The sequence below is a fragment of the Pinus tabuliformis genome, chromosome 2_1 (genome assembly GCF_031772625.1).
Source record: "Pinus tabuliformis cultivar Carrire ecotype Pingquan chromosome 2_1, CPIR1, whole genome shotgun sequence".
In the NCBI taxonomy this organism is placed as follows: Eukaryota; Viridiplantae; Streptophyta; class Pinopsida; order Pinales; family Pinaceae; genus Pinus; species Pinus tabuliformis.
Window position 1 is genome coordinate 577,087,699 of NC_142299.1, and position 144,179 is coordinate 577,231,877.

Consider the following 144,179-nt stretch of genomic DNA (forward strand, 5'->3'; position numbering starts at 1 on the left):
AACAATGTTGATTATGTCTTATATATGGTTGAATTCAGCTCAGGAAGGCATTTATGGAGAAATCATGGTATATTAGTGGTGGAAAATGGATAAAATAATTTTATAAACCATAGTGCAATGTTATACTAGTAACACTTGGAGATGTGTTAAGCTATTTGATGTTCCCTATCTCTAGTATTGGGTATTGTACTTTTTTAGCTACCACTAGCGATAATTATCCATGAAGATGTGGTCACATTCATGTAATCAATTTAGGATCCTAGCATTTAGGAAATGAATGGATGGGAAGGAATTGTGAGAGGAAACAAAAATCTCTCTATTTAAGTGAATATCTTGAAATTTATCTTAATTAATGAACTAATTGACTAAAAAAAACAATTCTAAATGTCAAACAAAAAAGCAGCTTGAACCATATTAGTGAAGTGGACCTATATAGATGATGTGGACAAAAAGGATGATGTCGTAATCTAAGGATAAATTATCACTTACTAATACTACATCAACAAAGACAACTCCTAAAACAATTCCTCCCAATTTATCTTCTCTCTCTCTATTACATCAAATGGATATTTATATTATATGTTGCAGTTTTAGGGTAGTTATAATCTTCTAACTAGGTCAATTGACCTAAAATGTGTGGTTGATGGCCTCTCATTATGAATTGGTCAGTTCAATTAACTTGCATGGTCAAATTAAATTCAACTTGATAGTTAACAAGATTTAACTATAAGGCTGAGTTTTGCAACATATTCCCCTGACTTAAGTCCATGATTATTCTAAACAAGTAGGAGATGTGGATTACAATAAGAAAATTTGAGAGAGAGATGATGGTAATTTTTTTTTTTTGATAAGTCTTGTGCTTATGTATACTATGATTCTTGATTCCTCGGCTATTCTTTTGATGTCAATGTTGGTGTTGCTAAAGTTGGCGTCAATACCAATAATGATTGCAAAGATACAACTTGTCCTTGTTCAAAGGTAGTCTCAAGTCACATCCTTGGCAATTTCTTTGACACATTTATATTTATTTTACTAAAATTTCTAGTGCACCCCTTGTACCTCTATTTTTATAAACTCTGAATGTTAACTTGTTTCCGAAAAAATCGATTCAAACATTGTAGGAGAAAAAAATTGAAATATCGGTTGGATAGGAGAGATTGGAGTATATGTTAGCTAAAGAGATGGTTCCTATGTGAAACTAGTGGTTTTCTTGTGTATATATGGTGCAAGCCTCTACAATTGTTGGTCAAAATTTTGATCATTCATCAATAATGTATTGAGCTTGAATCCTTTTAGAAGTCATCCTAGCTAGGTATAGTAATTTTTGTGCTAATGTAACTTGTACTTGTTGCAAGTTAGGAATACACTAATTTTATAATTTATATTCTTGTTCCAAGTACTTATTTAAGTGTTTAAGAGAATTATTTTCTTCAATCTATGACATCTTCCCATCTTTGAAATATTGTCTCTTCTCCTAGATCAAGGCTGAATTACCTTACCTATTTTCGTTAGTCTAATTGACAAGGATTATCTTTCTCTTAACTCCAACATCATTTTTCCTCTGTCGGTTAGGTTTTTTTATTAAGTTATATAGTAACCTGATTTAGCTACATGTCATGGAAAAGTAACTTGTCCATTTATTCAAAATGTTCAACTTGATTGTCACCTAATTAGTTGATGTCTCCAAGTTCTTCCATATTTGTTAGAATTTATCAAATTCTCCTTTTAATATTGCATATGTTTGGTTGAGTTGTTCCTATCAACTCTACTCTTTCACTTTTTCTCGATCTTCCTTTAATTTTACATTCATTTCTAGCAGTTGATGTACTAGACATAGGAAGGGGTATATTCGATTGGTTTGTAGGATGGGTGAATGAACTTGGAGCTTCTCTTATTCCATGTTGATGAAATCTTCCCATATCTACTTTTCTTTATTTCTTATGACTTCTTCTGTTCCTACCCTTCTTAATGATCTTCTCCATCTTAGGATTTATTATTTATTTATATAATTATATAGGTCAAAATTTTTATTGTTAGAAACCTCTCATGGAATTTCATTTATTTGCATAGGTTTTGTTCTTTTCATTAGGATAGTTGTTGAAGACACTAGCTCTACTTATTATGTATGTATCATTTATTGCATAGCCTCCATTAGCTCTGTTTTTTCCTCCTCAATCTACCCTTCATCTATGTGGTCTTTGTCTATTGAGGCTCACTCTGGATGAGTCAACTATTTTGGTACAATTGATTCCCTATGTTTACTTAATTCTTAGTATTAGTATTAATGGCTTAGGTCTTAGTATTAGAAAGTTGGTTGATCTAGAGATAGTTGGATTGAATCCCACTCTCATTCATTTTTTCCTCCTTCACTCCATATTTATTTCTCAGAGTCAAACTCCTTTATCAGTTTACTCAAATTTGACTGAGAAGCCTCCCCTGCTTTTTTGTTCCCTTACCCTTCTTTGGAAAGAGCTATGATTGTTAATTTTGAGTTGTTTTTTTTTCATATTTGGGAGGATATATTAGATGATACCTCCTCTTTGACTACCACTGGCGATACTAGTGGTAATTCCTCGGTCAAGTGGATATTAATTGAATGCTTTATTCTTAGCCACTTGGGCACTAGTTTTTGAGTTGGTTTTTGTAGGGGTTTCGATACAAAAATGTTTGTATATTATTTTCCTTTGCCTCTCATAGTTCTTTCAAGATAAAATTTTGTTTTATTTCCTTGTGATATTTTTCCTTTTTTGTTTTCATAGTCTCTGCATAGGTAGGTCCAACACTTGACCCCAATATTCCCTTTAGTTTCATTATTTTTTGTCTAGTGGAATTCTCCTTTTCTTTAACCATTTTAGCCAATTTTTTAGCTAACTCTTGTACTTTTGCTAAATCTGGGTGTGGAGTTCCCTAAGGAGATGTTACATTTTGTCACCAAATTGACTAGGTTCCTCCATCATTGTTGGGTTTTTCCTCTTTTTATATATTGGTTCCTTGGATAGTGACTTGGCGATTTTGTTGAGGACATCAATAAAGGGTTGAGTATACATTTAAGCTTCATTTTCTTCTCCCAACTATATACTTATAAACGCCAGGATTAATTCTATGGACTCATCAAATGGTTGACCCAGAATCAAAGTTTTCTACTTGGTTTCCTCTTTAATTATTCAAATATCTAGTTGTTGGTTGGATAATAGGCCATGTCCTTTCGAGCTAACATCATTATTCTTCATACCATAACTTTCTTCTGTTGAGACAAAGCTATATGTGGACCAAGTTGGGGAGTTCCCAATGGACCCTTTATGGAGTGCTCCATATATATTAGTTGTGTTTCAAGATCACAACACAATGTTGGAAAATTACTTTTTGGGTAACTGAACATGTCAGAGTTGGGTTTCCAAGTATAAAGAGTTGATAACTCTACATGGTCGTGACTTTTTCTTTTATAGATATTGCTTCTTCAACTAAGTTTACTTTACTCTTTACAAGGCAAATTAGTAGGGAAGGGAATCTACTTTCCTTCCCTAATTTTTGGCATTATTGGTGGTTTTCTTTTATGATGTTTGCCAAATGTTCTTCCCATTCAAATAAATTCCCTTCTTTTACAAACTATTTGATTTCCTCCAACATGTTAAGTTTGAAATTGATTCTTCACTAGTAGTCGTGAAGCACAAAGAGAATATGATGCAAGCCCATTCAGTGGCTTTTCAGTCACCTAAATAATTATTGATACTTTTGAGTTCTTAGTTGATGTCAACGCTATAAATTTTTTCATCCAATACCCCAAGTCATTAACTTTGGGAATTTTATATGTTAGAATTAAATAAAATAGCATTGGAACACATAAAATATTGCAGAAACACAAACAAAGAAAAAATAAAACAAGAGACACACATATATGTGTGGTTCACCCAATTTGAGCTATGCCCATGGAGAAACAATTATTCCTTCCTTTTATATTATCCAACAAACTAAAGGGATACATCCTATAGCAAATCTGTGGTCACTTCCTCTTCACTCTCACAACATCTCCTTTCTTTTTCTCACACACAATTCCCTCATATAAATTGAGGGTTACCTTGTAAGGAAAAAAAAATTAAATTAACATAACTTCTACTGTCATATCTTCCACCTAATGAGTTTCCTAGGTTAAGTATGAAATTACTAGCATCAACAAATGACTGAAATATGACCTCTAAATCAAAAAGATAATTAAGCTCCACACCCAATGCTATATCCTCTCTTACGAAGCTCTATGATTCTATGACATAAACCTAGAGTGATCAACAATGGATTTCCAAACCACAAATAACCTCCTTGATAACCTCTCACTAGAAATTAGTAACTTCTTCCATCCAACTACCAAAGTCATATATTAGTGGTGCACTTAGAAAATATTTATATGTGCTTGTTCAATTACTATGGCATTTGATGGTTTTATTCTCTACCCACTAGTTGAATTCCTACCAATTCTTATCACATTCAATTTCTTCCATATTTTTCTACCTAATGTTAGAGATTTGGAGTTCTAGCTTCTTCACCCTTGTATTTTCAAATCTCTGCTTAGGTTGGGGTTCTACTAGGATTTGCCTCATCTACACTTGTCCTCTAATTCTTGTTATCTTATCTATTTGTTATCATAGGAGTCAAATTTCAGGGTTCATTGTGGTAGTTGGTTGATTGATATTGGCTTCATAAAATAAATCACTCAATTTCTCTAGCATACAAAATAATCAAAACAATCATATTCCTCCTCCATATTTATGTATTTAATTGGTGAGGAAGCAATAAATTGTTTTGTCAATGTGTCATTATGTTAGTCTTTCGAATTTATGACTATGTGAAATGTTGCCTCATATGGAGTTGATGCACAAGTTCCAATGTACTAAAATTTAGTTAAGCGATATCAAAGCTTAGTTGAGTTGATTATTGGGTCGATAAGGTAATTTAAGAGCAGGGAAAATTTTAAGGGAGGAAATTTATTTTAAAGTTTAGAAACCTTGACAAATCTTACTAGTCCACAATATGCTAACTTTAAAATGTTTGGTGATATCTTTGTAAAAATACTCAAATTTCTAATGATTTTATATGTAGTTCTATAAAATTTTGGTGATTTTTAAGGTGAAATGGTTTCATACTATAAATTTGGGCGAATCATTTTTAGAAAAAAGGGAAACTAGCGAATCTTTTTTTTTAGAAAATCATGAAAAACTAGCCCAGCTACGAATATTAGCCCCTAAAATTTTCCCTATTTAAGAGGTTGGTTTGTTTTATTTCAACAAACTGGTTTGTTAGAAATTTTCAATCAATTTTCCTCAGTTGATCAAACTTTTTTCTAATTTCTTGTTGAGTCTCCATTGCCAAATAGTCGATACTTTTTAGTCTATTCATTTGACTTGTTCAGTTTTGTCTGTCCATTCAATTCTTCAATTGTATATTCATCATTTTATTTATGTTGACTCACTGTTCTCACATTATTTTGAACATGGATGATACTCTTTTGCATTGGTTGGTTATGAATGACTTAATTCTTTTTCTTGTATTACTTACTTTTCCTTCTTATTCATGTGTTGGTACAAATTGTATTTTCTTGACCACACTTGTCTTTTCAAAGGTGTATTATCTGTTGATTTCATTTTACTTCCTCATTTTATATTTTTTGTCTTCTAGGGACTTGAATTATTCTCCATATCTTTTTTGAATAACTACTAGTTTTAATGTATAATTTTTGCTCTTGCTTAACTATAAGGCACTTTTGGGAAGTTTTTGTTTGTAACTTCTTATAACTAAATTTATTGTTAACTAATTTTACATAATAATAAACAAACTAATTTTGGAAAGGTAAAAATGACTCTCAACTCCCACCTGTAACACCCTAAATCCACACCTGGATTGTAAATAACATGTACATACAAGACTTGTGTTGGTGAGAAAGTATACCTTAACTACATTGGAGAGTTGAGGATTAATTTTGGGGGTTGACGTGCCCATGTGCATGTATATGTTTTTGTGTGGTGTTCCTATGTGTATGTGTTTTTATGTGTTTTGAGGCTACAGAGCCTAATTTTGCAAATATGAAATTTCATACATTTTAATTTTAAAAAATATACATTATTGTTGCATACCAAGTCATCCAAAAAGGGTATGGGGTGCTAAAACTCCACATGTATCAATGGGGCTTTCTATGACTTAATGTTTAAAATAAGTACACATTTTTTTAACCAAAGTCCATCAAGTGAACTTATGGGGTACTAAGTGTCAAAGGAATATCATGCACATAACTGTAAGGATGTTGGTATGATGGAGGGAGAATATTTCCTAGTATGGTGCAATAGGAATTCATGGAGCCACAATGCTCTAGACATGCCTAGTTGAACAAGTTTGTCACCATTGAGGTAGTGACATAGGTCGAAGGGTTGCAAGTGTAGAGAAGTGTGTGAACTATTTGGGTGTGGGGATGATGGAGGATGCGAACCTGCATGTTGGATGTTACTATGTTTTGGTATGAGGGTCTAAAGGGTACCTAGAGGCCCCTAAGTGTAGTAAGAACTCCTAGAGCCATGGTTCTATAGAATTACATGGCCAATTAAGTTGGTCACCATGGATGTATTGGCATAAATTGAGGGATTTTTAGTGTAAATAAGGGTGTACACCACTTAGGTGTGGGAATGATGGGGGATGTGAGCCTATATTTGGAGGCCTTTAAGGTCTGGTACCTTGGCCCTGTTTATTTATGGTACCAATCATGTACCTAATTTTGGGTACTTGTTTCCTTATGGAGATGAAGCCCCATCTCAGGGGTGACCTACTGCTGTGAGAAAATGAGTAGCATGGTATATGAATGGGAGGAATGTTTAAGGACCAAAACTAGTCGGTGACAATAAAAGATAAATATTTACTTTCTATGATTATTTATTTTTTACTGGAATAATCCATGGTATTTTGTGAAATGCATGTGGATTTGAATTTAAGGTTTTTATTTGTGCAACCTGACGCAAGAGCATTAAACCCAGGAGGAAATCATTGTAATTAAATAGACATAGGGGGTCATGTACTTTTAGGAAGTTGGATTCCTAAATAATAAATTAATGTAATTTAGGCCTTTAAGTGATTTAATTAGATGTGTGAGAGGAAATTGTAAGTTCTCTCGAATAAATGAGGACATGAGTGGGAGTAATGACAAAAGATTTCAAAATCAAATGTAACTCTTTAAACATTCCATGATTCGAGGGACAAGAGAGAGTTTTTAGGCATTAAATGGAGAATAGAGGTGGACATAGAGGATAGAGTACATCTAGGAATTGGTTCAGTAGATATAGGAGTCGAACCAGGATAGTTCAACAGAACTCCTAGAATATATGTAAGCCTACGGGCAGAGTCAAAAGGAGGAGGCCACTAACATTGAAAAATAGGCATGTGTGAGATAGAGAAGTCTTAGATGTAATCTTTTCTTTTGCATATATATATATATATATATATATATATATATATATATATATATATATATATATATATATATATATATATATATATATATATATATATGTCTATATATATATATATATATATATATATCTATATGTATATATATATATATATATATATATATATATCGATAGATATATAGATATATGGTTTCATTCTTGACTATGTCAGAGTGTGTGAATTGCATGTTTTATGATTGATTTTGGTATGAACTCATAGGTTCTGTAATAGAGAATTGCAGGCAGAGTTCTAAAGAATGCGCGGAGGAGAGAATGATTCAAAGGAATCATAAGGGATCTTAGAATCTGTTATATACCTAGGGGGGATAATATGGGGTACCAAGGGAGGTACCCAAGGTAATAATGTAATAATGGGATGGGCCATAGTAATAAATAAGGTGGTTAACCCATGTCATGTAAGGGACCACAAGTAGTTAATAATAATGTAAGGGGCCCATGGTATTAGTTTGATGGTATGAGGGAACCATGGTAATGATCCATGGTATTGTATGTATGAGGCCTATATAGAGGCTAGAGACTCCACATGGGAGATATAGAGAAGGATTATTGTATGAACAGGCATATGGCTTGTGGAGTGTTCTCCTTCCTTAAGGAGTGAATGTATGGTGTTGCCCTACCTTAAGGGTTTGATATCAATAAAGAGAATCATTTCTATCTATTTCGATCTTGTTATTATTGGGTATATTTGTTATTTCTCATATATTCTGGGTTAGATCTATAACAAGTGGTATCAGAGCACTTTCTTGGGCACAAAAGTGGATTTTTTTTTTTTTTTAATTTTTGCAGGATTTCAGGGGCCGCAAGTTTGTAGATCCGATCTATAAATTTTGGTGCAATATCTACAAAATCTAATTGCATATCTATATTCTTTGTAAAAAAATAGCCGATTTCAAAAAAAAATCGGTTGAATCGGAGTCCGGATGAAGGAGATATCACTGATCTAAAAATCAGTGGGGTTGCAGACAATTTTTCAGGGCAGCGGGTTTGTGGCGCAGATCTGGACGTCCTGGTGTAAGATCTGCAAAATATAATTGTAGATCTGGAATCTTTGTGAAAAAACACCTAATTTCAAATAAAAATCAGTCGAATCGGAGTCCGGATGAGGGAGATATCGCTGATTTAAAATCAGCTCTTTTTTTAGAAATTTTGGGGTGACGGCGGGAGAGTAGCAGTGCAGATCTGAAATTCTAGTGCTTGTATCAAGACTTCTACCACAAGGGCAGATGAAGAATGATTGTTCCATTTCTAAAAATAGGTTATAATAGGGATTCTGAGCAATATTGACGGAATTGTGACCAATTCAATTTTTCGCCAATTTTTTTTTATGGCGGGCCTAGATCGGAGTTTGAGGGACTTGTATAAATTTGATGGCTCTCATCCAGCTAGATGGATAGCGCAAATGGAGCAGTGTTTCAATCGGAATCGCATCTATGATAATGAGACTCAGCTTATGGTGGGAAGCATGTACTTGGACTATGAAAGACGACAATGGTGGCAAGAGCATCAATGTTCCAATAGAAAGTTTTGGACTTGGGACATGTTTACAAAAGCTATTATGGACCTCTTTGGCTGCAAAACTATTCTTGTTGATAAGCTCACACAGACGGACACTTTGCCTAGCAAAGAGCTTATTTTTACAGAAAAGAAGGAAACCATGGAACCTAAAGGGTTATTTTCTACTGATGCTTTCTTATTGCAGGTTCATGGATTGATTCAGAAGGAGAAAATTGTTGTGACTATAAATCCTAGTTGCAAGCAAAATCTTATAAGTGTTAATTTGGAAAAAAGATTGCAAGTTCCAGCAAAACACATTGAAACTGCACAAGTTGATAATGAGGATGTTCAAGTGTACAAGGATTTGAATATTTCTATGGATAAATATGTGTTGCATGGTGATTTTTATGCTTCAGAGATGGATAATATGGATGTTATTTTGGGATATCCTTGGATGGAATCCGTGGGTACTATCAATATTAATGTGCAGAAGAAATTCCTGAAGCTCTGGTATAAAAAGAAGAAATTACATTACAGGATATTTCCATCAATAAGCAGGTAGAGCACATGGAAGCTGAAGCGGAAGATATTCCAGGGACTGACATATCAGATGATGAGCCTTTGATGATCAACAATCAAACACAAACAGAGGCTGAAGAAGAAAAGGTTACAGGTGATGATACATCAGAAGAGGGCTCAGTGGTTGAAGTCATATTGAAAAAGAAGACACCACAACAGGCACCACAGCAGGGTGAAGTAAAGAAAAAGCCATCGTGGGTTAAAACTTCAACATATCATCACCCACATCACCCCGCAAGACAACCATCAATATGGCAACCAATTAGCCACATGGACAACAACCCCCGCATGACAGATCGAGAGGAACGAAGATCCACCTACTACACATCCACACAGAAGAGCTACCACAGTCGACTTCCATCTCAAGCGAGCGAGGCACCAGCGAGATCGAGGGTTCACCTTTCTCTTGGATGGCTAGATGCACGTGCATGGTACCAGTGGACCACTCTTTTGAGTAGATCTTATTATTTATGTTCTTCCCATGTTTCAGGGACGAAACATGCTTAGGGGGGTGGAATGTTATATACCTAGGGGGGATAATATGGGGTACCAAGGGAGGTACCCAAGGTAATAATGTAATAATGGGATGGGCCATAGTAATAAATAAAGTGGTTAACCCATGTCATGTAAGGGACCACAAGTAGTTAATAATAATGTAAGGGGCCCATGGTATTAGTTTGATGGTATGAGGGAACCATGGTAATGATCCATGGTATTGTATGTATGAGGCCTATATAGAGGCTAGAGACTCCACATGGGAGATATAGAGAAGGATTATTGTATGAACAGGCATATGGCTTGTGGAGTGTTCTCCTTCCTTAAGGAGTGAATGTATGGTGTTGCCCTACCTTAAGGGTTTGATATCAATAAAGATAATCATTTCTATCTATTTCGATCTTGTTATTATTGGGTATATTTGTTATTTCTCATATATTCTGGGTTAGATCTACAACAAAATCCATTGGAAGAAGTAGAGTGAAGTTAAGCTCAAAGAAATTGAGCAGTGGAGGTGGAAAGTGAAACCTTGAAGAAAACCCAAGCTAAGGAGAACGCTGAGGAAACAACGTAATTTCCAAGTAAAAGGGGTGAGTGGAGAAGTGAAGAGGAATGCACAGGAACCGTTAGATCTCTTAAGATCAACGGTCCTGATTGTATCACATCGACAGAAACCATTGGGACGAGGACTGGAATGGGCCTTTGAATAAAGCGATTGTGATATTGTGATTGAGTGACAGCCATTGGATCTAACATCAGATCGACGGTCCAGATCTATTCGCTCATCGCATATCAGAGAAATCAAGGTCTAAGCGACTATGGAATAGTTAAGGGGCGATACACCGATAGTGATTAAGCGCTAATCAGCGATCGGAGATATCGTCTAATCGGAGATCGGGCCTTAATATAGTGCCACACTGTGGAGCGACTAAAGGAAGCAGACTTGATGATAAATATAGTCACGGGTTTAATGAATTTGAAGTCCGTTATTTGCATTCGGGCGGAGTTTTCCTTTGTAAACGAAAAGGGTATGAATTAAGCGCCGATAGTGTATTTCCTAATCCTAAAGGGAAATCACATATTGGAAAGCAAAGGATATATATGTATGCATGACCAAGGAAAGAATGCGAAGGCCAATTGCAATGAGGTTTAACCTCGAGAACCATGACAAGGATGTATGGTAGGCGAAAAGGTAAGTTTGAAGTTAATTCATTTTTTAATGGGTTTTAGGAGGAAAAACATTGATGATAGGTTTTATGTGTAAATATATACATTAACTAATGTTTAAAGGGGGATGGTTGTATATATATGAATTATGGGTTATATAAAGGTTCTGAAGGGTTTCTTAAGTCCCGATAAGAAGGATTTATAAGAAAGACTTTAATCAAAGTCTTATACAAAGACTCGAGGGTTGATATAGTCCCGATAAGAGGTTTAGGCGAGGTGATTGAGTTCCGATACAAAGGAACCGATGATAAAAGGGGCCTTAATCATTTATGGTTTGAAGATTTGACTCCCTTGGGAGGGTCAAACACCTGGGATAGATACATTTATGTAGGTTCTTGCATACTGTGGGTATGTGTGGGGAGGTGCCCCGGCACCATTAGTGGTATTAGAGAAGAATTGAAGTTAGAGCAGAATTGAAATAAAAGCCGAATTGAAATCAGAGTGAGGAAAGATTTTTACGAAAGGGAGTTTGCACACAGAAGAAGGTCATGTGCGTAACTTAATGGATGAATGATAGAGACTACAATAGAAGACTGTAAGGAGAAATTTTGTAGCGGTTCTAGTAGAGGCTTGGAGTAAATAGGAACAAAGGATTCCTTGAAGGAAAGAGAAAGAAAGATTTCTTAATGCAAGTGTCGAACTGTAAAAAGGGTCTTTTTCACCTCTATTTACCTCACATTAACTTATCAATCCAGGAATTATTTGTTATCTCAAAGAGTGCACTCAGTTTGAGGCAATCATTTGTCAGAGTAATGCTAGTAGTATAGCGCTCAAGAAAATACAAGAGTAAACAGATACTTAAAATAAGATCTACTTACATCAAGGCACTTTAAGACTTAAATCATGCATTCAAAAGACTAGGTAAATTATCAATCAAGGGTACAGTAAAAATAACTCATCCCTCTGTAAACTAATGTAACTGAAGACAATCATGGAACAGATCATAAACCTGGGAACTAGACAATGAATGTCAATTCTCACTACAGTTTCGAATCTTTCAACACAATAGTAATGCAAACAACTGGAAATGGAACAACAACTATAATTGAAATAGTAACTAGGAAATGGAACATCAACTAGTCTTGATAAACAGCGAAACCTTACTCTAAGGAAATAAAGGTAGAAATCGTATCTTACAGAAATCAGAGAGCAATCCTTACTCTAAGAACAAAAGGGACAACAAATGGAAATGGAACGGAAACCAATTAGCGATGAAATATAGAACAACGCTTGGAGCCAATTGTGAATGTACAGTAAACCAAAATAAATAACACACACAACACACCTTGATATTGAAAGAAGCAGTAATCTGACTTTGATACCAAAAATATTAATCTCAGTTATAACGGATAACGATCGCGACTCGTAATGGAACATCAATGCTAATTGAACAACAATCGTAATGAAGTATAAACCATAGATGACTACAGTAATACCAACTTAACAATGTTATAGCCCGGTTACTCTGTAATTGAACAGCAATAGCATTCTGTAAAGAACAGTAATGTTACATCGATGATTTAAAGGAACAATAATGCATTATAAAGTCAAAATGAACAATACGACATTCTTGTTACATAGAACGATATTGTAAATATAACAGAGCTATGATATAAAATAACAAAACACACTAGATTACTGATCAAAGTTGATAATGAAAACCACGCACAAATTAAAGATAATGGTACAAGAGCAAGTGTTCCACCAGGGCCGGGCCCTTAGCCTCCAGGGATACACCGCTTGAGATTATTCCAGGATCAAAGGTGGAACAACAACCAGATTTATATTAAAGCATCCAAACAAAGTTACAGTGGATCACTTCTCAACGAAAGTCAAGGATCGAAGTTTTTAAATACAACAAGAAATTACATAAGAGTAACAACAACCATCCCTTGGGCTAGCAGTGCTGCTCCTTTTTATAACAGACGAGCGGAGATATCAGTGATGCAAAAATAGTTAAGATTGTGATCCCTCAAGATCAAAGAATCCTGAGGGATTCGCCAAACTGTTAATTCCAGTTATCCCTTTGTTCTCTTGCACTGATTCGATATCTCCATTTCCTTTCCTTGGCTAATATGCTTCAGTTTGGATCGCCTTGTCTGCATATGGTTTCCTGCCACAAGGGCAGCAGTTAATTATGCCCTGTCTTTTTCCTTGGGACAGAAATCTTTCATTTATCCCTTTTTTTGCATAAGAAAATGGCGATTATTAGTTATTTTGCATTACATACAAATCTCATAGATTTTGCCATAATTTCTTATTATTTACCTAGTTCATGATGCAAAGGGATTATGAGTTTTTAAAGAAAATGTGACAAAATAATCAATAAAGCATACCTTCTTCAGCACTCCACACACCCCCTTGCTTACTCTTTTTCATGCCCTCATGAAAACATTGTAGTTGACATGTAAGGCAATGAGAGAGTAAGCTAGGGACGAGATCTCATGTGGTGGTCTACAGCCATGATGCCTAACTGGGTGTTCAAAAAGATGGCCTGTCTAGCCCTCAGGCATCTCATATAGGGCTTGGTACCCAGGTGCAGGGTGCCAAATAATTGGACTCCTGAACCTATATCCTAACCAAGGTGGCCTTGCCCTCAAGATAAGTTCACCATAGAGGCTCATGCGATCAACAACTAACTTAAAGTTTTCATAATTAAATGGTTCCCTAAGTTGGATGTTCGGATTAGAGGTCTGATATCAAAATTTAGCAGTTGCAATGGAAAGGTCCTTGATGGTAAAGAAGTATTCTATCCCTTGTCGATTGATTACTGTATGAATGGGTCCTAATGCTTCAATCACGCCTGGAGTCCTCACGAGACTCCTGTGTTTATTCCATAACTATAATGGATCTCTAGGCTCAGCTCTTACCCATAAGTCTAATCCGTTTTCTTGTCTTTGGAAGGCATTATAGGCTTTAAGCCATTTGATTTTATTAACTCCAAATGAAACAAATGCCTACAGTTGGATATCCCCAACGAAAGGGCTAGGGTTCTGCTCTGTCTCTTGATCTAACAAGAGGTTATGCAAATAGAATTCACATAGTAGTCTTTGAACCTTTACGCCATAGTGCTTACAACAATTTATAAAATCATCAATGGTATTAATTTGTATAGGGGCTCCTCCTTTGACAGCCTTAATTTTCAATTGCAAATATCGTTCCATTAAAAACAAGGCATAATTCTTAGCAGGGACTCTACATGCTAGGACATCAGTGCATAAAGAATATAAGGTATCCATCTACTTGATAACTACATCTAACCTATGAGTTACCTTGGCGACTCTCTCTTCTTCCTTTCGCCATCCTTCAAAAGCCTGGCTTTCGGATAGATTGACATTCCTTAGCTGTTGTTGTAATTCTTCATACTTTTCTCGAGAAACTATTTGTTCTATGATTTTTTCTACTGCTTGTTGGGCTTTCATCAAACCCTCTCATAGGGTTACTGTTGTCAAATCACTATCCCATGTAGTAGTGGCAAGTGGAATATTTACTTGAATCTTCTTATTGCGTCACCTCGTGTTTATAGTCTGCATTCCTTCAGAGGATTGTGCCTTTGTCTGAACTTCTTTATCACAGGCCGACGTATCATCTATTTGCACTTCAACATGGGAAGTAGTTGAATGTTGTTCCTTTTGCTTTTGAACGGCAGTCTGCACTTCAACAGAGTTTTGAACGACAGACTGTTCTTCAACAGTGTTTTGAACAACAGACTGTTCTTCAATAGGGTTTTGAACAGCAGGCCGGACATGGGTCCTCCGAACCTTTTTCTTAGGGGGTCTCACTTGAGTGGTTGCATGTCTTACCCTTGAAGTCCTTTTTGCTCTCTTTCTCATTTTCAAAACCCTGATTTGTTGTCGAATTCATGCTATCACATTCAACAATCTTTGCTGTTCTTTTCGTAGTCTTCTAATTTCTTCTGTTTTTTTAGAAAGAACAGTTGTCTGTTTAGTCGAGCCTGGGTTGTCACCTTGGCCAATTCCCTGGTTTTCTTCTTGGGGTGCTCCTTCGTTGTTTTTTTTAGGTTGCTCAAGAGTAAAAACCCTAGTTGGCTCTATTATTTCCTGGGTGACTTCTTTTTCCACCCCTTCTTCGTCTTGGAATTCTTCCGATGTAGTTTGGCTGGGAATAGATTTTTCCTCCTCTGTATCACTTTTCTCTCTTGTCATACCTTCATCATGAACAAGATGATTATCTTCTTCTACTTCCCTGTCACGTAATTCTTTGGGTGCATTCTTGTCCTGAGCAGAATGTTCTTTCGGTTCTTCTTCAATATGGAGGCCTAGCGGGTTGAGAGGTTGGACATATCCGCCCATTTTGGCTAGAATTTTGGCCAATTCATTCTCTTGCAATGGATTTTGCAATGGGCTATCTTTGCGTTGCTCTGTTTATACCTCCTCCTGCCTAGGCTTCTCGGCCTCTTCCTCCATTTCTCCTTCCTCATTTCCTTCCAATCCTTTCTCATTCTCTTCTCCTTCCAATTGTGGGGGTTGCTCATCCCCTGAATCGTCTATCTCCACTGGTTGGCTAGTATCCCCTTGGGAATTTTCCAGCCTCCCCCTAATCCGTGCCAATCTAACTGATTTCCTCCGTTTCAATGGTCTATCTGGTGTACTGGTTGCATGCTTACGTTTTGGGGCCGGCATAGTCAGTCCCCCTTCTATCATGGCAATTAGCTCTTCCCAGCTGCTCTGTTGCTGAGAAATATTGTGACTAACTATTAGCTGTATCAGCCCATGGTGACTTACTACCGATTCTACATGTTGTGATTTCCTCATACTTCGGGCAACATCATGAAGCAATGAATTTAAAAATGCAGGTAATTTCACAGAGCATTTCTCTTTTAATAAAGCTAAGAGTTTAAGGTGTCATGGTCTTACCACATCTTTCCTACCTTCACAGGTGATGTAGCTCTGGATGATCTTCGCCAATTCTGCCCATGGCTCACCCAATGCTACTGGTAAGACTCCCTTTCCTCTGACTTTCAGGTTCCAGCCTTCATCTTGGAAGATCTTCATGATCTTTTGCAGTCTCTCCTTCTTTAGAGTCCACACAAGTCCAGTGGCTGGCAATCCCGAGACCTCTGCAATTATGTCATTGGTGACTGCTCTGTGTCTCCCCCTTACTATGGAGTGATATTATTGCAAGTTCTACAAGAATTCTATTACTACAGTCTCGTTGAATTCCTATAAATGATTAAGATAAACCAGCCACCCTGCCCTTGCCAGGATTTCCCGTGCAACATTAGAAACTGTCAATACCTGTGGTTCTCTCCGAATTGATCTTCTTCTCATGCTTTAGCTCACTGTCAAAACGTAGAGACAACAATGGAACAACGGGCTGTTCAAATTGTTAGAAATACAAAAGAAATAACGAAACAACAGGGTTCATTCAAATCCTAGGTTACTTACTAATTGCTATAGAGCATAATACAGAAATGGCTTAGGAATAGCAAGCCATGCAGATTGAAAACAATATACCGTTGAGCCTTGTTATTTCCAAGTAAGTAGTTTTCTGAATAATAGTCTGACATGTATACCAGTAAATTATGAGGTCACCTGCCTCCCCCGTACAATGTGATAGGCCGCCCTCGACCGTCAAATGAGGGAGTGGCGTGTCGACCTACCATAATACATAGTCATAAAGGAATAGTGTATGCCAAAATGCCATGTTTTACAAAAGGAGTAGATTGCTGAAATCGAGGTGTATAGTAGGATCACTTAACAAATAAGAGAATGCTATGATATGATGCGAGGCTGGGAGGATAGGATAGCTGACATGCACAAAAAGTTTGATGCGGTCATTATCAACTTTTTCCATCATGATTGGCTGTAATAGATTTTCATGTGTTTAATGGTTCGAGGAAATAATATACATAATCTTATGTGACATATTACAAAGGTATAAGAAAAAAAGGGTGTTAATGATTACTATTGGTGTATAAAGAATGTGACTTCAATACCATTAACAGAGCTCTGCTACCGACAGGTGTCCATAACCTTGACAGAGTTGTTTATTTAACCCATGGAACCATGATCCTTTGTGTATGCTTAGGAAGTGCTGTACAATGTGAAAATGGAGGCCATTATGCTGGCTTGGTAACCAGTTAAACCATAATGCCATTCACCAAGAAGGAGTGAAAGGTGGGCAGGCAGCTCGTGATGAGACCTCCTGTTCCAAGGACTCTTTATTTTTTTTGATGTGCCTCTTGGATCATATCCCTGGTGTGGTGGCCATAGTGGGAATGCCACTTCACTTTCTTCCTTATGATCATGGTAGGCTGGCTCTTGATGAGACCCCCTATCCGGCATTTGACAACCCATAAGTTATATAAACATTTTTCCCCTTTTTTTTTCTTTTTATAAAGTACTTTCCTATGTATACAAAAAGGGTGGTTCAACACTCCTTCAAAGTAGGAATGGTGGAAGAAGTCTTAACATCTCAATAGAAAAATATACCCTTTGTTCTTATTCCTTAATAATGATGAAAGAAGATTATGGGAATTAAAAAAAAAAAGAACCACCATGATAAAGATAAGCAATCATATCAGTATTAGTAGGATAATGACAACAAAAGTGATTGATAATTGTGTCCTTTCCTCTTTCCTCTTATCAATTCAAAGCAATTTCCTGTAAAAATAGTGATTTCATATGATTTACTGATTTCAGTATGCTCTAGTTTTGTATCCATTGCATAAGTGTATAGTTGTGTGTCCAAAAAGACTCGAAATTATCATATATTGGGAATAACGGCAGCTGTCCTTTAATTGGAACAGCAAGGAGAACAAGCATCAATAAAAGGAATACGAGAATGCTATTATTTCAAAAAGGAAGAGCAAAATGTACAAGTGTTGTTCCTTTGGAAAAGGAATAGCAGAAAATGCCATTGCCATTCCTTTGGAGAAGGAACAACAAACCCCAAAAGTGTTGTACCTTTGGAAAAGGAACAACAAAAAAATGCAAGTGTTGTTCCTTTGGAAAAGGAACAGCAAAAACACAAGTGCTATTCTTTTGGAAAATGAACAGCAAAAACCAAAAGTGTTGTTCCTTTGGAAAAGGAACAACAAAAAACGCAAGTGTCGTTCCTTTGGAAAATGAACAACAAAAACCAAAAAGTGTTGTTCCTTTGGAAAAAGAACAGCAAAAACACCAGTGTCGTTCCTTTGGAAAAGGAACAACAAAGTGAAAAAGGAACAGCTAATAAAAAAAGTGTTGTTCTTTCGGAACAGGAATAGCAAAACGAAAGTGTTGTTCCTTTGAAAAAGAAACAGCAGAAAAACAAAAGTGCATACAAATGTTGTTCCTTTGGAAATGGAACAGTAAGAACAATAGTGTTGTCCCTTTTGAAAAAGGAACAACAAAAAAATGCAAGTTGAAAGAAAGGAATCAACAAGATAGTGAAGGTGTTGTTCCTTCTAAAAGGAACAACAAAAATAATAGAATTGTTGATTCTTCGAAAAGGAACAACAAAGTGCAAAAAAATATGTATAGAGAATAATTTATGCTAACAAAGCAAAAGAATTATGTACAAAATGTAAAAATAGTTAAATCACTTTAATGAACCAGAGGTGAGGAATATTTCTCTTCCTCCACCAAAATTTTCATGTCGGAGTCTTCGTGGAGTTGCTGGTAGAAGGATTCCTGAGTAAGTGGTTTGCGATATAGTCAAACTCAGTGGCCGTTTTCCTTGAAGGTATGTCCAGATCCATCAATGGTGATTAGGGTAAGGGTACCATTATCATGCACCTTTTGAATCTCATATGGCCCGAGCCAACGAGTCTGAATCTTCCCAGGAAAATCCTGAAACCTAGAATTGTATAAGAGCGCCTAATCTCCTTCGTGGAAGACTTTCTTTTTAATGAGAGCATCATGTCGTTTAGCTCACTACTGTTGGATTAATACAGTGTGTTGAAGGTCAGAGAGCCTAATCTCATCTAGCTCATTTATCTGCTGTAATCTATTAATCTGTGCCCTGTTGAGATCTAGACCAACTTCTTGTGTTGTTCGCAATGTTTGGATTTCGAATTCTATGGGAAAAATGGGTTCCTTTCCGAATACCAATTGGTATGGTGAATAGCCAATAGTACTTCTCCATGTTTTTCTGTAAGCCCACAAGGCTTCTGGTAATCTTGCAACCCAATCGTGTCTATGTGACGCAATGGTTTTTGTCAAGATTGCTTCTATTATTTTATTGCTGCTTTCTACTTGACCGTTTGCCTGTGGGTGGTATGGAGTAGTAATTTTATGCTGGATATGATAGTTTTTTAGTGTTGCGGCAATCTTATTACCAGCAAAATGTGGTCCACCATCTGTAATTATGTCTCTTGGAAGCCCATATCGCACAAATATATGGAACAGGAACTGTATGACAGAATCCTCTGTAGCTCTTCGCAATGCCTCTGCTTCAACCCATTTGGTGACATATTCTGTTGCCACAAGAATATATGTTTTTTGGTTCGAGGATGGGTTAATTGGACCAACGAAATCAAGGGCCCATCCTCGAATGGTTCAATAACTAGCTGTGGATTCAGGGACATTTCGTCGGACTGACCAAGGCGTCCTGCTCTTTGGCAACTATCACAAGCTTGAACGAACTTTTTTGCATCTTTGAAGATTGTGGGCCAATAATACCCTGTTTGAAGCACCTTATATCCAGTTCTCCGATCGGCAAAATGTCCACCACATGGTCCATCATGACAATCTTTCAAAATGTCAAAAATTTCATCCTCGCGGACGCATCTCCTGATGTGCATATCCACCCTTGTATGGAACAGGTAGCCCCCAATCCAAGAAAATCGAGCACTTCGCTGGACAATCTTTTTTCGTTCATTGGCGGTCAGATGTTTTGGTATTTACCTACTGCTAAGTAATTCTAAACATCAGCATACTAGGGTGTTTTAACAGTGACAACAAACAAATTCTCATCTGGAAATTGATCTTCAACTGCTGCTACGTCCACTAGTTTTGGCATTTGCAAGAGAAAGTTAGCTACAAGATTTTCTTTTCCATGTCTGTCCTTGATTGTAATATCAAATTCCTGCAATAAAATCAGCCATCTGGTTATTCTACCATTTGTGATCGGTTTATTTGCTAAATACTTTATGGCAGAGTGATCTGTATACAAGATAACATGATATCCAGTAATGTAATGCCTAAACTTATTGACAGCATGTATTACAGCTAGAAATTCCTTTTCAATAACGGTATAATTCAATTCAGCAGGGGATAAATTCTTGCTAATATAATAAATTGCATATGGTTTTTTATCTTCTTCCTGCTCAAGGACTACTCCAATAGCTGTATCTGAGGCATCTGATGAAATTTGGAATGGCAGGTCCCAATTTGGTCCTCGAAGGACTGGGGATGTGGACACAAGCTTCTTTAGATCCTGAAAAGCACGGTCACATTTTTCTGTCCAAAGAAAGTCAACATTACCTGTCAGTGCATATAGAGGTGCAGCAATATGCGAAAAATGTTCTATAAATCTTCTATAGTAACCAGAAAATCCGAGAAAACTGTGTACCTTTGTTTGAGTGGTGGGAGTGGGAATTAGTAAAATTATTTGAATTTTGGCTGGGTCTACCTGTATGCCAGCTGTTGAGATATAATGGCCTAGAATAAGTCCTTCAGTCATCATCATATAACATTTTCCATGGCCCAAATAGAGCCTAGTGGCAATGCAGCGCTGGAGAACTTTTTCCAGTGTGTCCAATGCTGGATCGTCTTTGTATGGTGTAAAATCATCCATGTATACTTCGAGTCCTTCATTTATTAAGCCTGAAAAGATGCTGAGGATAGCCCTTCGAAATGTGGGAGGAGCATTGCATAAGCCAAAAGGTAGAACTCTGTAGGCAAATGTTTCCCAAGGACAAGTAAAAGTGCTTATGTCTTGGTCTTCACGGGCAATCTGAATCTGATTGTATCCACTAAAGCCATCTAAGAAAGAAAAGAATTTCTTTCCTGCTAGAGTTTCTAATACTTGATCAATGAATGGAAGGGGAAAGTGGTCCTTTTGTGTTGCTTTATTTAGTTCTCTATAATCTACACAAATTTTCCACTTCCCATTCTTCTTTGGTACCACGACAAGTGGAGAGACCCATTTACTATCGAAGATAGGGTAGATGAAGTTCACATCTAAAAGTTTTTGAAGTTCAGCTTTTACAATGTCTTTTAGGTGATGATTAAGTCTCCTTTGTGGTTGGTGAATAGGTATCACATCTTTTTCTACGTAAATGTGGTGTGTACATAACTGGGGATCAATTCCTTTCATATCAAGATAGTCCCATGCAAATTCTTCTTTGTATTTCCTCAGCAGTTAGATGAGCTTCTCTTCTTGTTCGGGAGTTAGGTTGGCATTAATGTTTAAAGTCTTTCCTGGGTCAATTTCTACAATTTTACTATTTGAGACAGAGCTAGTAGGTATTGTTTGATCATGCGTATCTTTAAGAGGATCTTATTCTAATTCATTATCAAATGCTGCTTCTATCACGTGACACTGTATGCGGTATCTAGTTTCATTTTGGCTAATAAAATTATTAATGGCATCATCTTCTGTTTGGTTTTTGAAATCGAGGGACTTTTCAATGGTTAATGGAGATCTAATATTTTCGGTAAGGTATGATACAGGATGTTTGTTAGTTTTTATTATTGTGACACTTGGCTGCGTTGGGGGATATAAAGCTAGATTATTAATATTTTCCCCCCTAGCTATGGTCATACTGCCTTGTCGACAGCCAATATAAGCATCGGTAGTCACAAGCCAAGGTCTGCCTAAAATCAATGGATGTCCATCAAGTCAGTTTTTGGGGTTTATTATCAGAAAATCGGCTGGATACTCCCAGGAGTCAACGGATACCATGACATCATGTAGTGTGCCTTCTAGCCGAACCACAGATCAGTCAACCAGTTCTAATAAAGTGGAGGTCGGTTCTACTGATGTAATGCCCAGTTTTTGGCAAGTGGTGGTTGTTAAGATATTAATTGTAGCTCCTAGATCAACTAAGGCATTTGAGAAGGTTTGTCAATTGATTTGTACGGTTAATATTGGATTTCCTGGGTCTTCATATTTAACAGGTGTTTCCTTCCCTAATAATAAATCGGATAGAGTGCCAACTACTTGGACTTTTGGGTTGCTTGTTATTTTCCTCCTTGGTTTCTTTATACATAGCTCTTTGATAGTCTTTGCATATATCAGAATGTATTGAATAGCTTGGAGGAGTGGGATTTTTATGTACAAGTTTTGTAGTTCTCCCAAAATGTCAAAATCAGAGTATTGTATAGGTCGAGGTATAATTAGGCGTTCTGGGAATGGAGGAGAGGATGTGGCTACTGGATTATGAATTTGTTGTCTGGTCACTTCCTCTTCTTGTGGCGATTGTTCCATAGGTAACTGATTTTCAACTTGAGTTGTTTTATCTCCCTCTATTTCAATGATACGCCTAGATCTTAAATGAAGATCATTACACTCCCTTAGACCGGTTCCTATCTCTGGTGTCTCAATTATTTGAATGGATTGGACCGGTATATTATTTAGATTGGGGTTGGGTTGGGCTGGGAGTTGCGGTCTTAAGTTAGGCTGGGGGCTTTGTTGTAATGCTGGTAGTGTAGGTTGAGGGAGTGGGATGGTTCCTACTGGCTGATTCATCGATCTTTGCCAGTTTATCTGCTAGACTTGACTCTATGATGTAGGAGGGGTCCATTGTGCTGGATATACATTGTTTTGCCAATATGGTGGGGTATAGGGAAAATTTGGCCAGTTGGGTTGGTTTGCTTGATTCGGCCATGGAGATGATGAGGGAATGATTGTTGCGGCCAATTCGGGAAGGGAGGTTGATTTTTCCACATTGTATTATATTGTTGAGCATGATATTATGGAGGCTGAAAAGAAGAAGTTGGGTCTGAAAACATACCTGATTGTCGCGGCTGCCATTGACGGCGCTGATTAAGTAGATACACCGATTCTGGCTCTTCTTCTGCTTCCTTGTATACTGATTTCAATCCAGGAAGTGAGGGGCAGCTCTCTGTGGAGTGGTCTTTTGTACAAATGGTGCAAACTTGGACTGCATCTAATGGACACTCCTTATGGTTGTGTTTCTTTCTGCATCTAGGATAGAAGATTACCAAATTCTGTTATGCTTCTGCTTGCTTTTGTTTGGCCTGCATAATATCAAGTTGTGTTGTCAGTGTCCCCAATATGTCAGTTTTAAAATATTCTAATAAATTTCGAATTTTGGCACGAGTTACTCCTTCTGCTGAAGTTCTATTATCTCTTGAAAACCGATCATGTTCTGCTGGTTTTAGTCTTGTGCTGCCTCTCGAGCTCCTAATACATAAATTAATAATGTCAGCAAAATTTTCCTGATAAATATTTCCTTTTCCCATAATATTTAGTGTTTCAATCCATTATTCCTTCATTTCCCTAATTAATGTTGTTTTTAATACATTATTAGGTAAGGGTAATGATGCATAAGGAGATCTTTGAAGATTGTACTGGAAGCGCTCTACATAGACCTGCAATAGTCCTGATATTTTTTTAGAAAAGATTCTTTCATTTGGTCCCAATTATTTATAACACCACCACCTAATCCCATAAACCATCTTAGAGTAGCCCCTTTTAATGTGGAGGGAAATAATTTCAGTTTTTAGGGGTCCGTGGTATAGTCATATCCTCTACACAGCATGTCAAATTCGAATAAAAATGCATCTGGATCTTCTGATGTAAGGCCATGGAATGTAGGAATATGTTGGAGAGGAATTGCTTTCATAGGTTCATTAGCTGCAGTATCCACAATGGGGTATTGCAGTGTAGAGGTTTTCGTGCTTGGCTGGTTCTGGGCCATTTGGTCAAATATATGCCAATAACCTTCTAGGATATCTAGGAGGGTATTCCTAGGTTTTTGAGGGGGAATGGCTCTAACGGGAATGGCCTTGACAACACTTCCTTTATCTGGGATGATGAGAGTGTCTAATGTCTGGGAGGGTTCAGGTTCTTGAATTTCTTCAACTTCGTTATAAATGATTTTTGCAGCACTTCCCTTTTTTGGGCTACTTAATGGCTGTATTACCCCAAGAGGAGATTTCGGTTCTTCAGTTTCTCCTGTTTCTCCCCTTCCTTCATAAATATTGCTAAGGTTCCCTTCTTGCAATGATTTTTGGCTAGAATTTTCAATTTCTTGAAAATATTTCTCTTCGGTTTTACTATGCACCTCAGCAAAGGCTACAGATGGTGATCCTGTGGTGTGAAGGGAACTAGTAGGTTGTCTAGAAGCAACTTTTCTAGGTCCTAGTGAAGGCTAAGATTCTACTTTTTTAAGGATTTTGTCTATAAAGGTCGATCGGCCAAGGGTCACTGGCCCCTTAGCTTTATCGGGCTTGGGTAGAGGTTTAGGATTCTTTTCAGGCTTTTTCTGCTTAGTCATGCACTCAAATCAACTGCTATGTTCTACCCAAGAAAAATAGCAACAAATCTGTAGGAAAGCGGGCAGGGGAGTAGGGAAATTACATACTCCACACACAAGTTCTTACCTTTTGTTTTTAAAACCCAGTTCTTTCCTAACAAGTTCTCACACTACTATGGAAAAGAAACAAATGGCTACACTCTTCCTCGGCAACGGCGCCAAAACGTCGAACCATAAAAAGGGTCTTTTTCACCTCTATTTACCTCACATTAACTTATCAATCCAGGAACAATTTGTTATCTCAAAGAGTGTACTCAGTTTGAGGTGGTCATTTGTTAGATTAATGCTAGTAGTATAGTGCTCAAGAAAATACAAGAGTAATGGATGCTTAAAATAATATCTACTTACATCAAAGCACTTTAAGACTTAAATCATGCATTCAGAAGACTAAGTAAATTATCAGTCAAGGGTACAGTAACAATAACTCATCCCTTTGTAAATTGATGTAATTGAAGACAATCAAGGAACATATCATCAACTTGGGAACTAGACAATGAATGTCAATGCTCACTACAGTTTCAGTTCATTCAATGCAATAGCAATGCAAACAACTGGAAATGGAACAACAACTATAATTGAAATAGCAACTAGGAAATGGAACAACATTTAGTCTTGATAAATAGCGAAACGTTACTCTAAGGAAATAAAGGCAGTAATTGTATATACTTACAGAAATCAAAGAGCAATCCTTACTCTAAGAACAAATCTGACAACAAATGGAAATAGAATGGCAACCAATTAGCAATGAAATATAGAACAGCACTTGGAGCCAATTGTGAATGTACAGTAAACCGAAATAAATAACACACACAACACACCTTGATATTGAAAGAAACAGTAATCTGACTCTGATACCACAAATATTAATCTCAGTTATAACGGATAACGATCGCGACTCGTAATGGAACAACAATGTCAATTGAACAACAATCGTAATCAAGTATAAACCATAGATGAATATAGTAATACCAACTTAAGAATGTTACAGCCCGGTTACTCTGTAATTGAATAGAAATAGCATTCTGTAAAGAACAGTAATGTTACATCGATGATTTAAAGGAACAACAATGTGTTATAAAGTTAGAATGAACAATACGACATTCCTGTTACATAGAACGATATTGTAAATATAACAGAGCTGTGATATAAAATAACAAAACACACCAGATTACCAATCAAAGCTGATAATGAAAACCACGCACGAATTAAATATAATGGTACAAGAGTAATTGTTCCACCAGGGCCGAGCCCTTAGCCTCCAGGGATACACCACTTGAGATTATTCCAGGATCAAAGGTGGAACAACAACCAGATTTATATTAAAGCATCCAAACAAAGTTACAGTGGATCACTTCTCAACAAGAGTTGATGATCAAAGTTTTTAAATACAACAAGAAATTACATAAGAGTAACAACAACCATCCCCTGGGCTAGCAGTGCTACCCCTTTTTATAACAGACGAGCGGAGATATCAATGATGCAAAAATAGTTAAGATTGTGATCCCTCAGGATCAAAGGATCCTAAGGGATTCACCAAACTGTTAATTCCAGTTATCCCTTTGTTCTCTTGCACCGATTCGATATCTCCTTTTCCTTTCTTTGGCTGATATGCTTCAGTTTGGATCGCCTTGTCCGCATATGGTTTCCTGCCGTAGGGGCAACAGTTAATTCTACCCTATATTTTTCCTTGGGATGACAATCTTTCGTTTTTCCCTTTTTCTGCATAAGAAAATGGAGATTATTAGTTATTTTGTCTTACATACAAATCTCATAGATTTTGCCATAATTTCTTATTATTTACCTAGTTCATGATGCAAAGGGATTATGAGTTTTTAAAGAAAAGATGACAAAATAATCAATAAAACATACCTTCTTCAGTACTCCACAGCAAGTTCTGAAGGGAAGAGGACTTGGAGACAAAATAGAGAACAATCCATGGTGGAATCGTGAAACAAGATCATGCTGATATCTTGAAGGTGAGGTAATATGTTATGTTTTGTTTTAAATTGAGAATGTGTGTTTTTATATACTAATGCATAGGTGACAAAAAGAGAAGCTGTGAGAGGAGAACCAAATGTGTTCTTGAAGATAGAGTAAGGAGAACACTCTGAAGGAGAAGTGGCAGTGAACCTGAAGAACCCAACAAGAGATTGGATAGAGAGGACAACTGAAGTGTTCTCAAGAGAGAATGAGAAATTGTAGAAGCCTAGAAGGAGCAAAGGTGTTGCTCAAGAGGAGGTTCCAGATAGAGGACCTTGCTTACAAAAAGAATGTGTGAGGAGAGCTTAGTGAGGTAAGATTGCAGTGAGGAGGACTAGCTCTAGCAGAGGCTTGTTGCAGATGAGTGAGGAGCTCATGAAGTAAGAGAAGAAGATGACTACTGATAGTCATAGCAGAGGTTTAGAGAGAAGCCATAGCATAAGAAAGATGAATAAAGAGGATGCCAAGGAAAACGACAAGAGGATGATTCAAGAAGAAATTGACAAGGATATTGCAGAATTAAAAGAATAACTCGATGCATTGAGGAGAAAACTTGAGGAAAGCCAAAGACTAGGTTGGGTCCTGAGGAAGAAGCTAGTGGAATGGCATGAGATGCAGAGAAGGCTACAACAAAAACAAGTGAAGTGGCTGATGGAAAAAATCAAGGAAGTTGAGTTAGAAATGGAAGAATCCATTTGTGAACTAGAATAAGGAGAAATTCTGGGAGAAAGTGAAGATGAAGACTTGAAGACTGAAACTTCAAGTGAGGCCAAAGGGTCACATGGGTTTAAAATTGAGAATTTATGTGTGTTTGTAGGTGAAACATGTAAAGAAGGACAATTTGTCGATATTGTCATAAAAGAGGAAGAAGACCAACAGAATCAAAATTTTGTTTTGGAAGAGGATGAGACAGATAGGTCTCATATCTTGTTGGAGAAAGATATCAAGCAACAAAGTGAAGGGCTTGAGAAGATTGAAGAAGAGACTATCAAAGAATTTCTAAATCATATGAAGGATTTGGAACAACAAGGAGATATCTTGGTTGAAGCATCAAGTGAGACCACAGGGTCTTATGTTTTTAAAACTGATAGTTTGTGTAAGATGGAAGGTATTGTAGGAGAAAAGCAACCGTTTAAAGATATCTTCAGAGGAGATGAAGATCTAGAAATAAAAGGTGACAAAGAAAAATTCTCAGAAGAAGAAGAATTTGACTGCATACAAAAGGAAAAGTCTATGGATGAGTCTATAGAAATTGTCATGGGGATGAGGAATCAAGGTCTTATTCTGATGAGGAATGAAGAAATACTATCTCAGAAAGGTAATCAAATGAGTTTTATTGATGTTGTTGATAAAAATCAAATGATGATAATGCAGATGATGAGACAAGGATAGCTCTTGGGGAAGATAAATAGCAAGAGACTAAAGGCAAACTTGAAGAAGAAACTATGTTAACTGAAAACATAGTAAAGGATCATCAATTCACTATGGTGATAGGCACAGTGGAAGTAGCTTTGGAAGCTGTAGAGACAGTCAAGGAAAAAGAAGGACATCCATTGAAAGATGTTAAGGAGGAAGAAGTCTATGCAAAAGACTTAGCAAAGGGAGAAAGAACACTAATAAAGGAGTGTTTTGCAGAGGATAAGCTATCTTTTGAAGCTGTCAGAAGTATGGAGAAGTATATTTTAGAAGATAAAAACTCTGAAGTAAAGGAGGATGGAGAATGTCTCTTAAATGAGAGAAGCAGTGAATTATTGTAGCAGAACGAACTTAAGATTGGAAGTGATGATGAAACACTGGCAAAGTGTCATAGAGAAATTTTATTGTTGGAATATTTGTTGGAGAATTCAGAGTATGATAGTATGATTGCAGAAAAAGGAGTTCACTACAGTGAACAAGAGAAGGAAGACATCATTAGGACAGATGGTGTGGAAGGGAGACTAATGGATAGTCTCATTAGTTCTTTTGAGAACTCAGAACATCATACTGATGTGCTAACAAAGGAGAAAGAAACTGTGCAGCAAACTGGATTGTTGTGAAAGGAAGATAAGGCACAACATCCTTATGTTTTTTATTTTAACAACTGTTTTGTGAATGTAGGTTTTCTTGCAATTGCTGGAGGAGACCAAATAAAGGTGAAAGAAGAGAATTCTATGGAATAACTCAATCCATGGAATAGAGAAGTTAATTTGCTGGAGAAAGTGCTGAACAGTCATGATTCAATCATGAAAGAGGGTAAGGATTATAGGGAGGCAACAAGCAAGGCAAGAGTCAGCATAGAAGTCATAGCAAGCAAAGCAAAAGTTGGAGCAAGCAAGGTAGAAATCAACAAAGCAAGCAAAGCAAGAGTTAGCATAGGAGTCAACATAGAAGATAGCAACAACAACCTGAAACAAAAAGAAGGAGGCAGAAATATGAAGCAGAACATGAACCAGTTCAAAGATATGCTGGAAAAAGAGATTGAAGAAATGTGGCAACTGATGATGAAGTAGCTCAAGTGGAGGAAAATGGTAGCAGCAGGAAGCATGATCAATTAGAGTTTGAACCTGATTGACAAGAAGAAGAAAATGGATCAAAAGACAGTAGAAGTGTAGTAGCAACAAGGGAACAAAGCATGTGGACAGTTACAAAACAAAGTGTGGGATCCAGGAAGACCAAGTCTAGAAGACACATGATTAGGAGATCATATTTTCTACTTTGGGAGTCTGATGCAGGAGCATTAAACCTAGGAGGAAATCATTGTAGTTAAGTAGACATAGGGGGTCATGTATTTTTAGGAATTTGGATTCCTAAATGATAAATTAATGTAATTTAGGACTTTAAGTGATTTAATTAGATGTGTGAGAGGAAATTTTAGGTGCTCTAGAATAAATGAGGACATGAGTGGGAGTAATGAAAAAATAGTTCAAAATCAAATGTAACTCTTTAAACATTCCATGATTCGAGGGACAAGAGAGAGTTTTTAGGCATTAAATGGAGAATAGAAGTGGACATAGAGGATAAAGTACGTCTAGGAGTCAGTTAAACAGATATAGGAGTCGAACCAAGATAGTTCAACAGAACTCCTATATGTAAGCCTATGGGAAGAGTCAAAAGGAGGAGGCCACTGACATTGAAAAATAGGCCTGTGCGAGACAGAGAAATCTTGGATGTAATCTTTGCTTTTACATACATACATATATATATATATATATATATATATACAGGGTTTTATTCCTAACTGTGTCAGAGTGTGTGAATTGTGTGTTTTATGATTGATTTTGGTATGAACTCGTAGGTTCTATAACAAAGAATTGTAGGCCGAGTTCTGAAGAATGCGTGGAGGAGACAATGATTTAGAGGAATCATAAGGGATATTAGAATCCATTGGAAGAAGTAGAGTGAAGTTAAGCTCAAAGAAGTTGAGCAGTGGAGGCGGAAAGAGAAACCTTGAAGAAAACCCAAGTTAAGGAGAACACTGAGGAAACAACGTAATTTCCAAGTAAAAGGAGCGAGTGGAGAAGTGAAGGTGAATGCACAGGAATTGTTAGATCTCTTAAGATCAACGGTCCTGATCATATCGCATTGGTGGAAACCATTGGGACGAGTACTAAAATGGGCCTTTGAATAGAGTGATTGCGATATTGCGATTGAGCAACAGCTGTGGGATTTGATGTCAGATCGACGATCCAGATCTGATCACTCATCACGTATCAGTGATATGATCAGAGATCAGGCATTAATATAGTGCCGCACTGTGGAGCGACTAAAGGAAGCGGACCCGACGATAAATATAGTCGCGGGTTTAATGAATTTGAAGTCCGCTATTTGCGTTCAGGTGGAGTTTTCCTTTATAAATGAAAAGGGTATGAATTAAGCACCGATAGTGTATTTCCTAATCCTAAAGGGAAATCACATATCGGAAAGTGGAGGATATATATGTATGCATTACCAAGGAGAGAATGCGAAGGCCGATTGCGATGAGGTTTAACCTCGGGAACTGTGACAAGGCTGTACGGTAGGCGAAAAGGTATGTTTGAAGTTAATTCCTTTGTTAATGGGTTTTATAAGGAAAGGCATCGATGAAAGGTTTTATGTGTAAATATATACATTAACCAATGTTTAAAGGGGGATGGTTGTATATATATGAATTATGGGTTATATAAAGGTTCTGAAGGGTTTATTAAGCCTCAATAAGAAGGATTTAGAAGAAATACTTTAATCAAAGTCTTATACAAAGACTCGAGGGTTGATATAGTCCTAATAGGAGGTTTAGGCGGGGTGATTGAGTTCTGATACAAAGGAACCGATGATAAAAAGGGCCTTAATCATTTATGGTTTGAAGATTTGACTCCCTTCGGAGGGTCAAACACCTGGGACAAATACATTTATGTAGATTCTTGCATACTGTGGTTATGTGTGGGGGGGTTCCCCGGCACCACAACCGTATGTATATGTATAAGTTATTACATTTAGAACACATCCATACATGCATTACAACCATACTAAAAGTAATGTAAAAATGGAATTTCCCCAAAAGATAGGTTACAATGGTAACATGAACAATGATATTCCTCATATGATAGTTGGATGTGTTACTGGGGGCAAAGAAAAGGAGAATTCATTCAAAATCTAAGTTACAGAGGTTCACAAGGGCATGGGTATGCCTCAACAGGTGGCTAGAATTCACTAGGTGGTGGCTGGGAGTGTTATAGAATGATATCATAGCCCAATTTTAAAACACTCAAACATATGGGTCGAAATCCATTACAGGTAAAATCACATCTTGTTGAGAAACCATTTGAAAAAATTCATAGCGAATGGATATGAATAGAATCCCAAGTTTTTGATGAAAAGCCACTAGAATTTTGGATAAACAATTTAATTTTATGTTTTTACAGGCTTGGAATCTATAAAATGATGAGTAAATTTTACTTGGATAAGTGATAAATTCATACAAACATAAAATTTTAGAAAATAAGTATTATCGATGGAAAAATAAAAGTAAATTTTAGAATTAAAATTAAAAAAAGAAAATTGTGATCATGTTAGCAGTGAGGTCATAATTCCAAGTGGTAGTGCTAGGTTGTAGCTAAGTTGGCAGGTGGAGGAGGGCAAGTGGAAAATTGTAGATAGAAAATGACACCATTAGGTGAATCAATGTGCTTTAATGATGTTATTTTCATCATAGAATGTACGCCACAACTATTGCTCTCATGCAATGCTAATCATTGGATCCATTAGATGATTTATGCCCCATTAACAAAGAAGCAAGTCTCACCTGATCGAAATATATGATGTCTGACGTGAAAAGTATGAGTTTTCCGATCCATTAGGTGGATTGTGCAATGTAAAATTCCATGCTACTTTCAACCTGAGGTCAATTTTTGGGCCATTGAAACATAGTAATCTTAGTTGTTACATTCATTAGCTGGGTATCTTCATTTTAATCTCCACACAAGTTGGAACCTGATGGGAAATTTAGACAATTGACGAGAGGTCATCATAGTTATCATATGCATAATAGGTGAAACTTGTCGTAAACCTCCATGTATATTCAACTCGATACAAATCTAGGCTATTGGATTGAAGTATTCTTAGCCATCAAATCCATTGGGTGCAAAACCTCATTATTATTACATCATTGATGTCAAAGGGGATGCCTAATGAAGTAACACTATCATCCATGAAGCAGTATGACAACCTGATCTCTTTCATGCTCTCATCAAGTGAAGTCAAAGATGTTTGAGGTTTATTGACTTTTTGATGAAGTTATGATGTCCTAATGAGCCTATGGATAGTCATCATTGATAAGTTTCCAATGGTATATGACCCTATAAAAGTATTCTCTTATATGATAACTTATTGCCATTTGAAATGCAGTAGTAGCAGCAGACTCAAACTATGGGGAGGAAGCCAAAAATCACCAAATTTGTTAAACAGTGAGCATCTTCAGGGAGGATCTACGGGTTAGTGATCTAATCTATGATGAAAAATGGTGAAATTTTCATGAACTTTAACATTGTTAAAGTTTGAGCATGTCTTCTTAGATCAAACAAATCTAATAGCTAGATGAGAAATTGAATAGTGGGTATCTTACCAACTTGTCCAAAGGTTATCCAGGGGCACTATCCTGTCCCATAGTGACACATGGAGCATCTCATGGGCCACCAGGTGGCATGATGGCATCATGTTGATGTCATCATGCAAAGGACCATTGACCCTCAAGAGTAGGTCATGGGGCATGGTCATATGGACCCATAAAGGCTAGGTCCGAAAATCTAGGGTTAAAGTTAGGAGCAAGGTCACATATTTGATAGTCACATGGTTTTCTTTGTGAAAATATAATGGTTAAAGCTCTAGCATTGGCGGAATGTTCATTGACCCATGGTTAACCTCCATGTGTTTCGATCTGCCAAATGGATATAAATATACGCATTGTGGAGAAGAAATAATGAACTTGTGCAAACAAATGTAAGAAATACATGTTTTATGTTTTATTTCTAAGTCCCATAGTGACAGATGGAGCATCTAATGGGCCATGAGGTGGCATGATGACATCATGTTGATCTCAGCATGTCAAGGACCATTGACCCTTAGGAGAAATTCATGGGGCATTGTTGCCACTAAATTGTCATTATTATTACCATTTATTGACATCTATTTCATCCATTTCCACTATTCTTTTATCACGTTGTTTATCATAATTTATAATTTAATTAAATTTTATAATTATTCATGCTCTTGTGGATTAGTGATGTTTATTCTCCTTTATTTTCAATAAATTGAAGATCATTATGCAATATGTTTCCGATGATGGTTTATTAATGAATTTGTTATAACATAACTCATGATTTTAGCCTCCAATATATCTTCCAAATTACAAATTTGATCTTCATCTCATAATCAAATATTCCACCTCAAAAATTATTTGGGATAAAATGTGATAGTTTTGTGTTGGACTTTTTGGAAAATGAAGATGAATCTTAAAAATGCAAGACACAGGTTTTGTGCAGAACAAACCAAATTAGTTTTCCATGGAGAAGTTTTCCAAAATTCGCTCTATATTGAGGGAAATACAAGGTTATTTGAAGGATATTTTTTCAGATTTGTTGTTGTGCCCCTTTTTTAAATTCTCCCAATTGCAATACCAGATTTGACTAGTTCCAGCTAAATCATGATGGAGAGATCTTTCAGATCTGATATTGTTTATTGAGAATTTGTAATCAACCCAAATTGTAAGGGGAGATCAATTTGTAATCAATTTAGTTGTAATATCATTTTGATCTCTATGTATTTAAATGAAAACAAAGATCAAAGAAAGGGGATGGACAATTATTGAATTAGAGGAAAAACTTAGAGTTGTATTGTATCTATTTATAGTTTTAATGAAAGGAGATAACAGTGGAATTTCATATTGTCTACTTGTAATATGATTTGAATTATTTTTCACAACATAACTTACTCTTGAGAAGTTGGGCCCACTACCTTGGACAAGGTGCTGCCTTGAACATGTAAAGTAGTTTAGTTGCGTACTTTTTCTTTTTAATTAATTGTTGTTTCTTTGAATTTCAACTACTATTCCTTAAATTAAATTTATTTTTTTTAAGTAATTTTTTCGTTGTTGCATTTTCTAGATTTGTTAATGTTTATTTCAATTTCTAGATTTCATTTAATTTGCTGCTCTAAATTAACATTTGAATTATGTTGGGTGTAATAGGCTAAATTTGGAATTTAGGAAGGTGTGGTTTAATTTAGTATGGATTCAAACTATGTGATTAGAATAATTCTTTCCTGTCATTTACCTTCTGCTTTTTAAATTTAGTATTGTTTTTCAAGTCATACAATTTATTTCTTGTCAAATGAGCTTGATAGTGTAGAACCCAATCATGAAGAACTAATGTTAGTTTTTGATGGTTTCTTGCATACATTTTTCCACTTTCCTTGAAATAAAAAGACGCTCCTCGAGTTGATAATTAATGTCCAGGTGCTTAGTTGTTTTTTAATTAAGGAATCAATTTCCCCAACATTTTGGCATCGTTGTTGGGGAGGTTGTAAAATAACACTACCACCCTAATATTTGGTTGTAGATGCACACTTGACTCTGAGAGGGTTGGATATTAAAGACGAAAGGTAAGAACCTGTGCATGCACCATAGATAACTTGTAGTAAGATCTTCCCTCTATAGGTAGTTTAAGGTCATATAGCATGCATGGACAAAAGTAGGAAGTTTAGAGGTAGACCTTTGATTTTAACATTTCACTTAAGCGATGATGTAAGCACCACCATTGATAGGAACACTTGAAAGAGGATCATCGAAGTAGCACATGAAGAAAATCTTATATTTTGGTAAGAAATGACACACATTGCTACTTTTGAATTCCCTATCAGATATCTAGGAGGAGTGACACAAATGCACATCATTCCCCATATGCTCTACCAAATTTTCATGGTTTGGAAAACAAAGTCCCAAATACATTCTTATTTGTGTTTTAAGTAATTTGTAGAGGATATGATTATTGTACTAATGCTCAAAGGTTGAAAGTGTTTCCTCTTATTCTAAAATGAGTAGCCCTTTGATGGTTTATGAGCCTTGGTGGGAATTCCATTCAAACATGGGAGGACATAAAGAATGTATTCTTGAAGAAGTGCCAAGACTACTTCAAGGCCAATGAATATATTTTCAGTATGATACAAGTGAAAGATGAAATCTTGGAGGACTATTTTGAGTGATTTCAGTGCAACCCTCAAAAATCAAAACATAAGCATTTGACAAAAGAGATCTTGAAAACACTCCAACTCAAAGGAATCAAATATGAATTTTTAGAACTCTTAAAATTGATGGGAAAAGGTGATGTTTTTTAGTTATCATATAATGATGCTTTTGAATTATGCATAAGGTATTGCGGAAGAATCTTCAAGGGTGGTAAGATTTCTAGAGAACTTTCTTCTCAAATTTTTAAATTTGATGCAAGAATAGGAGTTATAGGAGATGAAATTAATGATTTATTTGAACATTTTAAAATTAATATTATTAGCTCTCTAATTTCACAATTATATTTTTCAAGTTAGAAAAATTTAAATAAGTTTTCTACCCTCAATGCCAAAAGAACCACCCCAAGCATAACTACTCTTTCTTACCTAGGATGAAAGCAGCATATCAAAGAGACCAAGAAGCTACACACTCACAACCATGGCAACCATGGCATACATGTATGGCTAAAAAAACTTTCTCTCCATTCTCTTACTTGCATTATCCATTATGGAATACTCCTGTATTAGGGCAGCCATACTAATCTCAGTATAACCCACACCAATAGTGTCCACAATTTTGGCATGGAATGTCTTATGATTACATGACTATTTTCCCTCATCTTCTAGCACAAAAACATATCCATATTCTTTATCATATTTTCAACAACATATTTCTTGTCTATCAAAATCATCCACACAATCCAATCAACTACATCATCAAAATCCTCCATGCCCTACACAATTTCCTACTCAACTCATTCCACACCCTCAACATAATAAACCAGTACAACATGCTTACAATGATGAACTTCAAAACTTACTCAGCCTTCCCACCCATTTTATCTCACTTGAACCATTGCATGAAACATATATTGAGACTGGGAAGGTTTCAAATCCAAAAATTGCAGAAGTTATGGACGAAAATGAGGTTTATTCTAGTTTGCATCAACAAGTTGTCGAGATCAATAAGACGTTGGATACTCAATTTTTTGAAGAACTTCATGATATCAAAAATATGGGAAATCAAGAAAGTAAAGCCTATATTGAAGATTGGTTTCACTCCATCCTTTTCTTGCATCATCACTCCATACTTCAACAATTCTTGGCACCATCATTTCAAGGGAAGTTGGTCTCTCATACCCTAGTATTTATTAACATGTATTTTTCAAATTAGGGTATGGACATACTTGAGGACTTATTTAAAAAATGGATCCACTGGAAGTACTCTTATATGTAAGCATGTTTTATTTTTCAAAGTAGATTAGGTTAGTGTAGAAAATAAAATAAATAAGGAGATAAATAGAAAAATTTCTTTATATGTAAAAATAGTTGTTTATGTTGTAACACGCTATGAAAATTAACATCGATGATAAATATTTGAGTTTATTTATGTATATAGATGTATTATATTGAAAACTATATTTATACAAATAATAATATCCATTTTTATCACCATTTTGGAAAATTGCTTGATTATCATATCTTATGGCATGCGGGCTTCATCAAATTTTAGAAAAAATAGTCGGGACAATAATGTTTTGAGGAATCAAATGGACATATTTTCAAAACTTGTTTCTATTATAAGTATCCATTGGTGTATACTTTATAGCCCAATTTTAATCACTCAATTTGATTTGGAACGAAAATGTTATGAACAAAAAATTGACAACATTTCTAGTAGACAACTTAAGGACATAGTTTGGACAGTCCGCTTTTGGAGGACTAAATGACTAGATTTTGCAAACTTGCTTCTATGGTATATTAACCTATGAATGTAATTTACAATACAATTCAAATAACTCTATTTCGATATTGTATGATAAAATTATGAAAAAAATACTAGTTTCCTATCGTAGATCAATATTGTTAAAATTTGTTTTTTTCCGGCAATTCACTAGCATATTTGACCCATCAATTATTCTTTAATTAAAAAATTATTTCTATTGGGGATATATACATGAGTATAATTTAATATCCAATTTTAATTAGTTAAATATGTCATCAAACGAAAAAGTTATGATTAAAATATAAATTGTTGCTCTAAGCTGGGATATCAAAAATGACTCTGTTATGAAGGTTTTTCTAGGTAAATTTGACATATCATATCATGGAATTTTAAAAATTGTTTCTATTTGAGACTGTTAGTGTCGGCATCTTCATCCCTCCATCAGTGATCAAATTCTCTTGTTGCATTACATGTTAGGTGTCTTACTTGATCAGCTGCATTCCATTAGGGTCATGGATCATCTGATGGTAGTGGCATATTATACATTTTCCCTCATGGTCTTTACCTACTAGCCAATTTTCATACATCTAGATCATCTACCATCATTTTTTGTCTTTAAATCTGCAAAAGTCATTTTTAGGGTTTTAGGTCTCATTAGGTCTAGGGTTTCGTCAATAAGGTCTTCTCAATGCTCAATAATGGTCAGTAGGTGCATGAGGTGGTCAAATAAAGTCTCAGCAACAATAATTTCAATAATCACGTGTTTAATGATTGATTTTTCCTCAAAACCTTGTTTTGAGGAAAAACTAAGTTTTTTATGTTTCATGTACAAATTTGATGTAATTTCATTTTTTTCCATATGTAATAATTTCAGAGGCAGCCCTGGTCACCTTGCCAAGCCTCTGCAACTCCAGTTCCTGCAAAAGAAACAAAATGCCAAAGTATTTAGTCCATCAAAGGCAAAAAACCAAGCAAAATGCCAAAACAGAGTTTTAAAAGAAAGTGAAAGTCAAACATTAGCAAAGTGAGTTTTCTTGAGTGAAAAATCAAAGCCATTTCTATATAAAGTGTTTTCATGACAAAGAAGGCTCATTTGTGTTCACAAGTGAAGGAGAGCAAGAGCATTTCCATCTCCAAAGCCGAGAGAACGATTCTCTATTCAGAACAGGGGAAATTGCTAGCGTGGCGCACCTGGGCATGGGCGCGGCGCACCCATTTAGCATGGCGCACCAGGAAATAGTTTACAATGTATTTTTATAAGGGGCGTGGCACACCGAGGTAGCGCAACACACCTGTGAGGTGGCGTGCATAGGTCTACAAGGCCCGAAATTGTTCACATCTTCCTCCAAAGGCTCTCAAATTGTAAACTTCTCATCTTATAAGTAAGTTGACACTCCCTCATGGCCAATGAATGAGTTTTCTTAGTGTTCATGGTGATTCAATAGGGAAATATTGAAACCCTAAATCCTTGCATTGCTTTCTGAAAAAACACTGCCTAGGGTTTACAAATTGTTGTTTTTGCTGCTAAATCTCACCCATATCATTTTCACTCCCTCACTTCATTTTCTCCCTCCCTTTTCATTCATATTTACGCATTCCATATTCCCCATATCCCTAAACTACTAACCCTAATCCCTAATATCATTACCCCAAACCCTAAGTGATATCCCTAAACCCTAAATATCATTCCCAAACCTTTCCATTTTCCCTTACCCTACAAACTACATCCCCAACCCCTCATACATAGTCCCTCCATAGTCCTTACCATCAAATTCATATATTTTGACAGCAAACACCTATTGAAACTATAAAATCTCTTCATACTCATCTAATAAAACTCAAGCATTGGCTAAACATGGAGTTAGATTCTTCCTATGACAAAAATGAGGAAACAGTAAGTGACTCTTCTAGAGAAATTCATGCACCAAAGAGACCCCACAAGAGTGGAAAACATAACCGAGAGGAGCCTACTTCACTTGCCAAGCTGTTGACTTGTCCTCTTGCAATCACATGCTTCCAACATCAATCTTGTTATCAATTTTGTGAGATGGTGGAAAGAGTCAAGTACCACCATGAGTTTGCCAGACTGTTTGTGCTCCATCTTCACAATGGCCAAGTCAATTTGGCAGGTGTGACATTCACCTTGACACCTGAGAATATAGCTCAAGCAAACGACATTCCAAATGTAGGTGAGCAGTGGAATAAGGGAAAACTGGTAGACAAAGATCATTATGAGCCTTATATCAAGGTTGGTTTTCAGAGACATGTCAGTAGGGTCTTCCCATTCAGGTACCTACAGGACACATATGCTCCCTTGATGAAACTCATAATTAAATATTTCAGTTGTGAGGGCAGATTTTCTCATCTGTACACCTATCACATCATATTTTTGATGCACTTTACTAGGGTGAGGATGATGAACCTCCCCTATTTCATTTGCCAGAATATTGAGAAGATGACCAAACTAGTGCAAAGGAAGCCTCCTCATCAGCAATATAACAACATCTATCACTTTGCACTAATAAAAACTTGTGGTTTTGCATAAGCTTAGTATACTAAATGTTTCATGGGAGGATTTCATCTCACATGAGGTATTTACTAGTCCTCAAGTGCCCCCAGGAGTTTTTCAAGTGCCCCCACGAGTTTTTCTTGAGATTGACAAGGAGAGAGCCCTCTTGTTATAGACATTTTTGGGCACTGCAACCCCAAGCATAAATGTCCATAAACCAAGGGCTCCTACATCCCTAAAAGAACAAGGTCAACTGATTACAACATCTCCCAGAAGTTCTCCATGAAAAACTACTCAGAACTGGTCAAAACTGGACCATTTCACCTGCTCCATAGTCAAGGTGCATTGCATCCCACCTAAATACACACAGTAGGTGCGATGCATGTCAAAAAACCCTTCTATGGGGTGCGATAGGCGAGAGTGGACAAATGTCAGGGTCAATCCGCAAGGTGGAGAAGCATAGAATCTTCCAGAAACTTCTCCTGTGACACTTGCCTCTCTGCGTTCAACCAGGGATGAGTAAGAGATCATCAATATCCAAGTGGAATCAAGAACTATCAGAGAGAGGACACTAATCAAATCTTAAAAACTGACTCACCTCCCTTGCAAACATCTATATATGGATCCCTCATCCCAGAGATCCAGGAGGATGGAATTTTGTATCTTGTATGGAAGTGTTGTTGGTTTCTTGGTGCAATATCATAGTGTTGGGTGATCTAAGTTTTTCATGAGGTGAAGAAGGGCTTTCTTGCTGAGAGGATGATGTTGGGTTAGAACAATTGGTTGTAATCCTCTTTTCTCTTTCTTGATTATTAATAAAGCTATTCAAGTTTTCCTCCAAATTCTTGTATGATTGATGATTTATGCATTTGTGTGGTCAATATACATCTGGTCCTATATTGCTTATGATAATAGATCTATGTTCTTGGATAGTGTTATGCTGCTTTGATTCTATAGGTACTCTTTGAAGTTAGGTAGACAAGGAAGCGAGTAGCAAAGACCTATCAGAAGAGAGAGGAAACGAGCAAGGAACCAAGCGCAAGACAGAGGTTGGTCTCCTTATTCTTCTCTCGTCTATTTCTCATTAAGGAAAATGAAAGTATTTTTTAGTGTGTTTGTTTCTAAGGTAGCTACCAACCTTAGTGGGACTAGCAGCTCTGTATAGACACTAGTTTTCCTGATAAAAAAATGGCGACTCCGCTGGGGAGCGAATAGATTGTTTGTTCATATACATTTTCTTACATTATAAACTTACAGATGGAGCCTGATGTCAAGCCAGCTAGCCTTCGAACTGTAGTTGCTATGCAAGTGCAAAGTAGATCAACGCTGCTTCAGTCTATCTCCGGGTTTTGTTTATGAATTAAACGATTGATTTACAAGCTCTCTAATTTCCCTTGTGGTGGCTCTAGTAACCTCTTTAGATCTACCCCTGTGATTGATTTACTAATTACCACTTGCTCGGCCTAAATCCCTGAACTGAACTGCAAAATGTGACCCAGAATCCAATCAAAGTCTCGTCCCTGGTCCAGCGCACTGTCTGTTCTGTGAACTTCAAATGCATTTCACTTCTCGAGTGTAGTAGGTGCGTTGCATTTCAGTTTCACTGTGTTACAGGTGCGCTGATCAGACAAGGCCTTGTTCCTAAATTTTGGTTTCTGTGTTCATGCTTTTCAGCTCTATTCAACAGTTTTCCTGCCTGTAATCAGTACACCTCTGTTTGAAACCCCTTTCCTTGCTGTTATTCCGCCTCCATTGTGCAAAGAACTGTAAATGTTTTTATGTATTTTTGAGTCATTTTCAGTTCTCCTTTACAAAGAAGTAGCGTAATTGTACTGTCGTTTCTTGATTTGAAAGTGTCGCAAGTGTCGTTTTCAGTCATAGAAGAGAATATGATTGTTCTTGATAGTCGATTACACTGTTACTCTTGTATTTGATTTGAGTTAGTAGTTTTTCAAGTGTCGAAAGCAAGTTTTCAATTCAAAATAACAAAGTGTCGTCATTGTCCTCATTTTGTTTTGAAAAGAAACTTGTTAGTAATTGTCGCTTTGGAAAATAATTCAGATTTGCGCTTAGCTTTCTTTTTATCATTCACACATTAAGAAGGCTGAAAACAAATACATGCACGTGCATTTGTATTTAGACTATTTGTTGGTTTGATTTAGGACAGTGCATATAGTGTGTGACCTCTACTCTTTGTTGAAAGAATGCCATCTCTCTTTCCTTAGTAGCTAGGATTTTCATTGCAAAAAGAAGATTAAATGACTGTTTATCATCTTAGATTGCATTCTAGGAATTGTACATCTACATCACGCGGTGAACCTGAAAGGCAAATTTCTTAAGCAAGATCAACTATAAAATAAATTTAATGAATCTAAAAATGCTTTGGAACCTAATGCACAACATTTAGAAGTCTAGGCTAGAGACGTATTCCGGCGTCGTAAAGCCTCGTAACTGTTGTTTTCATTGTTGGTTGGGTGATTCCTCCACTTTGAGACGATAAGTGCCAGTACGGACTTGTGCTCCCATGTACCGTCGAGTATATTTTGGGAGACCACAATAGGCTTAATCCTTTATCCATAGGAATCCGTGTTTGCCGCCCTATCGATCGCAATGCACTGAACACAACATTCGGGAAGATTGATTGCCGTACCGTAAAAAGTATTCTGCAGTTTTGAGATTGGTTTGGTAATCCCTCTGTCTAGATTTCCAGAGCAGTCCCTTTCGTTCCTTTTCAGACTCCTTAATGAAAAAGGTCCATCTGAGCACTTGTCACTTTAGGCTCATTAAAAATCGAAGGCGACTAGAGTCATCTTTTGTTTTTTCTCGACTCTTAAAAATTGAAAAAACAAGTTGTGTCAAAGCGTCTAAAATTTATTTTAAACGGAATAATCATCACCTTTCCTACGTTGATCTTAAGTTGAGAAAAATGGAGTCCACCAACCAAGGAGTTCCCCTTGGAGGAAATCCTAGTCCCTTCTCCTCTTGGGGAGATGTTGGTGCACCCCATATGGCCACATTGTCTCTTCCAGGATTGACAATCAGCTTGCCCGTATGGCTCTTCTCAACTTCTATCGTTCAGAACACCGTGATTCCTGAACAATCAAGTCAGCAACTAAACGATATTAGAGTTACCCCCCAACCCTCTACTTCGTCCAATTCTTCCTCTCCTCCTTCCTCTTCGCTTGATGAAGCTGGTAAAGCCCAAAATCAAGTAACTGAGAAGAAGAAGGAGAAGAAGAAGAAAGAGAAGAAGAAGAAGGAGCCAAAGGCGAAAAGGGGCAACCAAGCATCGTCTAGCAAAAATCCACACACTGCACTGACCATGCCTAAATTGCCATGTGTCATTTGCAAAGGAGACCACTATCATCGATATTGTCCTTGCATCCCTCGGATCTTAAGAGACTGGTCTCCTTGTTTGCACAATCCGGTGTCATCAAACTCTGATGATCATGTTGAGAATACACCGTCAACTAGTGGAATTGAAACCCCTGGACAAAAAGGAAAATATAAATTTCCTTGTAAATTGTGTGAAGGCGATCATGCCGTCTATCGTTGTCCCTTCTTAGACGAAGCTGAAAGAGTTTTGGATGACCATCCGGTTTCACCGTTACGGCTTCCTCCTGGATACAAGAAACTCTTTCCGAGTCCGTCACTAGTTGAAAATCCGGCTGACATGCCCTTGTGGTCGGCCGAAGTGTCTATCATTGAAGATAAACCATCTGAATCCATACCAGACGAAATTCAAAAGGTCGAGGCGATAGTTGACCCGATCTTTCCTTCAGAAAGCCCATCTTCAGATGATATAGTCACCGAAGAGAACAAGAACAACACCCGTTCAAATTCTCTTCGTAAGCACATACTCCGATGAACATGGGGGCAGTCTACCCGTTCCTTTACCGCAAGAGGGAATTTCGTCAGAGTCATATCCGGCCGTCTATTCGGTCCCACCTCCAAGCAACTTGGTTGTTTCTTTTGACTGGAATCTACTAGGCAGACCCCATTTACCGGCTAGTGTACCATTCCGAATCATTGCTCAAATATATAGAATGGTTATGGCCGGTACCATCATAAATGAAGGGGCTTCTGTGAGTATCCTTTCCTCAACTGCTTGGAAAGTGCTTGGTTCGCCATCACTTTTGCCTGAGATGAGAAATCTAACAGGCTTTGACAAAGGAACCAGTCGACCATTAGGGATCCTTCCCGATGTGCCGATAACATTGAGAAGGAAAACCGTTCACATGAATGTAATGGTAGTCCAACGACCCATGGATTATAATCTACTCCTTGGACGAGACTATATTTATTTCATGGGAGCCATTGTCTCCTCACTCTTTAGAGTAATGTGTTTTCCGCACGAAGGAAGAGTGGTCAAGCTCGTAGACCAGCTTTCATTTCCCGGTTCACACATAGCAAATAGTCATATACCAACCCTGAATGGTCTTTTCACACAAGGAATGTCTCATCAATCCCCAGTCCATCCTCTTGATGAGCACGAGTGATTCGGAGGATATGACTGAAACCCAGGGGGCATGCACACTGGCCTATTTCGGCAGGAAAACCTTGGGTATAGGGTAGGTTTCAGCGGAGAGTATATGACTGGCCTGACACACCCGTCCATTTTGGAAAATGGGATTAAACCAGAATAAGATACCTCTGTTAAGGTAGGCCTTTCTCGATAAAACAAATGTTTTGTCTGCAAATTGAGGGGTAACCTGAAAAGGTAAGCCTTTCTCGATAAAACAAATGTTTTGTCTGCAAATTGAGGAGTAACCTGGAAACTCTACTTCGCTATACCTGGGGGCATGAAAACCTTTTGGCGTGCAAGCGAAGAGCGACCATTTATTTTTTTAAATTTATAGGTCCTCTAACACTTTAAACTCATAGGATTGGTCGTTTCCTAACTTGCATAAAGAAAGGATGTGGGGCAAAGCTTTGAAATAATGTCGTTTTTATATATGAGACATCCTTATTATGCGACTAGATTAATCGAGTTGTTTTAACACAAAATTAAAGCTCGTTAAAAAATAAACATAAGCAATGAGCAAGTGTTTCCCCAAGCGTTTAAGCTCATTAAAAAATGAACCAATTTCCGGTAAATAACCATCGTGAACGTATTACTTCAGCCTTTGAAGCCTTGGGCATGTTCTCATCATCACCTCCATTTTGTACTGGCCGATCATTCACCTCCACTTGATCGCTTACTCCTTTTGAGGAACAACTGCGAAGAGTGATCTTGTTAGCCATCCTTGTGACACTGCCGTGACTAGAAAATTCCAAACCTTACCTGGAATCAGCTGCTACCCGAATCAATCACTCGTTCCTCAAAAATGAGTCTCCTTTAAGCTCTTTTCAACTGACTCGTAAAATATGAAAAGATTGCTGAGCCATTGGCCTCTGCAGCTCGTTAAAGTGACTGGAAGCGCTATCCCTCCTTTAGATTTTAATCTTTTTGGACCCGAGGGATTATTACACAAAAAGATTGAGTGCTTGTTTTGTTCGGCTCGTTAAAATTACTGAAAATTCATCCCTTTTGTATTATTTTATACTTTTTTGGACTTAAGGGATTAGATGACAAAAAAGGATTTTTGGAGTTTCCTTTACGTCCCTTTTCAGACTCTCTAAAATTAAAAAGGAACGAGTTATCTTTGTCGTTAAACTCGTTAAAACCTAATAGCGACAAACTTGTCCATAACAAACAAGAACGAGTTTCACTATCGCTAGGCTCGTTAAAACATAGCGATGGATTTGCCCGAAGGGCAAATTATAAAACAAGCATATTTTATCCTCCTCAAGCTTGACAAAAATAAAGAGGTACTGGTTAGAAACGACTGGGGAAAAATTGGGAAGAAAACTTGAAGAAACATTGTTGGTAGCAAGTCGCTCTTGAACATGACACTTTCACTCTGCATCCGAGTCAGGTTAGGTTGTTCCATTCACTGGTCACATCACCATGGTTCCATCACACCATCCACATTTGGGGTTAATGCTACCAATCCATCATGTCAGTGTCACTGATATGTTCAAGAGAAGTCACTCAGAGAATTCACTTGTGTCTCACCCGCTATAATACATTTACGCTCCATTCTTTGATGACCACCACCCTGAACCTTATATCACCAGATCATTTTCACCTCCATTAAAATAATTTGCTCAGTTCCGTGTCATTGATGTGGGATTCACTAAGGCCCTCCTATGACGGATCGCTTCTTGTCGACATCAGCTCATTATCCAAGAAGTCGATCTAGGAACAACCCTTTCAGTACTTTGAGGCTTGCATGCCTCAATGGAAAGTTTCTCACTTCCGACGATTGGTTTACATCAATGGCCTTCGATCGAAAGATTTTGCGTGGTGTTCAACGCCAAGTCCCTTATTCACACCATGTGAATTGTACTGTAGTACCTTGAGGGTCGTCATCATTATCGGTGATTCCTCTCGCGCCTGTTAATGACTTACATCATTGGCTAGTAATGAGGCGATGTATTTCCATGTTCGACTCCAGAACATCTCTCACATGGATCGAATTGTACTTTGAGTGAAGATAGAACGAGATTGAAGACCCCGGATCTAGTTTCATCCATCCGAGCTGTGATATATATTCAGGAAAATAAAGACATCAAATGTATATCATTGCTGCATAGATAATCATCCAATCTAAGGGATGATGGCTCTACCAGAATCATCAGTCTACACTCAGACAATTGTCTGTCCTATGTACATGAAAATGAATTTATAAAGCTGAGCATGGGAATGCCCACCTCAGCTAGATCATGAAAATATTATGAAGATAATGTATTGTATTGTATCTTATCACAGGTCGCCTTCCAGCTCGAAAAAACTTTGGATCCTCATGATAAAGCATTTCACCCGACATCAAAAGATTAACGACCTCATGCTTTAGGGGGCAACTGTTATAGACATTTTTGGGCAATGCAACCCCAAGCATAAATGTCCATAAACCAAGGGCTCCTAAATCCGTAAAAGTGTTGTTCCAACCCCTAAAAGAACAAGGTCAACTGATTACAACATCTCCCAGAAGTTCTCCATGAAAAACTACTCAGAACTGGTCAAAACTGGACCATTTCACCTGCTCCATAGTCAAGGTCCGTTGCATCCCACCTGAATACACACAGTAGGTGCGATGCATGTCAAAAAACCCTTCTATGGGGTGCGATAGGCGAGAGTGGACAAATGTCAGGGTCAATCCGCAAGGTGGAGAAGCATAAAATCTTCCAGAAACTTCTCCTGTGACACTTGCCTCTCTGCATTCGACCAGGGATGAGTAAGAGATCATCAATCTCCAAGTGGAATCAAGAACTATCAAAGAGAGGACACTAATCAAATCTCAAAAGCTGACTCACCTCCCTTGAAGACATCTATATATGGATTCCTCATCCCAGAGATCCAGGAGGCTGGAATTTTGTATCTTGTAAGGAAGTGCTATTGGTTTCTTGGTGCAATATCATAGTGTTGGGTAATCTAAGTTTTTCATGAGGTGAAGAATGGCTTTCTTGCTGAGAGGATGATGCTGGGTCAGAACAATTGGTTGTAATCCTCTTTGCTCTTTCTTGATTATCAATAAAGCTATTCAAGTTTTCCTCCACATTCTTGTATGATTGATGATTTATGCATTTGTGTGGTCAATATACATCTAGTCCTATATTGTTTATGATAATAGATCTATGTTCTTGGATAGTGTTATGCTGCTTTGATTCTACAGGTACTCTTTGAAGCTGGGTAGACAAGGAAGCGAGTAGCAAAGACCTATCAGAAGAGAGAGGAAATGAGCAAGGAACCAAGCGCAAGACAGAGGTTGGTCTCCTTATTCTTCTCTCATCTATTTCTCATAAAGGAAAACGAAAGTAGTTTTTAGTGTGTTTGTTTCTAAGGTAGCTACCAACATTAGTGGGACTAGCAGCTCTGTATAGACACTAGTTTTCCCGATAACACCTCTCCCAACCTGGTAGGGCTAGCTACCAGGTTAAGCGTGGTTTGATGTTACCCTAGACTCTGCCTTTCTCAGATTGAGGTAGATTTAGGCCATAAAAAAGACATACCTATGAATTCAAATTCATTTCTCTTTGGAATCACTCAACTCGGATGAAAAATAAAGAAGTTATGATTAAAACATTGATGGTTAGTATAGTTAGCCATCATTGTCCCACAAGTAATAAATAAATTTTAATTTGTTATTTTTTTCCATGGATTTGTTTTATATAGTAACTAGTTATTTTTTTTCATATTTATTGGATTATGAGAGCCCTCACACCTCTATACTTCCATGATTTCATGTTTCATTGCAGGTAGATGGTCATTTTTTGTAGGTCCTAGGAGAATAAAGGAGATCCATTTATGAGCAAGTTATTCTTCAAGGAAATGTTAATGAAATAAGGGCATTCTATCCAAGCATATATTAATAAATTTAATATCATATGATATTGAGTTTTTTTTAAGTGTCATAAGCTAATTTTGTTTTATCATAAGAACTTGCTACAAAATTGTTCCCGCCATTTCCCCCAACATGAAGAAAACATTATGAAGACATTTTCATTACTTGACGAATTCATAACAGGAAAAATGAAGAATTGATTTTCAATTGAAAATCCAAGTCATTTCCACCAAATCATTTTTTCGAAAGATATTTTGTTTCCGTTCATTCACCATTGACAAATTGTTGTTCCTGGAAACAAATTGTTGTTCCCTTAGGAAACAACATTGTTGCACTTGAAATCAAAACTGTTGTAACATAAGTTATTTATTTATTTATTGTTTTTCAATAAAGTGTTGTTTCTTTTTTTATTTATCTTATGTTTTTATTTTTTAGGTGTTTTTTCCTCAAAGTCACGGTTTTTATTCCTTTATCAAAATAAAAGAAGGAAGTTCTTAAGTTTCATGATGTTGCTCCACACCTCTCCATTTGTTCCCCAGTGTTATGAAGTATATGGTTACCTCATATCTAATATTAAACACTCTTATGGTAATCCTTTCCATAAATGATTTACTCTTAATTCCTCATTATTTTGTAAAGTGACTATGAGTGTTGGATCACTAATCCTCTTCCATGTCACCTTGCTAGGATCACCCATTGAATTAGTTTTTGTGAGGGATTTCCACAGTCATGCTTGATACTTCATGTCCATAAGCTTAAAATAGTATGGGTAGTTTCGAGGTTTCACATGCAAAAATGGTATTATTGGATAAATAATTCTTGAATCATAATTGTTGTTACCTTAGCTTCAGTTGATGTTTCCTAAGTCACAAATGTTGTTCCCTTAGTCACAATTGTTGTTTCCTAACTCACAGTTGTTGTTCCCTTAGTCATAGTTGTTGTTTCTTGACTCACAATTGTTTTTCCCTCAATCAGAGTTTTTTTTTCCTGACTCATTATTGTTGTTCCCTCAGCCACAACTAATGTTTCCTGACTCACAATTGTTGTTCCCTCAGCCACAACTGTTGTTTCCTAAGTCATAGTTGTTGTTCCCTCATTCATAACTACTATTTCCTAAGTCATAATTGTCGTTCCCTCAGTTACAATTTTTGTTTCCTAGGTCACAACTATTGTTCCCTCTATTACAGTTGTTGTTACCTAAGTCACAGTCATTGTTACTGATGGGCCTCGAAACTAGACATAATTTAAGGCCCATCTGACCATCCTTCAGCACATGAAACCTATATTTTTGCATTAGATAATATATTCTTAACTTTAATATGTTCATTAGGAAGGTTTATGTATAATTACATATTTGTGCCTAATATTATTTATTTTTGTGGAATATTGTGAGAATATTGGGAAAATTATGAAGATTTGGAGAAGGAGATAATTTAGAGACTTGCTCTCTACTACAATAGGATCAATGTTTAATAATAAGTCAACAAGATATCATGAAATCATGCACAAATTCTAGATCTCCAATGATTGAAAAAATCTAGGAATGTGTTCCTTGTCATTTAATGCAGATTCCTAGCATTGGGAACCAAATCCACTATTTGAGAAATTTTGGAGGGGGGAGCTTCCTACTTTCATGGGGAATGATTTCTAATAATTTTTTATAAGAACCAAGTCAATTTTTCCTCTAAGGGTTGATTTTTCTTAGTCCTCCGGTGGAGAACACTTGTATTTTTGTAGTTCCACTTTCATTTCTTGTAGGGATGTAATTGTATTGATGGAAATAATTAAGATTGGTACCTTTTTCACCTTCTAAATCTTGGTACCCTTCATAGCACTCTAAGTTTAGTTGGTCTTGGCCATCCTAGGATCTTCGGAGCCCTTTTGTATAAGTTACGTTTCTTCTTTTCACTTCTTATTCACATACATCTCTTGTTCTTGCTTTGTTCTATTTTTGCATTTAGTATTGATGATTTTTTGTTGTAGGATTGGGTTAAATGGTTGACGTATGTTATTTTTTAGGATCACAATAATGATTTCATCATTTTAACAACTTTGGAAGGTCCTAGTAATCTTTGAGCTACTTGGATTAATTTGCTTATTTCCAAATCTAAATTTCTGGAAGTCCCTTATGACAAATAGTAGTAATTTTATACTATTTTTTAGAACGTGCTAATAAGGTTCAATTTAGTTTATTCCAATTTAATTATACCATATATTTTTTTATGTTAATGAAAAAATTTACCGCATTTCATTTTCACTTGATTAGGTTAGGCATTTGATAGATTAACTAGGTCACTAGTTCTCGTATTTCTAGATTTTAGACTAGTAACTTTATGCTATTTTTTAGCATGCGTTAATATAGGTATTTTTGAGTGATGCTAGTTGGAATGGAGACCCAAGACATCCTATTTAATAAAAAAATTTCCTATCCAAATTTTATTAGATTTTCTTGGTCATTTAGTGAATTATATCTTCCTGTACAAAATCTGTAACTTCCTATAGCAGCACCTATAGCTGCCTGTAACACTCTTCCAACATGTATATACTTGCCCATATTTGCTAAAAAAGGTTGGTTTTTGTCCCTTAGGGTTGAATCATCACTCCTAGGCTCTAAATCAATGATTAGAGAATACTAAATACCACTTAGGACTTGCCTTTTACTGCTACAAAACATTTCAACAATTTGAGTTAATGGACAGATTTATGAAATGGATAATACAATGATGATTTTCTTGATTGCCACATCCAATGAACTCTGTCAATGGATATGAAATATTTGAAATAAAATGATTCATATTTAGTTCATGATATTTTATTTATGAAATTAGAATAGGTTTTCTTTCCTTGTATTTTCTTTCCTGCAATAGGTTAAGGTTTCCATTTCGAGCATTCCATTTCTACAATTAGTTGAGGGTTTGATTTCATTATGTCATGAAAACGAACCAAGAACACATTGTTGTTGCACATATAGTGCTGATACCTCTTAATTTTGTATGAACCCTCGGTTGATAATTAAATTTTGTGGCCTTGGGAGTTGCAACATTCTTGTAATTCTGGAGCTCCAATGATTGAGAAAATCTAGGAATATGTTCCCTGTCATATAATGCAGATTCCTAGTGTTGGGAACTAGATCCACTATTTGAGGGATTTTGGAGGGGAAGACTTCCTCCTTTCATGGAGGATACTTCCTAATAATTTTTTATAACTACCAATTCTAATTTGCCTCTAGGGGTTTATTTTTCTTAGTCTTCTTGTGGAGAACACTTGTATTTTTGCAGTTCCACTTTCATTTCTTGTAGGGATGTAATTGTTTTTATGGAAATAATGAATATTGGTACCCTTTTCACCTTATAAATCTTGGTCTCCTTCATAGGACTCTAGGTTTCCTTGGGTTGAGTCCCATCCAATTTGGATTTGATTTAATTGGTCATTCGGTGAATTATATCTCCCTATAGAAAATTTGTAACTTCCTGTTGCAGCCTATAACTTCCTGTAGCAACTTCCTGTAGCACTCTTCCAGCATGTATATACTTGCCCATATTTTCTCAAAAAATTTGGTTTTTGTCCCTTAGGGTTGAATCATAACCCTTAGGCTCTAAATCAATGGTTGAGGAGGAATAAACACCACTTAGGACTTGCCATTTTACCCCTGCAAAACATATCAACAATCTGGGTTAATGGACATATTTATGAATTGTATAATACAATAATGATTTTATTGATTTCCACATCCAATGAAATCTGTCAATGGATCTAAAATATTTGAAATGTAATGATTGATATTATTTCATGGTCTTTTCTTTATGAGATTAGAATATGTTTTCTTTCCTTGTGTTTTCTCTCCTGTAATAGGTTAAGGTTTCTGATTCGAGCATTTCCATTTCTGCAATTAGTTTATGATTTGATTACATTTACTCCATTACATCATGATAGCAAAGGAAGGACACATTGTAAGTTTCATATATAGTGCCAATAACTCTTAAGTTTGCATGAACGCTAGGTTGATAATTAAAGTTGGCAGCCTTGGGAGTTGCAACATTCTTGTTGGAACATTGAGGCTCATCAGTTTCCTCAGTCATAATTATTGTTATTAGCCCATTTTCATGCTTTTGATTCAAAACTTGAAGCTATTTCTCATTCCCCCCCTTTGTTAATGAGAAATACTTTTAATGTTCTAGGTCCTCTTTGACATAATGATTGGGTAGTCAATTTATCTTTGTTTATCTATAAATGTAATATTATTTTTAAGAAATAATTATGCAAAGATTATTTCTTCATGTCAATTTTCAACTTTTTTAATTTGTCATGTTAGCACTCAGAATGAACCGCAAGGCTGAGAAAAGGTCGTTCTAAGGTAACCACAGACCAAGCTTTCGATCTGGCATCTAGCCCTACTAGACTAGAGAGGGCTATCTCTTTGCCAACAAAATGTGGCTGTGATAACTGAAATCTTAGGCTAGCTATGGAGGCGGGGATTTTTTTGAAAGGTTTTGGGTTGAAACAGCAAAAGAGAAGACGATTGGGCTATGGAGTCGATGCCAGTTTCTTTCGGCAAACTTGGGGCAAAGTAAGTGCCATGTTCAACCGGATAGAAGATTTCAAATGTGAGAAGAATAGGGGAGAAAGACCAATTCCCTGCACGCATCAAACAGGGGATGGATCTATAGTAGCAACTTTAGATGAAAGAGAAACACGAGGTTGCTCAATAGAGCATCTAACAGAGAATGAATTCTGTAAAGACAACCATTACATCTAACAACAAAATCACCATGAAAGGAGCATCACAGGGAACGGATTCCTAACACATCTCTTAGATACTGTTGTAACAAGGTAGAGAAAACAAAATATGTAAGTGAACGACAGGAAAAACATACTAAACACGAAACACCGTGATGGATCCCAGGTCTAAAGGGAAAAAACTGCTTTATTAAAATGATATTCAAGAAACTTTACATAGTGCCAAGCAGTCTCTCTCTGCTGTAAAAATCGAACCTCTATATTTTAAAAATAATCCTATATATACTAAATTACAAATATATTTTTATTTCCTCAACATTAGAAATAAAAAAATAAAATCCTATCATAAAACTCTATTATAAACTAATTTGCAACTAAAATCCCAAACTATCTTGAGAACCATGAGAAATAGTTTTTGAAAACCCAAATTATGTGAAGGTTTGCCAAGTGGATTAATATTACTACATCTACTCCTTTAGGTTTAGAACCATATTCCACAAAATCTTCCTTTTGACTGCCACCTTGCACTTGCCTGCACGAATTTTGGAGTTGTTTGATCGATTTGTTGTTCTTGTCCCTCCTTGGATGTTCTCTGACTGCCATTTGTACCTAGAATTCTGTGAGCTATACAATAACTGTAATGTCATCCATACAAAGTCATACTCCAGCCATAACCGATATAATTAATTTTAGCACAAGCATCGCGAGGATCATCAAATTTGGCAACCATATCAACCATCATTTGACTGGAGATAAACTCCAAGATTCCATCACAAGCAATAGAAAGGGGTAGGGTCACTAGATAAATCCACTGCAACAAGATCCTTTCCATAACCATGGATTTGCTACAATCGTCCGACCATTTCCATAGATTTAAAATGCTACTAGCATTTTATGTCACCTCTGAAGACAAATTTTACAAACTCAACAAACCTGTGCGTACATACCAATAATGATTGCATTCTAAGAATTACTCTTTCACTTAGACATTTAATCAAACAATTGACCTTCACCTATTAATAATGTAATCCTATATCAAATATTTAACACCATAGAATGAATCCTCTCTTATTTTAATCAATCATACACTAGGATTCAACATTTTTTCAGTGCCCTCTTTTAAGATTTTCATGGGCTTGACACTAGACTCGGTTGCTAGGCTTTGACCTGTGTATTGTGACTTATAATATGCAGCATGAGTGGCTTTGGAGATTTAGCAATGAAATATAAGAATTGGATATCATGCTAATGACTGTTTTTAGGAAACTCACTGTGCAACCTGTTGTTCTGTTTGTTTCCTAGGTGTAAGCGTTGCGCACAGGGCCACACTCTAAAATGGCAACGCCATAGCTAGATCGGCTTGGCTTTAAATTTCTTGACCTTATGTGTGTTGTGGATGAAGGGGCACTAAGCTGGGCCTTCGGCTCTCATCTTAAGCATGACAAAAAAACAAGAATCCATGGAACCAATATGCAAGTTTAAATGCATGCAATTTTGGCATGCGAGTTATGGTCTTCCACCTTTAAGCGAGAATGCTTGAGAATTTTATTTATAGGAAAAAGCATCCCGTCAAACAGATCCCCACGAATCTCTTCAAAACTTAGCACTGCTGATCTCATGGCTAAACTTTCCCCTGCACTATGCATTCATGACCTTCCATGGTTTTGTCTAAAGAATCATCAATCCAGTCACTTGGTGAATGCCATCTGATGAAATCTTCAAATTTTGCCTTTGGATTTGTTGCTTTAAAAGCTACCATATCTGAGGCTAGAATTTCTTTTTCTAGTTGAGCATGTAGACTTTTCCCATCAAGGGAATCACTGAGGGCTTCAATTGCCTATTGTCATTCTTCATGCATATCCTGTGTCATTATCGGTATATCCTGAGTAAAAGGAACATGCATCTTCTGGCGGGTCTTCAACAACATCAGATCTCTGGCTGGTCTAGCTGAGCCCCTTCATCCTTGATGCAAAGATCAATTTCCAGTATCAGATCTTGTAGATTCATTATGGTTATCCAAGTAAGACATTGATGCCTTAGAATTCCCAACATCTTTCACACCTTCAACAGACCTAAAGTTGCCAAGTTCTTTTATGAAGTATATTGTGAGAATTATCCTTTCTTGATGCATTCCTTTCCAATGGTTTGATCTCTACCTGCTTTGCATCCTCTCTTTAGTCAGAGTCTTTGTCTTTATTGCGTTTACCATGTTTTTTTGTACTCCATAGCTTTCTTATTGATACATATAGCAAGGAGCTATAACTTTTGATACACTAAACAATAACTGAGGTCAATGGTTCCATCATTTGACATCATTGGTAAGGGCTGTAACTCTTCCCAACACCAGCGCACCTCACGCATGAATTCTACCCAAAGTACAGAAATGGCTCGTATGTTGCAACTTCCAAACCAAAGAGAAAGTAAAGATAATTGTGTGAACAACAATTCAAGTGTTGGACCTTTAATATTCCTGTATATTTATGACCATACAAGCTAGATTTTGTTTTTGGAGGCCATTCATGGAAAAGATCTTTAACTACTCGATCAAGAACAGTAGGTGGAGGAATAGCAACTGATGCTGTTACACTCTAAATGTGTGGATTTTCAGCTGTAACAAAATCCTCCACAAATTATCCCTCGAATGAAAAGAAAAATGCTTCCACTAGAGCACACAATCTTGATGCAAATCCAACTGGACTATTTTGAATAAAATTGTTCCCAGCCATGATAGTTATGGGCATAAGAGACCACTTATCGACTTCAAGCACAAAGGCATTTTCAAATTCAGCCATCTCAACAGAACTTTCAACCACCTTATCTGACCCTATGGTGATTAACTCAAATCCTTTAATTGGATCTTCTGCAGAGTACCACTTAGACCAAGGGAAGTCATCATCCCATTTTTTGTTGTCGAATAAATCACTTTCCATGCTCACTCTAGTCTCTATACTTCGAGATTCATTCTCCTCATATGTTCAAGCTCATGTCCTGATATATGTGTCCTATATGTTAGTCTCATTGTGTAGTGCACTTGGATAATTGGTGCAAAAGAATCAGATGAAGCAAATGTCAATTTTGACATAAAGAGCTCATAGAGACCTTCCAAATGCATCAATTTTACTGGAGCTGGCTCCCAATGTGATCTACTTCAAACCTCCGAGTTAGTGTTGTATCAATTTTCTGAATTCCCTTATATGAATTGCGAGTTGGATTATGCATTGGTACAAATGATGGCCAGATCCTGATAGCACTATCAAAATTTGACAAAGCAATTGCAACAACACTTAGAAGCTTGGTGGCCTTTAGTGCATCAAGGTCATCTCCACTCATACTTTTTGGAGCAATTATTAAAAAATATTTAATGCCAAACCACAACTGTAGAAAGTGTAATCCATCTCTAGAAACATGAGACCAACAACAGTAAACCAACTTTTCACCCGCAATATCATTGTCAACAATGTACAATGTCCTTTGCACAAATTCATGGATATCTCTTTCAATCAAAGCAGAACGAGCTCGCCATATGTTGAGATGAGGATTAGCAACACAGCAAAAAACCTCAAAGGCTATGTTCTCTCCTTGTCTATAACAATCCAGCCACAAGAACAGCCATTGACATCTCCTAGCTTCCTCTGGACCATTCAATACATGAACTGCTGCACTGGAGATCTTTGAGTCAATCATTCATTTGGTGATATCTTTGGATCCAGGAGCCAGTTTTAGGAGTATGATATACCATTGGAAATTTTTTTCTAAGCTGCTCCTGATGAACATGCTTATGACATGTTTTGTGTTGAAGATCATGTGCAAAAAATCTAACAAAATAGACATAATAAGTGGCCCATTTTGATCACTAAAGGAAGGCCAAAGGACTGACTCTAATAGTGGTGACATCTAGGATGGTAGCTCCTTGGAGGTGCCAAGAATCATAGATCTCTGGGAACATGTATATTAGTGCCTCATCTATTGGGAAGTACAGTCAAACATTGGCAAACCCAAAACAACTTATACCAATCCATAAAACATACACATACTACAACCTCTACATAAACAAATACCGAAAACTGAAATGCTGCCTTGGGAAGATTATTTATACACAAACCTACCCTACTTTACAGTAAAATCAATAGTTCAAGTGATGTTATAATGCCAGATCAACCAATCAAGTAACTGTGACAAGGATGCTGCTTGGAAGTTCTTCAACTAGGACACAACTGGAAAGGCTGACAGCCATACATGCACATAATGAGTTTGCTTGTCTAAAAGGTAGTCTGATCTATCATTCAAACTGAAAATTGTTTCCATGTACGTTGCAATAGGATCAAAGAAGCCAGACTCTGTTTGCTGCCCTAACTCCTCAATACATGCTTCCAACTGCAAAATATCAATGCAAATATCCACGGGCAGCCTTACCTTCTCTTCCTTCTGTTGAAAAAGTTCCCCAAAGAATGGGACTTGATAGTCCAGATCCTGGGACTATATTTGGGTCTCCAATTCGGTTAGATCTCCTTCAATTTTTATGGCAAACTCTTGCAAAAAATCGAGCCTAACTTCATGGCTACATCGACAGGATTTCAGATAAGAAGAAAGAGATGAAGAAAAGTTATCATCTACCTCATCATTTGTGCATATATCTTCCCATTCTCTAAAGCCTTGAATAGAGGGCACCTCTATTTTGAATTCTTCCTCTTTCTCCATCCATGTTTCAGGAAAGATATGCCAAAAATCTGCAAATGACTTAATAGATCTGATAGGAAAACTTTTAATCCATCTTCTACATTTTCCATGAAACGAATCAAAGAACAATCCGATGAAGACATATTCCTTTTTAACTCTAACAATTTTCACAAATGTTTTAAAATTTTCTATATGTTCAAGAGTCAAAGTTAGATCTTCAACATTGAATTTAGGGCCATTACTTGTTAGGTCCCTATAATACTAGTGATTACCCCATTACTATTGTAGTTGTATCCCTTATTAATATTGTTGTGCCCCTATTGTTCCCATATTGTTATTACTATGCCCCATAGAATCCCTCTATTGTTATTTTTGTGCCTTTATATTATTATTGTTAGGTCGGCTGGGTTCTATTGTGACTCCTTAGATTCTCATATATAAAAAGGAGGTTTTGTCATTTGAATCATCAAGGAATCATTCATTTGTGTAATGTAAAGGAGGTTGCCCCCTCGAAGAGGCTGAATTCTAAGGCGTTGATCTATCTTTTCTATCTTTTTGTGAGTTGGTTTCATAACATTTGGTATCAAAGCTTTTAGATTCTAGGGTTTCGCTGCTCCAAATAGGTCATCGTGGTATTTTTGCTATAACTTTTTTTCTGTGACATTTCAAAAGCGAAACAAAAAACCCATTTGAGATGAAATCGCACTGAACCTTGGATCCAAATTTCAGATCTTTTCGCGATATATTTACGGATATATGATCTGAGGAAGTTGGTCTTTTTGCAGACTCCTGAATTACATTACAAACAGGTGACCTGGGGAAATCGTCATAACTTTCTCTCTGAGCATCAGATTGAAATTTCCTAAGAAGGTGTAGGAAGAGAATGGACTATAGTTTCTTTTGTATATTTTTTATATCCAAAGTTCGAAACAGGGACACATGGCACGTCATACAAGTTCGCTCTACTGAACTAGTCTATAATTAGGTCACTGTGGGAGATTTGACATAACTCTTCCTTGGAAAATCCAATTTGGATTAGACTAGTGGCATTGGAAAGAGGAAATAGAGGGCTACTGCAAGTCACAATTTCAAAACTGGATGATCTAAAATTACAGAGATACATCAGAGGCAATATCAAGCTCCTACAAAGTGAAAAAAGGTGTGTAGATTTTTTTAAATTCTTGCTTAAGCTTGGTTTGAAAAATTATTTTGAAGGAATTCAAAGGGCATAGTAGAGCATTATTATCAGTAATTGATGCCCCGAGGAAACAAAATTCAAACACATAGTAAGCAACTTGAAAGCTCTAGCATGACTCATGAAGAAGAGGAAGAAATGCTACATGATATATCAAAATTACAAGACCAAGTGCAACAAATGTCACTCTCAGAAAAGCTAACAGAAGCTAAGATAAATGGCATGGAAGCTAAGATGAATGGCATGGAAGCTAAGATGGACAATTTGAAGATAGATTTGAATACAAATTGGAAGACAAGCATGGCAGATTTGAAGACAGATTTGATAAATTTTCTACAAGAAATACTTACTAATGGTGGAAGGGTACTTAAAGGAAACTCATGATGCGAACAAAATAAATGTTAATCATGATTTCATAGACTCTAATGTTGGATTGAAGACCCACCATATTCCACAAATCGATATGAGGAATTTTGATGGCAAGGATCCCGCAACATGGATATCACAGATGGAGTAATTTTTTGATCTCAATAATGTGCAAAACACACAAAATGTATGTATTGCAACTTTATATTTGGAACCAAATCAGTTTGTATGGTATCAATGGCTTTGCTCTCGTAAACAAATTATCACTTGGGAAATTTTTACAGAAGAATTGACAGCACATTATGAGGATACAAAAAGCAACACTTTTTTTAGCCAATTGATAAGTCTCAAACAAAAGGGTTCAATAATGGAGCACATTGAGGAGTTCCAAATATTGAACATAAGGGTAAAAAATATTCGAGAGGAGCATAGGATTGATGTGTTCATAGGGACTTTAAGGGATAATATCCAACATGAATTTTTCCTTTCGGAACCTGATTCATTAGAGAAGGCATTCAGGTTAGCAAGAAAAATGGAAAGCAAAATTATGGCAACCAGGAAGCATACCACTCACAACTATAAATATGGAAGTGTTGTTGCCCCTAGTCTTCCACAACCTACAAGGTTGACACCACAACAATTGGAAGAAAAAAGGGCAAAAGGGCTTTGTTACAGTTGTGATATAAAATACACTAAAGGTCATAAGTGTGCTGAGAAGAAATTATTCTACATAGATTGTGAAGAGGAAGAAGAAAAGGAGCAAGAAAGGTCAAAAGAAGATGATATACTCCAGGAACAAAGCCTAGATAAAGAAGAAATGAATCTGACCATATCTTGTAATGCATTGGCTGGAATTACCACTCGTCAAACCATCAAGATAGAAGGACAAATCAAGAAGAAAAAGGTAATAGTGTTGATTGATTCAAGAAGTACACACAATTTTATTCATTGTAAGGTAACAAAAGAATTGAATTGCTTCCTATATCCAACACCAGAGTGTCAAGTGATGGTTGTAAATGGAGGAACACTAAATTGCTCTGGAAAGTTCCATAATATCAAGCTATCCATGGGAGAATATGTATTGGCTAGCCCAATGCTTTCCATTCCAATGGGAGGTGTTGATGTTGTACTAGGAGTCCAATGGCTACAATCCTTGGGTACAATAGATTTTAATTTTCAAGAACTTTTCATGAAATTTTCTATGGAAGGAAAGGAAGTTGAATTAAGGGGTATTGCAGGGAAACCGGGAAAGATAATTAGCTCTAATGGTATGACAAAGCTTCTAAAAAAGGAATAAAGAGGTGTAATTGCACAATTATGTTCACTAGATGTTTCCACATCGAAATCATCTATTTCTCCAGATCTCCAAAAAGTCTTGGACAATCATTCCAAGGTATTTGAGACTCCCAAAGGTGTCCCACCTATTCACGATCATGATCATGCTATTCATCTGATTCTAGGAAGTGTTCCTCCAAACATCAGGTCGTATGCCCAAAAGAGTGAAATTGAATGCATGGTTGTAGAAATGCTAGAGGCTGGTATAATTCAACCTAGTCAAAGTTATTTCTCTGCTCCAGTAGTATTGGTGCACAAGAAGGATGGATCATGGCACATGTGTCTGGATTATAGGGAGCTCAACAAACTCACTATTAAAGATAAGTTTCCCATTCCTGTCATTGATGAATTATTGGATGAATTGCATGGATCAATTTACTTCACCAAGTTGGATCTTCGTTCAGGATATCATCAAATTAGAATGAAGAGTGAAGACATTCCAAAAACAGCATTTAGAACTCATGAGGGTCATTATGAATTTTTGGTCATGTCTTTTGGCCTTACCAATGCACCTTCTACATTTCAAGGTTTGATGAATCCATTTTCAAACCCTTCCTTAGAAAATTTTTGTTAGTATTTTTTGATGATATACTAATCTACAGCAAGTCTTGGAAGGATCATGTTGAACATGTTGACAGGGTGCTACAACTATTGGAGGAGAAACAACTATATGCAAAAAGATCCAAATGTTTCTTTGGAGTATAAGAGGTGGAATATCTGGGTCATATTGTATCTAGTGAAGGAGTTAAGGTAGACCCTAGCAAAATTAAAGCCATTAAGGAATGGAAAATCCCCACATCCATAAAGCACCTGCGAGGATTTCTCGGGTTGACAGGGTATTATCGCAAGTTTGTTAAGAATTATGGGAGAATAGCAGCACCTTAACAACATTATTGAAGAAAGATGCACTTTCATGGACTCCAGAAGCAACAAACGCCTTCGAACATCTTAAAGAGGTAATGTGCCAAGCACCAGTATTAGCTACACCGAACTTCACAAAAACCATTATTGTGGAATGTGATGCCTTAGGAAATGGAATTGGTGCTGTTTTAATGCAAGATGAAAGGCCCATTGCTTTTGAAAGTCTTCCAATCAAGGGAAATTTTTTACGCAAAGCTATTTATGAGAAGGAAATGTTGGCAATACTACATGCACTTAAGAAATGGCGACCCTACCTAATGGGAAGATACTTCAAGGTAAAAACGGATCATGATAGCCTTAAATACTTCTTAGAACAAAGATTATCCTCTGAAGAGCAATAAAAGTGGGTCACAAAGATGTTGGGTTAAGACTTTGAAATCATCTACAAAAAGGGAAGCAAAATGTGGTGGCAGATGCACTCTCAAGAAAGGATGAGGATGTGGAAGCATTGTTGTGCGCCATTTCTATTATCCAACCAGATTGGATAAACAAAGCAAGGGAGGAATGGAAGAATGATGATGAAGTGTGGGCACTTATTCGAAAGTTATAACAAGATTCTAGTACATATGATACATTTAGCTGGAAAAATGATTCGTTATGGTACAGAGATCGCTTATACCTCTGTAAGAATTCCCAACTCAAGCAAAAGATTCTTATGGAATTGCACACTTCTCCCCTAGGAGGGCAATCAGGATTTTTAAAAACTTACCACAGGGTTAAGAAGGAATTTTTTTTTTGGGATGGCCTTAAATCGGATATTCAAAAGTTTGTGGCAGAATGTTTGGTTTGCCAACAAAATAAAGTTGAAACAATTAAGACCCTGGGTCTATTACAACCTTTATCCATTCCAAGCCAACGTTGGGAGGAGGTTTGAATGGATTTTATCACAGGTTTACCCAGGTCTGAGGGAAAGAGTGTCATCATGGTGGTAGTTGACAAACTTACCAAGTATGCACACTTTTGTGCATTATCACATCCATTTAAAGCCAGTACAGTTTCTACTGCATTTATGGAAACAATTCAAAAGCTACTTGGAAACCCAAAGATTATTGTAAGTGACAGAGATCCCATTTTCACTGGAAATTTTTGGAAAGAATTATTTTCTTGTCTCGGTACTCAGTTAGCTCATAGCTCATCTTATCATCCTCAATCTAATGGGCAAATTGAGATAGTAAACAAATGTTTGGAAGGATATCTTCATTTTTTTGTATCTGATAAACAAACATAATGGGTCAAATGGTTGCCTCTGGCTGAGTGGTGGTATAACACATCCTTCCATACAACAACAAAAATGACCCCATTTATAGCACTTTATGGATATCAGCCACCATCCATCACATCATATTTAAAAGAAAATTCTAAGTTTCAAGTAGTGGAACATCACATCGAGCATCAACAACAAGTCCTCCAACTCTTAAAGGATAACCTCGTGTTGGCACAAAATAGAATGAAACAACATGCATATCAACATTGTAGCAAAAGAAGTTTCGATGTAAGTGATTTGGTATTCCTACGGCTACAACCATATAAACAAATGTCCCTTAAGAAAGCTAAGAAGGATAATAAATTATCACCAAAGTATTATCGTCCATACAAGGTGTTGCAAAAGATTGGTACTATGGCATACAAATTGGAGCTTCCTGCAGCTTCTCAAGTGCACCCAGTTTTCCATGTTTCATGTTTAAAGAAGGTTATAGGTGACAAACTCCTAGTTCAAACAATATTTCCAGAACTTGATGAGGAAGGAAAAATTATATTGGAACCAGAAGCAGTCACAGAAACAAGAACTCGATAGCTACAAAATCGATCAATTTTGGAATATCTCATCAAGTGGAAGAAATTATTTGTTGAACATTCCACATGGGAGGATGAGTTTTTATACAAAAGCATCCAGAACTACTAAAGCATTGAGGACAACAATTTTTTGAAGGAGAGGGGCATGTTAGGTTCCTATAATACTAGAGATTACGCCATTACTATTGTAGTTGTATCCCTTATTAATATTGTTGTTCCCCTATTGTCCCCATATTGTTATTACTATGCCCCATAGAATCCCTCTATTGTTATTTTCGTGCCTTTATATTATTATTGTTAGGTCGGCTGGGTTATATTGTGACTCCTTAGACTCCTATATATAGAAAAGAGGTTTTGTCATTTGAATCATTAAGGAATCATTCATTTGTGTAATGTAAAGGAGGTTGCCCCCTCGAAGAGGCTGAATTATAAGGTGTTGATCTATCTTTTCTATCTTTTTGTGAGCTGGTTTCATAACATTACTCAAAATATATGCATTCTTTGGTAATTGATTAGGAAAACCAGGAAGATTAGAAAAATTGATAAATGAATACCTTGAACAAATAAAAGCAACATCTGATTCCTTCATTTTTAGCCAGTGGAGCCACCATGAATACTTTGAAACTTGAGATTTCAAACAATGGAGTCGCCAGGCAGATGTTTCAGCCTTCATACGTGTTTGACTGCTATCCACCATCAGCAATCAAATTGTCAACTTGAATGATCTTTCTTGAAGAATATCTGTCACCTTATCCCTGGCAACGACGCCAATATGTTAGCACTCAGAATGAACCTCAAGGCTAAGAAAAGGCTATTCCGAGGTAACCACATACCAAGCTTTCAATCTGGCATCTAGCCCTGCCAAACTAGAGAGGGCTCTCTCTTTTCCAACAAAATGTGGTTGTGATAACTGAAATCTTAGGCTAGCTATGGAGTGATCGGATTTGTTTGAAAGGTTTTGGGTTGAAACAAAAAAAGAGAAGACGATTGGGCTATGGAGTCGATGCCAATTTCTGCCAGCAAACATGGGGCAAAGTAAGTGCCATGTTCAGCCAAATAGAAGATTACAAATGTGGGAAGAATAGAGGAGAAATCCTGCTACCTTGCAGGCATCAAATAGGAGATGGATCTAGAGTAGCAGCGTTATAAAAAGAGAAACACGAGGTTGCTCAACAGAGCATCTAGCAAAGGATGAATTCTACAAAGACAACCATTACATCTAACAGCAAAATCATCATGAAAGGAGCATCATAGGGAATGGATTCCTAAGACATCTATTAGATAATGCTATAACAGGGTAGAGAAACAAAATATGTAAGTGAATGACAGGAAAAACGTATTGAACAGGAAACACCATGATGGATCCCAGGTCTAAAGGGAAAAAAAGGCTTTATTAAAATGATATTCAAGAAACTTTACACAGTGCCAAGCAACCTCTCTCTACTACAAAAATCAAACCTCTATCTTTTAAAAATAATCCTATATATACTAAATTACAAATCTATTTTTATTTCCTCAACATAGGAAATAAAAAATAAAAATAAAATTAAAATCCTATCATAAAACTCTATTATAAACTAATTTGCAACTAAAATCCAAAACTATCTCGAGAACCATGAGAAATAGTTTTTGAAAACCCAAATTATGTGAAGGTTTGCCAAGTGGATTAATATTACTATATCTTCTCCTTCAGGTGTGGAACCATATTCCACAAAATCTTCCTTTTGACTACCACCTTGCACCTGCCTGCACGAATTTTGGAGTTGTTTGATCAATATGCTATTCATATCCCTCCTTGGATGTTCTCTGATTGCCATTTGTACCCAGAATTATGTGAGCTATACAATAATTGTAATGTCATCCATACAAAGTCATACTCCAGCCATAACCGATATAATTAATTTCAGCGCAAGCATCGAGAGGATCATTAAATTTGGAAACCATATCAACCATCGTTTGACTGGAGATAACCTCCAAGATTCCATCACAAGCAATAGAAAGGGGTAGGATCACTAGATAAATCCACTACAACAATATCCTTTCCATAGCCACAAATTTGATACAATCATCTGACCATTTCCATAGATTTAAAATGCTAGTAGCATTCTATGTCACCTCTGAAGACAAATTTTACAAACTCAACAAACCTGTGCGTACATACCAATAATGATTGCATTCTAAGAATTACTCTTCGTCTTAGACATTTAATCAAACAACTGGCCTTCACCTATTAATAATGTAATCTTGTATCCAATATTTAACATCATAGACTGAATCCTCTGTCATTTTAATCAATCATACACTTGGATTCAACATTTTTTCAGTGCCCTCTTTTAACATTTTCATGGGCTTCGCACTAGACTCAGTGGCTGGGCTTTGACTTGTGTATTGTGACTTATAATATGCAGCATGAGTGGCTTTGGATATTTGGCAATGAAATATAAGAATTGGATATCATGCTAATGACTGTTTTTAGGAAACTAACTGTGTAAACTGTTGTTCTGTTTGTTTCCCAGCTATAAGCGTTGCACGTAGGGCCACACTCCAGAAGCACAGTGCCATAGCTAGATTGGCTTGGCTTTCGATTTCTTGACCTTGTGTGTGTTGTGGATGTAGGGCACTGTGCTGGGCCTTTGGCTCTCATCATATGCATGAAAAAACAAACAAGAATCCTTGCAACCAATACACAAGTTTCAATGCCTGCAATTTTGGCATGTGAGTTATGGTCTTCCACCTTCAAGCCAGGATGCTTAAGAATTTTATTTGTAGGCAAAAGCACCCCCTCAAACAGATTCCCACAAATCTCTTCAAAACTCAACACTACTGATCTCATGGCTAAAATTTCCCCTGCACTATGCATTCATGACCTTCCATGGTTTTGTCTAAAGAATCATCAATCCAGTCACCTGGTGAATGCCATTTGATGAAATCTTCAAATACTACCTCTGGATTTGCTGCTTTAAAAGATGCCATATCTGAGACTAGAATTTCTTTTTCTAGTTGAGCATGTAAACTTTTCCCATCAAGGGAATCACTGAGGGCTTAAATTGCCTGTTTTCATTCTTCATGCATATCCTGTGTCATTATCGGTATATCGTGAGTAAAATGAGCATGCATCTTCTGGCAGGTATTCAAAAACATCAGATCTCTGGCTGGTCTAGCTAAGCCCCTTCGTCCTTGATGCAAAGATCGATTTTCAGTATCAGATCTTGTAACTTCATTATGGTTATCCAAGTAAGACATTGATGCCTCAGAATTCCCAACATCTTTCACACCTTCAGCAGACTTGAAGCTGCCACATTCTTTATGAAGTATATCACAAGAATTATCCTTTCTTGCTGCATTCCTTTCGAATGGTTTGATATCTACCTGCTTTGCATCCTCTCTTTGGTCAAATTCTTTGTCTTTATTGCATTTACCATGTTTTTTTGTGCTCCATAGTTTTCTTATTGATACATACAGCAAGCATCTGTAACTTTTGATACACTAAACAACTGAGGTCAATGGTTCCATCATTTGACATCATTGGTAAGGGTTGTAACTCTTCCCAACACTAGCGTACCTCATGCACGAATTCTACCCAAAGTACAAAAATGGCTAGCATGTTGCAACTTCCAAACTAGAGAGAATGTAAAGATAATTGTGTGAACAACGATTCAAGTGGAGCACCTTTAATATGCCATGTATATTTATGACCATACAGGCTAGATTTTGTTTTGGAGGCCCTTCATGGAAAAGATCTTTAAGTACTCGATCAAGAACAGTAGGTGGAGGAACAACAGTTGATGCTGTTACACTCTGAATGCGTGGATTTTCAGTTGTAACAAAATCCTCCACAAATTGTCCCTCGAATGAAATGCAAAATGCTTCCACCAGAGCACACAATCTTGATGCAAATCCAACTGGACTATTTTGAATAAAATTGTTCCCATCCATGATAGTTATGGGCACAAGAAACCACTTATCGGCTTCAAGCATAGAGGCATTTTCAAATTCAACCATCTCAACAGAACTTTCAACCACCTTATCTGACCATATGGTGATTAACTCAAATCCTTTAACTGGATCTTCTATAGAGTACCACTCAGACCAAGGGAAGTCATCATCCCATTGTTTGTTGTCGAATAAATCACTTTCCATGCTCACTCTAGTCTCTGTACTTTCTAGATTCATTCTCCTCATGGTGTTCAAGCTCATGTCCCGATATATGTGTCCTATATGTCAGTCTCATTGTGTAGTGCACTTGGATAATTGGTGCAAAAGAATCAGATGAAGAAAATGCCAATTTTGACATAAAGAGCTCATAGAGACCTTCCAAATGCATCAATTTTACTGGAACCTGGCTCCCGATGTGATCTGCTTCAAACCTCCGAGTCAGTGTTGTATCAATGTTCTGAATGCCTTTATATGCCTTGCGAGTTGGATCATGCACTAGTACAAATGATGGCCAGATCTTGATAGCACTATCACAATTTGACAAAGCAATTGCAACAGCACTTAGAAGCTTGGTGGCCTCTGGTGCATCAAGGACAACTCCACTCATACTTTGTGGAGAAATTATCAAAAAATCTTTAATGCCAAACCACAATTGTAGAAAGTGTAATCCATCTCTAGAAACATGAGACCAGTGGCTGTAAACCAACCTTTCACCTGCAATATCACTGTCAGCAATGTACAGTGTCCTCTACATAGATTCATGGATATCTCTTTCAATCTGTTATCACTTAGAACCATAGTTCATGTATGTAATGTTGTCCACAAGTTTCATATGAAAATCTTTGGTTTAGTGAATAGGTTTATATGTGTGTGTGTCACTTTGAAATTAGAATTTCAAAAGGTATTGATGTAAGTCCGTGTAAAAAATCGTTAGATACCCTCCATCATTGTTAGTTAAGGCATGTCTTGTCTTGATTGCGTCATTAGTACTTTGCGCAGTTTCGCAGCGCTGTCTGTTTGGTCAATTTAGCTGCGAAATGATGTTTCCGCCTTTTTGCAGCGTACTGTTTACCAGCCATTTCGTAGCGCGTTTTGTCAAATCTTAACTGTTCGCGCTACGAAATCGGGGTTTCGGGGTTTTTGTAGCGCCTTTTCTTGAAATGTCAAGTCTGGGAGGGGTGAGTCATAGGCCCGTCCACGTTTGTCAGTTGATGTCCTCTCCAGGTCATGATAGATCATCATTCCGCCATAAGGTCCAGGATCACGCATATGAATATCATCTTAAGGGATTTTATGAGGTATGGTTGTGTCATAATGTGTTTTCATGATGGGTGAACATGTCTGCTGAATGACGAGTAAAAACGCAAAGAAGCCCGAGTTCTCATTTAAAGGGATCATTGCAAGCGAGCCTGCACTCCAAAGTCGAGATTGTTTTCGAGCTGTAGCTGCTATTAGTTTCCTGTGTGAAGATATTTGAAGCAAGATGGAAAAGAAGGAACATCGATCCGGTAGGTGCCTGAGAACAGAGCCAAAGGGGCTTGATGTTACGCTCAGAGATGAAGGTGTAGCAAGAGCCTTTCGAAATGCTGGTTGCTGGAGGTTCTGCGAGAAGTTGAAGGGAGGACATGCAGAGGTAACGAAGGCTTTTGCATTGAATTTTACTGGATTGAATTCAAAGGTGTCAATGTTAGAATTTCCTGTGTCTCCTGAAGCCATTTCTATTGTCACTGAAATTCCGAGGGGAGGACAAGAATGGTTCAAAAATTTTAAATTTGACATGAGTCCCTGTAGAGAATTTTTGAAGGAACCGTATGTAAATGAGGACCTCACCAAAGCGGTGCCAAGGAGTTACGTAAAAGAACATTATGCTATGCTCCTTACATGTATCCAGAAATACCTAACATGCGAGGGAAGGTACAACAAAGTTTATGCCTATCACTTCAAACTTTTGTTGCATTTCACAGGTAAAGCTTCAATAGATATCCCTTTCTATTTGTTCAAAAGCATTAGTAAAATGTGTGATAAAATCCAGTTAAAGAAAGATGGTTGTGAAACATCCTTGTTTCACCATGGTTTAGTAAAGTTGCTGGTGTTGGATGGTTTGCAAAAGATTGGCAGAGATTGGGATTCTTTTGTTTTTATGGCCGGCTTTCAAAGTAAAACAGGCCTCACTCCATTGCCTGTGAGGGAAAGGGAAGAAAGAATTGAAGAACCTACTCTGGCTGAACTCAGAAAGGAGGTGACAGACCAAAAGAAGCCTAAAACCAAGTTAAGGAAATCAGAGAAGTCTGTGGTGGCAAAGGAGACACCTAAATCATCAGCAAAAGAAACACCTGAGTCATCATCTAAGGAGACACCTCAGTCATTAAAGCAGAAGATCCAGAAAAAGAAGGATGAAGCTGGACCAAGTGAAGTTGAAAAGATTTCAAGGGTAAAAACCAGAGGTCAACTAAACAAGGAGAAAGGTAAGTCAATCACTGTGGAAGAAAGACCTATGTCAAAAGGCAGTTTAAGTGACTTACTTGTAGCTATTGAACTTGAACAAGATCAGCCAATACAGATTGAACCAATAGAGTTTGAGCAAGATCACCCAGTGCAGCCAATGCATATTGACCTCACTCAATCTTCACCCGAAAGTACTAAGAAACCAAGAGCTTCAAAAAGGTTGAGATTTGAGGAGCCTAGTAAAGAATATGCTTTCAAGCCACGTAGGCCAGTCACAAGAAGACAAATGAAAGAGGTGGAGAAAGCGCAGAAAGAGGAGGCACCTGTAGAAGTGCCTAGTACAGATGTACTTGAGGTTTTGACCGGAACAGTTCATGCAGCCAGGAGTAAAGACAAGAGAAATAGGGTCATGATCAGCCAAGGAGGAAATGTCATTGCTATCAAGCAACAGGCAGGAATAACACAAGAAGAAGTGCCTCAGATTAAAAATGTTTCTAAAGAAAGGGCAGTGAGATATGCAAATTATAAAAAGGCTGTACTAAAAGGTAGAACAAGTCTAATGGGCCAAACTGACTCAGTTTCTGATGCATATTTGTGGACAGTGCCAGCTCTGAAGCAAGCAAAAACCATGAAACAACTGAACACAAGCCTAAGAGCAGAAAATAAGGCTTTGAAGAAAGAAGTTAGCAGTTTGAAGAAGAAGCTAGGTAAACTAGCTGATTAATCCAAGGGGAAATTTGCTTTTCAAGTTTTGATAAATTTTGGTTTCCATCATTTTGAAACTTTTTGGATCCCTAACACCTGTACAAAGTAGCTGAAGAAATCATGAAGTTAAGTCAACAGTGCTTTAAGATTCATATGTTCTGTTTTGATTATCTACAGCAGTTTCGTAGTGCGCTACGAAACTGCTGTAGATGACTGTTTTATGAGAAAAAATGAAATTGATGCTGAGGTCAGCAAATCTTGAAAAGGATGACTCGAGGCCAGTAAGGAGACTATACAAAGCTATCCAGATATTCAAAGAATGACAGGTGTAAGTGTTGGAGAAAAAGGTGAAATATTTTGTTTTTGCTAAAGTCTTCCTAAAGCTACTTTATGACCGAATTATTAGGGTTCTGGTAGGGTTACCAGAATTTTGGGTTGGACACTTGTTCAGTTCACAGAGCATCCAGATCATAAGGCATATGGTGTCATGCGTGGTTATTAAAGGTATTAAATAGCTTGAAGCATGTTCTTTTGGAAATGAAGACTGATGGAAGGCAGAGACCGTGAAAACAGGGCACATATCCTCATCAACTAATGAGTCATCCACACAGCAAGTATCCGAAGCTGCTCGTTCAGTGAATGTTTCTCCAGCATGTCTTGGCCACTACAGAAATGGTACAGGTGTCAAAGTTCAAGAAAGCATCAATGCACACGAGGAGATAGAGTTAGAGTTTCAATAGGAATGGGACTCTATGTATTCACAGCGCAATACCTTTGTATTTAATAAGTTTGTTTAGATATAGATAAGGCAATTAATGATAGGATTTCGAGCTCCCCTCATGCTGGAGGTGGAGTCTCAAGTAGTTGTAATTTTGTTTTCCTATATATAGGAGAAACTCTGATGTAAACAAGGTTGGAGATTTTTATAAAAACAGAGTTTTCATATTGGCTTATGTAAAAAAGACTTTGACAGTAATAGAAAGAGTACTTTTTCTTCCCAAGATTCATCTTGTGTCTCAAATGCTCAGAGTATATGTGTTTTGGTTTTATTCATCTTGTTTTACAATTCAGTAAACATGCAATCACTCTGAATTCACCTAGTGCTCAGACTTCCTGTGTGTGTTTTTTGAGTTGAGGTTCTTCTTGGTAAATGTTTTGAGCATTTTGACATTATATGCCTTGGTTTCTATGATTGAGTAGCCACTTGTTTACTGCAGAAGTGTATGACTCCATGAGCCCAATGGGAGAAGCCTAATTTTGTTGTCCCAACCAGCTTAAATTTCATCTACTGTTTAAAGAGTTAGCCATCTTTTTTGCCCTTAATGCATATCAAAAATCTGTGAGAGAGCCCTCTCTGACTAAGGAGGCTAAACCTTAGTCTAAAGCTAGGTTTGAAACAGTTACACATGATCTTGCTAAGTAGCAGCCCTTAGTACCGGATTTTGTGATAACACAATCAAAGCAAAACGAGCTCACCATATGTTGAGATGAGGATTAGAAGCACAACAACAGACCTCAAAGGCTATGTTCTCTCCTTCTCTATCACAATCCAACCACAAAACCAGCCATTGACATCTCCTGGCTTCCTCTGGATCATTCAATACGTGAACTGCTGCACGGGAGATCTTTGAGTCATTTATTCATTTGGTCATATCTTCTGATTCAAGAGCCAGTTTTACGAGTATGATATACCATTGGAAATATTTTTCCGAGCCGCTCCTGATGAACATGCTTATGACATGTTTTTCACTGAATATCATGTGCAAAACATCTAACAAAATAGACATAATAAGAGGCCCATTTTGATCACTAAAGGAGGGCCAAAGGACTGACTCTAACATGTCAAGTCTGCGATCTTGTAAAATTTATGATGATTACCACAAAATTATACTTAAATCTTTCCATCACTATCTAAAAAATTGTTCCTCAACCCCAATATTAACAAAGAAAAATATATTTATCAATAATCATTTTAAGGTTATTATTTTTCCATAAGCAAGATTAATCAAGTTGAAAGTAGTTACTACAAATTTTTTTACATCATCCCTAGCTCTTAAGGAGCTGATCAACCACCCCATCTATTAAGTAATATTTTGTTGATTAACAATAATCATAGTTTAATTTTAAACATAAATAGTCAACTGAAGGATAGGAGATCTCATCACCAACCGACCTGCCATGATCATAGGTCCTAAAAAAGTGACATTACACTACTGGTCACCAAGCTAGGGTAATGGCCCTCGATCGTAAAGCTGAAGGAAAAGAGGTCTCATCATGAGTCGGCTTGTTCACTTTTGTTAGCTCCCATGAATGACATTTTGATTAACTCGCTATCAAGCCAAAATAATGATCTTCAGTATACATCTAAGTAAATTGAAATGTACTTGTAACTATGTATTTATTTCTAATAGACGGGACACTGGCATCTCAATCGGTTAAAAATGCATCCCTGTTGAGGCTATGGATTCTTAGTGGCAGAAGTGACCATGACTATGGTATAGAAGTTAATTCAATACTATGATCTACGTGGTTACCGTTTTTTGTCAAAACTAATTGTCGATAAATCCCACTGTTGCATATATAAGGTTTTCCAGAACTCATGTTCCATGGGGAAAGATTTAATATGTTCCTGGATGATGATGATTATCATTTATATCTATTATTGAGTTATAAATATTCACTTTACATGTCAGGGATGAAACTTTTGGGATATTTGAGATTTGACATTTTGTATCCTCTCATTTATCATTCCTTTATTCTACATGTTTCATATCTTTAACTAAAGATAGTTTCTTTGCCCAATCAGTCGCCATTTATTCATAGATTAACAACACTACTATTATTTTGGGGTAGAATAAAGAGTCCTAATTCTGATTGTGAACACCAAGTAATTGGTCAGATCTTGAGAAGCAAAGACTGAGATAACTAATTCATCCCATGTATCACCATTTGCATGCCCATAATAGCCAAAGCTATTGGGTATAGGGAACACATATTTTTATCATCATTTTTACCCTCTTTTCTATTCCCTTTTAATCCATTATTATCCCATGACATTCACAACATGATTATGCACTTTTATATATAATGAGGTAAGTGAAGTGAGGAATTATTGATTGAGGCTACAGATGAGATATGTTATAGAAACATTTATGATAGGGAAACTAATTAGTTTGTGGGAAGGAAACCCAACTGCACTTTATGATTACTTTCTTTCATCTTGCATGGCTTCCACCTTCCATATCACATCCAACATCGACTTAGCCTACACCAAATTTAACAAATATCAATCCATCCATGCCATTCCACGCTTTCACAGAGGTAAAACTTGAGGAAAAATAGCATAAGTTTTATAATTTATTAAAAGGTGAATGTCATGCAAAACCACTGAACATTATTTACTCATATTTTTAGATCATTAGTTCCACTTCTTCGTGACTTCCCATTTTTTTAAAGACACAAAATATTTTAATCTGGGGGGTGTACTTTTTATTAATTTATTTATCATGACCATTCGATTAATACTCTTTATCATCCATCGATATCCATATTCATTCTCGAAACCTCCCTTATTCCATGTTGTTTTACACCAAGCAGAGATTTCAACGACAATTGTAACAACAGCCTAATTTTTTTCTAGTGTAGGATGAGGGCATGCTAATTTTCCAGTTTGGGGGAGGACTTGCTATGCATGATAGATGTTTTCTCTTTTCTTCCTCATTTAAGGCATACAATTTCATTTTTTATACAATACATAAATTGATTTGTGTATATCTTTAAAATTATGAACTGGATTCTTGTAATTTTTGGACAACAAAGAGGTATCATTAAAATATACAAACCCAAAAAATTTCAAGCTAAACCAGTTTGTAAGAATCCATAAACCATGCATTGTCACTTATAACAATTTTTATGATATCTTGATTTTTTTGCATTGGATTGCTTTGATTTTTAGTACGAGGAAGCATTAATGTAATAGGAACAAACACGTAAAATTTGAGGCAAAACTGATTTATACTTTTATGAGAAATTAAAAATTATCACCTTCTGTGTTGGAAATAATACTGAGAGGGTGAATCAGTATTAGCAATTTAACAATCTTTCTTTTCCATAAATAGATTTATATACGCTACTTCTATTAATGAAACCTGCATGTATATGCAACTTTGTTTAGAGCAACCAGCGTATACCTTTCAATCTTATAATTTAGTTAGTTGATCTTTAATCCGTGTATCAGAACCATATAACCAGTAATCAGATGCAGTGAACAGAATAGGCAATCACACACATGAACACAAGATATAAGGTGGAAACTCAATGTGGGTGAAAACCACCTGCTGCAATCGTCTCAATCATTCTTTAATAAGAGACTTCTTTTACAAATTTTGTACTGGTGTAGCCTTATACCAGTACACAGGCTTCTACCTGCAGAAGGCTGCAACCTTATCTCATTCTCCAGCTTTTCCTGGAAGGGAGCTACAACCCCCTTAGCTCTTGTACTAGCTGATGTGTTTATTAGTACGCAGGTGCTGGCCTACAGAAGGCTACAACCTTCTCTTTTCTTCCAGGGACCACGTTTCATAAATTTTTAGACTGGATCCATCAATAACATCAATCAAACATCAAATATATCTGCATCAATCAATCTCCTTTGCACCAACCAAAATTGAATCAAACAGTCACTTTTCTGAATGATGTAACCTGAACACAGTAAGATTAACCAGAACCAAATGCAGAACCTAGAACACTGCAAACAACAAACAGAAGTAGCTAAAACATATTTTATGAGACGTATGCTACTTCAATGTGTCAAACCTACATTCATACGCTATTATCTGAAGGCAGACCTACGTATATGTTGTTTTTAAATGATGAACCAGCGTGTATACGTGTCTTTGCTATACTGAACCTGCATACAGATCTGTAAAAGATTATTTAACCTTTAAAACTATTCAGGCATCAGTTATACCCAGATCATCAGATTTATAGATTATGAGATGCACCAATAAAATATCAAAACCACACAAAATACTTCTCTTCAAGCCTAAAGATCTTGACCCATCAATAGAACTTATCCTTCTTCAAGCGCTGAAGTTCCTCTTTGATTCAGATCTAGTTACGCACCATAACCCAATGACCAGTATTCTAGATCTTGCTCTTCATTAGATATTCAATGCTTGAATGCCTTTGCCTAATGATCTCCTCCTCCTTTTATAGTCTTAGGCCTTACTCAATACCATGGTCCAAAACCACTTTAGAATCAATACCTTGGACCAAATACCTAGGGTCAATACTTCGGACAAGATACCTTAGACCAATACCATGGGTCAAAATACCAAGGACCAAATACCATGGACCAAAACCAAGCTTTCCAACGTGTATGCACTTTTCCTTGCATGAATGTGCGTGTATACGCATACGCGCCTTTTGGTCTGTGAACCCACGTGTATATGTTGTTTGTTCAAGGGGAACCTACATATACCTATTTTTCCTTCATTCTATGATCTTGAACTATGATCTGTCATCTGAGTGAGTTGCCATCAAGGACAACACCTGTGTCATAGTGCCAAACCTATGTCATAATGCCAACAATCTCCCCCTTTGGACTTGATGGCAACCCCAATTCATTCTCCCCCTTTGTCATCAAGGGAAAAGGGTTATGCTCCCCCTGAGTATATGTTAAATTCTCTGATATGCTGAAGTGTGTTGTTCATGCTCCCCCTAACTATAAGCAAGGTCTGCAAAAAGATGTTCTACAAGAAGAACATGACTCTATACATCATAAATTACCTTCCTATCACCAATGACTCATACATACATCCATCTCCCAACCAAGTGGGGATATACCAAGATTTACTCATCCACCCAACCAAGTGGGGATACATCAAAAATTTATACATGATAAAACAAGAACATTACATCATCCATCCCAGGCATAGTGGGGAAACAAAAAAAGGTCATTACATGACCTTGATAATAAAAGTTATACATAACATAGAGACAAAATATCAAAAACAAGACTATGATAGTCATCAGCAACTATCATCAACAACATCTATCAATTACCATCCAGACCAGCAACCATGATCTCCTTCTGCACCTATTCCACCTGAATCAAAAACAACTATGAAATTGTACCAAGATCTTCTAAGGTAATGCCAACAATGATAATGCATTATTAGAAGTATATGCTCCCCTTGAACCTGTGCCAGATGATCACTGTTAGATCCATATCAGACTCTTTTCATCCTGAGTCTGGCCCACTAATATTCTTCAAACCAAACATATACGCGGCTGTATCCATAGAAACCAGCGTATGTACATGGATACGCTTCATGAGACTCACATACAACAATTGTTCTATGAAACAGATAAGTTTCAACAGCAAGATGATGCATCAACTACTCCCAGCTTCTGTCTGAGGTATTCAAATGTCTCTTTGGGCAGTGGTTTGGTGAATATATCAGCAACTTGTTCCTTGGAGGGAACATACTCCAATTTGACCTTTTGTTCAAGCACTTGTTCCCAGAGAAAATGATATTTGATAGGTATGTGCTTGGTCTTAGAATGCATGACTGGATTCTTTGAAATACTGATTGCACTTGTATTATCACATAGAATGGAGATGGGTGAAGTACATGTGATCTGAATGTCTTGCAATGTTTGCATCATCCAAAGGAGTTGTGTGCAATAAGATGCAGCAACCACATATTCTGCTTCAGCTGTATATAATGTAATTGAAGTTTGTTTCTTGCTGAACCAAGACACTAATCTGAAACCCATATAGAATGCACCACCACTAATGCTTTTTCTATCATCCACGCTTCCTACCCAATCTGCATCTGTGTATGCATGAAGTGTAAGATCTATGTCCCTAGGATACCATAAGCCAAAATTTTGAGTTCCTTGAAGATATTTGAAGATCCTTTTGACTGCCTGCAAGTGTGATTCCTTTGGATTGTCTTGGAATCTTCAAACTATTCCTACTACATGCATGATTTCTAGTTGGGTACCTGTTAGATAGAGTAGACTACCAATCATGGATCCGTAGGTTGGTTGATGTACTACTGCTAATTCATCATTTGCACTGAGGCTGCATCCTGTTACCATAGGGGTACATACTAGTTTAGAATCTTCCATGCCATATTTCTTCAAGATCTGCTTGAGATACTTGGTTTGTGATAAAAAAATACCATCTTTATTTTGTTTAACTTGTAAGCCAAGAAAATATGTGAGCTCACCAAGCAGGGACATTTCAAATTCTTTCTGCATTACCAAGGAAAAATTTTGACTCATGGCTTCTTCATTGCTACCAAAAATGATATCATCAACATACACAACAAGTATTAGTAATTTATCATTGTCAATTTTTATATGTAGATTGCTATCAGCTGATCCTTTTGAAAAACCTTGTTGATGAAGGTAGTTGTCAACACGATAATACCAGGCCCTTGGAGCTTGTTTTAGACCATAGAGAGCCTTTCTAAGTCCGCATACGAGTTTTGGATCATTTCCAAGGATGAATCTGTCTAGTTTCTCAATATACACTTCTTCTTCTAGGTATCCATTAAGAAAGGCAGATTTCACATCCATTTGATATACCTTGAACTTCTAAAAACTTGAAAGAGCAAGAAACATTCTTATGGCTTCAAGTCTAGCAACAGGTGCAAAAGTTTCTTCAAAGTCTATACCTTGTTGTTGAGCATACCATTTACAAACAAATCTGGCCTTGTTTCTAATAACTTCTCCATTTTCATTCAGATTGTTTTTGAATATCCATTTGGTTCCTATGACATTCTTATCATTAGGACTAGGAACCAATTCCCAAGTATTATTCTTTTCAATCTGCTCAAGTTCTTCATTCATGGCCTTGATCCAACATTCATCTTTGCATGGTTCATTTACATTATGATGTTCAATGGAGGAAAGCAATGCTAGATAGCTTGAAGCTTCTGTAATAGTTCTTCTTGTTTGCACTCCTACATTTTTCTACCCCAAAATTTGACTCTCTAGATGATTCTTTTGAATATACCTGGATGGAGTCTTTTCTTCTACCCATATCTCTTCTTCGGGTGCCTCATTGGTTTCTTCTTCAGAATTTGTCTGATTTGATGTGGAAGGATAGTCCTCATCTTCTTCATAATCTTTGGTTTTTACCTGCTTTGGATTTTTTCTTACTTCATCAACCACAACATCAATACTTTCAAAAATTCTCCCAAGTCTTTTATTATAACACTTGTATCCTTTACTTCAGGAAGAGTAACCAAGGAGAATGCCTTCATCTGCTCTAGGTTCAAACTTGCCAAGTTTTTCATCAGTCCTTTTGATGTAACATTTTCTTCCAAAAACTTTGAAGTATTTTACAGTAGGATTCTTACCATACCAAAGTTCATGTGGAGTTTGAGTGTTGTTTACCTGGACATTTGTTTTGTTGAGAATAGTGATAGTAGCAAATATAGCTTCTCCCTAGAAGGTTGCAAGAGTTCCAGACTCATCTAGCATAGCACGAGCCATTTGTTGAATAGTTATGTTCATCCTTTCTACCACTCCATTTTACTGAGGAGTTATTGCTGTAGAGAATTCCCTTCTTATTCCATGTTCTTCACAGAAGTCGAATAATTCATCCAAGGTAAATTCCCCTCCTCGATCAGACCTGAGGCATTTGATTTTGCGATCTGATTCATTTTCAACCAAGGCTTTGAAGGCTTTGAACTTTTTGAAAGCTTCATCTTTATTCTTTAGAAGTCCTATCCAACAGCTTCTGGAAAAGTCATCAATGAACAATATAAATTATTCTTCTCCACGAGGTGACTTTTTCCTAGATGGACTGCATAAATTAGTGTGGACAAGTTCAAGAGGCTTACTAGCTCATCCTTCCTTCTCAGGGAAATGTGCTCTGGTTTGCTTACCAAATTGACATGATTTACATATTGTGTTTTCTGGAATGCTAAAATCTGGAAGATCACAAACAACCTTGTATCTGCATGCTTTTCTTATTTGAGGGAAGCTTAGATGCCCCAATCTTCTATGCCATAGCCAGTGTTCATCATTTTTGCTTAGGTAGCATTGTTGTTGTTCCCCCTTGAGTATGTATTGGTTGTTTGGAGTTCTTACACCTTTGATCACTATTTCTCCTGTATCAAGCTCATGAACAACACATCCATTTGATCGAAATACTACCTCATTTCCTTGATCACACATTTGACTAACACTCAATAGATTATGATTTAGACCATCTACATACATAACATTCCCAGCTTTAACCTTTTCTTTTAAGAGAATAGAGCCTTTACCTTTTATCACTGCAGGAGTGTCACTACCAAATGAGACCTTCTTTTCCTTTTCTAAGGCATTATATGACTGAAGTTTTTCTTTATCACCTATCATCTATTTCGATCATCCACTGTCGATATACCACTGATTTTCTTGTCCTTCTGCATATAAGGCTATTCCACATCTTTCTGTTTGTGATTCTTTCTTTCTCCATGTTTTGCGACCCAATGAATCTTGCTCCTTTTGAGATGTTTGCCAAAATTTACTCCTGCATTCAGAATCTTCATGACTGAAGTTGCTACAGATAGAGCATTATATTTCATTTTCAAGAGCAGAAAAGTCATTATAGGTCCTTTTCATGATCCCAGTCACATTCCTTTGATTTCGTGCTTCTCTAGTCATGATGGTCTTGTAAGAAACAAATTGAGTAGCTTTGTGTCGAAAGTTATGACATGAAAAACATTGGCCATTAAAGAAATTCATGCGATTATCAAATTTACTGACCTGATGATTGTAGTTTCCATTGACATTCATTCTTGAAGCAAATTGAGACTGATTTACCTGTGGTTGGTTAGAGATTTTGTTCATCCTTGAAGTAGATTGAACCTCATTTACCTAATGATCTGCTTTATGCCTTTGTTGACGATCCTGTTTACTTCTCCTTGCTACATCAAGATAGCTTTTGGAGGTTGATGGCTTATGTGCTTGGGATGCTTCTTCTGTATATCCAACACCTGTCTTTACCAGAGGAGAATGATGCACTTTAATAATTTCATCTAAAGTTTTTTATCCTTTAGCAAATCTAATATTGAGAGCTTTTGTTTTCTCAACATCTTTTCTTAGACCCACAATTTCAGATTCTAAATTTTCATTGTGTTTTTCCCTTTCAGCAAGTTGGAATGTCAAAGTATCTATGATCATACTCTTTTCTTCTAAATAGATTTTAAGTTTAGAAATTTCTTCATAGAGGCCATATTCATCTAAAGCGTCCAACAAATCATCATCTTCAAAAGCCATCAAAAGTATATAATCATTACCATGTTCATCTTCATCACTATTTGATAAACCATCGCTATCTTCATGTGTATAGTAGCTCTTCTTACTTACATTCTGTTTTCCATTCCATTTTGTTGGTTCCTTACCTTTATATAGCTTATCTTTATGAGGACATTTGGCTACATAATGACCAACTCTTCCACAAGCAAAGCATTTGAAAGGTAGTTTACCTCTGAATTTTCCAAAACCCCATTGAAGGTTCTTGACAAAGTTTTCTTCTTCCTCTCCTCCTGAAATGTGTCTCAATTCATTGGGCTCTTCTCTTCCTGAAGCCTTGAATGTGGCTTCTCTCATATTCTTTGTGGTTGTGTCATAGTAATACTCTGAAGATTCTGCTTTTCTTCTATGGTAGAAACTTTTGATTCAAACTTAGAAGACAGGGATCGCAAAACCTTTTCAACTATAGTAACTTCTTTTATCTCTTCACCCAAGTTTTTCATGCGATTAAAAATATCATCTATGCATAAGAAGTAATTAGATATACTTTCATCATTGTGCATTTTGAGCGTTTCATATTGAATTCTGAGAGATTGTAGTTTTGCACGTTTTACCTAATCATCTCCTTCATAGCTTAGAACGATCTTGTCCCATATTTCTTTGGTGGTTTTGAGCTACATAACCTTGACAAATTCTGATTGTGACAGACTCCCCAATAGTGTGTTGACAGCCTTGGCATTTGTTTCATACTGCTTTTTACCTGCAGTATCTGTAGGAATTTCTGATGGAAATGTGTATCCTCCTTCCGCAATTTCCCAAACTTCTGTTCCAAGAGATTGAAGATAGGTTGTTGTTCTTACCTTCCAATAGACAAAGTTGCTCCCATCGATGATTAGAGGTCTAATGGATCCCTCTCGTTCGTAGGTACTCATGATGATAGATCTTCCTTCAAGCGATCAAGCTTTTTCTGAAGGACCTACTCTGATACCAATTGTTGGAAATAATATTGAGAGTGGGGGGGTGAATCAGTATTAGCAATTTAACAATCTTTCATTTCCATAAATAGATTTATATATGCTACTTATGTTAATGAAACCTGCGTGTATACACAACTGTGTTTAGAGCAACCAGCATATACCTTGCAATCTTATAATTTAGTTAGTTGATCTTTAATCTGTGTATTAGAACCATATAACCAGTAATCAGATTTAGTGAACAAAACAAGAAATCACACACATGAACACAAGATATAAGGTGGAAACCCAATGTGGGTGAAAACCACCTATTGCAATCGTCTCAGTCTTTCTTTAATAAGAAACTTCTTTTACAAAAAATTTTGTTTTAATGCAGCCTTATACCAGTACGTAGGCTTCTATGTGCAGAAGGCTACAACCTTCTGTCGTTCTCCATCTTTTCCTGGAAGGGAGCTACAACCCCCTTAGCTCTTGTACTAGCTGATGTGTTTACTAGTACGTAGGTGCTAACCTACAGAAGACTACAACCTTCTCTTTTCTTCCAGGGACCACATTTCATAAATTTTTAGACTGGATCCATCAATAACATCAATCAAACATCAAATATATCTGCATCAATCAATCTCCTTTGCACCAACCAAAACTCAATCAAACAATTACTTTTCTAAATGTTGTAACCTGAACACAGTAACAATAACCATAACCAAATGCAAAACCCAGAACACTGCAAACATCAAACAAAAGTAGCTAGAACATATTTTATGAGATGTACGCTACTTCAATGTGTTGACCTTGCATTCATACACTGTTATCTAAAGGCAGACCTGCATATACATTGTTTTTAAAGGATGAACGAGCGTGTATACACGTCTTTGCTATACTAAACCTATGTACACATCTGTAAAAGATGATTTAACCTTTACAACTATTGAGACATCAGTTATACCTAGATCATCAGATTTATAGATTACGACATGCGCCGATAAAAGATCAAAACCACACAAAGATACTTCTCTTCAAGCCTAAAGATCTTGACCCATCAATAGAACTTATCCTTCTTCAAGCGCTCAGGTTCCTCCTTGATTCAGATTCAGCTATGCACCATAACCCAATGACTAGTATTCTAGATCTTGCCCTTCATTAGATATTCAATGCTTGAGTGCCTTTGCCTAATGATCTCCTCCTCCTTTTATAGTCTTAGGCCTTACTCAATACCATGGTCCAAAACCACTATAGAATCAATACCTTGGACCAAATACCTAGTGTCAATACTTCGAACAAGATACCTTAGACCAATACCATGGGTCAAAATACCAAGGACCAAATACAATGGACCAAAACCAAGTTTTCCAACATGTACATGCTTTTCCTTGTGTGAAAGTGTGTGTATACGCATACGCGCCTTTTGGTCTGTGAACCCGCATGTATACGTGGTTTGGTCAAGGGGAACATGCGTATACCTGTTTTTCCTTCATTCTGTGATCTTGAACTGTGATATGTCATCTGAGTGAGTTGCCATCAAGGACAACACCTATGTCATAGTGCCAAACCTGTGTCATAATGCCAACACCTTCAACCATTTTTCTTATATCTCGTGATCTATGAATCAATTAACTTTGATATTTGGGTTGAAGAAGCCTTAATATAGTGAAAATTTTCTTGCAAATTTCCGCAAGATTTGGTTTGTACTTTTTGAGAAAATGGTTAATGAAGTTTGTTGTTACTTGTATCATATTTTGCTACAACTTCATTCATATATATATATATATACACACACGTTATTGAAAGTTAATGTGCAAATTGTTACAACTTAATCAACATTGCTAGAATTGAAAAACCACTATTTTGAAGAGGCTTTTAGGGAATAATTCTCATGTTCCATCAATATCATGAGTTGGGGTGAGCATTTTGATTAATTTATTATAGCTTGGTTAATATAGAGACATTGGGTTGAATGAGGACATGCAACATGTTCATTTTGGGGGAGATGTTGGGCTACTAAATTTTAATTATTGATACCATTTCTTGACATCTATTTCATCCATTTCCACTATTATTTTATCATGTTATTAGTCATAACTTATCATTAGTTCCATTTTATAATTATTCATGCTCTTGTGGATTAGTGATGTTTATTCTCTTTTATTTTTAATAAATTCAATATTATTATGTAGGATTTTGCTAATGATGGTTTATTAATGAATTTTTTATAACATCACTCAAAATTTTGTTCTCCAAGATATCTTCCAGATTGCAAATTTGATCTTCATCTCATAATCAAATATTCCAACTCAAAAATTCATTGGAATAAAATGTGACAGTTTTGCATTGGCCATTTTGGGAAAATGAAGATGAATCTTAAATATTCGAGACACGATTTTTCTGCATAATGGAACAAATTAGTTTTTTGTTGAGTAGTTTTCCAAAATTCACCCTAGATTGAGAGAAATGGAAGGTTCTATGAAGGTGATTTTCTCATATTTGTTTGTGGCCATTTTCCAAATTATCCCAATTGCAATACCATATTCTAATAGTTCCAGCTAAATCATGATGGAGAGATCTTTCAAATCTGATATCGGTTATTGAGATTCTGTAATAAACCCAAAATTTTAAGGGGAAATCATTTTGTAATGAATTTAGTTTTAATTTCCCTTTGGTCTCTATCTACTTAACTGAAAACAAAGATCAAAGAGGGGATGGGAGATTATTGAATTAGAGGCAGAACTCAAAGTTGTATTGTATCTATTTATAATTTTTAATGAGAGGAGCTACTAGTGCAATTTCATAATTGTTACTTGTAATCTGATTTGAACATGTAAAGTAGTTTAGTTGTATAGTTTCATTTGTTATTCCTTGAAGTAAATTTCCTCTTTTTAAAGTATGTTCTTGGCTGCTGCATTTTCTAGATTTCTTATTTCCTGCCATTTCTATATTTCATTTAATTTGTTGCTCTCGATTAACATTTGAATTATGTTAAGTGCAATAGGTCAAATTTCCAATTCAACAAGGTGTAGTTTAAATTAGTATTGATTCAAACAGCGTGATTAACATAATTCTTTTCATGTCATTTACCTTCTTCCTTTTAAATTTACTATTGTTTTCAAGTCCTACATTTTACTTCTTCTCGAATGAGCTTGATAGTGTAGAACTCAACCATGTAGAACCAATGTTAGCTGTTGGTGGCTTCTTGCATATAATTTTATGATTTCCTTGAAATAAAAAGATGCTCATCGGGTTGATAATTAATGTCCAGGTGATTAGTTTCTTTTTTAATTAAGCAATTAATTTCTCCAAAAATGGTCATATGGACTCATAAAGGTTAGGGCCATAAATCTAGGGTTAAAGTTAGGAGCAAGGTCACAAATTTGATAATCAAATGACTGGCTTCGTGAAAATATAATGGTTAAAACTTCAGGATTGGTGGCACATCCATCGACCCACGGTCAACTCCCATGAGTTTTGATCCACCAAACGCATCTAAATATAGATATCATGGAGAAGTAATAATGAACTTGAGCAACCAAATAAAAGGAATACACATTCTATGTTTTTATTCCAAGTTCAAAAGTGATCAATATTTGTTCAAGTCCATCAGAATTGTCTTTAGTTATTTTTCTATGATGAGAAAAGGTTTGAATTCTAATCATTATTTTTTTGGATAGTCAACGAAGATTGTTTTCCAAGATTCATCATTTTTTTTTTATTGTGGACATAGACTAATGGAAAAACTCCACAATTTGTGTTTGACTTTGGACAAAGGTTTGTGGCCAAGCTCTCTTATTATTTATTTATAGGCCCATGGCTAAGCTCCATTTTTGTTTGATTGTTGACAAAGGCCTATGGTTGAGTTCTTTATTGTTTAGTGGTCAAATTTCACTATTGTTTGATCAGTGGCTTGTGGTTGAGTTTCATTATTGTTTGATTGAAGGTTTGTGGTCGAGTTTCACTATTGTTTAATTGAAAGTCCGTGGTTGAGTTAATTATTCTTTGAGTGGTTTAGTTTTATGATTGTTTGATCATTGGTAATGGAGACTTGTGGTCAAGTTCCACTATTTTTTTATTAGATGGAAATGGCTAAGCCTTATTACTATTTGTTAGGGATCGTTAATAGAGACCTATGGCTAAGTTGCACTATATGTTTGGTCATTGAAAAGAGGCTTGTGGACGAGCTCCTCCATTGTGTGTTTGTATTACTGATGGAGGCCTATGGAAGAGTGTCATTAGTGTGTTTGGGATCCATTGAAATATGTATGTTTCAGAGTCTCATCAGTGTGTCTGGAATCCATTAATGGAGAAAAATGGTAGATTTCTATCACTATATGATTCAGATCATTGCTAACCAAATTCCATCACTATCTAGTAAACTTATAACAATAGCTAAGCTTCACCTTTGTTGATTCATGTTTGAGGTTGAATCTCATATTTTTTGGAGTCACTATTTACTAAGAACTGAGTGTCACCATTGTTGGTATGCTATATATAAAATATATATTCGGTTGCACTATTAGCAATATGAGAGGTCAAGACCTCCACATTTTGGTTTGAAAACTTATCGATGTTAATTGGTTGTTGAATGGTTTCATTGGATATTGTGTAGTCATGGGGTTAGATGCCACCCTTGTTGGCTAAGGAAGAATATTCATTTTTTGGTAGATGATATGACAAGCAACAAAAAGGAACATTTGCGGTATGACACTTGTTATGGATAAATGAGGTCACGTTTTTTAGCCTTTTTAGGTATAAGGTTATAATTTTATTCTTTATTTTACCCCACCATTTTTCATTTTGTAGAACATTTAAGTGAACAAAAGAGTTCCTTTTGTAGATCCATTACTAAAACAGATTAATTTGTAGAATCTTGCTAGAAAGGGATATTTTGTTAAAATATTAATTTGATTTTTGATTTTATACAGTTTTTGGGGGTGTTAAAGCTTATTTTAAGGACATATTAGATTTTAGAAGAAGTGTGATGATCAAGGGTCAACAGTGAACAATTATCATGGAATGAAAACCCTTGAAGATGTATTCTTGATGATCATAATATTTGTTATGTGTTGTGGGGGCTTATGAACAGGTTGCATTTGGTGTTGGGAGTATGGTTAAAATAGGTTACAATAAGGGATTTATGTCACTAGATTGATGGACAAGTTGGAACATGGTACGACCAAGAAATGATAGGTTCATGACATCAGTATGACAACAACAATTTGACTAGTTTGAAGACTGTGTTGGTCAATTTAATTATCTTAAATTTATTACATTAAATTATCAATCTAAGTAAGTAAACTTGTGAATTATGCATACAAGTATATGCTAGGAGTTTATCTTTTAATTCTAATTGAAATAAATTGCAATGAAAGAAAATTATACCCTATGAAATTGAATAAAATGACATGAAATGAAATATTATTCAAATAAAGCATTGGAAATATAATATATGAAAGCGTTATACATATCAATCTAGGAAAGTGATGGAAATCCTAATCTAGGAGAGCAATGAATATCTATTCTAGGAAAGCAATAGAAATCTTGATCTTGGAAAGAAATAGAAAACTTAATCTAGGAACTTAATGGAAATCTAATCTAGGAAAGAAATAGATACCTTAATCTAGGAAAGAAATGGAAATCTATGAAAACCAAAAACATCAAAAACAAACTCACTTAATAAAATGTAATTAAATAATCAAGTTAACTATCAATACAATTATTTTAGTCATCAATGATCATGGTTGTGTAGATAAGGTAATATAGTAGTCCCTCTTTTTTTTAAATATAATTATTACTACAATAATTAGCATCAAGTCACTTATAGAGCTCTAGTCATTTATTGTACTATTCACACTTGCAAGAAATTAAAATGACAAGAATGTAAAGATATTGAAAAGTAAATAAATCAGGTCCTAAACTAAGTGATCACTGTAATTATTTATTAACTAAATAGATTAGAGAATTGTTAGATAATTGTGATAACTTCAACAACTAGATTGTTTATTGTTCAGAATGAGTGATCTCTTCCTTAATTTGATGGATATTTCAAAGTATTTCTTGTATTGTTACATTTGCTAGCCACAACACGAAATATGAGAAAATCGATTTGAAAGTTCCAATCATATCTCCAAAATTGTGCATTGTTTTGAATATATTCTCATGAATCACCTAGATGGGCTCATTTTGCACAAAATCCATGTTTTAGATTTTTCATATCTGTTTTAGTTTTCCCAATAATTGCATAAAAAATTTACTGCTTGAAAATTGTTGCTAATCTAGATCATCATCTTTGATCATGTATTGAAGGCTCGGACTTGAAACACTGAGCAAAGTGTTATTGTTTATCTACAAAATAAACTAATTTAAAAAATAAGAAAACCAATATAAATTACATAGATTATAAAACTACATCTTATAACAATCCAATAATCTAAAACTATAAACTAATTAACACAAGAATTTATGAAATGTGTTTTATTCCATCATGGTTTAGATGCTTGCTCCAAGAGTCACTACCCTTTGAATGGAGAACAAACTCCTATTTATACAAAAAATAAGATAATTAATTAATAAATGTGGATCCACAAATCTCTCTTAGATCAACAAATGCCTCATGTTGTTACAACCATGTGTTAATATCTATCAAGTAATATCTATAAATACTGTCTAAGAAACCTCTAAAATATTTGGTAAGAAGGTTTGTCAAAGCTTTCATGATTCTTCTCCATCAAATGTGCTTGATTTATTATTTCAAATCTTCCTCAAATATTCAAGGTTTGAAGATGAAATTTGAATTTGAGGATAAATGGCCAAATATGACTTTGATAGAGTCTTTAAATATGCCTATAAACATCAAACAATTCATCCAACTTCTACATATAAGTGAAAACATGTTATTATTCTAATATTTAAACATAAATTCACTCAAATACAAAAACAAATGATTTGGAAAATAATAATTCTAAACCCATATATATTCATAAAAATTGCCTTAATGTAAGGTTATAATATAGTGGAATATGATTAAATTGAAGGAAAAATGTGTGAAAAATATGACATTTTGGAGACCCAACAAAGATATGTAAAAGAGAAAGTGGACCTAGTTTGAAATATTATAGAAAGTGATCCACGAGAATTTGAAGAAGGTGGTGGGTTCTTCCACTAAGGTTGGTGCCTCAATCAGGTTGAATCCTATAACAAGTTGAAACTTGCTCATTTTGGAGGTTGGTTCTTCAATCAGGAAGTAGCCTAGAACAAGTAGCAACATTCATGTCCTCTTGTGTTGATGTGATGGCTTCTTGATGCATTGTTGATGTGATGATTACTTCTTGATGCTTTGTTCTATTTATTTATATGTTACAAATGGTTATGCTACATTAATACATAATTTCTTATTGATAAAATGTGTTGAAATGTTAAAATTTCCACCACACAAGTTCACCCCCCCTCTCAGTGTGATCTTTGTTCTAACAAGGCATATTAGAGTGGGTTTCCTTTAAGAACAATTAACTACTGAAAGGTTAATTTCAAGAGAATATGGCAACAATCATAGCAGTAAGTAAGCCTCCTATGTTTGATAGATCTAACTATACCTTCTAGAAGATAAGAATGTATACCTATCTCATTTCCTTGGGAGATGATGTTTTGGAAATTATAGAGATCGAATATAAAGTTATTGATACTATTTTAATAATGTTAGATCTAAGACTTTTGTGATCCATAATTTAGAGAATAGCTTTTCGGATTAATCATAACGCAAGGATTAGGTCGATGTTTAAATAGGTAAGCCACTCTATACATTCAATGCACAAGCTAATCATGCTTTTCTAACTCGTTTATCAATTTCAAAATTTGTCAAAGAAATGTTGTGCAAGTTAGCTCATGATGTATGGAACAAACTTAAAAATTATTTTGAAGGAGACACGAAGGTAAAAGATGTTATGTTACAATATCTTAGGGCCCAATTCAAAAGGTTGAAGATGGAAGAAGATGAGGATTTCAGTTTGTATTTTCTTTGAGTATACGATATTCTCAAAAATGTAGGTCTTGATGAAGAAGTCAAGGATCACGTTGTTGTTTGAAAAATATTTATATCTCTTCCATCAAGATTGAATCCCAAAGTATTAGCTCTTGAAGATCTCACGGATGTAAAAAAAAGACTATGGTTGTACTTCATGGGACACTCTCAACATATGATCTAAATTTTAATTTTAGGGGTAATATAAATTTTTCTTTCTAGTTTTTTAATATTAATTTTAAAGGATGTAAATAAAATATTCATTAATTAGATTTTGGCTCATTTTTTATACAAAACATTTTATAAAATAATAACAAACAAATTGAGAATGGTGCTCTAAAATATTACCTTTGAAAATCAAGGAGGATTAATGCTAAAAGGATAAATAATAAATAATATTTCTATTCTAAGTGGTTATTCACACTAGGCGAACAAATAAGGGTAATGGTGTGGTAGTTAAAATTGACAAGGAAAACATATTTCATAGGGCAAGGTCCTGTTTCTCTTTGATGTCATGCACATATTTTTATTTAATCCCTTGGTAATTAGATGGATTAATCCATGTGTTAGAACTTCTTGAATTCTTCATGGTGAATGGAAAGATATCCCCTTTATTTCATAGTAGTAGAGATATTTGGTAGCGTTTCACCGTTTCCATTTATTTTATGTTCTAATGGTTAAATCTTTGAGTAAAAAAGTACAACAAGAAATATTAATAGACAACCTTTTGGGAATAAATATAGGAATATGAGTAAAGAGTATAAACCACTCATAGTTTATTGATAATACCATATTGATTAGGGAAGCCTCCATTACAATTGCTTATTAGTTCAACTTGGTCTTGAACTCCTTCATTAATCCATTAAATGGAAAGGTAAACAAGAAAAAAAAGTAATTTTTTTGGGTGAAATGCACACTCACAACTCATTCAACACATCTATAGAATCATGTAATTTCCATATTAGCGTCAATAGACCTCCTTTAACTACCTTGGAATTTTTCTTTCATTAAGCAATCCTTTAGCTCAATATTAGCAAAGTGTACTAGACAAAATGAATGGGATATTTTAGCAATCAGATTCCCAATGGTTAAATCAAGTTGGAAAATAATTCTCATCATTTCTTATCAAACCTGTTATTTTCTCCATACTTATCTTCTAGTTCATAGCAATGTTGGCATCAATTGGTGTTATGGAAATAATTGCTAAAGATTTGAAAATTTTTTTATGGTGGCAAGGTGTTGGCTTAGTGGGTCCTGAGCTAGGTTCAGAGCGAAGTTTGCTAAAAAAGTCCCTACACTACTGGCCCTTTCGGCATCAACCTGCAGAGCGCGAACTGAAGTCTCACCCGAAGAAGTATGGGGGGATTCTAGAACCAAGTTTTCGCACCTAAAGATGAGTGTGATGTCGTTCTATGCCCTAAACCTATCTTCGCACAGATCGATAAGCCTTTAGGGCTTATCGATAGAACTTCCCTTAATCAGATTCTATACCTTCGCAAAGGTCTACGACTATCTTTCGCGGACCCTAAATAGGTGAATAAACCACTTACATGCCTCTATGATTACCCTTAATTGTGTATTTACGTAGATCATCTTAAGTGTTTGATAAGTTTAACATGCAACATGATATTTTTTGTGTAAACAGTTATTTCTATAGGATTAAATGCACGGTGTATGGAGAATAAAGAAACCCTCAAGGGTCTTCCCAGGACACTTGGCAGACTGTAAGATTATCTGCAGCTATCACAAAGCTACATACATGTCCATAATCAATAACTAACTATCAAAGAAAAACAGATTCATTACCTCAAGCCTCAGTGTAGATTTGCTGGAGAACATAATGCAGCTATGCAGAAGTCCCCTGAGCTGGCTCTAAATCAAGTCCTGCACATGGAAGAGACAAGCATAATCACAAGATAAAACCTTGATAATTAATACATGAATATATAAAAGACATCTACTTACACATAACTAAGCTACTCATGCTAAAAGGTATTGGACAAACAAATAAATGAATGATAGTACCAACACAATGGAGTAGACAGTACAACTGCAGTTCTATATTAATGTCTTAAGAGTGATTACAACCATCTTTTGCATCAACCTTCCCTTACCACTCCAGCTCCTCTCTCTCTCTCCCTTCTTACCAACTTCTTATGCTTATATTTGAGACTATGCTCAACAATCAAGTAAGCTATCCTTTCAAATGATTTGACCTCTATCACAATATCCCTAGCTCTGCTTATGTAGCATTCAAGTTAGGTTTGCCAAGTTCCTCCATGAGTTTATTTAGGTAAAAGCAATGATGCTTCCATGCTTTTGAGCTCTTTCCCATTTTTCCCCTTCATTAGGATTAGAAATCCCTCAAATAGGTCAAACCTAGATGTTTCCTTACTTTTTTTAGTAGATTTAGGAGAGAATATAGAGATATTTCTACGTCAATTCACTCCTTTGACCTCTAGACTCTCATTAGGTTTCACTAACGCTATCCCTGAAGTAATAAGTAGAGTTAGTGGGGACACTAATGCTCCCATAGGCTTACAGAGAATATTTATAAAGCATGTTGTTACTGTATAGCCAACGTTAGTGTGGAAACAAGACTTTTGAACTTGGTCTTTGTTTCAGCCATCATGTCTTTCCTCTCTGAGCTAATGAGGGGGTAATTTTTTTGTATAATAGATGCACCCTAAAGTGTGAGATCAGAGACTGTAATGATGGCCAAAATACTTTACTTAACTATTATTTTCCTTGTTCGACAAAAAGAGAGAATGGATCGATGCTTCGGGCGGTACAGGAAACTTGATACAACTCATATATATTTAAAACAACTAAAATCATTTCCTGAGGCGGGCATTCCCACACTCAGTAGCTATGTCAGAGTGGTTTTCTCATAAAAGATATATGATGATGCTAGTTGCCCATAAGCACAATGCAAATCCGGTGTCATAATAGGATCATTCTAATGAGATGTCTCCAAAAAACAATATACACAACTTGGGAGAGGAAACAAGGATGAGTGATGCAAGCCTCTACCCAAGGTCTTGATTTCCACTTCACCAAAGAGCATAGATTGATGCATGTGAATATATGCATTGATGTCGAAAATGCATGAAATCGTCTGATTACCAGTCAATAAAGGAGACCGTTAACATATGTGAGGAAGGCCACCAATACTGGTGATGGTCTCCAAGATGCATAGTACAATCTAGCGAGTGTGAAAAATGCTTTTGTTGTCAAACACTTATAGAATCGCTTAACTAGGAGCCAATAATGAGATCTCCTGATCAAACACAAGGTGACCTGCCACTACTGTCTGCAAGTACCAAGGCACTGAATGTGTTTTTGGGTTATCTTCCTAGGTAGAGTGTTGAAGTCGATAAGAAGATACGTGTCGAAAGGTAGGCAATAATGTGTCCTACATCAATCAACACGAAAAGGGACAAGAATGATTTGTTTTTTGAGGAATATTTAAGCAATGGGTCAAAATGACGGAGGGCATGATGAAAGGATATGCTTGATGGGTTAATGGAGGAAACAAAAGGTTAACCCTTGAACAATAGAAGGCACGACAATGGTTTTAACCATGCAGAACTAAACTCATGAACACCAAACAGTGTTATGATATAGAGATGCAAGAAAATAGGGTATTTAGGCTAAACTCATAGGATGGTAGGATTCATATTGAGAGGTCATCACAATGAAGGTTTATCTGAGGGAGTTCCATGTTCAAGGGAACGACTGCTGCCAAACCACACTTTCTAATAATGAATATAGTTGTATTGTATAATTTCCCTGTCTAATTAGTTTAGTGAGTCCAGATGGGTAAACTCAACGATCCTTTCATATTTTAAGAGTCTGAAAAGAACCACAAAAATAACGACTCTATGCCCTATCTGATTAGTCTAATGAGTCCAGACAGGCAAACTCGTTGACCTTTTCAAGTTTTAAGAGTCTGAAAAGGATCATAAAAAGAGCGACTCTATACCTTGTCTGTATAATTTAATGATTCCAGAGTAGACAACTCGGTGGTCTTTTCATATTTAGAGGGTCTGAAAAGATCATAAAGAACGACTCCAGGGTGGTCCCTTTATCATAGTTGTTAATCGGGTGCGACAAAAGTTTAATACTATACCTGGATCGGTTACTTTTCTATGAGTTAATCTATTGAGTCTGGATAAAGAGAAACCTATGCTAAATAGATGTTTACCTCATTTTCTTACAAGTATGAGGAGACAGACTAAACTCACTTTTCGTCGTGAACTTTTAATGAGTCACATGACAACAAACTCAATAACTTCATCGAATTTTAATGAGTCAAATGGAGAAAACTCAAGGTATCCTTTTCAGTTTAGTGAGTGAAGAAAAAGAGGTAAAAGAACTGCTCATTCCTTCTTTGTAGATTTAACAAGCCCGAAGAAGGGAAAAACTCGGGCATTTTTCGATTTAAGAGCGAGAAATGGTCCCAAAAAAGTAAGTGCTCTTGTTGTTTCTGTAGATTTTTAACGAGCCCAGTGACAAAAACTCAGGATTTTTCAGTTTAACGAGTGACAAAAGTACCTAAAAGAATGCCCAGGTTGTCTTCATAGTTTTTAATGAGCTTGATGAAAAAACTCAGGATTTTCTCAGTTTTATGAGCGAGAAAAAAGTGCCTAAAAATAATTCTCTAATGATCTTTTTCAGTTTAATGAGCTAGAAAAAGAGGGAAAAATAGTTTCTCAGACCGTCGTCGTATGTGTTTAATGAGTCCAATGATGAAAAACTCGAGGATTTTTTAGTTAAAAGAGCGAGAAAATATCCCATAAAAGAACACACTCATAGCTTCTTTGTAGTAGTTTAACGAGCCCAAATAAGGAGACTCGAGGTTTTTCGGATTAACGAGCAAGGAAAATACCATAAAAATAATGCTCGATATTCTTCGTGGTAGTTTAATGAGCCTGAAGAAGGAGACTCGAGGATTTTTTGGATTAATGAGCATGAAAAATACCATAAAAAGAATTCTTGAAACTTCTTGATCTCATGCTTGACAATAGAAGGGTCTATGCCATGCATTTCCTCATAAGACTAAGGGAAAACATTGCGGAAATTTTTAAAAGGGTAGGTGAAGCTCGCAATTTCCTCAAGATTGCAATCAGCTCCAACCTGGATGTTTTCCACGATGCATGTCTTGAAAGAAATATCGATGAGAAATGTTTTTGAAACATTTCTCATGTTCTCTTCCAAATCCAAAGTTTGTATAGTTGTATAAGGCGAGGGAACGATTTCAGGTGCGTCAAATGATAGGATTTGAATAGTCATCATGTCCGAATCAGATATCGAAACACAATGGTGTGAGTCCTCCAAAGGTCGCTCTTCTAAACTCATGATTTCTCTAATAGCTTCATCCATAGGTAGGACTTGATTGAGTGGATCGAAATAAGGAGCAATGATGGAAGGGGAAGTGGTACCGTTGCCCATAACCAAAGTGACCGGAGATTCAGATGCATATTGAATGGCTTGGTGGGCCAATTCAACTACTGACATCAGCATTTGTTCTCCGTAAATGTCAATGTCTGAAGGAGCTGGTAGGTTCCATGGATCGGTCAGTTCATGAGGAATGGATGAAAGAATATTGACCATATGTGGAACCATTGGCAGCTGAAGAGGGAAACAACCCATCAGGGAAGAAGCCTTCAGTAGACTGGTATTGATATTGACGTAAGACTCAGGTACACCACCTACTAGGGGTACAGAGCCTCTTAGTAATAGGGAATAATCAAGGGTGTAAAAAGACAGTTGGTCCACTGTGACTACCTTTCCATCCAATGAAAATGGGATGATGAGAAAGACAGTAAACATAATGGTCGTCATGGAATACATCCAACTGTGACCCAACAAGAGATTATAGTCAATCTTTTTATCTATGACTTCGATGTCCACCATTACCATTTTCCCATACAAGGTGATGGGGTAGCTAGCTAGGTAACCTTTTGGGATGAAAGTGTGGTTGTTGAAAGCTTTAAGGGAATTCGACGGCAGGGATAGGGTTGGAGAACCCAAAGCGAGCCAACATGAAGCTAACATTACGTAGGTAGAAGAACCTTCATCAATGACAGTTCTATGTATACCTTTACCTTTCGAAAAGATTTGCACTTGAAATGCAAGCTAGTGAGAAAGGGGAGGTTTACACTTTTCCGTGTTGAAAATTGCAAGCATGGAATCCTGTGGGTTGATACCACCAATGGCTGAAAGCAAAGCTTTCCTTTGTGCTGGACATGCTTGTAATACTTCGAGTGTCGACATAGCTGACAATGCTTACACCAAGTATTCTACAATGCTATAGTTTTGGGTGGCATGTGCAGATGTATTGTGTGTTGTGCGTCGAAGTGCCCCTTTAGGGGGGCGAATCATAAGGTCAAAAACTAGCCTTTCGATATGAAGATCATTAGGTGGCAATGTGTTTTGACTTGAGGAGGGTTCATCTGCATGAGCGAGAGGACCTCCATAAGATTTGGCTCTGGTCTGTAGATCTACCATTTCAAAGGTATGAATGGTAGATGGTCCTTCACTAGCTAAAGGATGTTGTGAACCACCATTGCCCCCTTGTGGGGTTTGGGGTTGGTTCGTAATAATGTGTTGTTGCTGCTGAGCAGGGAAAGCATTATTTAGGACATTGAGGGTCCTACCAATATCCTTTTTAGCAATGAAATATGTGCATTCCTGAAGACGCGGGTAGTGATAGGTCATGTGGTCTTCAACGCAGATTTTTCAAGGGAATCTAGAGGGTTTATCCTTTCCATCGTCAGGGGGTGCAACAATATTTTGCTTTGTGTTTTTCTACTTTGTTGACTACTCTTCAGAAGGAGGTCTTTTTCTTATTCTTCTTGTTCTTACCACTGGGTTTTTGTGTAGCCTGCAAAGAGTTGATCAGGTGGTAGGAAGAGCAGTCGATTTGGTAGAGGGGTCCACTAAAATTTGGGCAATGTGACCACTGAGTTGTTTTACAGTAGCCCCAAGGTTGCACCGATAATCACATCGGTGTGTGCTCGGGGCTGCTAAGTAGCGAGAGCATTGGAGTTGTGAGGGGCATTGGGGATTATGTCGTAAATAGTTCCAGAATGTGAATATATCAGATCCAAGTGTTCGGCACGGCGTATGGATTGGTCTTCTGTGACCACACCACCTAAGGAGACATCCTTAGTGATTTGGTGGAGTAGAAACTTGTAGAACCAATCCTCTAAGAGATAGTCTAGGAGGGGAGCTTTTACTAACCTCCACCTATGTCTCCATTCATGTATATGATTATAGATGTGGGTGGCAGTACCCTAACATAATGAAGTGAGGAGTTCCGTCCCAGTTTCATAGTGGATGGGTAGCTGGAAGTGCTTTAAGAATTCATCACTAGAGTATCAAAGGTATTGACTGATGCACGTGGTAACGCGATGTACCAATTGGCTATGTTGCTAGTGAGGGTGTGGGGAAACAGATGTAATTGGATACTATCATCCACGATGGAGTTAGAAACACACCAAAGATGATAGGTGGTGATATGGGTACCCAGATCCTCTACCAAATACTGACAGACATCCCTAAGTACCAAGAAAGGCAAAGTGTGTGATGCCCCCGAATCATACGAAGGCAATGACATATGACTTGAGGATCCTTGCAGTCCTCCCATCATTTGATTCCCAATATTATACACAGGTTGCGTGCTATAGTAGTTTCCTTGGGTTATGGTATTATAATGTGGATTTCCATGGGGATTGTTAGGCTGGGGTATAGAATTGCTGCCAGGATAAGCAATACCCCCTTGAATCATTTGAGGTTGTGAGGAGGGTGCCACCATGGATTGGTTGGGACCTCCTTGAGGCTTCCCGCCTGCCACAGAACTAACCATATGTTCTTGACTGGCATAAGGAGTGCTCATGTAAATCAGTGACTGACCATGCATGCCTGAAAACAGAGGGGGGACTGTTACGTTCCCGACCAGTATATGCATGTTGGGAGTAATCCAGATACTTGAATCTGGGGGTTAGAACTATACAATGGATGCCAACCATATTGTTGATTGAATGGACCCACGCTAATTGTGCTATATTGAGAGTTATAAGTAGCGTTGTATGTAGCACTTGTCAAGGCATAGAGTTTAACACTAAAGGGGCGGAACCCAGAATAAACTAGGTTCCACTCATGGAGGGTGTCATGTTAGGGCTTGTACCTGGGACAAATGGGATAGCAGGGTTTGCCATCAAAGGTGTGGTAGTGACTATCGACTAGAGAAGTGGTGGTGGACCAAAAGTGTCCAAAAAGTCCCATGACCGTTAGTCATTGATGGGATGGGTGGAAGTGTTGCAATTGAAGACAAAGGAGGTACAAATGCAATGGAACCAAGAGTGGGTCCAACAGATTTGTGATTAGAGGATTGTATGGAGGAAGAAATCTTGCAGTAAAGAAATCCTTTGTTAAGCTTGAATCATCAATTGTCCAAACTGATTCTGTGTGAGATCTCAGAGATTGATTTCCCAAAGATGGGGAATCCATTTCACTGGAGCTTGGTGGATCTTCCACAATGAGTGGAGGAAGTCCTAACAATCATCTCAATTGATGATGAGGGCTAATGTAGCCATGGTGGCCGATAATTTTTATCAATAAATTTTATTGTGATGTTTATTAGAGTCTCAATGATAACACTGTGGTACCTAAAAAATAAAAAATACACTAAGTGAATCAATCAACAAATAGAGGGAAATGACCCTATCTGATAAGCACTGATCACTGGAGATGAAACCCAGTATCACAATGAATAAAAGAGAGGGTTGGCAAAATGTACAGTTACGGTTACTCTAGAGCTTCTCTTGAACCTCAGATTGAGGGGCCAAGTACTCTCGTGAAGATAAGCACCCTCCTAAAAACTAAAGACAGAGTAGGTTTGTCTGTGTTAGGTGCCAAGGCATCTTGCCCAGTCACCTTGTGTAAGTCCCTAAAGTATGGCCACTAAGGATACCTCAAATCACAGACACTACTGGGGGGGACATAGTCGCAGACAATACGCTATGTGGGTAGGATACCTAAGTCCCCGACTTAGCTTTGATATCCCCGAAGGGATCCCCGATACACAAAATACCCAAATGAGTTGCAAGTGAAGGTGGGCTACCTTCACTTACAGTCCGATGTTGTCTCGTATTTAGCTCCACTTTTACCAGAGTGGTCCTGGTAGTATCAGTGTAGAATGATTTATCTCTTTTAATGACACTAGTTTTGGTTTCTGATCTTGGGCAGTTTACTCACACCTCCTATCCAAGATCCTAGCCTGAACTAATGTTTGTTTTCTCTAGAAAGAGTTACTAATTGATTTTAGGTTGATTTTAAGTTTACTTTGTTAGTGTCTTTGGTAGGGGTGTTGACGTATGATCTTTGGTGGGACTTTGACTCAAAATCATGCAAAAGACAATGCTTGTAAATTTTTAATTTCGATGAATAAGTTGTATTGTACAAGGGAGTCTTTCATACATCAATATTCATTCCATGCATCCTATTCATTACAACACTAGCATAACTGACAAAATTTTTTCAATGCTCTCTAACAACTACTGAAACCAAATAATGCAGAACTTAACCAGCTAAGCAGAATAATGAATAAATTTTTTGATTTTTCCCTTTATGAAAATAAAACTTTTAAGAAGAAAAGTTATTTTCTTAAAAATAATTCTTTTAGGACATAGATCTTGCAAACAAAATACAGCTACAGATCCCTTATCAGTCCAGAAGCAAGTTTCCCAACCCTTTGAGGTCATAGACACTGCTACATATCAAAATTTTGGTGACTAACACTCTGTGCTAGAGGCCATAAAGAGATATTGGAGGCACTAATGCTCTATTTGTGCAGATAAAGAGCTTTATAAATCCCTATTTACACTGCTAACCTGCGTTACTATGGGAAAACACTTCAAAACAGGGCTTTGGGGATCAGATCCAGGGCTGAATATATGAAAGAAGAGTGTTGCAAGGTCCTGATGGGTCAGAAAAGGAATGCAGAGGTACAAGAATGTCTAGAAGGAGGAGGAAACTAGGAAATTTCTGGGTAAACTGAGAGCTAATTGTAGTCCCTAGTGGACTTGCCAATTCTGTTATAGGATTAAATTCACAGCGTATGGAGAATAAGGAAACCCTCAAGGGTCTTCCCGGGACCCTTGGCAAACTATAAGATTATCTGCAACTGTCACAAAGCTAGATGCATGTCCATACTCAATAACTAACTATCAAAGAAAAACAGTTTCATTACCTCAAGCCTCATTGTAGATTTTCTGGAGAGCACAATGCAGCTAGGCGAAAGTCCCCTGAGCTGGCTCCAAATCATGTCCTGCACATAGAAGAGACAATCATAATCACAACATAAAACATTGATAATTAATACATGAATATACAAAAGACATATAGTTACACATAACTAAGCTACTCATGCTAAAAGGTATTGGACAAACAAATAAATGAATGATAGTGCCAACACCACGGAGTAGACAGTACAACTGTAGTTCTATATTAATGTTGGAAGAGTGATTACAACCATTTGTTGCATCAGCCTTCCCTTACCCCTACAGATCCTCTCTCTCTCCCTTCTTACCAACCTCTTATGCTTATATTTGAGACTATGCTCAACAATCAAGTAAGATATCCTTTCAAATGATCTGACCGCTATCACAATAACCCTAGCTCTGCTTATGTAGCATTCGAGTTAGGGTTGCCAAGATCCTCCATGAGTTTATTTAGGTAAAAGCAATGATGTTTCCATGCTTTTGAGCTCTTTCCCATTTGTCTCCTTCAATAGAATTAGAAATCCCTCAAATAGGTCAAACTTAGATGTTTTCTTGCTTTTCTGAGTAGATTTAGGAGAGAATATAGAGATATTTCTGATTCAATTCGCTCCTTTTATCTCTAGATTCTCAGTAGGTTTCACTAGCATTGTCCCTGAACCAACACGTAGAGTTAGTGGGGTCACTAATGCTCCCTTAGGCTTACATAGAAGCTTTATAAAGCATGTTGTTAGTGTATAGCCAGTGTTAGTGTGGAAACAAGGCTTGTGAACTTGGTCTTTGGTTCAACCATCATGTATTTCCTCTCTGAGCTGATGAGGGGGTCATTTTGTTGTATAACAGTTATTACTACGTGCGTCCATATAACAAGGTAAATCATGTAAATTCATGCATCAATACAATATTAATTCATAAAATCATCATTCATCATAACATAATAACGCATTCATTCATAACAAAAGGAAATAGATAAACACATGAATTTCTAGAATAATCTCTTTATTAATACTTTAGTTGTTCTTACAGACTCAAAACTTCCCTGCACACAAAATTGCATGGGTTCGTGCACTCAACTGTGGACTCTACTCTAGACCTCTACGCACACAGTTGTAGAGCCTCTCTTATACTCTAAGACTTCTTTGTTCTTTCTTCTACTGACCCATTACATTTGTTTTCATTGTTATCTATCATGCCTTAGACTCTCTAAGACTCTCCTTTTTATACATTCCCATGGTTCGTGGACCATGGGTAGGTCTATACAACTTGACAAAACTTACATAAAAGAAGGGTAAAACCCTTTATGACACTTTACTATCTATGCACTTCATGGCCACAGCTTGTGGAGACTTTACATTCTTTGCAACAAAACTTGGGCTTTTGCCCCAAAATTGACCCTAGGGGACCCTGTCCTAATAGGCCCTCAACACAAATATTGTGACTTGCCCCCGAGTCACTCTACTGGTGTGAAGATCTTACTGTGGAGACCTTCCAACTCTACTTTTCCACTGCTACCTCCATCACGCTCTGCGTGGATGCCTGTTTGATCTGCTCTACTAGATACTCTATTACTGGTCTTGCACTATCTTCCTTGATCTTTTGTTGCGTTCTCTATAGGCTTGCTAGCTTTTCCTCAATGGTGGTAGAGATAACATAGGCCTCATCCAGCCAAGGCCCCAATCTGGTTGAGGACCACCTCTTTATTTTGCACTGCCTCCACCTATTCGAGCAACTATTTTGCCTCATGCAACTTGGCCAAACACTGTGATATAGCGACGATGCACGCTATCACTCTTGATTCATCATATTGCTGCTGCAATTCATGGGTTTATATGTTTAATCTCTACAGGTTATGATCTTCCTAAAGTGTCGTGACTACCTCCATGGATTGCTCAAAGAGCATGGTGAAATCCCTCACCATGGTGTCTACTGCTATGGCTCCATCCTTCATAGCGGCTTCACGCTTTTCTCTAAGCTCTGGTGGAGTTGAAGGCTATGAATTCAACTCAAGCTTTGTTATCTTCAAGTTTAGTTCAAACTGAACCTTAGCCACTTTTTTTTTCATCGCACACACTTGCAACCAACTTCCCGATCTTTGCGTCCACCGACACTTCCTCTGAGATATGCACTGCAAGGACTGTCCTACATACCTCGACCACCACAATTGCAGTTTGTTTGTTTTATGCTTAGAATTTCTTCCATGCTTCTAGCACTATTGTTTTCCCCACAAACATTTATTTGTTGTTGACCTTATACTCACTGATCATGCTCAGCACGCACTGCTCCCAGGCCTTAATCTATGTGATCACACCTGCATGCAGTGTGTGAAGGAACTCACTAAGGAGCGCGACCAAGTTGAGGCCCACATTCTTCAAAGTGCTGACAATAGCCTTATCAATGGCTACATCTACACTCATAGCTCCATCAGGTAGCACGACTGCTTAGAGATCCATTAAGCGAACCAACTCTACTGCTTGAGTGGTCCCTGGTGCCAAACTGGTTAAGGCAATGTTACTCTACCCTGCAGCTGCCTGGAGTCTAATAGTTTGGATTTGCAGCTCACACAAACCCATTTGTATGGCACCTAGTGCTTGCTTCTACTACTACTCAAATTGCTACTACAGTTTTGCTATTGTATCTCGCACCGTATCTCCAATATCATCCAAGTCGCCCTTTGTCAAGGTAATTCAAATGAGAAACAACTTAGAGGCTTTTGTCTTTTTGTACTGTCCTTCCCTTTCCTGCAACCTATACCACTTCACTCTAAAGGGAATGCTATCCTACTAGTCTCCTTCGCCCTACTCTGACTTCTCTTCTTCCTCTGTTTGGGGCGAACAATATTTTTGACTTCTATTGGAGCCGCACACCACTTCTGCTCTGGCCTTCTCCTCGACCTCTTTCTTCCTCTTATCAGCCAACAGCTGAACCTTCTACCTGGTTTTTTCCTTTCTCTTTTTCTCCACGGACTTTCTAGTCCCAACGGCCTCATCAGATGCAACATGCCAATCTGCTGCCCAGTTCTTTATGACCTTTTCAATACCATCATCCGTGGCCAGATAGGGTATGTCAAACCATTTCTGGTCAAGGTCCTTGCATGCCCAGATGTAAATATGGTGGAAGTCCAATTTGAAATCTGCATACCCCAAGAGTTTCTCAAACACGGTTGGTGACAACCGTGGCTTCTGGTTGATGGCCATGCGAGTACTCACCTCCATCAGCACCCAAAAGACATTACTTTCTGTTACCCACGCAACATCTTTTGTGGCCCAAAGAGATGCGAAATTTTCTACTTCTGGTAAATCCTTTTCCACAGGAGGAAGCTGGCTATCCTCTGGAAAATCCCACATGACCAACACAATTGAGAGCAACAGCAACGACTATTGAAATGTCTTTCTATCATTCTATGCCTCTCAGCAGTTCACGAGGAACTCGCTACATAGGTAGCACGTCCAGTTGAACTGTACACCCTCCACGCACTGAGCCACCAATAAAACCACTAGTGCTAGCACCTTGTCTGCACAGAACTTTCTCATCACCTTGCCAGCCAAAATTTGCATGGAAATCTTGACCACGGGGTCAGTAATGCTGGTAATCGAATACCCGCATGGCTTTTTGACAAGTTTAAACTTGTCCTTCATCTTCTTAGCGAGGTCACGCTTGCTCATTTTTCCACCAAATGCCTTGGTTAGATTTAGTCTAGAGTGTGGTAATTATGTGATCTGGTGTATCAACATATCTGTTATAGGGATTGGCTCATTCAGCCACAAGCACCCATCGTGCACCAAGCACAGCCACTGCTTGATGACAATGAGGTTTATTGGAGCGTGGTGGTAGTGAGGGATCCATAGCAAGTTCAATAACCCCGACTTGTTAACTTTGCAAATCCATTCCACCAGCTCCAGCAGGGTGACACCAGAATCCTTGTAGAACACCGTCCTCATGAAGGTGTCTGTGGCAAGGTGGGGGAACTGCTCGAGGTCCACCAAATCCCAATCTTCAAGCTTCAGATGCGGGATATGTGCCAAGTGCGGAGCTTCGAAGGGTAGGTTCTCTAGTAATAGGGGTGTGTTAAGGAGGAACTATCCCTCATTTAGGTCCTTCGGTACTTTTACTTTTCCTTGACATGAAGGGATATACTGCGGCAGCTTAGAAATAGGGTCTACCCCCTCAATATCTATGTCTTCCACACCCTCCTTAGCCTCCAGATCTACCACTTTACCCTTCTCTTTTGCACTTGACTATTCTTTCCATTTCACCTGTGTAGCTGCATGCTTTCTCGGTGACTCGTGGACTGGCATCAACTTCTTTTGTTTATCCTTCTTCAGCTTGGGGACCTCTCTCGTTGGTGTAGGCTTCATCCTAGGCAACCTTGGTGTCATAGGTATTGTTGTTGGAACCTCCATACTCACAACCTCAGGGGCAGCTCCGTCAAAGCAAACAATCTCTCCAGCGCTTACAGTTTCTGCAAGACCTAGTCCTAACATGATTTTGCAAATAATCTTTCTATATGACTCGGAATACTGAGCGAACATGGGGCTCGCGAGCAAATCCTGAAAGAACTCACGGTTCATGTGCAATAGACAGCACAACTCAGAAATTCCTAGAATGCAAAGTGTTTCTCACTGGATGACGCCTGTAATTTATAGGTGAGTTTGAATTCAAATTCAACCATTCCCCCCAAACTTTGTCCATAAATGCGAGATTGGAGGCAGATTCCCCAAGATTTTATTCTTAAATTCAGCCTTAAGAGCCTTAAACGCTAGCTGCCTGCTCCTCTTAACCGTCTTTTGGCAGTCAAATCATGAACAATGAGAGTAATGGTCACTTTTTGGTTGCACCGCCTAGTCTCCCCTCCCATAGCGTAGCTCCTTTCGTGCTTCTTCTGGGACTATGACACCATCCTATTTCACGCAGACCCTTTTTCAAGAAACTCTACAACCCAGGAAATGTATTTTATAGTCTCGTGCCTCCTTGCAACTGCCTAGCACGCTAATACTGTGGTACCATCATGTAGTCATTGAGTTGGATCCCTAGTGTATGGCTTCAATTGGCTTCCATTTACCTTTCTCGGAAATAGATCTCCATTCAATTTCACAAGCTGAACTACTCCACCATTAGTAATCTCTTTGATAACATATGGCCCCAGCCAGTGCATCTGAAATTTTCCTGGAAATTTATCAAAATTACTGTAATATGATAAAACTAAATCATTTACCTTGAAGGTGTGTAGTTTGATGTTCCGATCGTGCCTTGCCTTTTCGCATTCCTTCTACACTTGATGATGGAATTCAGCCAAAAATATATCTTCTTCGAGCTCTGTCCGCTGCATGAGCCTCTCTTCTAAGGCTCCATGGTCCGCCATCCCAGTGAATGCTGCTATGCATAGACTAGGCACGATATACTCCATAGGCATCACAACCTCTATGCCATAGACTAACCTAAATGGTGTCTGACCAGTAAGCTTCTTACAAGTAGTTCTATAGGCCATAACACATCTGGTACGTGCATGTCCCAATCATTCCTTTGTGCATTGCAAAAATTTGGCAGCACGTTCTCCAATATCTAAATAAATGCCTCAACCATCCCATTGGCTTGAGGATGATATGACATACTATTTTGATGATAAACTTGGAATTCTTCTATCAGTGCGTGTTGGGCAGTGGATCCCCCCATAGCAGGTTTTTGGGGCTTAAAGATGAGTTTTGGGTCAATGTAATGTAAGACCCCACAAAATGCAAGTGTGGAGTGCGAGAGTCTAGTGTTTTTCGCCCTAAAATATTGTAATTTAATATAGAATGTGTTGGCCTACCCATGGTTTGTAAACCATGGGAATGTATAGATAAAGCGAGGCTCTAAGTGTAGAAGTTAGTTCTTTGGCTAGTCTTGATCTTAAGTGTTATGGGTTTTTGAATAAGTAATTCGCTCTGAGTCTATAAGTCTGAGTCTTGGGTTGTAGGAATCGGTAGAGGCTCTATAGCTGTGTGTGTAGAGGCCTGGTAGAGTCTGCAGCTGTGTGCGCAGACCCCTGCAGCTGAGTGCGTAGGGCAGAGTTGGGATTGTAACTGAACAGAGTCGTAATAAAAGATAAGTTGATTATGAAATACTGTGCATTTGCTCATAGATTTGTATGTTTATGCTTCTATTATATCTATGCATATCTTTACGATTTATGATTGCACGCACTTGTATGAATGTTAAATGATTGAAGAGAATATTGAACCCACAAAATTAAGTTAGATCTATAATAATAACACAATAAGGACAAGGGATTTAGACACTGCCTCGTCGTGCTCCTTACATATCTACGCGAATATCAGCCAGCTGCATGGAGTAGCGCAAGCACATAGGATCGGTTCACGAACTTCCCATACCTCATCAAGACATCCCTAGCATGCGGAAACCTGGTTCCAGCACCCTCCCATACTACCTCGAGTAAGACCTCAGTCCGCACTCCGCGGACTGTTGTAGAAAGGGCTGGTAGTTTCAGGATTTGTTTGGCTCAATCACTTCTGAACCTAGGTCAGGCTCCAACAAGCCAACAAATGGTTCTGTTGCTGGGACCAGGATCTACCTAATCGATGTCTGATGTTGGAACACTGGAATCCTACGAAGAAGGAAATTGAAGATTGGTTGGATCAGAAGCTTCACGAGTTCGTGACACAGGAAAACAGAACTCTGCAAATATCCAAGAAGAGGTGGCTAGATTGCTACGTATATATGGAAATCCATGAGATCTTCTTCACGTCCTTCTCTTCTAAACTATACAAGTGGATTGCGAAGTTAGCTGATAGCCAGGGAAGGTACAAGCTTGATCAAATGATACTGTGGACTCTGGAGTTAGTGCGTAGACTAGAGGCATCAGAAGATAAGATCGCATGGGTCATGGACCATTGGCTCAACCAGATAATAGGGGGATTTATCACTGAGTTCGTGGTAGACACGACCATGAGCTATAGCGAAGCAGAACGACGTTTTCTCAAGGGACCGCAAGGTAGGTAATCAGATCCATAATACCTGGATTAAGATGTTGTTATGTGAAAGGCGGGTTATGCCAATACATTGATGTTTGGAATGACGCAGAGCAGAATGATCTACAATGGTATCGAAGGATAAGGAAACAATCCCTTAATTTCACCTTCACGAGAGAGCAAGGAAGAGCACACTCGGGTTTCCCTGAGAAGTGTGTTCAATTTGATAAGGTAGCGCATTCCACAGTTATCACCTCCACTTATGCCATCACCTGCTTCACCTACTTCACCTCCATCTTCACTTACCCCAACTCCTCCACCCCCATGGTTCCGCATGACGAATGTGATCAAGTTACTCGTATTCAAAGGAGTAGGGAATGAGGATCTGGACCAGTTCTGGTTCGTGGTAAGAGTAGTGTGGGAAGCATAAGGGGTCACGGATGACAAAATTAAGAAGGCCACAATGGTGAGCATGCTGTAGGATCGCGCGCTGACATGGTATATCAAGCACTCGAATGATCATCCGTATGTAGGAATAGTGGAGATCCAGAATGCGCTGAACAGAGAATTTAGTCAGACAAAATTAGAGACACAGTCAATCATTGGATTTAAAGAGATCGTGATGCTTCCAGGCAAGACACCTTGGGATCTAGATCAGAGGCTGAAGAGTATGGTCTGTGAGGCTAATATGACGTTAACGGATGTGTAGCACTGCGCATGGTTTGTGGCATCTTTGACACCACACTTGAGGACGACACTATCACAACAGAAGCTTTCAACCCAGGCGAAGCATTGGAAATGGCGATGAGGTTATATGAAACACCAATATAGGATCCGGGGCTGGGAGTCCAAAAAATCCATGCACAGCTGCAAAATTTGTGCTTGGAGATGCAGAGTTTGAAGCAGGATAGGGTGCCACAGCTAGAGGCGCGCGAAGAAGTGTGGTGCATAAAATGCAAAGGCTAAGGCCATGAAAAATACCACTTTCTAGTATTCGCGAACTACTTGGCCGGAGGGGGGCCAATGCCATTGAGACCATAGGCACAGGAAGCTCCAAGTGCGTTGCCTGTGCTATGGTGCATGATATTTTAGATAGGAGGAAAGCACATGACGGATAACTGTCATTTTTTGCAGAAGTATACACAGACTCCCCAACAGCTGTTTTGCAATTTTTGTAGATCGGTGGGCCACGACAAGCATACTTGTCGTAGCTACGAGTTAATGATGGAGCGAACCCCAACATATAGAATGCAGACAGAAACATGAGGCCTTGACCCAGCCGCGGGGATGGTGTGTGCTGGATTTCAGGGCCAAGGTTGAGGACATGGAGGAATGGGGCTAGGAAGGGGCCGAGGACAGCTAATCTGTTACAATTGCGGAGGACCGAGGCACTACGCTCATGATTGTACCAATCCAACGAGAATATCTTGCTCGTATTGTTCTCAGTTTGATCACAAAATTGTTGGCATTATGACACAGGTGTTGTCCTTGATGCTAACTCTCTTAGATGAAAGATCACAGTATAGTAGGTAATCAACAAAGAATGAAGAAAGAAAGGTATAGGCAAGTTCACCATTGACCAAGCTGCATATACATGAAGGTTCACTGTATTCAAAGTCACGTATATGAACAAGGTATATGCAGGTTCACCATTGACCAAGTCGTGTATACACGCAGGTTCACTATATACAAAGTCGCATATATGTACACACACACTTTCACAGGAGGAAAAGTGCATATACCTTGGAAAACTAAGTTTTGGTCTAAAGTATTTGATCCATGGTATTGGTCCAAGGTATCGGGTCTAAGGTATTGACCCTAGGTATTGGATCCAAGGTATTGATCCTAAGTGGTTTTGGTCCATGGTATTGAGCAAGGCCTAAGACTATAAAAGGAGGAGAAGATCATTAGTCCAAGACACGCAAGTATTGAATATCTGATGAAGTGTGAGATCCAGTATGCAGGTTATGGGTTGGTGATGCTTTGCTTGATCTGAGATAAGGATGCACCTATGTGGTTGATGATGGATGATGGGGATCTTAAGGCTTTGGATGTATTATCATTATGTGGTTTGATCATGGATAGACTAGATCTGAATTACTGATGCATATTTTATCATATAACTGTTATGATCTGGGTATGACTGATGCCTGGTATAGCTGTAAAGTTATGAGTAAATATTTGCAGATCTGTATGTAGGTTAGCCTTGGTAAAAGCACATATACACACTGGTTCTACTCAGCAAGGTCACGTATATAGTATGAAGTATGATATTTGAAGTTACAGTTGGATCTGGTTGCTGCTACAGAGTTCTGGGTTTTGCTCTGTGTTTTGGTGACTATGTTTGATGACAGGGTTTCAGTGATTTAGTTGTTGGGTGATTCAGAGATTGATGATGTAGATGTGGTTGATGGTTGTATTGCAGTGGTGATTGATTTTGAGCTTCAATGTTGTTGATGGGTCCAGTATGAAAATTGGATGAAACGTGGCCTTCATATTATGGTGTTGTGATCCGGGAGTATCCAGTTTGAAAATTTATGAAACATGGTCCCTGGAGGAAGAGTGAAGGTTGGAGCCTTCAGTGGGTCGGCGCCTACATACTGGTAAAATATCGGCCTGTACAAAAGCTAGGGAGTTGGAGCTCCCTTCCAGTAGTAGCTGGAAAATGAGAGAGGGTTGTAACCTTCTATAAGCCGACACCTATGTACTGGTAAACATATCGGCCAATACAAGAGCCAGGGGGTTGGAGCTCCCTTCCAATAGCAGCTAGAAAACAAGAGAAGGTTGCAACCTTCTGCAGGTGGGTGCCTACGTACTAGTATGAGTCTATGCTAGTACAAGATTGTAAACAAGGTTTTCTTATATTAAAAGGAAGATAGCAACAGGTAGTTTTTGTCCTGCATTGGGTTTCCACCTTATATCTTTGTGTTCATGTGTGTTTCTTATGTGTGATGATCTGTTCTATTTTTACTGCAACTGGTTACTATTTATATGGATAATGAAGTAATGATGCATTGATTAAAGATCAACATATGATGAATTAACTAAATCATAAGTTTGTTAGATATATGCTAGTTTCCTTAAGCACAGTTGCGTGTACACGAGGGTTACCTTCATTGAAGTAGTGTATATGAATTTGAGTATGGAAATGAAAAAATTATTGATTTTCTAATACCGATTCACCCCCCCCCCCTCCCCCCCCGCCCTCAGTATTATTTCCAAAAATTGGTATTAGAGTAGGTCCTTTGGTAGAAGCTTGATCGCTTGAAGGAGATCAGTAGAACAATGGGAAAGAAAGTGTGTCAGAAGAAGAAGACAGATCAAATGAACAATGATAGCTTACCGTTAGGTGGAAGCAAGGATTGAGATTCCAAATCACCTCAAGATGAACAAGCAAATGAAGCATCAGATAAAATCATAGATCAACAAGATCTACTTAACAAAAGGGAGTGTGCCCTCAAAGAAGAAGTCACCAGATTAAAAGCTTAGCTGGAGTGTGCCTTCAGAGTATGTCAAATGCTACAAGAGAAGAATGAAGAACAAGAAAATGAGATTCTCAAACTAAGGCAACAAGTGGAAGAAGGAAGCAAGTCTGAAGAAATCTTGAAGAAGAAATATCTGGAAAAGGAAGAACAACATCAGGTTGAGGTAAATATCTTGAAAGGTAAATTAGAAGAAAAGGATAAACTATTACAATTTCAAGACATTAATAATATTTTTGATGATATTCTTAGTAGTCAAAGGTCTCCTACTATCAAAACTAGTCTTGGTTATTATGAATCAGTTGAAGGTGAATCTAACTCACAGGGTGAGGCAAGAAACTCTAATGCAAAATATGAAATGATCAACAAGGAAATGAGAGGTTAACCCCATCAACAACCAAAGAAAGAAAGTCTTCATAGAAAATATTCTACTCCAATCTATGGAAGTGATAGTCAGTTATGTTCTCAGATGAATAATGTTGAGTGTTATGTATGTCATAATATTGGACATGTTGCAGCAAGATGCAGAAGTAGAATGGTTCAAGACTGTCACACAGAAAGAGCATCACATTCCAGATACTTTAAGGGGTATTGTTTTTCTTACAATATGTTTGGTTACAAAGCCGTTGACTGCTACAAAAGGAATATGAAACATGTAAGATGTTATACATGTAACAAGCTTGGACATATAGCAAAGGAATGCAGGAGAAGATTTGGGGCACCATACCAAAAGGTGAAAACATCATCACAATTGAAGATATCGAAGAAAAAGGAAGTACAGTTAGAAACATGTGGCATAGCAGAATATACAGACATGACAAACTCAGAGGGAACTAAAAGTGTGGAACCTCAATGTTATAAATCTCATGTGCAAGTTTCATGAAGACAAGTCGTGTGTATACATGAGTTAGAAGCTGCACAGTCGTGTATATGTTGGTTTGAGGAAAAGCACTGGGACAGACTATGGAAAAGGAGTCTAATATGGTTCAATTGCTTATCTGCTCTATTTGATGATGGTATGGCACAGGTTCAGGGGGAGCTTCAAATAATGCATAGTTGGCTTTATGGCTAGAAGTCTTTGGTGGTGATGGTTATATGGCTGAATGATACATCTTACTACTTATTGGTTGGTCAAGAGAATGGTACTACAGGTTACAAGTTTGAATGGAGCAACAAATGATTATGGGACATATCATATATGGTGTATGATAGTAGCTGATGACTATCATGGTCTTGTTTAGGTCTTTGGTCTAAATGTCAGATATATCTTTTAAAAGACCCATGAGTCATATGATGTAATACTTTCTATCTCAGTCATGTATAAACATTTGGTATATCCCGACTTGGTTGGGAGATTGATGTATCTATGAGTCATTGGTGATAGGAAGGTCATACTCACTTAGTTGAGCTGTAGAGTCATGTTATTCTTTTGAAAAATATTTTTGCAGACTCTACATGTGCTCAATGGGAGCATGGATGGATTGGTACATCTTAGCATATCAGAGAATTCAGCATGCACTCATGGGGGCATGACCCTTTGCCCTTGATGTCAAAGGGGGAGAGTGACTTGGTGTGGTTGTTGCCATCAAGTCCAAAGGGGGAGATTGTTGGCATTATGACACAGGTGTTGTCCTTGATGGCAACTCTCTTAGATGAAAGATCATAGTATAGCAGGTAATCAGCAAAGAATGAAGAAAGAAAGGTATACACAGGTTCACCATTAACCAAGCCACGCATACATTCAAGTTCACTATATGCAAAGTCACGTATACGAACAAGGTATACACAGGTTCACCATTGACCAAGTCGCATATACACACAGGTTCACTATATACAAAGTCTTGTATACGTACACACGCACTTTCATGGGAGGAAAAGCATGTATACCTTGGAAAACTAATTTTTTCGTCTGAAGTATTTGATCCATGGTATTGGTCCAAGGAATCGGGTCCGAGGTATTGACCCTAGGTATTGGATCCAAGGTATTGATCCTAAGTGGTTTTGGTCCATGGTATTGAGCAAGGCCTAAGACTATAAAAGGAGGACAAGATCATTAGGCCAAGACACGCAAGTATTGAAAATCTGATGAAGTGTGAGATCCAATATGCAGGTTATGGGTTGGTGATTCTTTTCTTGATCTGAGCTAAGGATGCACCTATGTGGTTGATGATGGATGATTGGGATCTTAAGGCTTGGGATGTATTATCATTATCTGGTTTGATCATGGATAGACTAGATCTAAATTACTGATGCATATTTTATTGTATAACTGTTATGATTTGGGTATGACTGATGTCTAGTATAGCTGCAAAGTTATGAGTAAATATTTACAGATATGTACATAAGTTCGCCTTGGTAAAAGCGCGTATACATGCTGGTTCTACTCAGCAGAGTCATGTATACAACATGAAGTATGATATTTGAAGTTGTAGTTGGATCTGGTTGTTATTGTAGAGTTCTGGGTTCTTCTTTGTGTTTTGGTGACTATGTTTGATGACAAGGTTTCAGTGATTCAGTTGTTGGGTGATTTAGAGATTGATGATGTGGATGTGGTTGATGGTTGTATTGCAGTGGTGATTAATTTTGATCTTCAATGTTGTCGATGGGTCCAGTATGAAAATTGGATGAAACGTGGCCTTCATATTATGGTGTTGTGATTCAGGAGTATCTAGTCTAAAAATTTATGAAAGGTGGTCCTTGGAGTAAGAGTGAAGGTTGGAGCCTTCAGTAGGTCAAGGCCTACATACTGGTAAACATATCGGCCAGTACAAAAGCTAGGGGGTTGGAGCTCCCTTCCAGTAGTAGCTGGAAAAGAAGAGAGGGTTGTAGCCTTTTGTAGGTCGGCACCTATGTCCTGGTAAACATATCGGCTAGTATAAGAGCCAAGGGGTTCGAGCTCCCTTCTAGTAGCAGCTAGAAAATGAGAGAAATTTGTAACCTTCTGCAGGTGGGTGCCTATGTACTGGTATGAGTCTATGCCAGTACAAGACTATAAATAGGTTTTTCTTATACTAAGAGGAAGATAGCAGCAGGTGGTTTTTGTCCCGCATTGGCTTTCCACCTTATATCTTGGTGTTCATGTGTGTTTCTTATGTGTGATGATCTGTTCTATTTTTACTGCAACTGGTAAGTGTTTATATGGATAATGAAGTAATGATGCACTGATTAAAGATCAACATATGATGAATTAACTGAATCATAGTTTGCTAGATATACGCTAGTTTCCTTAAGCACAGTTGCGTGTACACACGGGTTACCTTCATTGAAGTAGTGTATATGAATTTGAGTATGGAAATGAAAAAGTTATTGATTTGCTAATACTGATTCACCCCCCCCTTCTCATTATTATTTCCAACAAAAATGGTAGATTGTCCTACGTTGATTGCACAGATGCGCGAGAAAGGGGTACTATAGCCTACTCCAACTTAGAATATCCAAATGATGAGGTATGAACCGCGCGACGAAGACCCCAACGTGAACATGATGCTCAAAAGTGGCATGACCACAGGGGAAGATAAGGGGAAGTAGCCCAAGGAAGATACATGGGTTCGTAAGGCTCCTACAAAGGAACCTGAGTTTGACTTGGAACACGCAAAGGAAACATTTATGGAAGCTAAGAAGAGCTTCGTGGAGGCCTCTACTTCATGTAGTAAGGATCAACCAGAGTTAGGAATGGATCCTTCTATGCTAAATACCTTTTTAGAGACATGCATGAAATTGCTGCACAAAAATAGGGTGGTTAAAGGACTACAGGAGTTGATAACTAGGTGCACAGGGTCAAGGGAACCACGCGTAGTTCGGAAACTGGGAAAGCATGCATTGCGCACCGGAAGGGAAATGAGATTGACGACGCAGATTGGCAAATATGAAATGGATTAGGTAATCCTAGACCTGGGTTCGGACGCGAATGTGTTACCAAAGCAGACATGGGAACGCATGGGTAGTCCTGTGTTACAGTAGTCCTCTATTCAATTACGGATGGTGAACCAACAAAAGATCTTTCCCATGGGAAGGTTACAAGGGGTAACAATGGATATGGAAGGTGCGAGCACACAGACAGACTTTGAGGTAATAGAGATTGTGGATGACAATAACCCTTACGCCGCATTGCTAGGAATAGACTGGGCCACTGATATGAATGGAGTCATCAACCTGAAGAAGCGGAAGATGATATTTGAGAAAAAGTACCTTCGCGTAGTAGTTTCGCTAGATCCAGCCGAAGGAGTGTGTTACACCGAACCTGTGCGCGACGATGACAAAGACGATGAGCTAGATTGCATTTACCAAATAACGGCACAAGACTAGGATCGGGTGAGACCGACTACATATGGGAGAATCTCATGGGAGTACGACAGTTCCTGTAGTTCAAATTTAGATGAAGAGATAGAACATTGCAAAAGCAGTTGCACGAAGTGACAACGCTGAATTGCAACATAATGATTAGATCATTGCGGTGTGTGATGACCGTAGCAAGGGCACTGCCAACATATGATGAGGTAACAGGAGTGGAGGAATTCTTAGACAAATTTGAAAGTGTAGTACCAGAATAGCAGCGGTACGGTGCGCTGGAATGGGTGTTGCGCATGACACCCGCACAATGGTGGAATACACATCAGAAGACTATGGGGAACTTCAGTATTTGAAGCATTAGCAAAAGAGATGCAAGACCTTCTGAGCAGAGCAATGTCGACTACCAAGGAAGCTGCATTGAACACTATGTCACCAGTGGGGGATGCACCAAAAATTCCAAAATCACCCCAGATGCCAAGGCCCAAAAAGGATCCACGGGTAGCAGGACCAGTTCGTATGTCTCCACGAAATCCGTGGTTTGACAAACTGTCGATGGAAGAAAAGGGAAAAATAGTTAGTATTGAGAGAGATGATGAGGAGGAGGATCCTTAGACCTTTGTAGAAGAGATGGAACCAGATGAAGAGATGGAAGAAGACATCCAACCAATATGCGCCACGGCAAAGCTACCCAAGTATGTCCCTCTGCAGAAAGGGAGGGTAAAGGTACCTAAAGATTTGGATGTTGTTAAAAGCACACTCAACACCCCGTTCCTCCCCATAGGAGTTCTGTTTGAAGGTTCGGTTGTGGGTTTCATACCCACTATGAAGTTTAAAGACTGGGACCTCGCAGACAGCGAGAAGTTCCCTCATTTAGAAACTAGCCAGTTATTGGAACAAAGCACGGAGGGGGCAGTTACAACACTAAAACCATGGAAATGGTTGCGTCAGGTGGAGGAGGCCAGGCTACTCCACCTCCTATCGATTCCACACTTTCATCTGACCCCAATCATGATATCAGGAAACTACTTTTCCTGGTGCGCGATGGGTACTTGTGGCTAGAGGAGTCCATTACCATTATGGCGGAGCTCATTCATAGGATTTCTTGGTTTCCCTATATGAGAAGGGACCCCATGGAGATAGCTGGCACAAGTGGAGACTTGGTGATTACAGAGGCCATGAAAAATAAATATAAGTTGGATAAAAAGCAGACGGGTTATGTTATTACTAGAATTCAGAACAAAGAGGTCCGAGTCGCTACCCAGTTGTTGGCAGGAAAGGTGATGAGAAAATTTCGTGGCAACGAGGTATCGACAACGGTCATCCCGCTGGCCGAGCAATGCGCAGAAGGGGTACGATTCAACTAGGCATAGTTCCTCTACGAGGAGTTCCTGACAAACTGTAGAGAGACCCAAGAGTAGGGTAAGACATTCCTCTATGCGTGGTTACTCTTATCCATCCTGTTGGTTACAGGAGAATTGCTTGAGGATAGTCAGTTTCCTCCCCTTGACCAGGATTTGCTAGAGGCAGCAAAATACACATTGCTATGGGAAACGAAGGATGCCACGCAAATTCGAGAAACCAAGATCTTCTGGGTGCTGATGGAGGCAAGCATACGATTTTGGATCAACAAACGGTCATGCCTATCCCCCTCGGTATACGACAGTCTGAGGAGATTTGTAGACTTTAAAGCAGATATGCGCAATGTATATATTAGGGCACGGAAGGATCCAGAGCAGAAGTGGAGCACACTCCCCTTCATAGTAATAGATGATGTTGTCTTCGCGGTGCTCAACACATGGCCACCGGAATGGCGTGCACTAGATTTGTTGGTGCGCGATGAGATGGAGATTCAAAGACAGAAGGCTGCCACCAAGCTACTAGCACAACAGAAGCAGAACGAACAGCTACATGAAGAAGTATAGGCTTCTCGGGAGGCAGCGAAGGCCGCTGCGAGAAAGGCAACAACAGGAGGGGCCACTACGACTTAGGAATAAAGAGGCCTAGACTTGACCACAGGGCATGGGATAGATGATACGATGGAAGGCGTGGACCCAAGCACCACCTTTACACAACTGAAATGGCCACGCAAGACAGAATGAACGGGGCCGTAGAAGAAGACTAAGGCTTCCAAGTTGGATGGGGAGCCTATTACACTGACTGAGGGTGACCTATATGACATCAACAACACAATTTGCGAAGTCACTAGTGAAGCGCTCTAGGAGGCAATGACATAACAATAGAATGTGTTGGGGGTGCTCAGGGCACAACATCAGGAACTTCAGGTGCAGGCCCCACACCAAGGAATGGTAGCTATCTATGGGGCTATAGGTAAATCAATAACTGAGCAATTACTATGAGCCAAAATGGAAAATACCATCGCGTTGCCGAAAGGAGCACTGATAGTGGACAATACAGAGGATAGGGATGCGATAGGCCGACTCAAGGGACTTGGCCTAAACTTGGCTGCCCTTCTGTGAGAGATATTATACTAGCTGTAGGATGGAGCGACGACGAAGCTATGTGCTTGGGAAGGACACCCAGTACAAATGCTTAGTGAACAACGAATCAACATCGAGTACCTGAGCCTCCAACGTGATGAAGCGGTAGCACAGACTTAGCAGTTGGAGCAAATCGTCGAGGAAGCATGTCACCGTGTTCCCGAGCTAGAGATTGCAGTAGACTTACAAGTAGGTATACGGATCCACAAATTATCTAGTGGATTTCGTGAAGAAAAGGAGGAAGTAACAAGGATCCAGCTAGACCTCAACCTCCAAATCATGGAGCTAAGGCAAAAGGCGCAACCCTCTAGACTACTAGAAGTCAGAAAGCAGCGGCACCATGCCATTCAATCAGGGTTGGAAGCAATAGAGCGTGCCATATAGGATTGCACGGGCTTGTTAGATCAATCACTCTTCACCCTCACTTCACTGCGAGAAGATCCAACGCTACAACAGTTAGAGACAAAAGCACCGGAGTTGCAACAGGCCTATGACAATGTTCAAGGGACCACACAGATGGTTTCCCTTACTTAGCAACTAGCCAAGATGAGGGAGGCCCAGGCTCTAAGTGAATAGGTGGACGCCACGCATCAGAAAGAAGCAGTGCTTAAAGAACGCATCCAACCAAGATCAAGGGAAAGCTAGCACAGATGCAGGGCATATATGCACTCAGGCAAGGATGAACTTCACGCAAAGATCACCGCACCAGCTGAGTGACTCGGGATAAGTCACCATGATTGTGTTGGGGGCCTGTTGGGTAGCGGATCCCCTCGTAGCGAGTTTTTGGGGCTTAAAGTTGAGTTTTAGGTCAATGTAATGTAAGACCCCACAAAATACGGGCACGGAGTGCGAGAGTCTAGGGTCATACACCCTAAAATATTGTAATTTAATATAGAATGTGTCAACCTACCTATGGTCCGCAGACCATGGGAATGTATAAATAGGACGAGGCTCTAAGTGTAGAAGTCAGTTCTTTGGCTAGTCTTGAACTTAAGTGTTATGGGTTTTTAAATAAGGAATTCGCTCTGAGTCTGTAAGTCTGAGTCTTGAGTTGTAGGAATAGGTAGAGGCTCTACATCTATATGCGCAAAGGCCTGGTAGAGTTTGTAGTTGTGTGCGCGGACCCCTGCAGCTGAGTGCACAGGGTGGAGTTGGGATTGTAACTAAAAAGAGGCCTAATAAAAGATAAGTTGATTCTAAAATATTTTGCATCTGCTCATAGATCTATATGTTTATGCTTCTGTTATATTTATGCATCTCTTTACAGTTTATGATTGCATGCAATTGTATGAATGTTAAATGATTGATGAGAATACTAGGCCCACAAAATTAAATTAGACTTATAATAATAACATATTAAGGACAAGGGATCTAGACAGCGCCTCATCGTGCTCCTTACAGATCTACGTGAAGATCAGCCAACTGCACGGAGCAACACAAGCACGTAGGATCGGTTCGCGAACTTCCCCGACCTCATCAAGACATCCCTAGGGTGCGGAAACCTAGTTCCAACACCTTCCCATACTACCTCGGGTGAGACCTCAGTCCATGCTCCATGGACTGTTGCTGAAAGGGCTGGTAGTTTTAGGATTTATATGGCTCAATCACTTCTAAACCCGAGTCAGGCCCCAATAAGCTAGCAATGCACTGATCGTTTCATTAAGGAAATGTGTACCGCAATCGCTCATTAAAATCTTTGGGCAACTGAACCTATTCAACACATATTAAAATAGGAACTTCGTTTTTGTTGTCCCTATGCAGTCCTTCACGGGTTGCGCCTCCACCCATCTAGTCAAATACTCGGTCGCGGTGATGATATGCTGTGCACCCGTCTTCTTTCCAGGAGGCTGAATCGTTCCTACGAAATCAATTGCCCACTTCTCAAATGGTTGCAATGATACCTACATATTTAAAGGTAGCTTATCCCTCCGCGATGGCCTACTAGTTCTTTGACATGCATCACATGCCCTACAATATGCCTTAGAAGCCTTATGCAATGTTGGCCACCACAACCCAGCACGTAAAATATTCTGCGTTGTTGCTTTCCTTCAATAATGGCCTCCCACAAATCCTCCATGAACTTCATCAAGGATACTATTATATTCGAAGTTAAGCACATGTTGTGCTATACAACAACCGCCCCATTTCAATTCTTTCTTAATTTTATTCTTAGATGCTAAATAGGAAATAGGGTCCCTTTAATTTATAAAAAGCAATAAAATCTTTATATATAAATCAATTTCTTTGTTTCTCGCTTTTTAAATAAAAGTGCTTCAAAAAACCATCTAAAAATTACACATATCGCATGTGCTTAAGGCCAAAAGCATTCAATCTAAATATTAGTGTAGAAACGCAAAGTTACCGCACAATCCTAAATCTTAGGTTTCTTAAAACAATTCATTGGTGAACATGCGATTGCGATGAAAGTATCGCATATCACTTATCCCAATTCCGACAAATAAGCAATAATGGGCCATTGAAACTTTGCGATGCAATAAGATTATCGCATCTCGCATATCACTAAAAACCATATGAGGCCACACTTGAAAACTTGTGATGCGATATGTATTGATCGCATATCACAATCTTGACAAAAATAGGACTCACTTCGGGGGAATGTGATGCAATGTTAAAAATAAATAAAGTGATAATAAAAAGAAAACATTATGCGGGCGGGTAAATAAGGATTTCCCCAACTCTTTGTGCCAAGTCATCATGCATCACAATCGCATAAATTCTAAAGGCTTTTAGAACATGGTGCTTACACCTCCCGATTTGCGATATGTGATGGCTCTCAGAATATTAAAATAATATATATTGAAATCGCTCATCGCAAAATTGGAAGATTGATGGCACGCATTCTAATTAGGCCTTGGGAAGAATGTGATGCAATCTATTTATTGAATCATTTAAGTTTGACGTCATTCAATACGGTGAAGCATTAAGAACAGTAATGACTTCGGTCCTTCAATGATTTCATCTTGCGTGTTAAAATCAATTCATAATACGAAATCTTTCACACCAAATTCTACTTCCCTGATCTTCAATTGTACTATTATCACCACTATCCATTCAAACATTAGCCTCTGAATGTTTTAGGTTTATCGCTCTTTTCTATTTCATATAATTGTAATTTGAATCTGGAAGTATGCAGCCAGCTAAAATGACAAAGAAGGCCTGAAAGACAAAAGCTTCCCTTGCAATAGCCAAAGAAACGGAAAAGGTTGTGTTAATCTCAGATACGACATGCCAAGACTGTCAAAATATTTCATGGGAAGGAATATATGATATGCTGGAAAAGGAAAACCCAAAGGTAACAAAAGGACAGGCAATAGCTGATGGACCTGCAGAGTCAGAGAATACACTTAGTGATTTAGCCGATTCTTTCCTTCACCGAATAGCGGCCCGCACAAAGATTTTTCCATACAATGACATGGTAAAATGGGTAGTTGAAGGTATCAACATAACAGATAGAACACTCTTCACATCTGATGGGAGAATATTTGGGTCCTTCAAGCCTGAGGATTTGAAGAAAATGTATCATCTTCCAGAGCCTTAGAAGTGCTACAACAAATCATTCCTTGAAGCTTTCGCGAAGGAAAATGAAGCAGAGTCCAACCCCATCAAACAATGGAGGCATTTACCTAACAAACACAAGCACGAGTCATCCAGTACATATTCTGTGAACTCTCTAGCATCTCCATATTGTTATGTTGCCGTAATGATGTGTAGATTATTTAGAAGCCCCAATTCTGCTAAGTTCTCCATCGAAATGGTTCCCTTAATAAAAGCAGCTCTAAATTATTATGTGATGGATTGGGAAACCATTCTATCAGATAAAAAGGTTGTCCAAATACTTGATTATAGGAAGAATAGGTTTTTTACCATCGGAGTGGTTCCCCAATTTTACATGAGTGCATATATAGTTGACACCATTTGTTTTAACTCTAATTTTCCTATCATGGGATGGAAATGGACTGTGCAAGACCCAACCCCTATCCATATTTACCATAAAGATGTATGGCAAAAGCAATATAAGAAACATTTTTTCAAAATTTTCCATTGCTTCATCCTACCCATTCATCAGGCCATCTTTAATAGACTAGCCCCTCAGCTGTCTGAGGAAGCCAGCATCGATCTAACTTCAATTGGCAGTTGGTTTGGGGAAGAATTGTTTACATACATTAGGGTTTATGGTAGTATAATTGATCTGCATGTCCTTCCTCTATATGTCCCAGATAAACTATTGGCTAGGGAAATAGCTTGTCAGAGGGTTGAAAAGGGCCTTACAAAAAATCTCAAAGACACTAAGAAATAGTTATGGCCCGCCTTTCTGTTCCAATGTTGTATCTATTTGTTGCATGACTACAAGCATGCACAAGATAAAGCTGAGAAAATAAGGGGTCTGAACCTAGCTGTTATTTCCAGAGGACAATATGACCCAAATAAAGTGGCTTATAATTTCACTACTCAGGTAAAGGTTAAGAAATTCATCCATGAAAAAGATGAATTCGATGACTTCTTCAGATCAGCAGAGACATTTGCCCAAGTGAGCCATCTCGAAAAGATCAAGCTGGGATCAGGGAAAATGGACCAATTCATTCAGTAGAAGGTACAAAGGCTTCAATGAGTACCACTGGACTTATTAAACACTACACTGGTCATCCATCAAACAGGGCAAATCACAGAGCAAATAATAGAGCAGGACATAGAGAAAACTTCGGGTAAATCCGAGACAAGCGAGAAAGTTAGTGAATAGTTGGACACAGATGTTCACATTGATCTGGTGTTAATCAAAGAATGGGAACAATTTGACCTTCAGATTAAGGGTCAAAGTGATACCCAAACTGTTATCACGCCACAATCTCCCTTAGCACAACAGCCCATAGTTCATGATCTTGTGGTTGAAAAGGCATCCAGTAAGGATTCAACTAGGAGGGAAGTCGATATAATCCCTGAGAATCCTTTCTTAGAGATTATATTGAGGATTGAGGAAATCCCACCATTAGATGTGTTTTGTAGCCCTAAACACTACGTTGTAGTCAAAAGGTAGAGGAAGAACAGGAAAATAGACCAAGTATTGACAACTGTCTCTCAAGATGAATACATGAATGTCATTTGGAAAGATTCAGAAGCTGATCCCTCTGAAGATTTAACTAAATTATCTCAGTTCCCAGGTGCATACACAGCTACCACGATCGATAAAGCAACTGAAGTTAATCTATTGATCAAGAAAAAAGATCAAAAGATTAAACAACTTGAAGATCAACTAAAGGCTGAGAAACAGAGGATTAATTAGCAGGCAATTGAAATATAGCAATAGTTATCCCAAGAGTTTGAACAACTAAAACTAGTGCATCATGAAGAGATTAAATCTAAGGATGAGCAAATAAGGAAACTACAACTCTCGATAGAGTAGTTCAAATAAAATCCTAAAGGTGGAGAGTTTATAAAGGAAGCCCAAGCAATAAATAATTTTTTATCTCAATAGCTAACCCAACTCTGCTAAAAGATATCCCTCATTCATCCATTTTGCATCAAAACCAACACTTTGGTAGACCAAGCAGTCAATTCTAGATTGGAATTAGAGGAAGAAGATGACAAGATTATAGATTATATCTCTTGGAAAAACATAGAAAAGGGAAGTGCTACTAAATTACCAGTGATTGAAGAATCTCATAAATAGATATTGTTCTCAGAATGGGAGACACAACTGACCAAAGTAGAAAGAGCAACTTCAAGGGCCAGGGTAGCAAGGAATAATGTCATTGAATTTATAAATGATAATTTACACAGTGCCAACTTAATTTTTGAGTGCACTCCTGAAAATATTCCTAAGGTAAAAGCATTGGAAAAACAATGGAAGCAAGATTCGAACACTAGAGAAGAAAAACTCAAAAAATTAAAAGGCCTCAATTGGGATACACATTGGATCTATTTGGTCAAACCGCATAGCCAACAAATGACAGTCAAATGTCTTGTGGATGCATTCGATCGCATGATACCTGAACTCTTGGATGCAGTGTACACATGTCAATTGCATGCCAGGATGAGTCATCCACTGGAAGTCCAAGTGATGCTCGAGATTTGTCAACTAAAGCCATAGGAGGAATGATAAATGCAATGCATCTTTTGAAGTTATTTGCAATTATATTTTTGTCATAAGATCCCATATTTTTAGAGAGGTTGTTGCAACCACTGAAAGCATCTTTTACAAACAGTTTTTTGTTATTTTCACTATAAAGACCCTTTTATGTCATTTGAGAAAGGGTCCTGAATTTGTATTAAAAATTGGATTGAAGAAGAGAGCACTTTTGCACTTCTTAATTTATTTTTTATAGAGAGCAAGGATCAAGGTTCAAACATTTTTGTGTACATGGACTTCAAAAGGAGTTGCATTTCCATATTTTTTTTGGAGTTTTCAGAAATAAAAGGGAACGATCCAAATTGTTACTTCAGTAGCACGTTCAAATACATATGGTACTTATATTTATGTCATTTTGTTTCATTTTAAGAAATTTAATAATCTTTTGATTCAATATTGTTTTATATGTGACTGTCCATTCAATTCTGCATTTATATCACTTCTGAGTAGTTCTGGAATTGATATCTTGAACATGTATGCTGGAAATTAATGTTATTATGATATGCGATCTATTTTATATTACCTTGTTTGAGGTAATCATTGTTCATGCTTCACTTCTGTAAATTGATCGATTAATCTTTATTAGTGATTAATTACCTGAAGTCATCATAAATCGCATAGATATTGAGTTACCCATGCTAAATATATATATATATATATATATATATATATATATATATATATATATATATATATATATATATATATATATATATATATATATATATATATATTAGTATATTTTCAGAAGTATTATCATTCAAACCATCTATCACACATTCACATATTTTAAACACCCACTCATCTTAAACACATCTTTATAGGGAAACTAGTCCCATATTATTCAGTCGGAGCCACCATATCAAATGGAAAAGAAACTGTATTAAGGGCCGGACTGGGTGGTTATCCCCCAATGTTGTTGCAGTGATTTCAGAGACGTCAACATTTTTGGCGCTAGAAGGAGGGCCTGACTGTGAATGGCAAGTAAATCTAAATCTACAGGCCATTCTAAGAGTAAAACTCCCTCACCATCACCTCCAACTTCTCCTTCATGTTAGCCTCCTATACCAATAGGGTTTCATATTTCATGATTGACAGTGGAAATGCTAAAAATGATCATCTTTGATGATGCAAAGGTTCCATTTTTTGTGGACAAAATAAAAAGTTAAAAAATGTAAAGAGGGTATGCCTTAAAAGAATAATCAAAAGGCAAGAGAATGAAATGGTCAAAAGAAAAAAGAATTGAAATGAACCCCAAAGAAAGACCAGGAAAGTGGCCAATCAAAATTCCACTGCTATCTTGAGGCATGGCTCAACAGTTCAAGCTAGGCCATGCCATGTTTTAAATTGATTGTTTTAGAGTAGGTAATGAGTACCTGTTCAAACAATTCAAGCTTGACAGATGACTAGCTGGATAGAGAAAGAAAGGAGCCCACTAGCTTAATCTGGGCCCTTGGAAGATATAAGGGTAGATTTAGATAGGAAGGCAGCAAAAAGAAAAGAGCATATGAGGGTCTGCAAGTCTAAGTGCACCCTCCCTGAAGTAACAAAAAATGCTAGGTTCTAAGTTGGGTAGGTAGCCAGAAGTTGTAGAATCCTGATCCTATTCAGTCTTGGCCTTGATCAAGAAAGCATATGTTAGCAGTTGCAAAGGTATCTATGCAACATTTTGAAGGCAAAATATAGAAGCATGTCTAACTCCCATGTTTTCCCCCAAAGACTCTCTTTCTAACATCCCATGGAGGACTTCAGGACTTTCCTAAACAATCCTCGTTGTATTTCTTCTTGGAAATTTCGTGACAAGTTTTCACTTTCTTCTCCGAAAAGAAGCCACATTTCTTATGAAAAATCATTCCCCATCAACTCCTAAAAATCTAAGTTTAAATCATTAAACTTAGTTTTCTATTCTTGACTTTCAATCTTTCATATTCCCAAGGCACATTAACTTCTAACTTTATTATCTAAATCCCTATGTTCCCCTTTTTCCCCTACTACTATATCACTATTGTGAAAAAAAAAGCCCACAAAATATGTAAATACCCCCCTTTGGCATTATAGCCATATTTTCAAAGTTTGAAGAATCATACAGAATCAAAGGTTTTGTTGTATTTGGTTGATTTATGGTCAGGGATTAAATTAACATTTGATTAGTTTAATGACCTATTCCTACCCTTATCCCCTATACAAACCCATCACAGTGCATTACCCGCGCCATTTGTATAAAACCTTGTTAAAAACCCACTTTTTCTGCTTTTCTAAAGTTTATGTTTCGGCGCGCTCACCACAAAAAACAAAAAAAAAATATTATTAAATCCCCGCCGGGACCCGTCATATCCACCCATCACCTCCACAGCCCGTCTACCGTCGGATCCGGGCCCTTCCATCCGACGGCCCACATCAATATCGGACCACCCTCGATGCCTGAACATTAGTGCCCGAAGTCTATCAGAGGGTGACGTCAGGGCTCGGACGCGTGTCGCTCCTGGGTTGTGTCGGGCGGCCTCCTGCCAAAACCACACCCGTACTATGAGTGGTCCGATATTACCACTTACCGCCCTCCTATTTTCGCCCTACGTCACTCCTACGTCACCTCACGTCATTGCCGCTTTAGCATAATATTACCGCCCCATCCGCCATTGCTCCAAGCTGGCTGCCATGTCACCTGTCCACGTAGACCCGCTCACTGGCCGCCACGGCATCACTCCGTACCCGACCCCACCTATGACGTCATGCTGACGTCATCCGACAAAAGGCGCCAAAGGCCAAATTTCCCTATTTTGCGCGAAAAAGTCATTTTTTTCACGTTATTTACAAAAGTACTCACTGTACTCCTGCATGAGAAATTACGTTGCTTGTCCGCCAGCTCTGAAGATTGCTCCCTTGCTGCTGGCGCCTTGAATTCACCTGTTTATCAACACCATTGTTCGAGTACACCCAGGTATTTATCAGTTTCCCTCTCCGCACCTTGGTTTTTGTATAATTCCCTAAAACAAGCAAGAAAAGAGAGAAAACACAGTAATTACCAGGAATCCTCACTGTCCAGTGTTTCATTTCCCACTGTAAGCCCAAATTCACCTACAGAGGTTCCACATTGTACCAAATTACCACCCATTCACAGCTTGTTTGCGCATTCGAAAATCTAGACCACTGCTAGACAAATCCACCGGGAAAGAAACTCTCAAATCCCAACATTTGCTCATTGAATCTCTCCCAGAAGCATTTCAACTCAGTTTGTCCCTTATTTACCTTGACCTCTCTGCAAATTGCTCCCCTTGTTGAAAATTCATTGCTCTATATTGTTGTACCCAGAAAATCAAGTTCAAACATAGCTTCAAATATCAATTAACCATGGAGACCCCTGTGGCATTAAACATTGCCCCATTAAATTCCCCACATAAGGACCTGGAATGGCTAGCCCTGGCAGACAGAGATTATCAAATGAGAGACACTATAGAGTTGTGTAACAAATACCACATAGAAGCAGTTTGTGAGTTAAGGAAGAAACACAAAGATGGTACAGACCTCCTGGGAATTTGGAAATCCCATTTGCCAATCTACTATCTCCCTTAGGTCAATGAGTTTCCTGACTTGATCCACCAATGCTCCACAAACTATGACCCCAATCAAAGAGTTGTTCTGAGTCCTTCAGGCTCTGTCTTGTTCCATATTACTCCTGAAGCCATAAACCAAATGCTGCAGTTTCAACCTACAAAGCCACTGGTCCCTCTTTCCATGCAGCTTTTATTAGAGCAGGGTGCCAAGCTCTCCAACTCACAAATTACAAGAATTGGCCAACTGTTTATGCTTCCAGAGTTTCAGCCTAAGCAGCCTCCCCCTTATCTGCATGTCTGGTTTAATGACATAGGGAGACTATTAGTAGACATGATATCCTCCATCCTGGGGTTCAAAACAAGTGAGTTTGTAGATGAGACAACATTGGTACTGCTATCTATTTTTGCCCCAGGACAGCCCCCTGCTATCCAGTATGACTATGCTGCATTTATAGCCAACAAAATTCATGAACAGTTTACGAACTTGGAAAGAGAGAGGGTTTTCAAGTACACCTCCTATATATATCATCTGATATTGTACAATCAACCTGATGCCTTTCCTCTTTTCCTCAAGAAACTAGATCCAAAGGGAAACAGAAGGTCTGTAACGTTCTAGACATCAGTCTGCCATCATATTCATTACTCACCATATACATACTATGAGTTTATTGACCTCTTCATTCACCCAACCTTATCACTACTGCAAAGTTCACCTCCTCCTAGACTCACTGATGATATGCAGAAAATTCTCCAGCTCTCTAAGAACTATAGCATTGGAGATTGGTACTTTTACCAAGACCACACAGTGATCAGAGTATATGGTTGTGAGTTAGCACCATACATGCTACCAAAGTATGTTCCCATGAGACTCTTTGCACTAGAATACTTCAGGCAGTTCAGCAATGCAGATATGATTCACTTCCATAGCAGAAACAAGAAGGCACAGTGAAAAATTAAGCATCAATTGGGTCCATTTATCTTCAATAAGAGGGAAGAAGCCTGGGAAGAGGCGGACCAAATGATAAAGGGCCTCCTCCTCAAGACCAGTTTCTATTGGGCACCCTATGACCCTAACCATTTCATAAGCCTCAGAAGAATCAAATATAGGCTTGCCACTTATGATCATTTTAGCATTCCAGAAATTGAAAAATATGCTAACCAACTAGAGTGGAGACAAGGCACCTTAGTGGAAGATTATTCTGAGGAAGAAATAGCAGAGAAGGACATTAAAACTTTAGAAAAAGCAGTTGACTTGGAATATTTTGGACAGGTTTGGTCTTCTGGCACTCAGCATCTTGGAGAAGCTGCCTCTTCGTCCACCGTTCCCAAGCAGCCTGCCAAAACAACTGACCAAACAACAGACATGGCTAAAGGCAAAGCAGAGCAACAGGAAGGTACAGCCAAGGAACCTGCCTCCACAGAACAACAAACACAAGAGCAAATCCCTCCAAGACAGGAGGTAACAGTTGAATCCTCGGTTCTACAAACACCTGCTAATGAAGAAAGAATGAGGAAAAGGGATAGACAAGAGGACACTCCTCTTACAACTTCAACGGACCAGCAAGGGGAAAAAAGACAGAGGTTAAACCCCTTTTCAGAGGAGGAATTACCAGAGAGGCCAATTAACAATATGCCCCCTCCTAGCATCGAAACATCGGCCAGTTCCTTGCAGCAAGGACAGGACATGCCACATGGGACAGAGGTGAGCTCTTCAAGGCAGAAATCTAAGGCGGACTCTAGCATCAAGCAGAAGTTCATAGATATCAAGAAAAGGAATGAGCCCCTCAAACACCAAATCTACAACCATCTCTTGAAAACGGCGCCAACTAATCAGCAGAGATTAATGTCTGCTTATGACATTCAAGAACAAAAAATGACTCTTAGTCATTTCAGGCCTACCATGCAGCAACCTCAAACAACTGCCGATTATATCAGAACTAATCTGGAAATTTTTGCCAAAGACATCCACCCCTTGGATCAAATTGAGCTCCATAGGCAAACCGGGGAAATGATATATTCCACATTAGCTGATAAAACCCTACTGGCACACCAATTACAAAATTCTCTACACAACACTGTTGCTCAACTGGAATTGGAGAAGGCATCATCTCAAGCCAAGGAAAACAGAATCAAGTCCTTGGAAGAAATCATTGTAGATTTGGGTCATGATCCAAAGGACCCTAAGGGTGTGCAGGCACTGTTAAAGAAAAGAGATGAAGATATAGCAACTATGAGAAAGCATATCAAGTTTCTAGCTACCCTTCACCCTCAGACTGGAGAGGTGGCAGAGCAGAAGAAGGATCAGGATGTAGTTGCTCTACTCCTGAGTTTATACAAGAGATTGATGGAAATAGAAAGTGTACTAGAGGTGGCACTAAAATCAAGACAATGTGAGGCACCAATGCAGCTAGCACAGATATCTGCATCCACTGAAGGTGTACCCCTTTCTACTACTACAGCAGCTCCTCCCATAGGACAAACATCAGAGGAAAGCCCTTCAACATCAGCACCAACTACAGGAGCATCAACGCCAGCAACAACATCAGATCAGGGACCCAGCCTAAGCATGCAGAACATGATGAAGGAGCTGGAAGCTTTAGAAGCACAGATGGCTGAACTGCAGGATACCAAAGATAAACTGGCTGCCATTGAAGAAAAGTATGATAAATCAAAGCAAAGTGTAGCTGAAAAAATAAGAGAGGTAAGGGCCCTTGAGAAGAAAATAAAGGAACTGGAGAAGGAGCTCTCTCTTGATAAGGTTGTAGTTGAAATTAAGAAGATCTTGCGGGCCAATATTGGTCAATCAATAATAGACCAGTGGAAATACATTGAAACTATCCATGAGCATATGGATCTCATAGGCAGGGCCGAAAAAGAAAGTTAGAGAGCAAGAGCATCTCTAAGCAATATGCCTGAAATAGCCAACAGGATGATCAATGTCCTAAACAATCGCACTGGCCCCCAGCTGGCAGCAATGGGTATCATTAACAGAACTGATACCATTTTACTGGTGAAGAGAGTGCTCACTCTGAGAAATCATGTACAAACATTGGATAGAAGATGTCAAGAAATGCAGACAGAGGTGAACAAATTCATTGAGAAAATTACAACATTACACAACAGAGGCCTTCCCAGCTTAGTAACCAGTGCAGGAAGGTAACTATCTCATGAAAACTATGCCAAGAGAGTCAATACATATGCTACAAATCAGATCACTGCAGCAGCAAGTGTCCCAGAGGAAACAGGGCCTCCATCTGGGTAGAGTCTCTATGACAAACTAGAGAATTTGCTTTTTTATTGTGAATGAGATCAGACATCTTTTTGAAGTGCCTCCAAACTACTACAAATATACTGAGGTAGATGAAACCTTAGGCATAATCCTAAGACACCAATTGCCTACTCAGGAATGGTGGACGGGCATGATACAAACACTATTGTGAAGAAACAGGTTGTTCACCATATTTTTGTATTTTTATCACAAATCAGAATTTTTAGAAAATTAATATATTTTCTCTGACTGGGAAAGCAATTGAAAGGGCCAACTCAGCAATCAAGTTTGACCACCAAAGCAGATGCCTACAGATGCAGATGATGGGGCTGAGATAGCCGCACCACGACAAAGCAGTAAAGGGCGTATTTATCAGAATCAATACGAAGAACCCAACCGAACCAGTTGCCTCCAAAAGTCAAAGAATTTCTGACAGAGCTGAAAAGTCATTCATTGTCCATTTAAAGTAGTAATAACTATTGTATCTGCTATTTTTGAAAGTTGGTAAAGACAGTTATTGAGCAAATGACTCATCGTTAAGATATTTTGTAAAACGATTGTATATATATCCCCACACATAATCTTATTAGGGTTTTTGATTTTTCTTCTGGAGAAGCTATGCTGTAATTTCAGACTTTTAATACAGGAAGCAAATGGAATTTCTGAAGTTCTGAGTTGTTTGAGGTGTTGTGTTGTGCTTGCTTGCTACTACAGGATTCCTACACTATTTCATGTCACAATAAGTTTTCTGAACCATCTTATTATGTATTTCGGTCTTTCATAATCCACTTATACTGTATGTTTCATATGTTCAACAGTAGAGAAAAAGAATAGTTCAGGATTTGTTCATTCAACACCCTAAACTCAATCTGTACTGTTATGAATGTTTTCTTCAGAATTAGTGATGACTGTGTAATTCTTAATTGCTCACTTTCATACTAAATCTTTCATAGTAAATACTTTTCAGGAATTCTAATATGCTCCTGAGTGATATTTCCTTTCTCCACATCGCTAGCTTAGTGAAAGATTCTTAGTTGCCTCTCACTGGATGGAAATAGTTCATATTCCACAATTTGAAGTTTGTTTCATAAGTATCTATATGGCCTTGCAGTCTCATCACTCTTACTCAATACCTCAAACAACACATAATCACAGACTCCATTGCCCAATGGATTGAACCTCCTGAAGATCACATCTCAGCTGATAGAAGAAATCATTCAACCAAAACTTTAAACAAAATTTAGTACATCATAACTAGCCTAAACATTATCCAAACAAAGCTAAATCCTAAAGAGAGAGCCCTCTCTGATTGCAGGTAGGCTAGGACCTGTGATCCAAAGATTGGTCTGTGGTTACCTCGGCCGTATTCCCTTAGGAGTCAAAGGGAACAACCTGAGTGATAACACTTCACATTCTAAATCTCCTATTCCTAAGCAAGAAGTTGAAAATAAAAATACAAAACCCATTGTTGAAACCCTAAACAAGCCAGACAATACTTGTTTTGAACCTCCTAAAGTACATTCTTTGATTCACAAACTACAGGGGATTTCAATATCCCAAGAAGAGTCTGAGTTATCCCAATGCAGTGTTACTTCTTAATATATCCCATCGCAACCACTAACCAGGGAAAAGAGTGAAAAGCTTGGTATCCCACTAGTTGAATTCCCTCTACCAAGTAGAAAAAGGGCTAGAAAGACACCATCAGAATCTAATAGCAAGACTTTGTCCTCATCGTCATCCATTCCATCTATACCATTCCAAGGTCATACATCTGTTTCCAAACTTCAGATCATAGTCCAAATAGGTACAGGAGCTTCAACATACTCTACCCAATCAATTTCAATCGCTTCTTCACCCTCTTCTACTAAGAGCTCAACAATGGCACATAATCAACCTCAATCGAGGCCATGGACCAACCCAGGAGCTATCAGAATGCCTGCACCTTTGACCCAATTGCTAGCACATCATGAAAAATGGCTACCTAAATTTAATCCTAACAATGGCCTGTTAGCATAAGAACATATAAACAATTTCATGTTATCGATTAACTTGAATGGAGTAACGGAAGAAGATGTTGTTGTAAGACTATTTCCATACACTCTACAAGGAGTAGTAGGATCATGGTACTTTTCATTACCACCAGGTTCTATCAATAGTTGGGATGCTTTTCAAGAGCAATTTTTAACTAAGTTTGGAGATGATAGGTCTACAACAACTTTGATTAATGACCTCTCCAACCTGAACGCCGAATCAAAAGAACCCATTAAGGACTTTAACTCACGCTTCAATAAGTTATTGAATAAAATACTTGTGGTATCCAAGCCTAGTGAGGACATCTGAAATGAATGGTACATTTATGCTTTGCCTTCAAACATAGCCATCTTCATTGATAGCGCTGCCAAACCAACATTAGCAAAAAATATGAAGGAAGAAATAGCTGTTGAGAAATGTATCCTGGCTTTGGAAAAGAAAAATTCTCTAAAGGAAATCGAAGAAAGTTACCTTTAGAGATGACTCAAAGAATAAAGAAACCAAAGATCCATATGACATGGAAGGCCTACAAAAAGTGCTTAAAACTATGTCCAATGAAATGGTAGAAATCAAAAAATAGGTGGCTAAAACTTCTACAAAAAGACCATTTAGGAATTTTAAAAGAAATCAGCCAACTAACCCTAAACCACCCAATGCCATATCTAATGCAGAATCTGATTTAGATGATGATGAAGAAGAAGATACAGTTTTATCAGCTGATGAGACAGAGGAATATGAAACAGTTGAATGTCATGGAATGTGGGACTTTATTCTACCTAACTCCGATAATGAAAGTGAACAGGAAGCTCTACCAGTAAATACTAGAAGTAAGAGCATCGTAGAGCCTATTTAGTCAAATCAAAAGAAGAAAAATTAAAATCCTATTACTAAAGAGAAAGTTCCCTTAAAGAAAACTCGAGTTTCATCTCCCCAAACTCAACTGTTGGGTCCCTATAATACTAGTGATTACCCCATTACTATTGTAGTTATACCCCTTATTTATATTGTTGTGCCCCTATTACCCCCATATTGTTATTTCTGTGCCCCATAGAATCCCTCTATTGTTATTTTTGTGGCTTTATATTATTATTGTTAGGTCGGCTGGATTATATTGTGACTCCTTAGACTCCTATATATAGAAAGGAGGTTTTGTCATTTGTATCATCCAAGAATTGTTCATTTAAGTAATGTAAAGGAGGTTGCCCCCTCGAAGAGGCTGAATTCTAAGGCGTTGATCTTTCTTTTCTATCTTTTCTTGAGCTGGTTTCATAACATTTGGTATCAGAGCTTTGGATTCTAGGGTTTCGCTGCTCCAAACAGGTCATCGTGGCATTTTCGCTATAACGTTTTTCTGTGACGTTTCAGAAGTCGTAAGAAGAACCCATTTGAGAAGAAATTGCACTGAACCTTGGGTCTGAATTTCAGAGCTTTTCGCACGATATTTTTGGAGATATGATCTGAGGAAGTTGGTCTTTTTGCAGACTCCTGAATTACACTCAAAACAAGTGACCTGGGGAAAATCGTCATAACTTTCTTTCTGAGCATCGGATTGAAATTTTGTAAGAAGGTACAGAAAGAGGATGGACTGTAGTTTTCTTTTATATATTTTTCAGAGTCAAAGGTTGAAGCAGTGACACGTGGCACTTCATAAAAGTTCGCTCTACTAAAATAGTCTATAATCAGGTCACTATGGGAGATTGTGCATAACTATTTCTTGGAGAATCAAATTTGGATCAGACTAGTGGCATTGGAAAGAGGACATACAAGGATACTACAGGTCACAATTTCAGAACTGGATGATTCGAAATTATAGAGATACATCAGATTCAATATCAGGCTTCTACAAAGTAAAAAAAGGTGTGTAGTTTTTTTTTTTAATTTTTGCATAAGCTTGGTTTGAAGGAATTCAAAGGGCATAGTAAAGCATTATTATCGGTAACTGATGCCCCGAGGAAAGAAAATGCAAACACCTAGTAAGGAACCTGAAAGCTCTAGCATGACTCATGAAGAAGAGGAAGAAATGCTACATGATATATCAAAATTACAAGAACAAGTGCAACAAATGTCACGCTCACAAAAGCTAATAGATGCTAAGATAAATGGCGTGGAATCTAAGATAAATGGCGTGGAATCTAAGATAAAGGGCATGGAAGCTAAGATGGATGATCTGAAGACAGATTTGAGGACAGATTTGAAGACAGACATGGCAGATTTGAAGACAGATTTGACAAATTTTCTACAAGAAATACTTACTAATGGTGAAAAGGTTGTAAAGGAAACTCATGATGTGAACAAAAGAAATGTTAATCATGATTCCATAGACTCTAATGTTGGATCAAAGACCCACCATATTCCAAAAATCGATATGAGGAAGTTTGATGGCAAGGATCCCGCCACATGGATATTACAGATGGAGCAATTCTTCGATCTCAATAATGTGCAAAACACACAAAAGGTACGTATGGCAACTTTATATTTGGAACCAAATCAGTTTGTATGGTATCAATGGCTTTGTTCTCATAAACAATTTATCACTTGGGCAATTTTTACGGAAGAATTGATAGCACATTATGAGGATACAAAAAGCAACACTTTTTTTAGCCAATTGATAAGTCTCAAACAAAAGGGTTCAATAATGGAGCACATTGAGGAGTTCCAAAAATTGAACATAAGGGTAAAAGATATTCCAGAGGAGCATAGGATTGATGTGTTCATAGGGTCTTTAAAGGATAATATCCAACATGATGTGCGCCTTTGGGAACCTGATTCATTAGAGAAGGCATTCAGGTTAGCAAGAAAAATGGAAAGAAAAATTATGGCAACTAGGAAGCATACCATTCACAACTATAAAGACGGAAGTGTTGTTGCCCATAGTCTTCCACAACCTACAAGGTTGACACCACAACAATTGGAAGAAAAAAGAGAAAAAGGGCTTTGTTACAATTGTGATAGCAAATACACAAAAGGTCATAAGTGTGCTGAGAAGAAATTATTCTACATAGATTGTGAAGAGGAAGAAGAAAAGGAGCAAGAAAGGTCAAAAGAAGAGGATATATTCCAGGAACAAAGCCTAGATGAAGAACAAATAAATCCGACCATATCTTGTAATGCATTGGTGGGAATTACCACTCCTCAAACCATCAAGATAGAAGGACAAATCAAGAAGAAAAAGGTAATAGTGTTGATTGATTCAGGAAGCACCCACAATTTTATTCATTGTAGGGTAGCAAAAGAATTGAATTGCTTCCTATATCCAGCACCAGAGTGTCAAGTGATGATTGCAAATGGAGGAACAATAAATTGTTCTGGAAAGTGCCATAATATCAAGCTATCCATGGGAGAATATGTATTGACTAGCCCAATGCTTTCCATTCCAATGGGAGGTGCTGATGTTGTACTAGGAGTCCAATGGCTACAATCCTTGGGTACAATAGCTTTTAATTTTCAAGAACTTTTCATGAAATTTTCTGTGGAAGGAAAGGAAGTTGAATTAAGGGGTATTGCAAGGAAACCAGGAAAGATAATCAGCTCTAATGGCATGACAAAGCTTCTAAAAAAGGAGCAAAGAGGTGTAATTGCACAATTATGTTCGCTAGATGTTTCCACATTGGAATCATCTATTTCTCCAGATCTCCAAAAAGTCCTGGACAATCATTCCAAGGTATTTGAGACTCCCAAAGGTCTCCCACCTATGCGTGATCATGATCATGCTATTCATCTGATTCCAGGAAGTGTTCCTCCAAACATCAGGCCGTACAGATATCCATATGTCCAAAAAAGTGAAATTGAACGTATGGTTGCAGAAATGCTAGAGGCTGGTATAATTCAACCGAGTCAAAGTTCTTTCTCAGCTCCAGTAGTATTGGTGCACAAGAAGGATGGATCATGGCGCATGTGTCCAGATTATAGGGAGCTCAACAAGCTCACTATTAAAGATAAGTTCCCCATTCCTGTCATTGATGAATTACTGGATGAATTGCATGGATCAATTTACTTCACCAAGTTGGATCTTCGTTCGATATATCATCAAATCAGAATGAAGATTGAAGACATTCCGAAAACGGCATTTAGAACTCATGAGGGTCATTATGAATTTTTGGTCATGCCTTTTGGCCTTACCAATGCACCTTCAACATTTCAAGGTTTGATGAATTCAATTTTCAAACCATTCCTTAGAAAATTTGTGTTAGTATTTTTTGATGATATACTAATCTACAGCAAGTCTTGGAAGGATCATGTTGAACATGTTGACAAGGTGCTACAACTATTGGAGGAGAAACAATTATATGCAAAAAGATCCAAATGTTTCTTTGGAGTCCAGGAGGTGGAATATTTGGGTCATATTGTATCTCATGAAGGAGTTAAGGTAGACCCTAGCAAAATTAAAGCCATTAAGGAATGGAAAATCCCCACATCCATAAAGCATCTGCGAGGATTTCTTGGGTTGACAGGGTATTATCGCAAGTTTGTTAAGAATTATGGGAGAATAGCAGCACCTCTAACAACATTATTGAAGAAAGATTCATTTTCATGGACTCCAGAAGCAACAAAGGCCTTTGAACATCTTAAAGAGGCAATGTGCCAAGCACCGGTCTTAGCTACACCGGACTTCACAAAAACCTTTATTGTGGAATGTGATGCTTCAGGAAATGGAATTGGTGCTGTTCTAATGCAAGATGAAAGACCCATTGCTTTTGAAAGTCGTCCAATCAAGGGAAAGTTTTTAAGCAAAGCTATTTATGAGAAGGAAATGTTGGCAATACTCCATGCACTTAAGAAATGGCGACCCTACCTAATGGGAAGACACTTCAAGGTAAAAACGGATCATGATAGCCTTAAATACTTTTTAGAACAAAGATTATCCTCTGAAGAGCAACAAAAGTGGGTCACAAAGATGTTGGGTTATGACTTTGAAATCATCTACAAAAAAGGGAAGCAAAATGTGGTGGCAGATGCACTCTCAAGAAAGGATGAGGATGTGGAAGCATTGTTGTGTGCCATTTCTATTATCCAACCAGATTGGATAAACGAAGCAAAGGAGGAATGGAAGAATGACGAAGAAGTGTGGGCACTTATTCGAAAGCTACAACAAGATTCCAGTACTTCTGATACATTTAGCTGGAAAAATGATTCGTTATGGTACAAAGATCGCTTATACCTCTGTAAGAATTCCCAGCTAAAACAAAAGATTCTTATGGAATTGCACACTTCTCCCTTAGGAGGGCACTCAGGATTTTTAAAAACTTACCACAGGGTTAAGAAGGAATTTTTTTGGGATGGCCTTAAATCAGATATTCAAAAGTTTGTGGCGGAATGTTTGGTTTGCCAACAAAATAAAGTTGAAACAATTAAGACACCGGGTCTATTACAACCTTTATCCATTCCAAGCCAACGTTGGGAGGAGGTTTCAATGGATTTTATCACAGGTTTACCCAAGTCTGAGGGAAAGAGTGTCATCATGGTGGTAGTTGACAGACTTACCAAGTATGCACACTTTTGTGCATTATCACATCCATTTAAAGCCAGTACAGTTTCTACTGCATTTATGGAAACAGTTCAAAAGCTACATGGAAACCCAAAGATTATTGTAAGTGACAGAGATCCCATTTTCACTGGAAATTTTTGGACAGAATTATTTTCTTGTCTTGGTACTCAGTTAGCTCATAGCTCATCTTATCATCCTCAATCTGATGGGCAAACTGAGATAGTAAACAAATGTTTGGAAGGATATCTTCGTTGCTTTGTATCTGATAAACAGACACAATGGGTCAAATGGTTGCCTCTGGCTGAATGGTGGTATAACACTTCCTTCCATACAGCAACAAAAATGACCCCATTTATGGCACTTTATGGGTATCAACCACCATCCATCACATCATATTTAAGAGAAAATTCTAAGGTTCAGGCAGTGGAACATCACATCGAACATCAACAACAAGTCCTCCAACTCTTAAAGGATAACCTCGTGTTGGCACAAAATAGAATGAAACAACAGGCAGATCAACATCGCAGTGAAAGAAGTTTTGATGTAGGTGATTGGGTATTCCTACGGCTACAACCATATAAGAAAATGTCCCTAAAGCAAGCTAAGAAGGATAATAAATTATCACCAAAGTATTATGGTCCGTACAAGGTGTTGGAAAAGATTGGTACTATGGCATACAAATTGGAGCTTCCTGCAGCTTCTCGATTGCACCCAGTTTTCCATGTTTCATGTTTAAAGAAGGTTATAGGCGACAAGCTCCCAGTTCAAACAATATTGCCAGAACTTGACGAGGAAGGAAAAATTATATTGGAACCGGAAGCAGTCACAGAAACAAGAACTCGACAGCTACGAAATCGATCAATTTCAGAGTATCTTATCAAGTGGAAGAACTTATCCGCTGAAGATTCCACATGGGAGGATGAGAATTTTATGCAGAAGTATCCAGAACTGCTCAAGCGTTGAGGACAACACTTTTTTGAAGGAGAGGGGCATGTTGGGTCCCTATAATACTAGTGATTACCCCATTACTATTGTAGTTATACCCCTTATTTATATTGTTGTGCCCCTATTACCCCCATATTGTTATTTCTGTGCCCCATAGAATCCCTCTATTGTTATTTTTGTGGCTTTATATTATTATTGTTAGGTCGGATGGATTATATTGTGACTCCTTAGACTCCTATATATAGAAAGGAGGTTTTTTCATTTGTATCATCCAAGAATTGTTCATTTATGTAATGTAAAGGAGGTTGTCCCCTCGAAGAGGCTGAATTCTAAGGCGTTGATCTTTCTTTTCTATCTTTTCTTGAGCTGGTTCCAATGAAATGGTATAAATAAAAAAACAGGTGGCTAAAACTTCTACAAAAAGACCATTTAGGAATTTTAAAAGAAATCAGCCAACTAACCCTAAACCACCCAATGCCATATCTAATGCAGAATCTGATTTAGATGATGATGAAGAAGAAGATACAGTTTTATCAGCTGAAGAAACAGAGGAAGATGAAACAGTTGAATGTCATGGAATGTGGGACTTTATTCTACCTAACTCCGATAATGAAAGTGAACAGGAAGCTCTACCAGTAAATACTACAAGTAAGAGCATCGTAGAGCCTAGTTAGTCAAATCAAAAGAAGAAAAATTAAAATCCTATTACTAAAGAGAAAGTTCCCGCAAAGAAAACTCTAGTTTCATCTCCCCAAACTCAACCATCTTCATCCAATCCTCCCTCATCATCAAAAACACTAGTAGTGTCGGATTCCATGGATTATAACATAGTTGAAGATATGAAGAAGACTCGAGCAAACACTTCTTTGCATGAACTTCACAAGCTCAAGCATCAAGAAAAGTTGTTGCTTAAAGAATTAAATGCAGTACCTTCTTCTCTACTTCCAACTGGTGTTTTATCCAAGGCTGCCAGAGGATCAGGTAAACCACCATCTAATAAGGTAGATTCTACCAATATCGTTTTAATTGGGGATAGATCAAGTTCGCATACTCCTCCTTTTCTCTTGACTTATGAGATCTATAATATAAATTTGCATAATTGCTTGATTGATTCAGGGGATTCATCAAATATAATGCCAACATCAGTTTTCTCCAAATTAAATATTGAACCCCATAAATCTGCAGTCCATATTGTCCAATTAGATCAAACTAAGGTTCAAGTTTTAGGAGAAATAAATTCAATTACTATTAGACTATTTGCTGATCCAAGGGTTATTTAAAGAACTAATATATTAATAGTTGACATCCCTGAGTTTTATGGTTTAATTCTTAGTAGAGATTGGTCTGAAAAACTTCATGGTTATATTTCAACTAATTGGCCTCACATGTGGCTTCCCTATAATGGAAAGCCAAATCAAATCAGAATTGACCATGAAAAACACTTGACTCACGCAGTAACGAAATTTGGAGAAGAAAATCAACATGTAGCCTTCAATAATAACATTCTTGGAAACTATTCGGCTGAATCATTTTTTGGGAGCTTCAATGCTCAACAATCTCATTTTTCTATTAATAGTGTGATATCACAAGTCAAAAATTTCTCCCATACCAATACTTCTAAGTGTGTTAGTGTTGTAGATAAACTTGTAGATAAACCTGTAAATAAGCCTTAATTTTGGTTTTTGTATTTTTATGGATCTAATTCCAATGACGGTGCAAGAATAGGATGTATTTTAGTCAGTCCTAAAGGAGAAAAGACGATGTTACCATGTAGATTAGAATTTGAGTGTACCAAAAATACAACAGAGTATGAAGGATTGACTCAAGGTCTTTATAAAGCAATAGGCCTGAATATCCAATATTTGAAAGTATTTGGTGATTTTGAAATTGTCCTTAATCAAGTGAGAAATAATATCCATTGTCTTTCAGGGCATTTGAAACATTATCAATCACTTGTTCAAGATCTTATAACTTATTTTCTGGCATTTGATATTTCTCCTATTCCCAGATCACAGAATGTAGTAGCAGTTCTCCTGGCTAACGTTGTTTCTAAACTCCTTCCATCTAAGGATTATAGTCCAAATAGATTTTTTGTTGAGTTAATTTTTCGGCCATTTGTCCCAAATAATGTCACCAATTGGAGTGTGTTCAATCATGATGAGGATATCCTAAATTTATTAACATTTGAAGGATCTTGTGATGATCAATCATTGATGAAAGCAATCATGATCTTCAATTAAAACAAAAATTCAAAGAAAATCCTATTCCTAAATTTGTGGTTAAACTGGAAGATCTTTATGATATTAAGTATAGATTCGAAAAGGTCACTAATGCAAAACTTCAAAGTTCAACTTTAAGGTTTGAATTAGTAAACCTTGGTATAGATACCGAACCACAAAATGTTAATATAGGGCTTGGACTTTCACCTGATGAAAGATTTTCTTTCATCCAATTATTGAAGAAATACAAAAATGTTTTTGATTGGAATTATGAGGATCTGAATAATTATGATACCTCTATTATTCAACATACAACTCCAATGATTTCTGACAAGAAACCGGTACAACAGAAACTAAGGAAAATTCACCCCAATCTTGAGAGTCAAATCAAAACAGATTTGAATAAACTCCTTAAATCCAAAATAATCTTTCCTGTCAAACAGTCGATATGGGTCTCAAATTTGGTACCTGCCAAGAAAAAGAATAGCGATATTAGGATTTGTATAGATTTTAGAAATCTCAACAAAGCATGTCAAAAGGATAAATTTCCCATTACCAATAATGGAACAAATACTTGAATCAGTAGTTGGCTTCGAGTTAATGTCTTTCTTTGATGGTTTTTCAAGATATAATCAGATCCTGGTACATCTAGATGATAGATTAAAGGCTACATTTAGAACCAAATGGGGAACATATGCTTATCAAAAAATGCCTTTTGGTTTGATAAATGTTGGAGCTACTTTCCAACGAGCCATGGATATAGCTTTCAAAGGTTTGATCAATAAAACAATCTTTGTTTACTTAGATGACATAATTGTTTACTCTAAGAAAGAGGGCAACCAATTGCATGATTTAAAGCAGATCTTTGAACGTTGCAAAATGTATGGGATTTCCTTAAATCCCAAGAAATCATTATTTTCTCTTAATGAAGGTAAACTGTTAGGGTTTATTGTATCCAAAAATGGCATATACATTGATTCGGATAGGATAAAAGAGATTTATGATATCCCTTTGCCACATAATAAGAAATATATACAATCTTTCTTGGGACAGATAAATTCTGTGAAAAGATTCGTTCCTGATTTTTCTCATATTTTTTTACCCTTGCAATCCATGATTAAGAAAAATTCAATTTTCAAATGGGGACATAACGAAAGAGAAGCTTTTGATTCGATCAAACAAGCAATCATTAATGCTCCTGCATTAAATACTCCAAATTTTTCTAGTCATTTTATTTTGTATACTTTGGCCACTGAATCATCTTATGTTGTTGTCTTAACACAAATCAATTATCAACAAGTGGAAGCACCCATATATTTCTTTAGTTCCAATTTACAAGGTGCTGAGCTGAATTATTTAGAAGTCGAGAAACAAGCCTTCGCTGTGTTTAAGTCTATTAAACATTTTAGACCTTTTCTCCTAAAAACACATACAAAAGTAATAGTCCCATTCTTTGTAGTAAGGCAATTGCTAATTCAAAGAGAAGTAGGAGAGAAAAGAGCTAACTGGGTAACAACTTTACAAGAATATGATATTGACATTAAGCCAGCGAAAATTGTTAGAGGACAAGGTTTTTGCAGGTTGATAGCAGGAGCTTCCAATACACCAGATCATGAAGATTCGGGTAGTACTGCACAAGTAAATGAGATAAGTATAATTCGTTTTTAATCTCGATATGCTGATTTGATTTTTTACTTAAGAAATGGATATGCTCCCCTTCAGTTCAACTACAAAAACAAATTTGCTTTAAGGTTAAAAGCCAAACAATATGAAATCATTGATAATGTGTTATTTAGGAGAAATTATGATTTTGTTCTATTAAGATTCCTTGAAAAATCTGAAGTGCAAAAGGTTTTACAGGAATTGCATGATGGCCCAGTTGGTGGACATTTTGGAGGAGACACTACAGCACAAAAAATACTGCATGCTGGGTATTATTGGTCGACTTTGTTCAAAGATACCCATGACTATGTGAGGAAATGTAAAATATGTTAGACTGCTAGTGGGAGGCAAAGGAAACCAACCTTTCCTTTACAACCAGTTAATATTGAGCAACCATTCAAGTAGTGGGGGTTTGATATAATAGGAGAAATTGTTCCTCATTCTTCCAAACATTGCAGATATATCCTTATAGCCACCGACTACTTCACAAAGTGGTTAGAAGAAATTCCACTAAAGGTAGAAAATTCTGATGCGATTATTGAATTTATTGATAATTTCATTATCACCAAGTTTGGTTTACCTAATGTGCTTATTTTTAATAATGCATCTTATTTTTCTGGAAATAGTATAGTCGAATTTTCTCTTAAGAGAGGTTTTAAGTTAAAATACTCTGCAAATTACTATCCATAAGGAAATGGCTTAGCAGAATCAACTAACAAAAATCTCATCAGGATTATTAAAAGGATTGTTGATCAAAACCAAAAGAATTGGCATAAATATGTAATATTTGCATTATGGGCAGATCTTATAACCCAGAAGGCCTCAATTGGTACTTCTCCTTTTAACTTAATGTATGGTAAAGAAGTTGTTATTCCACTAAATCTAGCCCTCCCATCACTAGCCCTATGTTAGGTCCCTATAATACTAGTGATGCCCCCATTAATATTGTAATTGCATCCCTTATTAATATTGTTGTGCCCCTATTGTCCCCATATTGTTATTACTGTGCCCCATAGAATCCCTCTATTGTTATTTTTGTGCCCTTATATTATTATTGTTAGGTCGGCTTAGTTATATTGTGACCCCTTAGACTCCTATATATAGAAAGGAGGTTTTGTCATTTGAACCATTCAAGAATTGTTCATTTATTTAATGTAAAGGAGGTTGCCTCCTTGAAGAGGATAAATTCTAAGGCATTGATCTATCTTTTCTATCTTTTTGTGAGCTAGTTTCATAGCATTTGGTATCAGAGCTTTGGATTCTAGGGTTTCGCTACTCCAAATAGGTCATCGTGTCATTTTCACTATAACTTTTTTTCTGTGAAACAAAACCCATTTGAGATGAAATTGCACTGAACCTCAGGTCCGAATTTTAGAGCTTTTCGTGCTATATTTGTCGAGATATGATCTGAGGAAGTTGGTCTTTCTGCAGAGTCTTGAATTACATTCCAAACAGGTGACTTGGGGAAAATTGCCATAACTTTCTCTATGAGCATCAGATTGAAGTTTTGTAAGAAGGTACAAAAAGAGGATGGACTGTAATTTCTTGTATATATTATTTAGAGCCAAAGGTCGAAATAGTGACACGTGGCACTTCATACAAGTTCACTCTTCTGGAAAGGTATATAATAAGGTCATCTTGGGAGATTGTGCATAACTCTTCCTTGGAGAATCCAATTTGGATCAGACTGGTGGCATTGGAAAGAGGACATAGAGGGCTACTATAGATCACAATTTTAGAACTAGATGATTCGAAATTACAGAGATACATCAAATTCAATATCAAGCTCCTACAAAGTGAAAAAAGGTGTGTAGTATTTTTTTAATTTTTGCATAAGCTTGGTTTGAAAACTTAGTTTGAAGGAATTCAAAGGGCATAGTAAAGAATTATTATCGGTAATTGATGCCCCGAGGA

The 144,179-nt window shown here is 37.5% G+C and overlaps 2 pseudogenes; both read right to left on the reverse strand.

Annotated features, from left to right (window-relative positions):
* Window positions 1-55,449: 55,449 nt before the first annotated feature.
* LOC149201763 (uncharacterized) lies at window positions 55,450-65,669 on the reverse strand (annotated as a pseudogene).
* Window positions 65,670-66,164: 495 nt separating this feature from the next.
* On the reverse strand, window positions 66,165-103,386 carry LOC149201764 (uncharacterized; annotated as a pseudogene).
* Between the last annotated feature and the right edge of the window lie 40,793 nt (window positions 103,387-144,179).